The 144179-nt window shown below is 42.9% G+C and overlaps 2 protein-coding genes and 3 non-coding genes across 8 annotated transcripts; 4 read left to right on the forward strand and 1 right to left on the reverse strand.

Moving 5' to 3' along the window:
- The first annotated feature begins 8210 nt into the window (after positions 1-8210).
- dkc1 (dyskeratosis congenita 1, dyskerin) lies at positions 8211-24282 on the forward strand. 2 transcript variants are annotated; one of them, XM_080187666.1, is made up of 16 exons: positions 8211-8280; positions 9319-9371; positions 13083-13169; positions 13614-13705; positions 13901-14085; positions 14471-14535; positions 15306-15432; positions 16299-16429; positions 16987-17130; positions 17597-17717; positions 18285-18403; positions 18900-19003; positions 19885-19936; positions 20600-20740; positions 21628-21729; positions 23171-24282. In XM_080187666.1, the coding sequence occupies exons 1-16, from the start codon at positions 8265-8267 to the stop codon at positions 23222-23224; spliced, it is 1593 nt and encodes a 530-aa protein (XP_080043792.1). In that variant the 5' UTR covers positions 8211-8264; the 3' UTR covers positions 23225-24282. The 2 variants fall into 2 exon arrangements, with proteins under 2 accessions (XP_080043792.1, XP_080043793.1); XM_080187667.1 differs by lacking the exons at positions 19885-19936; positions 20600-20740; positions 21628-21729; positions 23171-24282 and having other exon boundaries at positions 18900-19007.
- Positions 14851-15096, forward strand: LOC145342768 (small nucleolar RNA SNORD17). The gene has a single exon (XR_013886623.1). It is a non-coding gene; the product is annotated as a small nucleolar RNA SNORD17 (small nucleolar RNA).
- On the forward strand, positions 16061-16136 carry LOC145342761 (small nucleolar RNA SNORD83). The gene has a single exon (XR_013886616.1). It is a non-coding gene; the product is annotated as a small nucleolar RNA SNORD83 (small nucleolar RNA).
- LOC145342767 (small nucleolar RNA SNORA36 family) lies at positions 16782-16916 on the forward strand. The gene has a single exon (XR_013886622.1). It is a non-coding gene; the product is annotated as a small nucleolar RNA SNORA36 family (small nucleolar RNA).
- Positions 24283-26306: 2024 nt separating the features above from the next.
- mpp1 (MAGUK p55 scaffold protein 1) lies at positions 26307-90762 on the reverse strand. Of its 3 annotated transcripts, none has more exons than XM_080187668.1 (13): positions 90370-90762; positions 57270-57344; positions 52150-52308; positions 50248-50326; positions 48725-48810; positions 47724-47792; positions 41536-41729; positions 38991-39100; positions 36919-36999; positions 36368-36448; positions 34798-35003; positions 30405-30488; positions 26307-26757 (listed from the first exon to the last, which is right to left on the reverse strand). In XM_080187668.1, the coding sequence occupies exons 1-13, from the start codon at positions 90496-90498 to the stop codon at positions 26581-26583; spliced, it is 1530 nt and encodes a 509-aa protein (XP_080043794.1). In that variant the 5' UTR covers positions 90499-90762; the 3' UTR covers positions 26307-26580. The 3 variants fall into 3 exon arrangements, with proteins under 3 accessions (XP_080043794.1, XP_080043797.1, XP_080043796.1); XM_080187671.1 differs by lacking the exon at positions 57270-57344 and adding an exon at positions 90211-90239 and having other exon boundaries at positions 90370-90418; XM_080187670.1 differs by lacking the exon at positions 57270-57344 and having other exon boundaries at positions 90370-90760.
- Positions 90763-144179: the final 53417 nt, after the last annotated feature.

The following is a 144179-nucleotide window of genomic DNA, read 5'->3' on the forward strand; positions in this document are numbered from 1 at the left end:
TCCTTTGGACTCATGGGGAACAATCACAAACAACTATATGATGACATCAACAAGTTCCATCCCACCAGACTCACCATGGACTATTCTCCGGAATCGGTGGCATTCTTGGACACACGCATCTCCATCAAGGATGGTCACCTCAGCACCTCACTGTACCACAAGCCCACAGATAACCTCACGATGCTCCACTTCTCCAGCTTCCATTCTAAACATGTTAAAGGAGCCATCCCCTACGGACAAGCCCTCCGTATATACAGGATCTGCTCAGATGGGGAGGATCGCGACAGACACCTCCAGACACTGAAAGATGCCCTCATAAGAATAGGATATGGCGCTCAACTCATCGATTGACAGTTCCGATGCACCACAGCGAAAAACTGCATTGACCTGCTCAGAAGACAAACACAGGACACGGTGGACAGAGTACCCTTTGGCCATCCCCACACCCCCAATTCTTGCCTTCAAACAACCGCACAACCTCAAACAGACCGTTGTTCGCAGCAAACTACCCAGCCTTTAGGAGAACAGTGACCACAACACCACACCACCCTACCACAGCAACCTCTAAGTCATCTGTGTCCATGATCCGGCATGTCATCATCTCACATGAGAACACCATCCACCAGGTACACGGCACATACTCTTGCAACTCGGCCAATGTTGACTACCTAATACGCTGCAGGAAAGGATGTCCCGAAGCATGGTACATTAGGGAGACCATGCAGATGCTACGACAACGGATGAATGAACATCGTCAACAATCACCAGGCAAGAGTGTTCCCTTCCTGTTGGCGAACACTTCAGCGGTCATGGGCATTCAGTCTCTGATCTTCGGGTAAGTGTTCTCCAAGGTGGCCTTCACGACACACGACAGCGCAGAGTCGCTGAGCAGAGACAGATAGCCAAGTTCCACACACATGAGCACGGCCTCAACTGGGACCTTGGGTTCATGTCACACTATCTGTAACCCCTATGACTTGCCTGGGCTTGTAAAATCTCACTTACTGTCCTGTCTGGAGACAATACACATCTCTTTACTTGTAAGATTACTACTAAATAAACTGGTTGGACTCTAACCTGGTATTGAGAGACTTCTTACTGTGTTTATCCCTGTCCAATGCCGGCATCTCTACATCATGACTTGCCACTTCAACATACCACCCTACTCCTGTCCGCATGTCCGACCTTTGCTTTTTGCAATGTCTTAGTGAACCCCAATACAAACTGGAGGAACAACACCTTATCTTCTGATTGTGCACTTTACAGCCTTTCTGATTGGACATTGAGTTCAACAACTTCAGAGCATCAACTCTCCCCACCATCTTCACCCCACTTCAAATTTTTTTTTCATTTCTTTCCCTCTCGTTCATCCATTTTTATCATCCCTCGTTCCCACTTCAGTTTTTCCACTTCTCCATTCTCAATCTCCATCTTGGCCCCAGACAACCACCCTGTCCCCTTTTCAGGCCAACTGCCACATTCCACAGGCACTCCTTTACAGCTGTACCTCTATTCTGCTATTCTACACATCGCATTCTGATCACTTAATGGACACTTAGCACTCTTCTCAGCTTTCTTCTTCTTACATTTCCCCCACCCTCATAGTATAAATCTCTTCTGACTTTCTTTGCTATTGGCTCTGATGAAGAGTCATCCAGATTTGAAATGTTAGCACTATTCTCTCTCCATAGATGCTGTCAGACCTGTTGAGATTTTCTAGTAATTTCTGTTTTTGTTTCAGATTCCAGCATTCACAGTATTTTACTTTTATTCTGTGTAAGTTTAAAGGAATGATATGGAATTGTAGAATCCCTACAGTGCAGGAGGAGGCTATTTGGCCCATCAGGTCTGCATAATCCCACCTATTCCCTTGACCCAACATCTTTATTCTTGTCAATCCTCCTGACACTAAGGGTTAATGTAGCATAGCCAATCAGCCTAACCTATACATTTTTGGATTGGGAGGAAACTGGAGCACTCGGACGTCCGAGCAGACACAGGGAGGACGTGCAAATTCCACACAGCCTGACTGGAATTGAACCCAGGTCCCTGGTGCTGTGAGACAGCCGTGCTAACCACTATGCCACTGTGCCACTCATTCCCTAGAAGAGCAGGGGTGGATGCAGTAAAAGTGTACTGGAAAGTTCCAGGCATGGAGAGAATGAGCAGCCTAAGCCAATGTTCTCTGCAGTTTAGAAGAATAAACTGTAATCTCAATGAATATACAAGGACTTGGATAGGTTCAGTGTTCAGAGATTGTTTACCCCTGGCTGGAATCGAGAATGAGGGTCACAGCCTTAGTATAAGCCCTAAGCGGAAAAATTGTTTTACTTTATCGTAAACCTTAAAAATTCTCCACTTCAGCTAGCTCTAAATGATCAGTTTAAGCATGTTAAAACAGAGATTGAGAGAGTGCAGTACGATGGTCTTCCTGGTTGACTGGCTCAAAAGGGCTGATTGGATTCCTAATGCTCCTGTCTATGTTCAAAACAGAAGCACAAAATAAAAGTCAGCCTTTGACTAAGATCAAACCTAAGATGGGGTGCAATGCCATATCTTGGCTTGAATTTTGACTCTCTTAAGGGGACCTTAAATTAGATTCAGTTGGATTTTGAATTTGGTTTTTGGAGCAAGCAAGGAATGGATTTGGGTTTGCCCATTGCATTTCGAGCCGTGGCTTTGTAACTTTAAGACTGGAGTGAAAATTTTAAGAAGTAGAGAATGGAATAAGACTAGAATACAAGTGGGGTGAAAGGAAAAGTACTCAAGATAGGTGCGAGTCAGTAGGGTTATATTGAATAGCTTCGCTGCTCCAGAGAAGTACTGGACAACAAAGGGTACTCTGTCGGTCGTGTCCCATGTTTGTCTTCTGAGGAGGTTGGAGCAGTTTTTCGCTATGGTGCATCAGAACTGTCGATTGATGAATCGAGTGCCATGTTACCATATTTGATTACCCTTTCTTAGGGAATCTTTCAGCATCTGTAGGTGTCTGTTGTGTTCCTCTTCATCTGAGCAAATCCTGTGTATATGGAGGGCTTCTCCGTAGGGGAGGGTTTCTCCATAGGGGATGGCTTGTTTAACGGGTTTAGGGTGGAAGCTGGAGAAGTGGAGCATCCTGAGGTTATCCGTGGGTTTGTGGTAGAATGAAGTGCTTGATGGAAATGCATGTGTCCAAGAATGCAACCGATTCTGGACAGTATTCCATGGTGAGTCTGATGGTGAGATGGAACTTGTTGATAGCATGTAGTTGCTTCACCATCAGTCCAAAGGAAGGAAATGTCATTGATTTATCCAGTGTATAGTGTCGGTTGAAGGTCCGGCTTGGTGAAGAGGTTTTGTTCAAACTTGTGCATGAAGATATTGGCATATTGAAGTGCAAATTTGATTTCCATGGCTGTTCCCTGTGTCCGGATGAAGAACTGGATGTTGAAGGTGAAGACGTTGTCTATTCACACCTCTTTAACCTGTGATTATCCCCCTCTCCACTCACATTGTCTGTACCTGTAAAGACTTGATTACCTGTAGAAGCCTCGCATTCCAACCATTATCTTGCAATTGAGTCTCTGTCTATATATATGATTCCAAATAAACCTGTTGGACTTTAACCTGGTGTTGTGAGAATTCTTACTAGAGAAATGTAGATATAGTAGTAGAGGAAGCCATGGAGAATTTTAGGAAGGGAAGAATGGAAATTGAAGGCAAAGTTGAAGTTTTCCACTCAGGCAAGAGCAGGGAACAGCGCCAGTAGAGCCAGAAATAGTTGTTTTCTCACATTTCACCCTACCAACCTTCAGTGGATCATTTTCCGTCCTGTCTGCCACCTGCAACATGGTACCTGCATCAAAAATACCACATCCTTTCCACATTTCAATGGGATAATTTCTTCCCTGATACCATTGTTCAATCACACCTAACACTCCTTCCCACTGTACCTTTATGTGCAACACGCAGGAGGTGTTCCTCCTTCCTGCTAATAGTTATACCATCAGATAAAACAGTGATTTACTTTCAGTTTGGTAAACTGAGAGATTATTAAACCATTTTGCTTCTGAGGTTTCTCTGTTACAGCATATTTATTTACTGTGTATATAAAGAAAAGTTACAAAATTGAGCATTGTTTTATGTGAAACTTAATCTGGTGCTCAGTAATGATTCGGCCAAGGTATGGAACTGTCTTTGAATATGACATGCGTGCGCTCGTCCATGTTTATTTTGAAACAATTTTGCTGAAGTTAATAGACTGTCACAAGGGTAGTAGTTATACAGAAGTTGGTTGTTTATCACCAAGGTTAGTAAAGTATCATTGGGGCTGTAAAGAATGCTGAGAACAATGGTGTTGGTAGTATCCGCTCTCGCTTCTCTTGTCCGTTACTAACAACCATAGTGTTGTTTCTTTGTGGTGGACAAATACCTGAGAGTCTCTGTGACCAAGTGCTGATTTTTGATTCCTTGTATCTAAGTGAGGCGAGGGACTGAAAGGTATGGTGTATTGATGTCAATCAGTGACTGAATTCAAAGCTAAAACTTGTCCTAGATATGATAACTTTCAGGGATGGGTAATAAATTGACTTTAAATTATCTGCTTGGTGGAAATAAGGAGCCACAAGCAGACCTTTTGAAATCTTCTTCCAGATGTCAAGGTTGCCGGACCTTCAACCGACACTATACACTAGATAAATCAATGACATTTCCTTCCTTTGGACTGATGGCGAAGCATCACTGAAACAACTACATGCTATCAACAAGCTCCATCTCACCATCAGACTCACCATGGAGTACTGTCCAGAATCAGTTGCATTCTTGGACACATGCATTTCCACATATATTGGGATACAGATAAAAACATACCCATTCATAAAGTACATAGGGGAGAAGGAGAAGGTGCGGGACATAGTGTTGCAGTTACAGATAAGGTGAAAAGAAAGATTGGCTTAATATATAATAAATTCATTCAAAGTTTCATGGCAGTAGGAAGAAACTGTTCTTGAGTCAATTTGGATGTGTTCTCATATTTTTGTGTCTTTTTCCTGATTGGAAGAGATATGTCCAGGGGGAGCAGGTCCTTGATTATGCTGACTGCTTTTTCAAGGCAATGGGAAGTGTACACAGAGTCAATGGACGGGAGGTTGATTTGCATGATGGACAGAGTTATGTTCACAACCTTTTTTAGTTTCTTGCAGTCTTGGTCAGACCAGGAGCCATACCAAGATGTGATACATCTGGATAGGATGCTTTCTGTCGTGCATCTGTAAAAGTTGGTGAGAGCAACAGCAGATGTGATTTCATAGAATCATAGAAACCCAACAGTGCAGAATGAGGTCATTTGGTCATCACGTCTGCACCGACAATAATCCCAACCCAGGTGCTACCTCCACAACTCCACAGATTTACCCTGCTAATCCCTCTAACCGACACATCCTAGCATAGCCGATCAAGCTAACCCACACATCTTTGGACTGTGGGAGGAAACTGGAGCGGCCGAAGGAAACCCATGCAGCTACGGGGAGAATTGTGCAAACTCCACACAGATAATGATCCAAGCCAGGAATCGAATCCAGGTCCCTGGAGCTGTGAGGCAGCAGTGCTAGCCACTGTGCTATCCCAATATTAGATTTCTATAATTGCTCCTATTTAGTTGATCAGCAGCTGCGAGTAATTCTGCTAATCCTAGTTACACCTCTAATTCAGAAACAAGGAACAGGAGTGTTGGCCATTCAGCCCATCAGATCTGCTCTGCCATTCAATATGATCATGGCTGATCAGATACTTTGATGCTTTCTACACCCATTCTTCTCGTAGCCTCCCCCCAATGCTCCTACAGAGTTCCCTCCCACCCACCCCAATTGCCAACCATTCTGCAGAGTCCATTTTGCTGATTATCACCCCAGCAGAGTTTCCCCCCCCCCCCTTTCCTTCCCATCCTCCAGGGCACATCTCCTGCCTGATCTTACCACCTTGCATTGCTTAAAGTTGGGCAGGATAAGGTTGTAAGATCACACCCACACTGACAGCTTCCATAGTAAGGTAAGAAAAATTTACTTATTAGTCACAAGTAAGGCTTACACTTAGCACCACAATGAAGTTACTGTGAATTTCTCCTAGTTGCCACAGTCAGGCACCTGTTCGGGTCAATTCACCTAACCATCATGTCTTTCAGAATGTGGAAGGAAACCAGAGAACCCAGAGGAAACCCATGCAGTCATGAGGAGAATGTGCAAATTCCACACAGACAGTGACCAAAGCCAGGAATCGAACGTGGGTCCCTGGCGCTGTGAAGAAGCAGTGCTAACCACTGTGCTACCGTGCTGTCCTAAGCCCTCTGGAGTAGAGAATTGCAGAGATTCACAACCCTCTACGTAAAGGAATTTCTCCTCATTTTGGTCCTTAATGGCACCCCCCTTATTTTAAAATTGTGCCCCCTGGTTCTAGTCTCCCAACCAAGGGAAGCACCTTACCTACATCTATCTTGTCTATTCCTTGAAATATTTTGTAAGTTTCAATGAGATTACCTCTTGTTCTTTGAAACTCTAGAGGATCGAGAGCTTAAAAGAGCAGAGCCCCTAGAGGAGTATAGAATATGCAAGAAGAAACTTAAAAATGAAACTAGGGGAGCAAAAAGGGGACATGAATGGGTACTGGCAGGTAGAGTAAAGGAAAATCCAAAGTTGTTTTGCAAGTATGTTAAAGGTAAAAGCATAATTAAGGGAAGAGTAGGGCCTATTAAGGGCCACAGACAAAGGATAAATGATGAATGGCAGGACCCTGGGAAGCACTAAGGATCAGATGAACCTTGATGTGCATGTACACCAGTCCCTTAAGGTAGTAGGACAGGTGCATAAAGTGATTAAGAAGGCATACAGTATACTTTGTCCTTATTAGCCGAGGCATAGAGTTTAAAAATAGGTTGCACTGGAACTATATAAAATGTTGGTTAGGCCACAAATAGAGTATAGTGTGCAGTACTGAAATTCACATTATAGGAGGGAGGTGATGGCACTGGAAAGAGTGCAGAGGGGATTTATCAGGATGATGCCTGGGCTGGAGAGTTTTAAAGAGACTGGATATATCGGGGTTGTTGGTGATTAGAAAATCTTTTTCACCCGAAGTGGTGGGAGACTGGAACTCACTGTCTGAAAGGGTGGTGAAGGTAGAAACCGTCATAACATTTAAGATGTATTTAGAAGTGCATTTACTATGCCAAGGCATACAAGGTTATGGGCCAAGTGCTGGAAAATGGGGTTAAAATAGTTGAGTGGTTTGACTTTGACCAGCACAAACAAGATGGGCCTTTTCTGTGCTGTATTCCTCTGACTTACCAATTTTCAGTCCCATTTCTTTCACCAATACAAGCTTCTTACTTATGCTAATCTCTTTCAACTCCACATTCTCCTTAGTCCCTTAGATTTCTACATCTGGAAGATGAGATTTCCTGTATCATCCTTAGTGAAAAATAATCATTTAGCTTTCTGCCATTTCTTTATTCCACATTATTTCTCCTGACTGCCTGTAATGAACCCACACTTGTCTTAGCCAAATGCTTCCTTTTTACATTTACATGTTTACAGTCTGTTTTTATGTTGTTTTGCTAGATTGCAGTCATATTCTGTTCCTCCTTCATCAGTTTCTTGGCCTTCCTTTGCCATACTGTAAAAATCTCTCAATCCCCAGGTTCACTGCTATTACTGGCAATAAGCCTTTTCTTTTGATCTTGTATAAATAATCCTTAGCTTCCTCTATCAGTTACAGTTGACTGGTTTTTTTAAAGCGGTTTTGTACCCTGAAGGAATGTGTAGGTGCTGTACGCTATGTAATACTTTGTTTTAAGACTACCCATTGCCTATGCAATCATACTTTATTTTCCCAATCCATTACCATCTGTTTACTTTGTCATTTAATCTCTCCTGCCTTCCACCTCCTTACAGGTTTTAACATTTCTTTCTTTCCCTCATATTTTGCTATATCCCAACTTTTTCCAATTCTGACAAGATGCCATCAACCTCAAAGCTAACTTGATTAGGGATTTTACACAGTAGCTTCACTGCAGTGTTAATGTAAGCCTACTTGTGACACTAATAAATAAACTTTCTTATACTTTAATGATCATGTCCTGCTGTCTATGAGCCTCCATTAGCTGGGCATGCGTAGAACGCCGCCGCCTCGGCGCTGTAATGAGCATGCGCGGCGGGAGGTATTGTGGGGCGGGGCAGTGATTGACATGCGCGGAGTGGAGCCGCGTTTGTTCATTTGGAGTGAGGAGCGAGAAGATGGCGGATGGAGATGGTAATGCGCAGGAGGAGGGGAGGGAGAACCGGGAGCACCCGGCATTTACAGCAACGCAAATAAAGAGAGGGAAAGGGGAGATAGGCAGTAGCAGTGCAGTGCTCGCAGCCTGGATCCCATGGGAAGGAGAGGGAGAGAGCGAGGGTGGGAGATCGGGGGCCTCGGGTCTGAAGGAGCTTTCCGCGCCGTTTGTGTCCCTGACCCTCAGTCCTCCTTCCTGCTCTGATCCTGATGTTGGCGGCGCTCTGCTGGATGGATGGAGGAGGGGGGGTGTTTTGTTAGCGCGTCCCGTGGCTCTCAGGGCCGAGGCCCAGTGTGGGTCGGGATCTGAGCACGTGGCAGCACCGCGTGGCGGCGGCTCCCCTCCAGCCGGGCCTGGCGGGTTCACACTGCTGCTCCACGGCCTCCCACACGGTGACACCACGTGTCTCCCGCTGCAAACTTCTTTCACAGCTACCAGCTTGCAATTCTGAGATCTTTGCAATGGTGCAACAATTAGTGGTATGCGATTTCAGGCAATAATATCACCTGTAAAGAGAAGTTTCCTATGTCACATTGCATTTACATCTGTATTACGATTTTAGAGGTGTTAGCGGCCATGTGTACATAGCTTTATAAGTAGAAGTTGAGAATTGATTTCAGGTCGATCCCCCTAATCAAATATGCACCGTTTACCAACAGTTTTGACCTGGTTGACAAGTGACTGCGCAATATAATACAAAATAACGCAACCACGATTGGTAGCTTTCTTCAGGCTTAGTGTGCACATAAAGGTTTTTTTCTCTGCTATGCTTTGCAGGCGATCATTATTAATATATTTCAGAACTGTAGGGATTTCTGTGTGATTTCAAGGATTTAAAAGAGATTAGTATACTGTTTAGTATGAACTAAAAGTTGCAACTCACTAAGAGCTGCATGCATTTGGTACAGTGTATTCATGTAATGAAATGTTCCAAAAGTGGTTGCATCTGATAATGTATATGAATCTACTCTTGAATTGTAAAAATTCTCCTAATAGACTTTGTTTGCCTCTTGCAGCATCTGCTAAGAAACAGAAGAAGCAAAGGAAGAAAAGTGGGGAAAGTATTGGAGTAGGTGTTGAACTCCCTTTTTGATTATCTTCTGAAAACTGCAGTTTAATAAATTTGACGTGTCCATGGTCTTGCTTTGCTGTGCCCAAGGCTACTGCTACATACAAGGGCAAAACTATATACAGGAATTCATACTGCTAGTTGAAATTGCTTGAACAATAAGTGTTTCACCTAAGAAATAGTCCATTTTGGCTCCTTGAGCCTGTTTTGTCATGGCTGATCTTACTGTTGTATTTAAACTCCATTTTGCTGACTGTCCCCATAAGCCTGGACTTCCCTGTAGGCAAAAGTCTGTCTAACTTGACCTTGAATGTATTGAATGATCCAGTCACTGCTGCTCTCTGGTAAGTGAATTCTAAAGATTTGACCTGAGGAAATTCCTCCACATCAACTTCAACCTAATTTTGAAACCTAGTTCAAGATTTCTCCATGAAAGGAAACATCCATTCAGCATCTACCCTGTCAAGTTTTCATAGTCTTACATTTTAATAAGATCACATTACTTGAAACTACAGTGGGTACAGGCCCAACCTGCTCAACCTTTCCTTATAACCCCCACATCCTAGGTATCAATGGAGATGAAAACTATGCAATAATCCTGAGGCCTTGTTAATGTTGTCAACAGTTGTAGTAAGACTTTCTTGCAATAAAGGCTAAAATTCAATATCCACATGCTAACTTAGGGATTTGGATAAGGATACCCTGATTCCCCATGTTCTTCAATATTCTGTAGATTTTTTTCATTTAATTATTCTGTTCTTATTTTTCTACTGGGTGGACAACCACACAGTTTCCACCTTAAATTCCATATGTCAAATTTTTACCTGCTCATCTAAAGTGTAAAGTTACTTATTAGTCACAAGTATGCTTACATTCACACTGCAATGAAGTTACTGTGAAAATCCCTAGTCGCCACACTCCAGCGCCTGATTTGGGTGGATGGAGGGAGAATTTAATGTAGCCAGTGCACCTAACCAGCACACCTTTGGACTGTGGGGGGAAATTGGAGCACCTGAAGGGAACCCACTCAGGCATGGGGAGAACATGCAAACTGCGCACTGTGAACCAAGCCGGGAATTAAACCCTGGTGCTGTGAACTAGCCATGCTAACCACTTTGCCACCGTTTGCAGACTCATATCGCCTTTACAATCTGCTTTCTTCCAACAAAAACAGAAAATATTGGAAAATCTTGGCCGGTCTGACTGTAGAGAGAGAAAGAATAGAGCTAATGTTTTGGGTCTGGGTGACCCTTCCTCAGAGTTGCTTTCCTTGCCTATCTTTGTATTGTCTGCAAATTTGGCTACAGTGTGCTCATTCTGTTCATTTATTAATATAGGTTATAATGAGGTCCCAAGATTGAAATCTGTGGCATCCCATTAGTTACCATTTGCCAAGCTAGAAATGGCCTATTATCAGGACTCTTTCTATCTCTCCTCCATACTCTTTGCTAAGTATTACCTCCAACATTGGGCTTTTATGTGGAACTGTGTAAGTACTTCGGCAATACAAATGTACTACATCTACTGGATCCTTTATGCATTCCTTACATTCTTAAAGAATTCTCAATTTGCCAATTACGTATCTCTTTCTTAAATCCATACTGACTGCCTATTTGCATTATAATTTTTCTAAATGCCTTTTCTATCATTTCCTTGATTTAATTTTGTCATTTTTCCAGTGATGGATGTTAGGCTAGTTGGCCTATAGCTTCCTGCGTTCTACAGAGATGAGAATTTCTACCTGATGGCTGATTTCCAACCTTTTGGTTATGAACTACCACTGTTCGAAAAAAAAACAACATCCAGTACCCCTCCACGCAGTCCATTGTTTCACTTCTCAAACACAGCTTTTATTTGCTTGTGCCTGATCCTGCCCATTATCTCTGCTGATTGTCTGCTTTGGGTATTGTGCATACAAATAAGCAGAAAGATTAGGGTTTGCTTAGGCCTGGTTGTTACGTATCAGCTGTGCCATCTTGGGATGCTAAATTTTGCTGTGTTGTAGCCCCAACTCCACCCTGCTGGATGCAGAAGTGCAAAATGTTCCTCACTGTTCATTCATTTCATAAGCTCCAAGAGCTGGGGTGTCCAGATTATGAGCAGTGAGCAGGCAGTAGTTCCCTGTCACCTGTTCAGTGCTAGCTCTTTTAACATGAACAAATCGCTGGTTTTAATTACCAGATTGTGCAGTAATATTAAATTGTTTATTGAAGTTCAGCCCCTTGAGGACACGTGAGGAGAAGCTAATTAAACTGATTAATCCCCATTGTGCATGATCTCCTGGGGATTGCTGTTAATTTTGGTTTGTTTCATACTTTTCCTTTATAATCAGATAATGGGAAAGACAGCATCCTGGCTGGCAATATTGGGTGACTTTAATTTAGCAACTACAAATGAAGCATAATCTCATGGCACTTGTACAATTCCTGGTATGTCAAATGATGTTCAAAGATTTGTCAGTCCAAGTGTCCAGTTATAGGATGAAAAAGTCCAGGGATTAAATCGCATGCAGATGCGGTAGTTGTTAAATGGTTGCTACCAGTATGTAGAACAAACTGCCCTGTAACTCTTGGGCAGATTAATTTTGCATGATTTTACCAATTTCTCTTTGACCTGAAGTTTATAAAATGCTTTCTCCTCTGCTCTGTGGTGTGTTGAAAAGCTGAGGTCAGTTTAGTGATTTGATAAAAATTTACTCTAGGTAATTAAAGGTGGATGATTGAAAAATGAATGTTTCTGCTTCCTTAATTAAAACCATTCCATTCATTTCAAGTGGCCTGCAGATTGCAAGACATGCTATAGTTGCACAATTCTTCCTCACTAAAACATTTCAGTCATTTTTGTCTTTGGCAGCGCTCAATCCTACTTCTGTCTCCTTTTTTGAATAGAGCTGCTACATTTGCAGTTTTCATACATTGGGACCTTTGCAAAGTCTAGGGGATTTTTAAAGATTACAGTGGTTTCATAACTTAAAATTTGCTAATTGGAAACAAGTAACTGATGTTGGATTTTTACCTCAATTTGGTTTAACTATGTATCGTGTAAAACATCAGACGAGCATAATGTATCAGCTTCTGATGTGGGGCATCCACAATGCTTTAGTTTCCAAGGCAAAGGCTTTACCGCTATCTGAAGGGCTATAACTTGACTCACTTTCAATCACTTTATCAATGTCTTTTGCTTCACTAAAAACTTGCAAAGCTTCATCAGAACTGAGGAAAGATAGAAATGTCGCAAGTGAAAGGGGTGGGGAGTAAAGAATTATGATAAACTGGATGGCAGGCGAGATGATAAATGGCAAAAGTTTTATTGTATAAAAGCCAAAGGGATGGATATAGTAAACAGTTCCGAGATGAGGTGCAAATTGCTATGTGACAACTATCTGAAAAACATTTAGGAACAACAAACTCCAAAACCCAACCCAGCAAAAAAAAAGGTGAAGGTTGTGACCTAAAATTGTTGATCTTAGTATTGAGTCCCAAAGACCTTAGTCAAATTATGAAGTGCTGTTCCTTGACCTGAACTGTTGAGTATTTCTAACATTTTCTGTTTTCATATCAAAAGAACCAGGGCTTGTTTAGGACTTGATAAAAGAAAGCTGCTGCCCTTTGTCTCTGCTAAGGTTTTGGATCATAAATTTCTTGCTGGCATGTGTATACTACATATAATAATGTGCAAATAAATTTTGAAAATCTGTCCTTGTATTTGCAGAGCATCCAGCAGGTGACAAACTTTCTAATTGAACCAGAGACAAAGCCAGCAAAATTAGATACTTCACATTGGCCTTTGTTGCTCAAGGTAATGTTCAGTTATATAATTGTCAAGTGGCAGATTGTGGAATTATGCTTGTATTTGTTTAGTAAGTTTGTTGAGTACTACTAGGCCTACTTTGAAAAAATACTGATTTTTTGTATTATCTCTGCTCACTTAAGGTGAATAAATAATCTCGCTTTGTATTTGAGTGATGTACTGATGGAATGCTGTCTCAGGTGTTTATTTGGCTAGACCAATTCTGCCTGCTCAAAAGTCCCAGGGCACTATTTGAAGAAGAGCAGGGTTGTTCTGCTAGCACCACAGTTGACATTGAGTTCTTCAGTAATATCGCTGAAAGGTCTAGACTCATCTGATTGTTGCTTGTAGGACCGTGCTCTGTTATTGGATACGGTGTTCAACATCAAAGTCTGAGTGCATGACTGGTGCTCTATAAATGTTTTTTTTCAAACCTTATGTTTTGTATTGCAGAATTTTGACAAACTCAATGTTCGGACAACACATTATACACCAATTCCAAGTGGCTGCTCGCCTCTCAAGAGGGAAATTGCTGACTATGTAAGGTAAGCTTACAATCCAGAGTGGAAAAGTTGCTGGATTTTAACTGCTCTGTCTGATCATGAAATGCTGCCATTGGTGAGGAGGGGCTAGGAAGGATTAAATTATTACCAGGAATTGATGTGTACAGGAACTGAAGATAATTGTCGCTGCATCATGCTTACTAAAAGGTTTATTGATTCAGGACTATATCTTGACAGATCAGGATTCATTAACCTTGATAAACCTGCAAACCCATCTTCACATGAAGTGGTGGCATGGATACGCAGGATTCTGCGGGTGGAAAAGACAGGTCACAGCGGAACACTAGATCCTAAAGTAACGGGATGTCTAATTGTTTGTATAGAGCGAGCAACACGACTAGTCAAATCCCAGCAGAGTGCTGGTAAGTGATTTCCTTGCCAACTAATTTTGCTAACAGCATATTTCAGCTACATTTTTTAAAAAAAATCCAATAGCATCAATTTTGACCTATGTGCACGATTACTAATTTCTTCATTTGCATCTTGTAAAAAGCTTTGAAAACTTTGGTTTTTTACCATTTGCTTTCTCGATCGAAGTGCAGTAGAATACTTGGGCTTGCTGTAATCAATGATTTGGGTGGAAATATTTTTAATTGTCATCAGTGACCCATCAGTGCGACTGGGGTATCCTAGCACATGTGGGTGATGCTGTAAGGCACAGTATCAATTGAGGTTAGTTGATTTCACAGTCTGTGGTACAGTAATTGACATGGCCGGTCCTGACGACTCTTGTGCTGTTAATTGTAGGCAAAGAGTACGTGGGAATTGTTCGGCTGCACAATGCTATTGAAAGTGAGCACCAGCTTAGCCGGGTAAGTAACCCTGTTGTGTTTTGTTTTGTTGCCTGTGTTCCCAGTTCAAAATTTCAAGGTGCTTTGTGGAAGAGTGCTGCAGGACTCTAGAATCAAATGATGTACGAGAGTTTAGGAGTGGAGTGGCTTCTCAATCATTCGATTCATTGTCCCACCTCAAGTAACACTTGAGGGTAGAAATGCAAAGCACAATTGGGATGAGGTGTCCAACTTAGTTGTGTTGCCTTTATGCTAAACCAGAAGTTGTGCAGTTTAAGATCTTGTTACTTGTCTCTCCTCCTTGCCCTAAGTGCTTGATGTCTTGATACTGCGTACGTGAAATGATGAATAAGTTTATCCATTCGCCGAGTGCCACTTGCCGCTAGCCACTTCTTTCACAGCACACTGAGTCTTGTTTTTAGGCTCTGGGTGAACTACATTCATCTTGTACCAGGACTTTTTAGTGTTCTGCTGAGAAGTTGTTGGTCCCTGATTGGGTGTATGTGCATGCAAGATGGTTTGGCAGAGTTGGGACTCTCCTGGGATCCAACTCCACAAAGATGAATTATGCAGTCTGATCACGTACGTAAGTGGTTCTAATCGTTTATGTAGAGAGGGCTTTTTGATTAAAATTTCCAGTGGTGATTTTAGGGTGTAATTAGGACTTGTGTGGAAAATTCAAAACTTAATTCCACTTTCTGAATAACTAAGTTTAATGGAAGATTTGGGTTTTTTATATTCCGTCCACTCACTACTACATTATATAACCATAAGTTGAATTTCTCACTCAGGCTTTCGAGATGCTGACTGGAGCCGTATTCCAACGACCTCCGTTGATTGCTGCTGTCAAGAGACAGTTGAGAGTCCGAACCATCTATGAAAGTAAACTAATTGAGTATGATCCAGAGAGACGATTAGGTGAGTCGTGTAATCCCAATAACTTCCAATGATATAGAGCCTTTAAGATAGTAAAAGGTCTCAGTGTGCTTCAGAAGAATGTTATCAAACAAAATTTGACGCCAAGAAACAGGCCAGGGTCTGGGTCAGATATAGATTTCAAGCATTTAAACAAATAACACAACATACCTAGAGAAGTAATTTTAGCACGTATGATTTAAGGGATTTTAATTGCTGAGATAATTGAAGTTAAGAGTGCTTAGGAGGTCAGAATTGAAGGACCGCATAGATTTTGGCTCAGCAGGTGGTTGTAGGGCTGGAAGTATAGGGATAGGAAGCAGTGAAGCCAACGTATGAGCATGGATTTGTAAACAAAGGTGAAAATGTTGCCAGACCAGAGGCTGTGATGTAGATCAGCCACATTGGTAATGGGTAAATAGATTGGATATGTACAAGTTCATAGAGTGAAAGATGAGGGATTATCTAGGAGATAGTTGAATAGTTGGGTCTTGAGGAAGCAAAGACATGAAGATCAGGATTTTGGCGGCAAATGAGCTGACTCAGATAACATGGGTAATATATGGTTAAAAAATTCTTGTTTAAGGGAATCTTAAAACAAAAAAGCTCTCACTTGCCAAGCTGCTTTCTGGCCATATGATGTTGAATAGATAACATTAGCACACTGTGCCAAGATGACTTCTATCTATCACCCTTGACTGATGGCTAAGCACCCTGGTTTACGTAATAAGCACTGTATAAAATCTCTTGTTTCATGTACTTTGTGGTGAATGGTGATTTTTCTCATTTAAATTACCAAACCCAAGGTTGCCTTACTGTATCCTGAATTATATATATAAATAACGTAATACTTTTGTACCCATGGCTAGGAATCTTTTGGGTGAGTTGTGAAGCAGGGACGTATATCCGAACGCTGTGTGTACATATTGGTCTGTTACTTGGAGTTGGAGGTCAGATGCAGGAGCTAAGAAGAGTGCGATCTGGTGTGAATGGTGAAAAGGTAAGAAAAGTCCTTCTAAACAGTCTTAATTTAACATTAGTGGTTAGCACTGCTGTCTCAGTGCCAGGGACCTGGGTTTGATTCCCCACTTGGGTCACTATCAGTGTGGAATTTGCATGTTCTCCCTGTGTCTGCATGGTCTTCCTCTGGGTATTCTGGTTTCCTCCCATGGTTTGGTTAGGTGCATTGACCTGAAAGGCAGTGGAATGTGGTGACTTGAGGAATTTTACATAACTTTTAAGTGCTTGCATGACAGTCAATTTTCTGGTTGCTGTTTGGCCTAATGAATGTGCTAAACTATTGCACGGTAATGGCTACTGCTTCTGTTGTCTTGTTCTATATCCTGTTTTGATTCCAAAGTGTTGAGTTCGGTACAGGTTATGATACTCCTGTATTGGTAGTTAAACTTTGGAAAAGTGAAAAGCAACAGAGTTGACAGACTTGGTGGCAATATGTACCCCCACCAAGAAACTCTTAGCTGACAGTCACATTTTTTAATTGTTTTGTATTTCTACTGGTTGGTAACTAGTGTTAAAGTTTTTGCTTTGTAACTTCAGGATAACTTGGTAACAATGCATGATGTGTTGGATGCCCAATGGCAGTATGACCACAACAAGGATGAGACCTATCTGCGTCGTGTCATCTACCCCCTTGAAAAACTGATGACAACCCACAAACGACTTGTTATGAAGGACAGTGCAGTAAGTAGAGGAAATGCAAGAAGTGTAAAACAAAGTTGTTGTTTGATGCCCAACATTTTCACACAGCTCGAGTCTGTTTCCAGTAGTTCCTGTTTGAGTAAATGTTGCCTCATGTTTATGCCCACAATAATGTAGCTTTACTAAAATTACTAATGGCAGAATGCAACAATGCTGGTTTATAGTTGGAGCTCTTGCTATGTTACGATGAGGATTGTGATGGCAATGAAGGCATTGACAACCCTACATAATTCTTGTCATGCCTGCTGAGATGAGCCACTAGTTTCTAATGTGCTGCTCTTGCTGAGGTAAAAGTAGGGTGCTTTTAATATGTAACTAATTTCTTTACTTCATTCATTTAAATGATGACCTGTTGAAGCATGTAGACAAGTCATTGACACACTTTCAGAAGTCTGCAGTTTGCTGAATAACTTGCTTCTGTCTTACCGAAGTGATTTTGTTCCATTAGGTAAATGCCATTTGCTATGGCGCCAAGATCATGCTGCCAGGTCTGCTGCGTTATGAAGATGGAATTGAAGTGAATCAGGAAATTGTTGTCATCACAACAAAGGGAGAAGCAATTTGTATCGGTAAAAGAACCTGGAATTAAATGTTAACATTTTGTGGGACAGTTTAGAATTTGCTTTTTTGTGTTGACCAGTTAGTATTTAGCATGTATCTTTGACCAGTGTTGCAGTTACATGTTGTGAATTATGTCCCTTTTGGGCATGACTTTGCAGGGTGTCTAAGAGCAAAAGTAAGTAGAGTTGGGCAGCATCGTGGCACAGTGGTTAGCACTGCTCCCTCACAGCGCCAGGAACCCAGGTTCAGTTTTGGCCTTGAGTCGTGCTCTGTGGAGTTTGCACATTCTCCCTGTGTCTGCATGGTTTCCTCCCAGATGCTTCGGTTTCCTCCCACAGTCCAAAGATGTGTGGGTTAGGTTGATTGGCCATGCTAAATTGACCTTAGTGTCAGGGGGATTAGCAGGGTAAATATGTGGGGTTGTGGGAATAGGGCCTGGGTGGGATTGTGGTCAGTGCAGTGGGCCAAATAGTCAACTTCTGCACTAAGGATTCTATTCTATGAGAAATACTATATATGTTTGAAAAATTTCTAGGTAGGGTTGCTGGTAATTACACTTCTGTTTTACTTGGCAGCAATTGCATTAATGACAACAGCAGTGATATCAACTTGTGACCATGGTGTTGTAGCAAAGATCAAGCGGGTTATTATGGAGCGGGACACTTACCCACGTAAGTGGGGGCTGGGACCAAAGGTAAGCTCAGGTGGTTTGCATGGTGGGCAGATCCAGTTAGTTTGTAACCACAGGCAGGTGGATAGTGAACATTGAGCATTTCATGCCATGATGACTTTTGCTTTGAATAACATAGCCACTTGTTAAAATGCAAATTGGCCATACTTGAGATGCAACTTCTAAAGAGATTGTCTAGCTGATTATTCAATCATGATGGTAGGAAAAGAACAATTGCTTCAGAATTTTGAATATTAGTGTAAACCACTGAGCTGGTTGTATCTTAACAAAACAGCTGAAACTGCATGGCATGTTGGTTTATTATAGTGAAGGGAAAAGACAATGCATACATTCCTGATGCTCGAGAGCAAATGGGACTCCAGCCGCCCTTTCTTGAGGGTTTAGGGAAAATGTTAAAGATTATCAGTAGCAGCTAATGGTCATTTTTAAATATGGTCAACTACTGTTTCACTAGTGATGGGAGTAAATTAATCATAAATACTTTGTTTTACTTTTGAAGGCAAGTCAGAAGAAAATGATGATTAAGCAGGGTTTGTTAGATAAATATGGCAGACCGAATGGAAGTACCCCTGAGTCGTGGAAGAAGGAGCACGTAGATTATAAGTAAGGACTTTTTGTATTATGGAATTAGCATGTTTCTGATCCAACCATTTCTGCTTATGTTAGTATATTCTTGTTGTACCACTAGGTGGCACACTTTATAATATATACACACACGTGTATGTAATATTGTGTACTGATCTCAATTTAAATAGGCCTGTTACAGAATACATAGCATACTGGTGAGCCAATTAGTAATCATATGTTGTGGATCAGTTTTCACCAGTAACTGAATTGTTAAACTGTGTGAAGGATGCTGAAGAACAATCTCCTGGTGTCCCGAAATGTTTTACAGCTAATGGAGTGGATTCTTGAAGTGCTATAATTAGGGGAAAGGCAACAACAAATTTGTTCAGCAATCCCCCACAAGCAACAATGTGACTAGCATGATATATTTCAACTGGCCAAGAATTCTCCACTCTTTCAAACTTCTTTCTTCTGAGGAAGATGAGACTATTGCTTCAATACTGTCATCCAAGATTTTTACAAATTTGACAATGAACCCATATCCTTCTGACTCATGTGTTGCCAGCATCTAAAGTCACCATAAGATGATTGATTTAAGGAATGTTGTAATGAATTGTGTGAAAGCAGATACTTATCCCTTTCCAGTCTGGTGTGGCTTTAGAGGGAGTCAGTCTGCAAGAGTAATTGGAATTGCACCTTCATTCCAACTCTGTAATACTGTTGGGGTTCAGCATTTCCTAACACTTTCTGACTACGAGTTGCAGTATTGAATTTTTTTGGGCTGTCTTTTGGCAATCTTAACATGTGAGCTGTACGTTAATGGTGAGTGTGTGCAAATGACGTGTTTTGATATTAGCCAAAGATAACTGGTTTTTGCAAGCCTCCTCCATTGAAATGTACAAATTGTTTCTTTCTAGTCTGGCAACTGTAGCAACACCTGACAATGCAACTCAAGCTCAACCAGTGAAGGTAAGTGTCCCAGAGTTGGGATTAGCTGCCTGCATTACAGTATTCCAATGGCTGCTCATAACCAAGAGATGCAAATTCATAGAGCTAACTAATTTAATTACTGATGTGTTTGGTTTCTGCAGGAGATTAATTTTTTTTAGGTGTTGTTTAGTTTCCTCATTCATGATACTATGCAAGAGTTCTATGGATATTGACATTTTGTATGTGATATCAATCATCTGGGAATTATTGTCAACTGCATGCAAGCCCCGCCCCAAAGCAAATTATGCCATTGCCTAGTTCACCCTCAAGTCATGAGTTACGCATTTGACATCCCCCTGAAAATGTGGTCAAATCAAACTAGCTTCCCTGTAACTTGCTTTATGTCACTGTCTGGACACCTCCCAGCTATTGCTAGCATTTGGATTATTTCTATCTGCAGGTTTGTGCACTTGGGAGGGGAGTTAACTTTAGATTTTCTGATATTAACATCCTAAATTGGAATGGACGATCTTTGTTCTTGTTGGAAGCTTACATGCAATTAATCAAGTGATTACTCTTACTGCAGGTGACAGTTGAGCACGTGTGCAAGTAGTTGGTCCGTAATGAACTGTTTGTTGTAGGGGATACTTGCTGTCATAGTACTGGTTCCAGTCATTGATGTAATTTTGTGTGTGTCCTCAGAGAAAGCGAGAGAGTGAAAGTGAGGGTGATGAACCAGTAGTCCCATCCACCCCAACAACACCAGAAGCTTCACAAGATTTGAGCAAGAAAGATAAAAAGAAAAAGAAAGAAAAGAAGCAAAAGTTACTGCTAGAGACTGGGGTAAGTGCTGGTAGTATGGTGCTGGTTGTTTGGCACTTACAATTTGAATATTGTATAGTTGGTGCTTACAGAGGGAAATGGGAAAGGTCTGTCAGGATGTGAGCTGACACCTTTTTTCTGCCAGCCCAACTTGAGTTAATAAAGTTGACTCAGGCTTTGGACCAAACTTAGCAACTGGCTTGTTTCTGCTCTTGGCAATGCTTATGTCATCTGAGCCAAAAAAAAAATTGTGTTTGTGGGATGTGAGCACCGCTGGTCAATCTGGTATTTATTAGCGCCCATAATTGCTCTTGTGAAAACGGCGGTGAACCACTACATGAAGTGCTGCAGGCCTGATGGTGTAGGTGCACCCATGGCGCTGTTGGGAAGGAGTTCCAGGATTTTGACCCAGCGAGAAGGAAGCTACATTCATCCAAGTCAGGATGATGTGCAGCTTGGAGAGCTTGCAAGTGGTGGTATCCCTGTGCAACTGCTGCGTGTGTCCTAGGTGGTAATAGGTCATGAGTTTGGAAAGTGCAGCTGAAGTTTTAAGTAGATAGAATCACTTTTTCCAAATACCGTTAAATATGTGGAAAATGATTAATTCACTAAGTGATTCCAGGCAAAGTCCTGACTGATATGAGCCAGGATTTATTTTTGGATCAGATTGTATTTTGCAATGTTTTTCTTGATGCTCAGTTTTAGAAAATGAGATGCAAGAGCAAATTTCCCTTTTTAACCAAGTATGTACAGTTTTGTTACATCAAGGTACTTTCTCAAAGTTGTTTTGGTTTCTGTAAATTCTCAAATTAAGCGACACCAAGCCAGAAATGTTAATGATTTTGTCATATAGGACAGTGTTCATGTGTACTTACAAGTTATATTTATTGGCCTTTTACTTGTTTCAGGAAACAATTGAAAGTATTGATCCACAATCTACCCCATTGACGCCCAAGAAGAAGAAGAAGAAAAAAGAAAAAGAGATTGAAGCAGGAGAATCTGCGACTGTAGTAAGTGCTATTGATAGTCATAGAGTAGTCAAATGGATGTAACGCAGAATAGCAGGAGTAGGCCATTTGGTACTTCGAGCCTGCTCCACCATTCGTTATGATCATAGCTGATCATCCAACTCCAGTAACCTGATCCTGCTTTCCTTCCTGACACATTCTCTGCTCCCCAAGCTTGACTCTTTGAAAACATTCCATATTTAGGCCTCAAAACTTCGGGGTAGAGAATTCCACAGGCTCGCCATTCTGATTGAATAATTTCCCTTGTTCTCAGTCCTAAATCATTTACCTGGTATCCTCAGACTGACCTGATTCTGGGCACCTCCAACATTGGGAACATACTTCTAGTGTTTAAGCTTGTTAGAATTTTATAGGTTTCTTTGCACTCACCCCTGCCCAATTCTTCTTAACTCCAGTGAATATATTCCTAGCTGCCTCAATCTCTCCTCATTCATCAGACCTGCCACTCCATGAATCAGTCTGGTAAAGCTTCACTCTCCCCCCTCTAGAACAAAAATATCCTTTTTCAGCTAAGGAGACCAATACTGTAAACACTATTCCAGGTGTCGTCTCACCAAGGCCCTGCATAACATTCTTCCTAAGCTCAGTACTCTCGCACTGCTTGCCATTGGGAACAGTCGCCCCTCTTCCTACTGTTTGCTGTCTGCCAACTGGCTTTCTAACCATCTTCATACAAAACCCTCAATTCCACGTACTTTAATTTTATACTAATCTCTTATGTGCAACTCTTCTAAAAATCCACATAAACACATCCACTGGTTCCTGCTCCACAACTCTTACTAATTATGTCCTTGAAGAATTCCAGTAGATTTGCCAGGCTGATTTCCCTTTTTATAAATCCAGATTGATTATAAATCCGTCTGATCTTGGCACTCTATTCTGAGTAATCTGCTATTAAACCTTTAACATTGTCCCCACTGCTGATGTCAGGCTGATTTTGGTCTATAATTCTCTATTTCTCTCTTTTTAAGTAGTGGGATTACATTAGCTACTCTTCAATCTGTAGGAACTGTTCCACAGTCTACAGAATCCTGGAAGATGACCACCAATGCGTTCAACTTTTATTATTGCAGAACAACAATGTGTTTGATTTGAGACGCAGTAATGTTCTATTCTTTGTGCATGTCACACTGCAGAACCAAAGTGTGTACTTTTGTTTCTTTGTTGCTCTCATTGAGCTGAATCCTGAAATAGTTCTTTTTTTTTTGCTTTGAATCAATACAGTGGTGTCAGGCTCCCCTCTTTGTAAACTGGCTTGTCACACAAAAGCCTTTGCCTGCAATCGGCAATGTATGTACACCTTTGCTGCTGCCCATGATAGTTTGGCTGTTCATTTGAAGTAAGAGATGAAAGTGACTGCTGTATAGCCTAATGTGCTGATGTTTTACAGACTTTATTCGCTAATGTAATTAATCTTCCACAGACCACCGAAAGCTCTAAGAAGAAGAAAAAGAAAAAGGTTGAAACAGATGAGTGATGGAATGGCACAAACCTCCAGTGGAAAACAGAGAGCAGTCTTCACTCTGGGACAAAATGTGATGGAAATGCACCACCTTAATTTCCACCCAGTGATCAGAGATTTAAATTTTGCTGAAATGACTTTCACACTTGTGTGCAATCTTGTAACCAGGCTCTTGCTCCCATGTTCAGTTCACTATCCTGTTGTAAAGATAGTAGTCAAGGGATGTTGAATAAATTGCATTCGTGTTCATCATGTTCATAGTTATACCTAAGGAAAGCTGCATTGCTCTGAGAAGGGCAGAAAATCTGCATGCACAGTTGTTGGACATTAGCAGCACCTCATTGTTACGCACCCTGTGTTTAACCAATCATTTTGTGCAAGGGGCATTTACGATATTAATGGCGGTATTGCAATCTAGCAATTCTTCTACAGCCAGTCTAGTATCTGCCTAGTGTCTGAAATCAGTTACAATCCAGGGCTGTAAATGCTCTGACTGCTTTTAGTTAAAAACATTTCATACTTGGTTGAAACCTATTTGCAGAATGTCATATAGGCTGCATGCCAAAATTTGGCCAGGTTTCAAGATTGAAATATCTGCTGATCAGGTATAGTTGCTCTGAATTGGTCTGTGTTGCTTTTGGGTTTTGTATTAATTTGCCATACAATTGTAATGATGTCTTGACTTTTCATTTGAAGAATGTAATGGGCTACTGCTACCTCCTCCCTACCCTAATAACGTTGAGTTGGACATTTAAACAGGAGAGTGAACAATGAAATACTTTGCTTCCATCCATCTTAGCAAGAGTTCCCTCTAATGGGATGAATTTGGAGGTTACTTCAATATTGACTATTTTAAATATTTTTATATTGGTGCTTTATGACACCATACTGATTATGTACATTGTAATAAAGGTAAAAGGCAGTTTTTTAGTTCAATAAACTTTTGCCTTACAAGGTGTGCTGTGGTTTTGTGTTCAACCAGTTTGAGCCAAATGCACATATAATTGTACAGATATGCCTGACTGTTGTAACAGGTTTTTGTTATTTTTTAAACAATAAATGGTTCCTTTATACTTCCTGTTGTGTTTTTTAAAATCTGATTAATCGAGTAATAACAAGAGAATTGACCTCTGCTGCCACTGAATGTTGGCTGTGTTCAGTTATATTTAGGGATATTTTAAGTTTTAGTGTCAAGTAGCTTGCATTAGTACTACAATGAACGTACTGTGAAAATCCTGTAGTTGCAATATCTGGCATTTAGTATTTCATTTCACCAAACAAACACTTTGGGCTGTGGGAGGAAACCAGAGTATCTGCAAGAAACTGATGACACAGTGACCCAAGCTATATGTTGTTAAGGGTTATGGGGAGAAAGCGGGAAAGTCGAACTGACCCACCAGATCAGCCATGATCTTATTGAATGGCGGGGCAGGCTCGAAGGGCTAGATGGCGCAGTCCTATTTCTTGTGTTCTTATGTTCTTAAGCTGGGAGCTAGATTCCTGGTGCTGAGAGACATCAGTGCTAACCACTGTCATGCCCTTTTTTATTTAAAAGTTTATTAGTCACAAGTAAGGCTTACGTTAGAACTGCAATGAAGTTACTGTCAAATTCCCCTAGTCGCCTTGAATTAGCATCTGTTCAGGTCAATGCACATAACAGCGCATTTTTTAGACTGGGAGGAAATGTTAGTGTGGGCAAACACCACACAGTGACACAAGCTGGAACTCAACTCGAGTTCCTGGTATTCAGGCAGTAGTGCTAACCACTACTGCTCAGTTGTGAGCTGATTCTGAATGTTAGTAAATAGCAACCTTAACAGGTACCATTGATTATTTTCATATTTTAGAAATGTGTATGGAAAAATTGTTTCCACGCATTGTCTGCTTTTCCCAATAGCATGATGTGGATATGCCGGCGTTGGACTGGGGTAAACACAGTAAAAAGTTTGACAACACCAGATTTAAGTCCAACCGATTTATTTGATAGAAACCTCGAAAGCTAGTGAGTTTACTATCAAATAAATCGGTTGGACTTAAACCTGGCGTTGTCAGACTTCTTACTGTGTTTCCCAATAGCAGGCAACTCTGAGCATTGTCATCCTTCGAAACACATTTAGTTATGCTAAAGTACATTGAGATATGGGATTTAGGCTTGATGTACATGTGGTAAAATATCAAGTTATTCATAGTTTCTTTTCAAGTAATGCTCAAATTTTCACCTGAATGGTATTGATAGACTGATTATAGAATCCGTATGGTGCAGAAGGAGGCCATATAGTCCATCAAACTTCAACCAGCAATCCCCAGGCACCGTTCCCACATATTTACTGTTATTTCCCCCGACACTAAGGGTCTAACTAGCATTGCCAATCCATCTAACATGCATTTCTTTGGACTGGTAGGAAACCTGAACACCCGGAGAAAACCCATGCAGATGTAGAATGTGCAAAGTCTACACAGACTGACCCAAGCTGGGAATCAAACGCAGGCCGAAAATAAGTATTTTTATTATTTCCCAGTTATCACAGCAAATCTATCCCTCATACTTTGATGGTTTTCTTCTATGACATCGAAATTGAACCCATGTCCTTGGCACTGTGAGACAACAGTGCTAAACACAACTACTCTGCAAATAGTTTAATATTTCAGAAATAGAAGTTGCTGTGCCCCATCAAAAATGTTTAACTTGATATTCACCTAGGTGAATGCAAGTGATTTGGAAATCGTTTCCGAATACGATATATCAGTATCATGGTTGTTAACTTGATTGTGAATCTGGGTGGAATGTTTAATTTTGCCTGCTGATTTAAATGCATTCTAGAATCTTGTGTGCAGAATAATTCAGTCATCGACAATCTGAACAAATGGGCTGCTTGGTTAGGAACCAGTAGATTTATCATTCATGCATGTCTGTCTAGACGTGGCACTGCTTGCTTTTGTTCACCTGCTAACTACACAATCATTTCAATAAAGCCTTGTGGCATAGGGGCTGCAAATGTGCTAAAATATCAGGTCATTTAGTTTGCGGTTATAAATACATAACAATTATATGTGGTTGTAGAAGAGCAAGAGAAATAAAGGTTATTGAAAACAAAAGCAAGGTGCAGCAGATGCTGGAAATTGAATATTGCCAGCATTTTGTATTTTTATTTCAAAAGTATTGAGGAATTTAAGTTGTAAATATCCCATTGGTAAACAGTCCTTTTTTCATAAACCAAGTGAGTACTGTGGAGAATGATGTACAGTGAAATGTACTCATAAGCTAATGTGCATGTTTTAGGTTTAAAATGGCAGGTTCCACTGCTTTCTGATTTGAGATTAAATGATTTCTTAAAAAGTACATGAATATTTTATTGCTGTGTCTGTCTTGACTAGTAGACCCATGAAACGGGCACCCATTGTGCTGTAGTGCATGCACTTTCGATTGCCTCCACCAGGTTGTGCACTGTATCTTCAAGTTCATTATTAACCAGCGTCAGGTCAAACCAGTGTCCATAGGTGTGCTGTAAGATTTCTGACTCCTTTTGGATCTTCTTGAGAGATTCAGCCTATTTTTAAAAAAAGGAAAATGATTGGTCTTAATGTGTGGCACTGAAACTGACCAGAATAATCCCTGGTCCCTTGTTTAATTGACCTCTGGGATATGATGAAATTGTCATCAATTTCTCCAAACCTAGGGAAAAGAAAATCTGGGTGTTATTTACTTATTTTGCTGCTCCGGTGTGAGTAGGATTGAGCCTTCCAAAGGTGCTCTGAAATAGCCATTATTAGTCACTAGAACAAAGCATTGTTTTCCACCTTAAGGATAGATCTCAATACTTTCAATTTACTTTTAAGATACCAGTTAAGATTCTCATAGTTTGTGTTATATGTTATTTAGACACATTATTAGTCACTTTCTGTATATGTATCATCAGTAAGACTATTTCTCCATCCAGAATGTTGCTGGACTTTGCCCCACCATGGCACATGAACGAAACTCTCGTTGATACCTTTGTTACTTCTGGACTTGACTATTTCAGCATACACCTGGCTGATTTCCAAACTTTGTCTTTTATATATATACTTAATATCGACAACCCTTGTAACCACAGTCAATCTCTTCAATCTCTAATCCCACAACTCTTGAAGATAATTGTGCTTCATCTAATCTGGGCATTTTAAGCATATGTGATTTTAATTACACCATTGGTGGCTGTGCCATCAACTGTCTAAGCTTTGGAATTATTTCCCTAAATCATTTTTGATGCTTTACCCCCTCACTTTTAAGATATTAGTAAAAACCTCTATAAGCTTTTCGGTTGAACTATCACGTTTAGTGATTTGGTGTCAAAATTTGCTTCTTACGCTCCTGAGAAGTGCCTTGAAATGTTTTCTATTAAAATGCTTTATATAAAAAACATTTCTTTTGTATTAAATATTAAAAGTGATCTGGTCTTCTGTTCCAGTTTTTAAAATAGCCCATGCATCCTATATAAAGTCAATGCCTGCAGCTTCTGCTGGGCTGTGTTTTGAGTACAAACCTCTGACCCGTTTCAGCTCACCCTCCGGGATTTGTTTGCTTCTGGTTTTAATTATTGACCTTTATTTTCTTGTTATGGGCCCACCTTCTCACTATAGTGGCAGCGTCTCGCAGTAGTCTCTTCATACCTCACCTGATTGCTGTGGTGTCATTTAAACTCTGTGGTGTTAGTTGCATTCAAACCCAAGGCTTGATCTCAAGTCTGCTTTGGCCTCTTGTGCTGAACCCCATTATATCCTCCACTATCTCACAGGACTGCAGCAATTCACTTGCCCTTCTGTTGTCAGCAGCCATCATACATGGTTCAGCTGCTAGCAATGTCCACCAGGCTGCAGTTGTCTTTAACTCTGCTGAATGCCTCAGCATTAGTTTTTGAAACAGTACTGTGGATGATAGAAGTAGAGCAGTTGGAATTGCAGTCAGTGGCAGAGTCTCAGCCCTGCCTAGGGTGAAGCTTGTTCCACGGTAGTCTGAAGGTTTTGGGGACCGATTTAGTAATCCACAAATGTCATGCTTTGGATCGTAGTAAAGGTGATAGATTGATGATGATACCAATAGGCTACTTTCCCTACTCCAGTTGAAATTCATGAACATAAATGTGGAAAATTAATTTTACTGGAATATTGGTTCAGATTGGCTCAGCTGAGTCATTCCCATTTCACTGCTACTTCATTATTTTCTCTTAATCCCAGGTTAACTGGGTTTAGGTTTCTCAACCCCCTGGCGTACTCTCCATCCCCCTTCCCCATGTCACCAAATCCTCACTCAAGTCCCATACCCTATGAGGGCATTGTCAACCGTGGACTTCCATATACTGGTCTTTGGTTCTTCTTCGTAGAAGTTTGACATTGTCTTCTGCAGCTTCTGGTTGACCAGGAGACTCTTACTGCTAGCAACAGGCATTTTGGAAAGATAGCAGGTTGATAATCAACCTGTCCAGCCAGGTTATGAACACGTTCCTCCATAGCTGTCAAGTCACAGAGTGGGACTCAGATGAACATGAATTAGGCGCAGGAATAGACTATCCATCCCTTCAAGCCTGCTCTGCAATGCAATATGATGATGGTCAATCTGATTGTAATCTCAACCCCACATTCCTGCCCACCCCACAGAAACCTTTCACCCCCTTGTTAATCACTCGAGCTCTGCCTTAAAAATATTCAGATTTTGCCTCCGCCACCTTTTGAAGAAGAGTTCCAAAGACATTCCTGTCCAAGAGAAAAAATGTCTCCTCATCTTTTTTATTAAAAAACAGTGACCCCTAATTCTAGATTCTCCTACAAGAGGAAATATTCACTCCGCATCCACAGCGTCAAGGTCCCTCAGGACCTTAAATGTTCAATGCTTCTGACACTTCTAAACTCCAGTAAGTAAAAGCCTAGTGTATTCAATATTTCCTCATAAGACAATTTGTCCATTCCTGGTATTAGTCAAATAAACCCTCTCCGAACTGCTTTGAATGCATTTACATCTTTCCTTAAATAAGGAAACAAATAATGTACACAATACCCCAGGTGTGGTATCACCCAGTGCCCTGTACTCAAATCCAGATCTTCTGGCTCAGGTAGGGACACTACCACTGCACCACAAGACACCCACTAACACCACTACTGGACACTATAAGCTTTCTTCAGTTTGTGTTTTCTGCTGGTTGTGTATATTTTTAAAAAGATAGGACGTATGACTTGAAAATATGGCTCAATTATAGTTGTGCACCCTGTTCCTCACTCTAACTGCATCACCTGAAAGCTGAACTTAGTCTTGACTCCAAGTATGCAGACAGAACATCCAACAGTTTATTACACCATTTCACTCCATTGTTCTGAAGATATTGTCTTGTGGTGGGCAATTAAGGGGCTATCTTATGGAGGTCCATAAAATAATGAGGGGCATATACCAGCTAGATGGTCAATATCTTTTCCCAAAGGTAGGGGAGTCTAAAACTAGAGGACATAGATTTAAGGTGTGAGGGGACAGATACAGAAAGGTCCGGACGGGCAGTTTTTTCACATACGAGGTTGTGAGTGTCTGGAAGAAGCAGAGGTAGTGATAGAGGTGGATACAATTTTGTCTTTTAAAAAGCGTTTAGACAGTTACATGGCTATAGAGGGATATGGGCCAAATGCAGGCAATTGGGACTAACTTAGTGGTTTATAAAAAAAGGGTGGCATGGATGAGTTGGGCCAAAGGGCCTGTTTCCATGCTGTAAACCTCTATGACTATGACTCTATGACTCTATCTGGCAAATAACCTAGATATTTCATTAGTATGATCTAATGCTTTCTCCCCATTTCCTAGGATGGGAATATGAATGTCATTATTGCCAATAAGATCAGTAAAACTCAGAATTGAATACAAAACCATCCCTATGTATGTAACCAAAACGCTTTCATTCTTATAAAATGGGGAAAATCTCTGAGGATTCACAAGCATCTATTGCGAGGACTATTGTGGGCCGAAGGGCCTGTTCCGCGCTGTAATGTTCTATTGTGGGAATGTGTGGAGGTGGGGGGAGGGTGGTGGGTTGTGAGAGCTTTGCTCCCTTGCTTGGGCTTTGTGAATGTAATTATTTTAAGGATTTGTAATCTGTAAAATTTGTGTTTCAGGAAGTTAATAATTTTACCCTTCCCAAATTGACAACGAGATAGCTGAACTCTGCACAAATTTCCTTACCTGATTGCCTGGCTGAGTAGCAGAGGGAGCAGCAATAAATACCACTAGTGGTGCAAATTCCGCTGTTCTGAGAACTTTCAGGGCCTGCCAATAGAATGTGTACATGCAATATCAGCACAGTGCATTTCATATATCACAATGTAAAAAGTAAAGTTTATTCATTAGTCACAAGTAGACTTACAGGAATACTGCAATTATTATTGTGAAAATTACCTAGTTGCCAAACTCTGGTACCTGCTTGGGTACACTGAGGGCAAACTTAGCATAGCCAATGCACCTAAACAGCACATCATTTGGACTGTGGGAGGAAACACCCACAGACATGGGGAGAACTTGTATGGGCAGCTAGTGACCCAAGCTGGGAATCAAACCCGAGTCCCTGGCGATGTGAGGCTGCAGTGCTAACCAGTATGCCACCATGCCGCCCCAATTGAGCTTTCAAGATACATAGTCACATCATGTTTAAATCTATGTCAATGATTTTTGTGCAGGCTGGGAGTGTATAATGACATATGATTCTAACAAAGCACCATTTGATCTGTTGTAACTGAAGTTACTTTATAAAGTCTAAACAATAAATTAGGTGTCGCGCCAGTGAATTAGAAAATTGTGGACTGAGTCCCATTTCATAGACTTGAGAACCAATTCAGTGCAGTTCAGAGGGAGTGCTGCTTAGTTATAAGTGCCATTGTTCAGATGAGATGTTAAACTGAGGACCTGATTGCTCTCTCAAGCGGATGTAAAAGTGTCCCATGCTGCCATTTGGAGTAAGGGCGTTCTCTCTAACCAACATTTATCCCTCAACATCACCATTAGAAAAACATTCCTGGCATTATATTTTTAAGCCCACAGTTCACTTTGGCAGTGTCACAGGTTTATTCACTGTGGGTAATCCTCACCCTATTGTGTTACATCGAATTACACAATGTTTACAGCACAGAAACAGACTATTTGGCCCAACAGGTTTATGCTGCACATGAGCTTTCTCCCACCTTTTGTCATCTCATCCCATCAACGTATTCTTTCACTCCTTTTCTCCCTTCTTTATTCATCCAGCTTGTCCTAGCTAGGGGAATTTCACAGTAACTTCATTGCAGTGTTAATGTAAGCATTACTTGTGACTAATAAATAAACTTTACTTCAAGCTTAAACACATCTGTGATTATTGACTCAACTACTCTTTGTTGTAAGAAGATCTACTTTCGAATCACTCTCTGGATAAAGACACTTTTCCTAAATTCCCAGTTGGATTTTTCAGTGACTTCTGTATCCTATGTTTATGACCTCTGATTCTAGTCTTCCATACAAGTGGAAACATTTTCTCTATGCCTACTTTACCAAAAATGTGGTGAAGCTGGCATTGGACTAGGGTGGGCACAGTAAGAAGTCTCACAACACCAGGTTAAAGGCCAACATGAAAACAAATAAACTTGTTGGACTTTAAGTAAAGTTTATTCATCAATCACAAGTAGGCTTACCTTAACACTGGAATGAAGTTACTGTGAAAATCCCCTAGATGCCACACTCCAGCGCCTGTTTGGGTACACTGAGAGAGAATTTAGCATGGCCAATTCACTTAACCTGCATACCTCTGGACTGTGGGAGGAAACCAGAGCACCCGGAGGAAACCCATGTAGACACAGGGAGAATGTGCAAACTCCACACAGCGACCCAAGCCAGGAATTGAACCTGGGTCCCTGGCGCTGTGAGGCAGCAGTGATAATCAGTGCCACTCTGTTTTAATCTGGTGTTGTGAGACTTCTTATTGTACTTTATCAAATCCTTTTATAATCTTAAAGACTTCTATCAGGTCACCCCTCAGTCATTCCTTTTCCAGAACTTAAAACCCAACCACGTCAGGCTTTTTAATGGGTTAGATTTCCAGTCTGATATTATTCTACACTTCTTTGCACCTTCTCCAGTGACTTCATATCATTTTTATAACCAACGACCAGAACAGTCCCCAACATTCCAAATGTAGTTTAACTAAGGTTCTATATAGGTTTAATATAACTTCTATTCAATGTTATATCTCTAGCCTTGAAAGCCAGTGTTATTTGCTTTTATGGCCTTATTAATCTGTGTTGCTACTCTGTGTAGCTTATCCCCAGATTCTTTGGCTTTTCTGTCCCACTTAGGCACTCATTGTCCAATTACACATTCATTCTGCAAGCTCATTGATGCCTTCCTATATTTTATCACTGTGTAATATCGCTCCATATTAATTGATAACTATATTCGGCAATTCAGCGTTGCCTGCAAATTTTGGAATTGTACTTCAAATTCTGAATCCAAATCATTCTTGTAAGCGGTATATAAGAGCACCTACTCTTGTAAAACACTACATTGAACTGGTCATTGAATGATTAAATGATCTGATCCCACCCATGCGTTCAGTAATACAAGGCAAGAAGCCCATTGTGTAGGAGTTCTGTGGCCACTCTCTAGGGCCCAAGACATATCCACATCCAATGTGGACTATGGGCACAAAGGGGTTATCGCATAAACTTATGCATTAGGGTATTACGTGCTGTGTTTTTATTTAAGAAAGTTGCCCATCCTCTAATAACATAAAAGCAAAATATTGCGGATGCTAGAGATCTGAAAGTCCTGGAAGCACTCAGCAGGTCTGCTGTTTTTGTTGTCAACCGCAGAATGTGGCTTTAGTGTCTCTTGAATGTCTTTTTGAAGATGTTGCTAAACACATTGATGAAGGAAGAGCAGTAGATGTGGGACATATGGACTTCAGCAAGGCATTTGATAAGGTGCCCCATGCAAGGCTTATTGAGAAAGTGAGGGGGCATGGGATCCAAGGGGACATTGCTTTGTGGATCCAGAACTGCCTTGCTCAGAGAAGGCAAAGAGTGGTTATAGATGGGTCATATTCTGCACTTCACCAGTGAAGTGCCCCAGGGATCTGTTCTAGGACCCTTACTTACTCTTTGTGATTTTTATAAATGACCTGGATGAGGAAGTGGAAGGATGGGTTGGTAAGTTTGCTGATGACACGAAGGTCGGAGGTGTTGTGGATAGTGTGGAGGGATGTCAGAAGTTGCAGCGAGACATTGATAGGATGCAAGACTGGGCAGAAAAGTGGCAGACGGAGTTCAACCCAGATAAGTGTGAAGTGGTTCATTTTGGCAGGTCAAATAGGATGGCAGAGTATAATATTAATGGTAGGACTCCTGGGAGTGTGGAAGATCAGAAGGATCTTGGGGTCCTAGATCATAGGACGCTCAAAGCAGCTGCGCAGGTTGAAGCTGTGGTTAAGAAGGCGTATGGTGTACTGGCCTTCATCAGTCGAGGAATTGAGTTTAGGAGTCGAGAGGTAATGTTGCAGCTATCTTGGATACTGGTCAGACCCCACTTGGAGTACTGTGCTCGGATCTGGTTGCCTCATTACAGGAAGGATGTGGAAGCCATAGAAAGGGTGCAGAGGAGATTTACGAGGATTTTACCTGGATTGGGGAGCATGCCTTATGAGGAAAGGTTGAGGGAGCTCGGCCTTTTCTCCTCGGAGAGGTGAAGGATGAGGAATGACCTGATAGAGGTGTATAAGATGTTGAGAGGTATTGATTGAGTGGATAGTCAGAGGCTTTTTCCCAGAGCTGAAATGGTTGCCACAAGAGGACACAGATTTAACGTGCTGGGGAGTAGGTACAGAGGAGATGTCAGGGGTAAGTTTTTCACTCAGAGACTTGTGGGTGCATGGGATAGGCTGCCAGCAACGGTGGTGAGGTGGATTCGATATGGTCTTTTAAGTGACTTTTAAATAAGTACATGGAATTTAGTAAGATAAGAGGGTTATAGGTAAGCCTAGAACATGTCCCTCTAAGGTAGGGACATGTTCAGCACAACTTTGTGGGCCAAAGGGCCTGTATTGTGCTGTAGTTTTTCTACATTTCTAATGCTCCAGTCACACATGACCCATTCAGTAGGGCATTGAAGGACGGTGTTCATTCTTCAGTTTTAAAAATAAATTTATTGTTTCAGGTGTCTCTGCATTTTGCAGTATGGTATTAGATCTACTTGGAAACCTGGTGCACAGTAGGCAACCAATAGTGCCTCACTAGCATCAGATTACACAGTATGTCAACAAATTATTTAAATGAGCAGACTTCATTAGTGTACGAGGTCAGCTCTTCTGTGTGTAGATGGTGGTGCTGTATCTGCCCTCCCCCACTCCCTCTCCCCCCTCACAATGGACTTCAAACAACACACAGGCAGTGCTGTGTTTTATCCACAAATAGTGTACATGCCATGTATGTCAAGGGGAGGTAGGAAAGAGAGGAAAGCATTAATGCCAAGGTAGATATTAATGCAGAAATCTGCATTAATGTAGATATTAATGTCAGAAAGTATTGGGGACCCTCTACATAGTTGTTGGCCATACCTGGGGCTCGATATCCACAACTGCAATTTTGCCCTGGCCTTGGTTGATCTTGCGGATTGTCTCCAACTTTGTTCCAAACATGGCCCCTTGGAAGCTTCCATACTCCAGGAATTCATTACAGGTGATGTTCTTCACCATATCCTCATTGGAAATAAAGTAGTAATTCTTTCCATCTTCTTCGTCTTCCTTTGGTGACCTGGAGGTGTCTAATGGAGGAAGAAAGCATATTTTATAGCAAGTTCATTAATATTTTTGGCGGGGGGGGAAGTGCAGCGACTCCTGTTGTCATTAGTACTTATTGGTAAGATTGAGAAATATTAGTCAATCCCTAAAGTAAGTACTTCCATCCTTGGTGTAATGCTGTGCAAAAAACAAGCCAATAATCTTGCATTTATTGTTAGTTTGTCATGAATGCATTGGACTCCTGATTCCCTTGTAACCTTTCATTAAAAGGATTCCTTTTGCCAGTCCCATTTGGATTGTTCATGGGAACAGGGAGAAAAATCCATCCTCCCATGATGAAGCCTCAAAGACCACAAAGTTAGGTGTGGATGAGGGAGATCATTCAGCTCAGCTAATGGATTTGTAGTTACCTGCGTATATTTTGTCACCTTTCTTGAAAACAGGTACCGCACTGGCTTGTTTCCAATACAGCGGGAACTCTCCTGCATTCATTGATTCCCTCAGCACTTTGTAGATGCCATGTATAGTCTTGCTTAGCCCTCTCTGGTAGTTGCATCTGTCCCTAGGGGTGTATTGCTTTTGAGCCCTTTAAGCCTGCAAAGGAATTTGAATTGAAAAGTACCACAAGTTGAGTACTGAACAATTCCTCAGTGAATTACTCATACAGATGGGATTTAGAAGTTCTGTAGTTAAGGAATAAAACTCTTAAGCCCCTTAAAAGTAATTCCAAATGTTTAACCCACTCTCAGTGTATCTTTCAGTTGGGGTTGGCTTTGTATCAGATGTACCGGGCGAAGTATATCCTTCTGTAGCCGTCATATTGTACTTCTCCTAGTGGAACACCTTGTAGATCATGCAGTTGCCTTTTGGCTGTCCACTGTCGATACTCTCAATGTAGGAACATGTTGATTTCTAATTTACTGTTAGACCTGCAGCCATGGTTTTTAGGGGTCCTAAAGCAAGATAAACAGCTTTTGGGGGCCAAGACAAAGCCTTCTAGATAAATATCAAAATAATTATAAAAAGAAAAGATGAATCACAAGATTGTTGACACAATATGCCGCAGAAATACCATGACAAAATTCTAACAAGTTAATTTCTCCTTTCAACAACTTCTTGTATTTGCGTACACAGATTAGGATCATCTGTTGAGAAAGAAAACAGATCTATAAAGTGTCAAAGATTGAAACAGATGGCAAAGAAATTAGCACTGCAAAACTTCAAATATATTTGTGTGGGACTGATCAGGCAGTGGGACTGCTACTCTCCTCGTAAATAGGTGCAATAAATAGTGGTGCCTATGAATAGATATTGGAAGGGGAACTTAAATCACTCTTAACAGCCCTAACACTATTTTGTCTCTTGTAGCTGTGTGCATGATACTTACGTGGAATTGGATAAGCAAATTTGTCAGCGTATTTAGTAATCAGAGCATTTTTGATGTGACTTCGACCAACTCCATTAGCCCCTACAAATAGACAAAACACAGAGCAGTTTAGTACACTCATGAGCATTAGTATATGTGGTGCTTTGTTGCAGAGTCTTCTCTCCCTTGCATGAAAGCAAAATACTACGGATGCTGGGAATCTGAAACAAAAAATGTCAGAATCTTGCTAAGATTTTCCAGCATTTTCTGTTTTTGTTCTCTCACTTGTGTTGGGTTTCTCGTTTTCTTGAGAACACCCAGCATAAAATTTAATACAAGAACAAAGTGTCTCTTCAGACGTAAGATGGATTGTATATCTCCTTTCTCTTCTGCCAGCTCTATCAGGGCAATTCCAATAGATCAGAGTCTAGCTTTCTTGGTATAGCAAAATTTCCAATTGGATCAAACTAATTAATATTAAACATATTAATTAATTAATATTAAACAACATTTTGAAATTTGTCCAAAGCGAACTTAAAGTATCTGCATCACTGTTAACCACCAATATTTACCCAGAAGCACCAGAGTCTTTCTGTTGAATGCAGGGAGTTGTACAACTTCTTCATATGAGACTAAATCCAGCCGATCGAAGACTGTGGAGAAACATTTGAATACATTATAACAAATATAATAAAGTGACAGTTGTCACTCTGATGCAGCAACAAAAGTTACAGTAGACCAATGATCAATGTTCCCTTTAATTTCCTTAGTAGTGTGTCAATTGTTTGTGCACTACATCTTCTCCTTAACATTGCTGCACGATCCTGCATCTTCAAATGAATGTTGGCTGTACAGGACCTGTTTATTCCCTGCATGATAAGTTATGGATTGCTGTGTGACTGCACGTTTTCGTATCTTATATGGAACTCTAACTGTAATGTCACCTTTGCACTAATATCAGTTCTCAACAACTTGCATTTATATTGCACTTCAATTGTAATAAAACATCCCAAACAGGAATATAATAAAGCAAAATTTGATACCAGGTCACATAAGGAGGTATTAGGACATTTGATTGAAGGATTGCTTAACAAATTTGAGTTTAAGGAGATTAGGACATTGACAGCTGAAGGCACAACCCTCAATGGTACCAAATTTTACTTTACAGGAACCCAGGTTTCTTGGATATTTGTGAGGCTAGAGCAGATGACTGAGACATAGAGGAGTGAGGACATGGAGGGATCAGAAAACAAGGAATTTCCTCCCAAACAGCATAATGGATGTACCTACACCACAGGGACTGTAGAGGTTCAAGAAGGCAGCTCACTACCACCATCTCAAGGGCAATTTGGGGTGGGCAATAAATGATGGGCTAGCCAGCGATGCCTACATCTTGTAAATGAAGAGAAAAATAATACCATTTTTCGCTGCATACAACACTAATATCGCTTACTATTGCAGTGTACACTGCAAGAGCAACAACTACTTACAATTAAGTTGCAACTTTGGGAATTAGTTCTTATCCCTGAAGGGCCACAGGCATTAATTCATGTTAGAAAGACAGGAAGACGGTTATAATACTTACTGGGAACCACGCCATATAAAGCATAGGACAGGGCTAGGAGGCAGCCCTCCATAAGATAGTACAGGGATTGAACACTCCCCCACCCCCCAACATAATCAGGAAGTGAATTGAGTCCCACACACCTTCAATACAGTAAAATATTCCAATGTTCTTCACAGGAGTGACTGTTAATCAAAATGTGACATTGACTACATAAAGGGAAAGGACAGGTGGTCAAAAGCTTGGTTCAAGAGGTAAATTTTAAGGAACATCTTATAAGAGAAGAGATGCATAGGGAAGCTTATTCCTGAGCATAAGGCCCATGCAGCTGAGAGCACGGTCATGCATCATGGAATGGTAAGAATCAGGGATTGTCAAAAGGCCAATTGAAAGATTGAGTTATCTCGGAAGGTTGTTGTGCTGGAGGAGATTCGAGAGATAGGAAAGGGTGCAGATATCAAGGTATTTGAAAACAAGGATGATCATTTTTAAAATCAAGGCGTTGCTACAGCAGGAGCCAACATGAATGAGTGAGCATTAAGGTAATGGATAAATGACTCAGGTGCAAGTTAGGATATGATCGGCAGAGTTTTGAATGGACTCAGGTTTACAGAAGTTAGGAGGCCAGCCAAGAGAGCACTGGAACAGTCATGCCCAGAAATAAATAAGGCATGGGTAAAACTTTCCACAGCAAATGAGCTGAGGCAGGTGTTGGGATGAGTGATATTATGATGTAAGTAATGGAGAGAATTTGAAGGAAGCTGAGCTCAGAGCCAGTGAAATGGGATGTCAACGTTGCTAACAATTTGGTTCAGCCTGACATAGAGGCCAGTGTTGGTCTGCAGCAATCCTGTACCTACTGCAATATAAATCAGCTCAATGTCCAATCCCTTTAGCTAACACACGGGAAAATGATTATATGCTCCAGTCATAACCGTAAAATAATTGCCCCTCATTGTGTTATCTTTAGATCCCACACACCCAATTACTTAATCGGAAGGGTGTACAAACAAGCAAGAAATGTTCCCAGTACATCCCAAACATTTTCAATCAATGATTAACAGTGATGGAGAATCATACTTGCACTGTGCTTGGCCAGATATTTGTCTTTACACTGCTTTCTCTTCTTCCCAAACATTCCACATCCTGAAGTAACATCTTGATTTGCCGTATTTCTATTGGCCACCCTCCTACAACACAGATAAGCAAAACATTAAGCATACATTTATGTTGACAATGTCCATGGCTGGGAAGAGTCCACCTATCTGTGAAACATTTCCATCTGGACTTCTGTTGTGATGAATTCAGTCAGTGACTCTGGTATCTTGCAAGTAAGGACACATTTCTAGAGTTTATAACTGAAGTGTAACAGGGCCAGTCATGAATGAAGCGCAAAAATTAATTTTAGTGAACAGAAAATTATGATTTCCCACAACATGCACCATTTGGAAGCTGGTAGAAGAGAAATATAGAACTGATCTTCACATAGGTTCCTTTGGGGTTAAATAATCCTCTGGTTACCATGTGTTAAGGATGTGTCCATTATTTCACCAGATATACCAAATAAAAGAAGTATTCATAGGTGAATTTACAATGACACAAGAGACAGAATTAATGAGCGTTGCTCCGTATATTAGTGTCATAGTTTTAATAGAGTGCTGTAACCATCCTGATAGTTGAATGTACCTCAAATCCAGTTATTTGCCTTTGATCCAAACTGATTGATATCCTCACCCAATTAAAAATCTGCTGATTTCAGTCTGGATAATATTAACTGAGCAGCTGCCATCCAAAGCTTTCTGAGCCTTCTGAGGTACTGAATTTGAGATTTACACTCCATCTCTATGCAAACTTGCTCCCTGTATTCACTGCCTTGCTCCAATTTTGCAATTGTGGTCCCTTGTTCTGGATTCCTCCACCAGAGGAAATAACTTTTCTCTGTCCTCTTGATCAATTTCCATTGTCATTTTAGATCAGCTCCCAACTCCTGAACCAAGTTTACATCATATGCCATCATAGTTTATCAACCCTTTAAGTCCTGACATCAGTCCAGCTCCAAGGCCAGTGTCTCCTAGCAAAGGTGGAAAGCCTAAAGTGGATTGCAGTATTCAAAGTTGGGCCTGAACAAGACTCTGTACAACTAGCTGCACTGCCACTTCCCTCCCTTTTGAATACAAGCAGCCATGGATAGTTACTAACTACCCATTGGCCTTTTTGGTTGTTTTCAGTAACGTTATCCTTTAAAGTAAATGAGTCCCACCTCAACTCTCTACCAAACAAAATGGTTTGAGGGGCAGCCTTCAGAAATCCTTCAGAAACACCTGATCTGTGGGAATGACCAGACATTCACTGGTAGGGCACTGGGCTGATAACTGCTTCATTTTCTCTCCAGATGGAATCTGCATGATTGTGCGTTTCTGAGGCAAGCAAAATGAATAACATTGTAAGAAACCAGTGTATGTTGCACAGTACTTACAATTGTTAAAGAATGTAAAAAATTTGTAGCTAATAGAAGCTTTAATACACATATACAAACCAGAAGCAGGAGTAGACCATTCGGCCTCTCGAGTCTGTTCCGCTAGGTAATAAGATCATGGCTGCTCTGGTCGTTGTAATGACTGCAGTGAGGTCCATGAGTTGGACCTGCTGAAATATGAGCTTCCTAATTGAGGCCTGTTAAGGCTTCCCAATCAGGGAACTCCATAGAGACATATAAAATGGAGTGTCAGCTTTACTGGCACTTGGGATGAATTCTACGTACTGAGAATACCTGCCTGAGTTTTGCAAAGCATTGTAAATAAATAAGTTTGGGTGAGGGACATCAGACTCTCAGAAGTTATTTCAGTAGTAATCTCAAATCTGCATCCAGCCTACTCTCAATAACCTACCACCCCTTGCTTATCAATAATCTATCCACCTCTGCCTTAAAAATATTGAAAGAATCTGCTTCCACTGCCTTTTCAGGAAGAGAGTTCCATGACTCTCCAAGAGTTTTGCTCATTTTCCATGGAAATTAAAATGCTAAAATTATTGAAAGCTTGTATATCAGACAGTATGGAAAGGAGAGACAACAGGATCAGGAGTGTAAAAAGTGAGACAAAAATGTAGGAGAAGAGTGAGTCACCATTGTAGAATCAGAAAGCAAGAGAGAATTAGAGGGGGAATGAAACAACAAGAGACATTGGGAAAGCAGAAATCCAGAAAATAATGCAAGAGGACAGAGAGCAAGAAGTAGAATTAGAGGAGAGAGACAGGTAAATCCAAGAGGGGAGAGGTGAAGAGGAACAGCTAGAGAACAGAGCAAGAGGTCATAAGCAAAGATGAAAATATTATGATCTAATGATGCCAAAGAACATTAAATGGTCTTGGGAGTTGAATGTGGTCTTTAATTATGATTCTGTCTGGCCTACAAACCATTGTAATCATATGTGGCCTACTCATTCACTATGATATATAATTACAGCTCACTCCTCCAAAAAGATAGATGATGGAGATTTTAAAAATATGTGAAGTATTTTAAAAACACTTCACTTTAAAAACACTCTTAGCAATTCTATCACAGCATTCCCCCACCCGTCTGCTTCCAGCAGACGGTTCTTTTTATCTCGGTGAGAACAGTGCGTACCATTCCTGCAGCTCAGGAGAAGGAATTAATCCGGTTGTTTTGCTGGAGTTTTCCACAGTGCCCTGCCACCAGTTGGGGTCTTCCTTACTGATTATCTTGATGATATCACCAGTTACAAATTTTAATCCTGCCTCCTTGCACGGAATAAGATCATCCTTCTTTGGCTCATAATCAAACTGAGCTCGCATGTACATCTGAAAAAGAAAAGCAAAATAATTAATCGGTTCTGGACCCTGAATGAATCTTTCATGCATGAATGATATGCCTGGGCACGTTCTTCTTTTGTGGATAATATTGAGGGTCTTCACAATATTAATAATACTAATTATCATTATCAAGCATGCCTGCCTGTTTCAAGACCAAACAAAATTGATGGGGTCCCCTCCACTTTCAGGCAGTTAGCCATATGCCACTGGTGGGATCTTTTGTCCTGCTGAAGTCTATGGTGTTTTATAAGCCTTGGTGCCCCACCGCTGGGGAACCAGTCATGGGGGATGTCTCAATCATGAGACCTGAAGATCCTTCCAGTGGGAATGCCTTGAAAATCCCATCCCATGAGTAGATTAATCCTTGAAAATCCCATCCCATGAGTGGATTAATCCTTGAAAATCCCATCCAATGAGTAGATTAATCTTCTGACCAACAAGAAGACACTAGGCAATACCCTGGCATTACTCTCCTCAGTTATAACCGCATAATAACATTTTAAAATTCATTTATGGGATCTGGGCATGGCTGGCTAGGCCAGCATTTATTGACCATCCCTAACTGCCCTCCATTTCAGAGGGCATTTGTCAATTAGCCACATTGCTGTGGGTCTGGAGTCACATGTAGGCCAGACCGGGTAAGGATGGCAGATTTCACTCCCTAAAGCACATTTGTGAACCAGATGAGATTTCACAACAATCGACAATGGTTTCATGGTCATCGTTAGACTTTTAATTCCAGATTTTATTGAATTCAAATTTCACCATCTGTCTTGGTGGGATTCAAACTCAGGTCCACAGATCTTACCCTGGATCTCTGGATTACTAATGTAGTGCCAGTGCCTCCCCTGTTTCTAGGTCTCATTCATATTCGTCTGGACTTCCTTCTCAACAAAAAAAAAGGCTGCCATCTTTCACCTTACATATAGTTGCCCATAGACTTTTCGGGGCTTGTTAGCTGAAATGTCCACTAATCTATCGTCTGTTTCAATGCAACTCCTTCTATAGGGGGATCTCTGGGGGAAAGTAACAGCAAGGCTCTTCAAGAAATCACTGAACTATACAGAGTTTAAACCAGGAAGTAAAGAAATAGGAAATATATCATCGTGCACAGGTCGTAAAATAAAGAGTGGGAAATACAGATATGATTAAAGAGAGGAGAAAGGGACACAAAAATATTTTAATATGCTTCACACAATTTTAAAATCTCCAGCAGCATTAACTTTCCTCTGAGGGGATGAGACTCCACATTTGTAAAAAAAACTTTTTCAGGGCCAGAGGTTGTTCAATAGTAATGATTATATATTGTGTCTTTAAACAGTCGCTTACACCTGAATGCACTTACTCTTTTTCCAACCGTTTTGAGTATGGAACAAAAAATTACTCCAAAAAACAGGGCACTACAGGAATTTCAGTGCCAGGTTTATCGAGATGGAATAAAGTTTCTCTGACAACAACTGCTGGTTTCTGCATGTAACTTAACACATGCAGTCACCAGAAATTGCTGTTAGATTTACTTGATAGCCTGATCATTATTATACAGCAAAAATCAGGCCAATATCTACAAATGGTTGCGTACCTATTGGTTATAAAAAATAAGTCAGTAAAGCGGTTACCCTAGATATTGGAAACTACCATCTAAATGGGCTATGTTAAAACTGAAAAAAAAGCCTTCAAAAGAGCTAGAATTGATGTTTAAAGCTGCTTGTGATTTGCAACAATGGCACTGCAGTTTGGGTTTAGCGTGAAATGGAAAGAGTGATCACATCCAATGGATAAGAATTTGGAGGCTTTATTCACCTTTCATAATTCTAACATAAGAACATAAGAACATAAGAAATAGGAGCAGGAGTAGGCCATCCAGCCCTTCAAGCCTGCCCCGCCATTCAGTAAGATCATGGCTGATCTGTCGTGGCTCAGTTCCACATTCCCGCCCTCTCCCCATAACCCTTAATCCCCTCGCTTATCAAAAACCCATCAACCCGCGTCTTAAAAATATTTAGCGAGGCAGCCTCCACCACTTCAACAGGCAGAGGATTCCAGAGATTCACCACCCTTTGAGTGAAAATTCTGGTTGATTTGGACTTACAGCCTGTGAAGCAAAAACCAATGAGAAACACTCAATTCACCAACAAATGTTTTTATCCATCCCAAAGGTATGCCTGTCTATTCCTTAACAGCTATAATCACATTCGTGTGGTATTTTGCATTGCATAGTGTGACAATGAAAGCATTTAGATTGGAGTGGTCTCAGGTTTTGTGCTTATATTGTATCATGTGGTTTTAACCGAAGAATGGGAGTGATCTGCTCCTGAATTTAGAGAAAATAGTTCAGCCTGGGGTCTCACTTGGATTGCTTATGACGATACAACTAGAACCTGTGCATACTGGCCTTTGGATTAGGACCAGGTAGGCTCAGTTTGTCATCCTAGTTAGCTAAGTGACTTGCTGATGTTCACTAGCTAAGTTTACATGTAAAGAATAGTCACCTGGATGAGGTATCGAAAGCTGTCCTCCACTTGCAGGATCTTATTCCAACCTTCACTGACCCTTGGTTAAGGCACCTCACCCAAATGATATTATTCATGTCATCTTGAGAGTAGGCTAATTAACTGAAGAATGTCACACCTTTTCTTACCAAGTAGCCATGAGCTGGTGCTATCATCAATTGCCATTTGACTGCGGCACAGAACCTGAACCCATAGTTGTTTTTTCTTCAAAAAAGTAGGAAATGTAATCCAATTGAGGGCATCAAACTCAACCGAGAATAGTGATCAAATTGGAAACTACCTGGTCTTATGTGTCTAACTTTGGAGGATTAAAATTAGAAGCCTTTGATACAGCAACTACTTGTATCTGCCTAATGTGACCTTAGACATTGACCCTACAAATGACTTTATGGTCACGATAAGGAAAGCTAATTTCACACCTCTGGGGAATGTGCCTTGGGAAGCCTCTTAGTATTTAAACTTCAGCCTAAGGTGTTAGGTTTACTACGAAATGGGATGGTGAGAAAGCATTCCCCCAGATGAGATCTAGGTGTGTTCAGAAAATCATTTTTCTCTTCAAGGGTCTATCTAACTCACAATTATTGATAGACATGTGAATGTTACACCAGACCAATGACACAAAACTATCAACCTGTGAGTCCCCAGCCACGAACCTTCTGAAGTCAATGTCCTTGTTTAGGGATCTGCGGAGATTCCATCCCCATTAAGATTCGCTGAGTATTGTCAGAGCCTTCGGGAATCACAAGTCCACCTGAAATTGGAATTGTTCTGCTGGATGTAGGTCTGGTACATCAAAAGGATCAGGGACATTTTGCCCTGGCATCAAGCTGAGACATTGTAGTCTACAGAAGGAATGTGATGGATTCTTGGGAATAGCTTGTATATATCCAGAAGGGCATGCATACCCATGAATACCGTAGGGCGGAATTCTCCCATGCCTCAACCAGAAGACTAATTGGCGGATCAGGGGAAAAAGGGGAGGGGCAAATGAGGGGGAGGGGTGGAGAATTAGGTGGGAGGCCCAAACATTTGTTTTACATTAATGCAAATTTCCCACAGTATCTTCTGCCAATGCCCTCTATGGCAGATCGGAAAACCTGCTGGAGACCAGCGTGTCACTGATTTGCAACCCACTGATGGGATGCAGATGAAGGCCTGACTGGAATCTTCCCCCCATGCCTAATGGAATGTCAGTAGGGAAACATACCTGTCCAGAACATGTCTGGGGAAAAGTGTCATGGAGCAGTTGGGATTTACCTGAAGAATGCCTGGGGCTGTCTCTAGAGTTCAGGATGGAGTCTGCCAGTAACTCTGAACTCTGGTACGCTGCAGCAGTGAGTGTGGAGAGTATCTACAGGTGGATCTTCCAGTTTCAGTGTCATCAAGGAGGTTCATGCTATAGTCTCAGAGTTTTCCTGGAGATCCATCTTCTTTATCAAGTGGTCCATCTTCTTTCTTCAATGGTGGGGTAGTGATGTTAGATGCCTTTTAAATATGGCACCTATAATTAATGAGGTCAGGGCTGGTAGGTATTGGCCTCCAGAGCGGGAAACATTCCTTTTCCTTGTCCCTGCCCCCACCTTGGGAACTGTCCCTGAACGGGAGAATTCCACCCTTAATCCTCCAATATCTTGTTGAACTAAAAAGCTTCATGCTTCTGAGATGCAAGTGCTTGGTATTTATCAACTTCACTGTTCAAGCTCTGGCTTGCTATTATGGTCAAGTAACAGTCCATTAATGATAAGAACTTTCATTTTGGGTTCTTCCTGTCTCACAGGCTTAAAAAAAACATGTCTTTTAAATGTCGCTTTTGTTTCTCTTCTGTGAAATATGTAATCACAACACAGCTATTGTTGGAAACAAATCAGTGTTAAGTTTACCGAAGGGTGCCAGGCAAAAGGCGGGGAATTATAGGCCGGTTAGTTTAACGTCTGTGGTAGGTAAAATGTTAGAATCCGTCATTAAGGAGGAAATTGCGAGGCATCTTGAAGGGAATTGCTTGATAGGGCGGACGCAACACGGTTTCATTAAAGGGAAGTCGTGTCTGACAAATTTACTGGAGTTCTATGAGGATGTGTCTAGGGCAGTGGATAGAGGAGAGCCGGTGGATGTGGTCTTTCTGGATTTTCAGAAGGCGTTTGACAAGGTACCTCACAAGAGGTTATTGCAGAAGGTCAGGGGACATGGAGTTGGGGGTAGGGTGTTAGCGTGGATAGAGGATTGGTTGTCAAATAGGAGGCAGAGAGTGGGGGTCAATGGGTGCTATTCGGATTGGTGGTTGGTGACTAGTGGGGTGCCCCAGGGGTCGGTGCTGGGGCCTCAGCTATTTACCATTTATATAGATGATCTGGAGGAGGGAACCGAGTGCAGGGTGTCGAAATTTGCTGATGACACCAAGATTGGGGGAAAGGCAAATTGTGCGGAGGGTGTGGAGAGTCTGCAGAAGGATCTAGATAGGCTGGGCGAATGGGCCAGGAAATGGCAAATGGAATTTAATGTTGGCAAGTGTGAGGTGGTCCACTTTGGTAGGAAGAATGGTAGGAAGGACTATTACTTACGGGGCGAAAAACTGCAGCAGGCGACGGTGCAGAGGGACCTCGGGGTCCTTGTGCATGAGTCGCAAAAACCCAGCTTGCAGGTGCAGCAGGTGGTCAGGAAGGCGAATGGGATGCTGGCCTTCATAGCGAGGGGGATTGAATATAAAAGTAGGGAGGTCTTGCTGCAGCTGTATAGGGCATTGGTGAGGCCGCAGCTGGAGTACTGTGTGCAGTTTTGGGCGCCGCACCTGCGCAAGGATATTTTGGCCCTGGAGGGAGTGCAGAGGAGGTTTACTAGGCTGATACCGGAGTTGAGGGGATTGAGCTATGAGGAGAGGCTGAATAAACTAGGCTTGTACTCGTTAGAGTTTAGAAGAATGAGGGGAGATCTCATTGAGACGTATAAGATGATGAATGGGATGGATAGGATAGAGGTGGAGAGACTCTTCCCGCTCAAAAAAGACAGTAGGACTAGGGGGCACAGCCTCAAGATAAAGGGGGGGGCGGTTTAGAACGGAGTTGAGGAGGAACTTCTTCACTCAAAGGGTGGTGAATCTCTGGAATTCTCTGCCCGTTGAAGTGGTGGAGGCTGCCTCGCTAAATATTTTTAAGAAGCGGGTTGATGGGTTCTTGATAAGAGAGGGGATTAAGGGTTATGGGGAGAGGGCGGGAAAGTGGAACTGAGCCACAACAGATCAGCCATGATCTTATTGAATGGCGGGGCAGGCTCGAAGGGCTAGATGGCCTACTCCTGCTCCTATTTCTTATGTTCTTATGATTATCTAAAAGTCTAATATTGTGTAAGGATCTGCATCTAATACAATGTGTCACTGCTTCCCAGCTACATACAACTCCTTGTTATTATTATAATTTGGTCAACTCTGGAAAGACTTGAAGAGTCAGGGATAACAGGTAAGGGTGGTGAACTCACTCACCTCAAAGGATGGAGGGCTGCAATGGTAATTGGACTGAACCTGTAAGGTAATGGTTCCCATCAGTTCTTTCTGTAATACAAGCAAAAAGGAGTTAATTCAAATGGACAGAGACTCTCAAACAGAACAAGACAAATTACTTTCCTCATAAGCAAACTGGTAAAAAGAAAATGCCAATTAAAGTTGAAGCCCATTCATTATGAATTGCTGCTTGGTTACATCATACATCACATTGGTGTCCTTTTGTCACTGAATTACATTTGCATTTATTTTCCTGTACATCAGGGTTGCTCACTGTCACTGCCCACCATTTGAATCTTTCATGCATCTATCCTTTTATCTCCATCTTCAAGATGTGTGTGTAGTCTATTGGGAATAATAGAATCTAGTTGTTTTTATTTTCTTTCAATGACGTATTTGGTGGCACAGTGGTTAGCACTGCTGCCTCACAGCGCCAGGGACCTGGGGTCGATTCCTAGCTTGAGTCACTGTCTGCGTAGGTTTCCTCCCACAGTCCAAAAGACGTGCTGGTTAGGTGCATTGGCATGCTAAATTCTCCAGCAGGCACCAGAGTGTGACCACAGTAACTTCAATGCAGTGTTAATGTAAGCCTACTTGTGACACTAATAAATAAACTTTAATCTTCAGTTTGAGAACACTATCGCCTATTGCAGGGTTATATTTCCTAGGTACACAGCATTTTGTTGGGATGGTCTCTGAGGAGGAGCACTGAGTTAGTGCAGAAGGTTGGGTGAGGGGGAAGCATGGTCATCAAAGCTTCACTATATAATAATACCTTCTGAAAATCAATGTAAGCAATGGATCCACACCCACTGGGATTTTGCTTGGGATTGACCCAAATTAAATTCGTCTATCACCATCATGCTTAAGAGAGGAAACAGTCAGCATGATTACTAAGTTATTTTAATGTTACATAAAACTGTGGATGATGTTTGAGAGACTGTTTTGTAACTGGACTGGACTCTAGAGAGCTCAATACTTACCAGCACCAACTGCAGCTGCTCCACTGTTTGATTTGCTGCACTTTTCCCATTTATTTCCAGAATTTCATCGCCAACATGGAGTGAGCCTGTTTGTCCAAGAAAATGATACACTTTCAGCATCACCGGGTGATATAAATACAGAAGGGCTGGGTGACCTAGTGAAACTAGGGCCGGTACTCTCCTACAGGAGACACATCACCGGCTCCAGTTTTCAATGAGGTGGGAGTACTCCCCATGCCTCATCATTTCAAAAGATGCAGAGCTCAGTTCAGCCTGGGACGGCACGGTGGCATAGAGGTGAGCACTGCTGTCTCACAGCGCCATTGACCCAGGTTCAATTCCCAGATTGGGTCACTATCTGTGTGGAGTTTGTACATTCTCTCTATGTCTGTGTGGATTTCCTCCGAGTGCTGTGGTTTCCTCCCACAGTCCAAAGATGTGCTGGGTAGGTGCATTGGCCATGCTAAATTGTCCCGCAGTGCTGGAGTGTGGTGACTAGGAGATTTTCACTGTAACTTCATTGCGGTGTGAATGTAAGCCTGCTTGTGATGAATAAATAAACTTAACTTCAATCTTTAACAGGACGGAGGGTTACTGTCACAATGACAGGTGCAGCTTTGAAAGCAGCTTTCAGCAAGGCAGGAGGTCTACAATTTCCTGTCACTCCAAAAGATGCAGGGCCACACCCAGCATCAGGTACAGGGCTGAATCTACCAGTGAGCCCCTCTTCTCTCATCACAATCCATGCTTCACTGAGGCAGACAATCAGTGGCTAACAATGAAGCAAAGATCTGAAAGGGCAGTTTAAAATAGAGTGGATGCTGGAACTCTGAAATAGAAAGAGAAAATGCTGGATATACTCAGCAGACCTGGCAGCATCTATGGTGAGAGAACCGGGTTAACGAGTGGAATTTTATTGGGATGGTGGGGAGATGGCGGGGGAATGGGTGCGGCAGGAAGGTTCAGGCCTTTCAACCGTATGTAGATCCTGCTTTCACACAGGAGGCCAGTGGGACAGCACTGGTAAACTTCCTAGGGGCAGCTTCCTAACCTGTCACCACCGGACCCACCATCTAATTAAGGACAATGGGTGGGCTCTTCATGCTGCTGACCCAATCAGAGGCAGGCAGCTCCAAAGGTTCTACAGAACCATGTGGAGAGCAAGTTTCTGCAGAGTCAGCCTGTCCTCCTCAGGCCTACACCAGGTAAATTTAAATAGAGCTAAAAAATCATGGACCCAGAGTTAGAGGAAAGGGAAATCAAACAAGTTTTTCTGCTTCTAACTCAGATGTGTGAAGGCCAGGTGAGGACAGGGTCAGAAATGGCAGTGGAATGGACTGTTCCACTCACACCATCCGCCCAGGAAGCTTGGCCATTGAGGCACTAGTGGATACCCCACTCCTCATGGCCCTGAATCACAGCTGGAGGAGAAAAGGAAAGGAGGCAAAAAACTCTGGAAGATTAAAATCTCAACTGGGTTTCAGATATGGTGGAAATGTAAGCATTCTATTTGGGTTTCACACCTTGTCTGTGAATCATCCCTCCATGCAGGATCCTCCCAATGACACAGCGTCCCTTGTCATTCAGCTTTAAGGTAATTCCCTGTGGACACAAAAAGTGAAATTAAACATCTTTCTAAATGATCTGTGAATCTGCAGAGTGGCAGCAAAATTGACAGAGAAACTAACATTCCTGCATCTATTAAGGATTCTGTGCCAGAGTGTGAAGGGACTGAAACTGAAGTGAACAAAGCAGGCAAGTTTGTGTCAGATCTCCATCCCTACCATTTCCAGCTTTACTATAGTTTGGAGGTGAGTGAGCAACCAATCCACTCACTGGGTGGCACAGTGGTTAGCACTGCTGCCTCACAGCACCAGGGACCTGCGTTCAATTCCCAGCTTGGGTTACTATCTGTGTGGAGCTTGTATGTTCTTCCTATGTCTGCATGGGGTTTCTCTAATTTCCTCCAACAGTTCCAAACGTGCATTGGCCATTTTCCCTCACTGTATCTGACCAGAGTGTGGAAATGAGAGGATTTTCACAGTAACTTCATTGCAGTGTTAATGTAAGTCTACTTTGTTACACTAAGAAATAAATTTAACTTTAAACTTAAGGAGTCAGGTTGCAATTTTTAATATGACAATGAGGCTGCAAGTCTCACTGTTATTCAGATTTGCAACTTTAAGTTTGGTTGGGTGGGTTTCCCGAGTGTGACATAACCCAGCAGTTTAACTGAGGCGAGGACTTTCTGAATTCAGCAGATGAGTTCATTTACAACCCACATGAGGTGTGTGCCTGTGAAGCATTTGTAATCAGCCTCCTACCCCAGCCAGTAAGAGAGTGAATTATATGGAGTTAACAATATGGACATCTGATTATGATTCTTGTGGGTAGGTAAGTGATTGAGCACAGGATCAGGCTTCCAACAAAGGCCTATCTAGGCCTTCAAATGAAACAAGACCACCTAGGAAAGCCAGTGCATTAATAACAACAATAATTACATTTATAGCAGCTCTTCAGCAAATTAAAAGATCCCAATAGAATTCACAATTAGTGGTCATAACTGCAGAGGTTAGGGAAGGAGACTGAAAACAACACCAAGGAGATACATCATACAAACAACAGAGAGAATGTTGTGGGATGAAGGCACTTAAAATTGACATCCAGAACGTGGGAAATGACTGAAGATAAACCAGAGAGAGGAAGAGACTGCACAATAAACCTGTGCTGGAAAAGCAGCTAGTGTGGTGAGGATGCAGAACCAGAGGAGATTGCAAAGGTATGGAGGTGGGAGCCAGTGGAGGTATTTGAAAATAAGGACAAGGATTTAGAAATTGATGTACTGATTGACACAGGAAATTGGCAAGGAGAAGATAGTGAAATTGAATATGGATATATTGGTCTGAATGATTTGAAGTTTACAGAATGAATTTGATTCTATGTAGCATCTTTGACAATCACAGGACATCCCAAAGTTCATCACCGCCAACAAAGTAATCACTGTTGTAATTCAGGAAGTGACTCAAGAGATTAAATCTGGAGGTGATAAAGGCCTGGACATCATTTTTAGCAATAATGGGGTAAGGTAGTCAGGAAGAATATTTCAGCGATATATTTAAATAGTGGCAGCAATAGACTGAACATGAGATGGCAAGCAGGGCTCCTGGTTAGACAAGGCTTGAGATGCAAGTGTTGCAGGAAAAGAATGGGATCAAGTGTTAAGACAAGAATCTGGTGGAACTTTGACCTTGCTGGGCTTAGTGCTGAGCTACAAAATGATTGGCTCACCCATGACAGTGTTAGGAGATTTGATAGCGATGATTCACAGGTGGGGATTGTTCCCCTTTAGGAGAGGAGTTAGACTATTTGAAGCTTATCTTGAAAAAGCAGTATAAATTATTTTCTTTCCCAGAAAGATGACATACCATAGGTTCACTTGTATTTTTCTGGAATGTAACCATTTGGACTTTCTTGACATTTTGTGCCTCGTGTTCTTTACTGTTACCATTCATATAAGGAGAAGAGTTGGAACTGCCATTGCTGTAGACTTCTTGGGCAGCACTGTTGCATGTCAACATGTAACCCTAAGAAGATAATATTAACATGTTAGACATACAGAATGCTGAAAATAAATTCTCACGCAGGAAAGATTTTTTCCAGCAAAACTTTCAGTGTAAATGCTAAGGTTAACCCTTACAAAAAATGACAGTGTGTTGCTTCTGGTAAGAAAACTAGTATGTTTCTCTCCAGGTTTTGTTATGGGTTTAAACCTGGTGAAGTCACTGACGAAGAGTAGGGAAGATCAAAAATCGCGTTCTAGTAGTATTCTGCTCTATGAGTCTAAATAAACCACATACATTGGTTCAGAAGCCTTCTGAAAGTCTAAATAAACCACATCCATTGTTTCTCCCTGGTCAACTCTACTAGTTGATTCCTAGTAGATTTGTCAAGTATGATTTGCTTTTTGTAAATGCATGCTGACTTTGTCTGATTAAACCACTGCTTTCCAAATGCTATGCTATGAAATCCTCGATAATGGACTCTAGCAATTTACCTACTGCTGATGTTAGGCTCACTTCTCTACCTCCCTTTCTGAATAGTGGGCTTACATTAGCTAGCCTCCAGTCTGAAGAATTTTGGATAATGACCCAATGGATCTATTATTTGGAGATCCATTTCCTTAAGTACTCTGGCATGAAGATCATCAGGCCTGGAGATTTATCCACCTTCAATCCCATTAATATCCCCAAAACCATTTCTCTACTAATACTGATTTCCTTCAGCTCCTGATTAAAACATGCATTTCTCAGAACTTCCGGTACATTATTCATGTCTTTCTTTTTGAAGACAGAAGCAAGGTATTTATTTAGTTCCTCAGCCATTTCTTTGCTCCCCATTCTGAATTGCCTTGTTTCTGACTGTGGTGGGGCGGAGGGGCTACACTCATTATTGTCAATCTTTTTCTCTTTACATACCTATAGAAACATTTTCTTATAATAGGCTTGAAATAGGAACTCCATTTTCCATTTCAATAAAATTGGGAAATTTATTTTTCTAATTTCTTTCAGTTATTCCCTCCATAATTTCCACAATGTACTGGCTTTCTTCCCCCCCGTGTATTTTGGGGCAGAATTCCTTTTGTCTCGAATATTGGAGCTGGAAGATACTCCTGTGAGGGTTCAAATACATTGGAATATATTGTTCCTTCCACTTATCTATGAAAAACAAGGATGTTTACGTATTTGAATGGAACTATCAGTAGCTTTGTGCAATGAAGTGAGAAGTTTACTAATCGGTCAAAGGCAACCATATCTTATCAGATTGTACTGTGCACAAGACCTCACTTTGTAAATGTAACATCTCTGAACATTGCACTGTGTAGCATCTCTGCCTATTATCCTTATTCATCAGGTCTGTTGCCATGAAACATGGCTGGTTGCTGAAGCCTTTTCATTCTCAAATATTATTATATATATCGCAAATTCTTCATTGCAAAATTCCAAGTTTGACTTACACTAGCCACCTACTTTTAGGCAGTACTACATTTGCAATCATGCACAGCTCATCATAGGAAATTCTTCATTTGGCTGTAAGTCTGGGGGAGTCTTTCAGGTGTCATCAGCAAAGAGCCAAACCTGCTTTCAATTTTCAGATGAGATGAGTTTCAACCTGCAATGGGCATTTGCAGTAGTCCTGAGGAGTCAATATTAGTTCTGGAAATCCTTCTGGAAAAACAGCCGGGAAGGAACCCTTCCACTTTTCGAGTAGTCACCCCTCTGAGGTGAGCTGGATTTCAGCTGGAGTACTAGCCATGGTCTAATGCAATTTTCTGGGTGGGAGTTATTTGGCAGGATGCAGAGAAGATCCAATTCAAGATACATCCAAGCTTTTGGATTGAAGTAGATGAATGTGTTCACAAGATAATTATCTGTCCAATATTTTAACACAGTTACTAACTTGTTTATTTTAATAGGTAAGGGCCTCTACTAAAATAACAGACCTGTGAACATAAATTATATATTAAGCATCTGTCTGCTAATATCACAGCAATATTTTTAAGATTCATATGAAAACAATTCTCAGATTGTATTTCTGCATAAAATATTGAATGCACTCTTAATCTGCCAGCTGTACTTAGGTTGGATTTGCCAAAATAACATTTCAGGGCCAAAGAGGCTTCAGTTCAGGCATATTACAAATTGGACATCACTCCAGCTCCAGGAAGCAGTTTCACTCTGTTTGGGAGTAGACAAGTACAAAACGGACTTTTTGGAAATGTTACTCCAGGTGAAAATCCACCTTGTTTTCCACTGCATTCTCTTTTCTAAAGAATTTTTCAAATTGGTTATTCAAAACCACCAGAGGTTCTAGGACACATTTACAATTCATTATATTATCCAGTGCCTAAGTCCCATCATCTGAAAGTGCAGTTACTAAAATCAGAGGCTCATGCAGTTCCATGCAGATCATCATTAACATGTTAATACAACAGGGTGGCTTGTTAGTCTGACCATCACTAACTGAAGCCCCAGCCCCAAGTGATGATCTAATGTGGCCAGTTCAACAAGGTAAAAGCAAATACTGCAGATGCTGGAATTTGAAACAAAAACAGAAAATGCTTGGAAATTTCAACAGGTCTGACAGCATCTGTGGGGAGCGGATAGAGCCAATGTTCCAGGTCTAGATAACCCTTACTCTTCGCACTTTTCTCAGCCTTCTGAATCCTCATTTACATTCTCTTTGTCTAATTCCACATCCCTCCCCCCACTCCCCCAATAGTATAATCTCTGCTGATTCTCTTTGCTCTTGGCTCTGACGAAGGGCCTTCTTTGTTGAACCGCTGAAGTCCATAGAATCATAGAATCCCAATATGCAGAAAGAGGCCATTTGGCCCATCAAGTCTGCACCGACAACAATCCCACCCAGACCCTATTCCCATAATCCCATGTATTTACCCTGCTAATCCTCCTGACACTAATGGACAATTTAGCATGGTCAATCAACATAACCCACACATCTAACCTTCATTTTCTTTTGACTCTTAACAGAAATATTTTTTGGACGGTAACTGCTTCTTCAAAGCAACATTTCATGCATCATTTTAGAATCTCAGTCAGCAGGTTTCTCCAACTTGGGAGACATGACAATTGGTCTGAACTAACCTCATCTGTAAAGCATATGAGTACCTGTCAGCAGGCATTGTTGAATAATTAATTATTCCCATCCTCCCGCCACCAGCCTGAGGTACTGAGTATCTGGGCTGTGGCAGTTCAGCTCCTGCATACCTGAGATAAAACCATCTTGAATTGAATTTGGGGCCTGTCTGGTTTTTGGCCACAGTTCCACATGCTGCATAAACCCAATAAATCAGTCGGTATTCGAAGAGGAGTTGGGAAAATTGTCTGCCTCAGATGTTAGTGCAAATGTTTAGGCAAAACATTCCCATTAAAATTAAGTATGTTTTACAGTCTTATGTTTATGATGAGGAAGGGGTTACATTCCTTTGTCATCAGCAGTAGTCACCCTCAAACAAGGTCTGATTATCAAGCCACCACTGCAAACAGTGATTTAAATTTATTTTCTGAATTGATGTTGAAATATCAATGAGATTGCAAGTTTATCACCATCAAATTTTATCAGAGTGTAAAGATATTTCTGATTTGGAGTTGATAGCGGGGAATTTGCTGCCTGTGGTTTACATGACAGTTTAACAGCCTGTCGGCAGGGCAGTGAAGGGGCCCTCACATTGTCCAGACTAAGAGTTGGAACTGGCTTCTGCACTAAATGCTCATTACCAGGAAAATCTCTCCAGCCTACTTTAACTACACATTTCAAAGAGGTGGTTCAGCTGCTGGACTAAATGTGTACCTCGTTCCCAAAGAGATTTGGCAGTCAGAGTCGGCACTTTTACGTGAATCTACCAGGGGTGATTTTGATTTGTTCAGTGTCAGGTGTAACTGGGATGAATGGTGGATCTGTCCCTCGCCATCTCTTGTTGAAGATACTGACTTACGCTGGGATGGAATTCAAAGTCAGGCTGCCCTCTGATAACTTACACAAATGGTCTTTGCATGCAAGCCTGGACTGTAAGTGCCAGCAGGTAATTTTTCAATGTGTGGCCTCACAGTTGATTCCAGTCTTACCCTTCCCTAACTGACATACATACATGCACACCTTTCAACAAGTCACTGGATAACAACCAGGAACAGGAACTGTGGGGGTCATTTCAAGCTCTGGGGCAGCACAGTGACACAGTGATTAGCACTGCTGCCTCACAGTGCCAGGGATCCTGGCTCAATTCCCGGCTTGAGTCACTGTCTGTGTGGAGTTTGCACATTCTCCCTATGTCTGCGTGCATTTCCGCTGGTGCTCCGGTTTCCTCCCGCAGTCCAAAGATGTACAGATTAAGTGGATTGGCCATTAATATCTGGACATTAAGATAAATTGTCCATTAATATCAGGGGGTCAAGTTAGGGTAAATGCATGGGTTGATGAGGATAGGCTGGGATTGTGGTCAATGCATACCCAATGGGCCGAATGGCATCCCTCTGAACTGTAGAATTCTATGATTCTAACCCTTCCCCATTGCATCAATGGGAAATTGATGGGGTCAGATCAGGCACCCAGTTTGCACCCACCATACTTTACTTTTCATTGAAATGAAATTGGGTGGTCTGATCTTCTCGTCAGTTTCATGTCAGGCCAGTTGGGTTAAAATCGACCCCACGTGGGTGGATTTCCTCCTCACTTGAGGGTACCAAAGTGAATGATAGCACCCTAACTGCTGAGTTCAATTAATTCTGTTCAATACCAAGAGCATTTGCTGGTGAGCTCCCAAAGGGTTCTTTTTTTACATTAAATCTTCCACTTGAATTCAATCCCTTTCCTTGGAAATATACAAACTGTGACTTGATGGGAGTGTGATTGGTGCTTCTGAGCTATAAACTAAAGCTGTGAAGAATGGAGAATGAACAATTCGGATTGCCCGGCACTCTCAGGTAAACCACAGGTGATTTGTAAAAAGGCTTCAGTGAAACATAAAAACCTCTTTATTGTGCACTCCATTACTGAGAATGTGGCTGATGTTTGAGGCCATTGTTATGTCGATCTTCTCAAATAACTGAAAAGCAACCAAAAATATGTCATTTATTCAAGAAACATTATCTTGCTGCATTAGCACACGTGCTCCCTGCGTCCCATATTGACTTGCCCTACATCTTTAACACACTAAAAATAGATATTAGCTTCAATACCCAGGCAGCAATACACTAACCAATGCCCAGGGACACTACGTCTGCTAAAATCCTCCACATTGGTTTGAACCCGAGTCAATTGTTGGCGGCAGCACAAAAGTGGAATAAAACCAACAAAAGGTTAAAGTACTTGCACTGAAAAAGGAGAGGATTGAAATTTCTTAGACTTTTCACGAAGTAAATAATGCATCACATGGGTTCTGGTGCAGTACAGCTTTGACTCACTGACCCAACATTCATGATGCTATTGCTTTTGGTTTACTTATTGTACAAATAACTGTTTTAAAGCAGTGGCTTGTGTGGTGTCTCTTCTATACACTAGTGTACAGTTTCTTCACAGACAACAACACTTAGATGCGGCTTTACAGTCACTGAAAAATGTTGGAAAATCTCAGCAGTTCTGACAGCATCTGTGGAGAGAGAGTGGAGCCAGCGTTTCAAGTCTGGATGACAACGAGTGATGACAAGATTGGCTTCAATTGTGAGGCTCACCATTGTCAAATCTGCAGTGTTCACATACATAGAAACATGCACAGAAAATAGAAGCAGGAGTAGGCCATTCGGCCCTTTAGCCTTCATTATGATCATGGCAGATCATCAAAGTCAATACCCTGATTCTGCCTTCCCCCTATATCTTTTGATCTCTTTAGCCCCAAGAGCTATATCCAACTCTTTCATGAAATCACCGTTTAGGGTTTCACATAAAGAATACCACTTGGCCTGATAGAATGGGACTTCCAATACCTGTAGATCATACCATTTTATTTAAATAAGAAATGCAGACATCACATACACTATATTGGATAATTTTCTCAATATGTGTTATCAATAGGCAACCTCATCCACTAATAGTACAGACTAAAACATTGTGTGCATGATTTTACAATCCCCATCATCATCTGGTGACATCCCTCTATTACATATGCAAATTGATAAAATTCCACATTGTGTGTCATTTTCTAGACATCTTGGGCAGGATCCTCCAGCTGTTTGCGCCAGCGGGATTCTCTGGTCCCGCTGCATTTGGCCGAGCACCAAATTCTCTGTCTTTGCCCGTAGTGATGGCAGGACATGAATGAGTGGAGAATTCCAGCCCTTAACTGTGGAAGAACGCTGACATAATGGAGAAAGACAAAGTGGCAAAGTTAATTGTGGTTTTTTGGACACAAATTCCTTTGGGGAGTGGGGGAATCAAATGGAATAATTTTAAAGTTAGAACTCAACCATTTAAGATGTGGATAAACCTTTTCATAAAGGGTAGTGAAAATCGGAAGCACTTTATCAGGTAGTATGAACGATATGTAGAAAAGACAGGTAAATGAAGTTGAGATACAGCATGGCAGAATTGTCTATTCCTATGTTTTAGCAGGCAATGTGTTTATCAGAGAGGGTGGTGAAGAGAGTTAGGCAAATAGTCAGGGCAGTCATGCTGAGAATTGCTGACAGAACAAATAACTCAGCTAATGCAGAAAGCAGTCTTTAAATGTTGTGCCCTATGCATGGGCAAGTTATGTGTGTTTGCTGCAGTGTAATTCTGTATCAGGATCTACAAATTGTCAAAAAAGTAACTACAAGGATATTGAATACTCAAAAGCAGAACTATGGGGAATGTCTCCCCTTTCAAACTTCCGTCAGTCAAACTAAAATCAGTTTGAAATTTGCAAGTGTGTCACATGAACTGGGGAGAAATAAGCCAGAGCTTGTGTTATGATACTGACTGCAGCTGGTCACCACTCATTCGCCATAAGCATGATTGTGTTACACAATCATCTGGACTGGAAATCTCAGATGACGCATGGTCTAAAGATTTACTGCAGCATTAAAGAGCAACCAAACTAGTCAGCACTTTGTCAACAGGGAGGAAGGAAAAGCTATGCTGAGGCAGGCAGAGCCTAGAAGGGACTTTCAGTATTTAACTTCAATAATAAACAGTACAGGCTATTTACCAAAGTATTAATCTTAGGTGTACAATTTCAAAGAGCCTCGAGTTACTCCCAAATTGCAACAACATTTTCAACAGTTAGATGAATAAAGACACTCTGAATGAAAGGAGATCGTTGATAATACTGCATGTCGCTCAGAGAAAGGTCAGCCTGGTTTCTCAATCATTGCTATCCAGTAACTCCTGCTGAATCATTGGATAAAACAAGATTGACCCTGACAGCAAAACTTCCAAAATTAAATATCATGTCCAATTTCCTGTCAGTTCTCATATTTGGAGTCTTGAAGGAGAATCAGAGGGCTGCAAGCGTCTATAGAGCTGTACTCTGTAGAATGTCATGATGTGGGTATGCCGGCGTTGGACTGGCATAAACACAGTAAAAAGTCTGACAACACCAGGTTTTAGTCCAACCTATTTTTTTGATAATATTATCAAATAAATAGGTTGGACTAAAACCTGGTGTTGTCAGACTTTTTACTCTGTAGAATGGACAGCTGTATAACTAGAATTGAATGACATCAGAAATCATAATGGAAAGTTTTGTACATGTAATCATCGGAACATAATTGTCAGCCTTGCTTTCTAAAATGTCTGAAGCCCATGTCTGATTTTCTGTGCTCATTCCCTAGCCATTTCAGGTTACTTATATTTAAAGGTTTTCCTTATCAGGACCGCTCATGCCTGGTTTAGCTAACACTACCCATATAAATCTTGGCGGAATACAGATATTAGTCTATATGGTGACACAACTAAGGCAAAACCCTGGCCATTCATCCATGTTATTGCCAGCTTTGTGTGCCCTAAACATGTTGCACATATCTATATCACATTTCCCATATCCTGCCACTCATTCCGTGCATTTATCACACGCATGGTGTCCTGACTACTCTATCGTGCACGTCATGATATGGTAATGCTGGTGTTGGACTGGGGTGGGCACAGCAAGAAGTCTCACAACACCAGGTTAAAGTCCAACAGCTTTATTTGGTATCAAGAGCTTTTGGAGCACTGCTCCTTCATCAGTTGATGACCTCCAACAGGTTTACTCGATGCCAAGTAAACCTGTTGGGCTTTAACCCTGGTGTTGTGACACAGATGATCAATGTGCATCTGTGTCCTGATATACAACCAGTGCCCTAGTCACAATTCCCATCCTCTGGCATTCTCCCCATGGTATACATATACATTAGTAATATAGGATTGTGTGTAGCTGTGACAAATGGTTTTCCAACACTGACAGTTAGGAATCAGACACAAAGAATGACCATGTGGGGATGAAGCAGAGTGCAAGTATTTCGTATTCAGCTACAATACTGCAAGGGTAGAAAATTTAAAAAAACATTAACAATTAAGAACAAAGAACAAAAACAGCCCGGGAAACAGGCCCTTCAGCCCAACGAGCCCGTGCTGCCATTTTAACATTACGAGTTCCCCCTGTCCACCCATGACCCTTACCTATGCTTATGGCATTCCACATTGAGGGAAAACTAATTTAGGGACAATTTATTACCACCAATCAGCCTAATAGCACACCTTTGGAGTGTGGGAGGAAACAGGAGCACCCGGAGAAAACCCACGCAAGCACGGGGAGAATGCGCAAACTCCCACAGACACTGGCCCAAATCCATGTGTCTGCACAGCAAACAGTGATAGTCACTGAGCTGTCGTGTTGCCCAGAATCTAGTCCAGTTTAAGCGTACACTAAGAACATGAAGTACTAGGTTATTCTTGAACAACCAAGAGCAGCCCTTGTACAACCCATCGCGTGTATGCCCCTCGTTGGACAACAAGGCGGACTGACTTAAAACCTGTGAATTAAAAGAGAAAAACATTAGTATCATTCCACATCCTTATACATTACCATGGACGTCCTAAGGCTACTGAACCTTATTTAAAACAATCTCCTACATCCCTCCATCTCCAACCCACTCATGTGCCTGTCTAAGTAACTCTTAAACAACTCCAGCGTACCTGCCTCCACCCCACCTTGCTTGGCAGAGCATTCCATACTCCCACTACCCTCTGTGTGAAAAATCTCCCACTAACATCCGTTTTATACCTCGCCCCACTCACCCTAAGTCCATGGCCCCTCATACTGTGCGTTTCTAACATAAGAAAAAGCTTACCACTGTTTACTCTATCAATACCCTTCATAATCTTATATACCTCTATTAGATCTCCCCTCAGTCGCTGTCTTTCAAGGGAAAATAGCCCCAGTTTGCTCAATCTTTCCTCATAACCCAGTCCTTCCATATCAGGCAGCATCCTGGTAAACCTCCTCTGCACTCTCTCCAGAGTCTCCACGTCTTTCCGGTAGTAAGGCGACCAGAACTGGATGCAATACTCTAAATGCGGCCTAACCAATGTTCTATACAACTGCAACATTAGACTCCAGTTCTTATACTCTATACCCCTTCCTATAAAGGCTAACAACCTTCTCCAGTTGTACTGCCACCTTCAAAGACTTGTGCACTTGCACCCCCAGGTCCCGCTGCGTTTCTGTACTCTTTATAGGTCTACCCTTTATCATATAACTCCCCCATACATTATTTAAGCCAAAATGCATCACCTCACATTTATCTGGATTAAACTATATTTGCCATGTATCTGCCCAATATACCAGCCTATCTATATCCCATCGTATTGCCAGACACTGCTCCTCACTGCCCGCCAATCCAGCCATCTTAGTGTCATCTGCAAATTTGCTGATCACTCCACTTACTCCCTCTTCCAAGTCATTTATGTATATTACAAAAAGAAGAGGTCCCAGTACTGAGCCCTGCGGCACACCACTAGTAAAAAGTCTGACAACACCGGGTTTTAGTCCAACCGATTTATTTGATAATAGACTCACAAGCTTTCGGGGTTAGTCCCTTCGTCAGGTGAATGGAGAGTTCCTGACGAAGTTCCACCTGACGAAGGGACTAACTCCGAAAGCTTGTGAGTCTATTATCAAATAAATCGGTTGGACTAAAACCTGGTGTTGTCAGACTTTTTACTGTGTTTACACCAGTCCAATGCCGGCATATCCACATCATGCATACCACTAGTGACAGACCTCCAGCTAGAAAAGGACCCTTCCACTACTACTCTCTGTCTCCTCTTACCAAGCCAGTTCTCAACCCATCTAGATACCTGGTCTTGTATTCCATGACACTTAATCTTTTCAACCAACCTACCATGAGGGACTTTGTCAAATGCCTTACTGAAATCCATATAGACGACATCAACGGCTCGTCCTTCGTTGACCGTTTTTGTCACCTCCTCAAAAAATTCTACCAGATTCGTAAGGCAAGACTTCCCCTTTACAAAGCCATGCTGCGTGTCCCTAATCAGATCACAACGTTCTAAATGCTCATACATCCTATCCCTAAGAATCCTCTCCATCAACTTGCCTACCACTGACGTCAAGTTCACCGGCCTATGGTTACCAGGGTTATCCCTCCTACCCTTTTTAAACAACGGTACCACGTTCGCTATCCTCCAGTCCTCTGGGACCTCACCTGTATCCAAAGAAGAGACAAAGATTTGCATCAGAGGCCCAGCAATTTCATCTCTTGCTTCCCTAAGCAGCCTAGGATAAACACCATTAGGCCCCGGAGATTTATCAGTTTTACTGCTACCTAAAAGCCCTAACACTTCTTCCCTCGTAATGGATAGTTCCTTCAATTGGTCTACAGCTCCCTCGAAGACTGTACCAGACATCAAGCCCCTCTCCTTCGTGAATACCAATGCAAAGTATTCATTCAGGATCTCCCCCATTCCCTCGGACTCTAAGCAGACTTCCCCTCCTCTGTCCCTGAGAGGACCGATTTTTCCTCTAACCACCCTTTTTTTACTGACATAGGAGTAAAACGCCTTTGGATTTTCCTTAATCCTATCTGCCAAAGCCATTTCATGCCCCCTTTTTGCCCTTCTAACTCCTCTTTTGAGATCCCTCCTACTCTCTCTGTATTAAACCTCATTAAAGAAAAGAAGCTGCATTCTACATTTGTTTTAAATTCTGATAGTTCCATCCTTCAATGGTGAGATGGAACCATCCTGCTCTCGCAGTGTATAACTGAATGGGACTTGGGACATTTGGATGGGAACACACTCTTTCAGTCCTGGTAAAATACCAGCATCGATTCTTGATTAAAAATCATTTTAAATAAAATATTTGGAGACTTTTGTTTTGGTGCGTCTCACGATCAGTAACGATATTTTCATTCTACGAGGGAACAGTTCTAAGATGAGACTTCAGCATCAAGCATGTCCCTGTGCTCTGCCCATATAATGTCCCTGTACTCTGCCCATATAATGTCCCTGTTTTTTGCCCATATGTGGAGATGCCAGTATTGGACTGCAGTAAGCACAGTGAGAAATCTCACAACAAACTTTAATCTGGTGTTGTGAGACTTCTTATTCTGCCTATATAACATACAACATCTCGGAAAAACAGCTCCTGCTCACTCGTGAAAATGTTATTTTCCATGTTCTACATGCGCAAGACTGCCACTTTAGTGTAAAACTACAGCAAATATGAACAGTTTTTGTCACACTGTACCCTATAGAATCTGACCAAAACTATTTACAGCCATTTGCCTTTGAGTAGCTGAAGAGGAAGAGTTACGCCAAGCAGGACCAGAATTGAAACCAGGCACCACAAGTGAAAGACCACAATACTAATTGACTCTCCATAGAAGTAGTCCATTTCACCATCAGTAACAGCAGAATAAATCATTCTTCAGCACTATACACTAAAACAAAAGCAAAATACTGTGGATCCTGGAAATCTGAAACTAAAAACAGTAGATGCTGGAAATACTCAGAAGGTCTGGCAGCATCTGTGGAGAAGGTAGCAGAGTTAACATTTTTGATCAAGGATCTTTTTCATGTAATGTTAGCTCTAAAGTTTATTTATTAGTCACAAGTAGGGGTACATTCACACTGCAACAAAGTTGCTGTGAAAATCCCTTATCACCGCACTTTGGTGCCTGTTCAGGTACACTGGGGGAGAATTTAGCATGGCCAATCCATCTAAGATGTGCATCTTTGGACTGTGGGAGGAAACCAGAGCAAACAGTGACCACACAAACAGTGGCCCAAGCCAGGAATCAAACCCTAGCCCTTGGCGCTGTGAGGCAGCAGTGCTAACCATTGTGCCACCGTGTTGTCCCAGCTCTGTTTCTCTTCCTATAGATCCTGTAAGACTTGGAGTATTTCCAGTATCTTAATCCTCAGGTCTTAATTTGCTAAGATTAAAGCTCAGAATTATATAGCTTGTATCAGTGAAATCAGCAAAGATTGTGAATCTTCGCTGACTCCAGAATCATTTAATACATTACAGAGAAGCCATATTAGATTTAAAGGGTTTAACTGGACTGGATGCAAGAGTTGCTTCAGAGCTATTGACACAAATTCTGTTCAAACCAACGCTTTCATCATTGCCCTTCTATGTAATATATTCATTACTAACTGCACAGCCAAGTTATTTAAGGTTCAGTGGATAGAATCATCTCTGATATCTGGGTAACCAAAAAGAACTTTTCAACAAGCTGGACAAAGTTGGACTTTCATGTTCATTTTTGTTTACACAAGATAAAGAAGGATTCTTCCAATAAATTTCTCAATGTGTACTGGAAGAAAGGCTGCATTTACACTAGATTAATGAATGGCATTACTAGTTTAATATTGACTCAGTATTCTGGATTTTAGAACTATTATTGGTTTTCTTCTTTTCTCCTTTATTGTAAAAGCAATGAACTTTCTGATTAAAACTGGCAGTTTCGGTTTCAGCTTTGTCATTTATCTACCTCATGTAGGTTCAAATACTGAACTCATCTTTAGTGTACACATTTAATAACTTGTGGTATAAATCCACAATAGCAGAAAAGCAATGGGGACAGTCAAGGAATGTGTCATTCACTTCATGCTAGAATAACGTAATCTGAAAACATCAACCTATAATGTTATGTATCGTCAAAATGCAGTGTTAGTGAATCCTGTAAATCAGGCATGTACAACTAGAGAGAGGGAGGTGATGGTGAAGTGAATGGAGATTCAGTTCAACAGGGGTACCACTTAAACAAACTGTTCTGACCTGTGTAGATGTTTACCTTGAATTCCATTGAAGGTGCACCCATCCAGACAAGAGACAAGTGGTGAGTATTCCATAACTAATTCAAATCAGGAGGGAGGAGATTGGTCGTTCTCTTTCTGGAGATGATCATTTCTTGGCAATTAGCATTGCAAAGATTTCATGTTCCTTGTCAAGCTAATGCCAACAGATTTATAGAAAAGTAGAGCATAGAAGGAACCCATAAACACACTGAGTTGCCTTGGTTCTTTTGAAAAGCAGGCTAGCTAGTTTGTTATAATTCAGATCAGAAACTCCAAAGTTTTTTTTTAAGTCCGCCCGAACCATAAGTATTGCAATTTGAATTTGGCTAGGGTAAACATGACATTTTCATTTCACGTATGATTCAAATGACCCACTAGAGAGCTTTTATAAAACAAACTTTATTTAAGAATATAGTTAACATGTATAGAAAGAAAATTAGCAATAACCTTTACCAATTACAAACAAGAAAAAACCCCCATGATATTGTATAAACCTTTACAGCTAAATACCTTTCCAACCAAACAAATCTCATAAACAAAACCCTTGCCACAGGTTTAGCGTAGAAAATATGAATCCTTGCGTGATGCTGCAATTAGTCCTTGGATGCGGCAGTTCTATTGATACAAACACAGATATGCTTGAAGTCAGAACAGCTTCCCAAAACACCAGGGAGAGAGAGACGTTCTAGGTACTAACTAGCAAACCACCAACAGCAGAATTTTCACTCCAGGAAGGCAAGCCAGCTAGCCAGCAGAAGTTTCAATCTCAGAGACAGAGAGGGGGGGGGGGAGAGAGAGAGAGAAAACCTGCCTGCCACTTAACAACTGGGACAGCTCCTGACTCTAGGCCCAAAACTGAAAGTGAACTCTTGAATTCTTCTGCGGAGGAATCACCTGACTTAGACTTGTCAACCAATCTTCCCTCTCAAAATGCAGGGTCATGAAACAAATCCCAAAACGTACCTGAGACCCAGAGTAAAAAAAAACCCAATTTAAACCATTGAAGCAACAATAAAAAGACACCTAAGCTGGCAGCCAGTGCTACAATGAAACCAAAAGGCCTGCTTACAAACTACAGAGAACATGACTTAAAAAGAATTCTTAAAGGCACACTGAAATCAAAAGATCCCAATTGTTTCCTTTTAATTTTTTTCTTTCAAATATTCATCCAATTCTCTTTTGAGGGTTATTATTGAATCAATGTGCTGTCCACCACCAACACTCAGTAGCAGCTGTGTGTACTATCTACATGATGCACAGCAGCCATTCACAAAGGATGCTTAGACAGCACCTTCCAAACCCACGAACACTTCCATCTAGAAGGATGAGGGCAGCAGATAAATGGTAACACCACCACCTGCAAGTTCCCCTCCAAACCACTCACCAACCTGACTTGGAAATACATTCTCATTCCTTCGCAGTCTTTCGGCCAAAATTCTGGAACTCCCTCCTTAACAGCATTGTGAGTCAACCCATGCAACATGGACTCCAGTGATTCAAGACGGCAGTTCACTACCAACTTCTCAAGGGCAACTAGGGATGGGCAATAAATGCTGGCCAGCCAGTGATACCCCTGATCTATGAATGAAAGAAATATTTGCCATCGTATCAGGCAACAAATTGCATATCCTAACCACTCATTACATAAAGGAAGGTTTTCTCTCATGTTGCCTCTGGTTCTTTTGCTAATCATTTCAAATCTGTGCCCTGTCATTACTGATTATTCAGCCATTGGGAATAGGTTCTTTCTGTTTGCTTTATGTAAACTCTTCACGATTTAAAAACTCCCATCAAATTACCTCAGCTTTCTCTTCTCCAGTGAGAAATCCCACCTCCCCCACATACACATTCTCGAGGCTATCTCCCTAACATTACCATCCTGATAGATCTCTGCTGTATATCTCCAAAGCCTCTTTGTTGTTTCTAAGATCTGGTGCTTGGAATTGGGCACATTTCACCAGCGGGAGCCAAATTAGTGTTCTTTTTTCTAAGTTTAATATGACTTCCTGGTTTTTGTACCTGATGCCTTTATTTACAAAGCCCATAATTCATCATGCTTCTTGAACTGCTTTGTTATACTGTGGAGTCAAGGCTGCATTGCTGCCAATGACATGCGTGCACAGTTGTATGCAGGATCGCAATCTTTATTTGATTTGATTTATTATTGTCACATGTATTAATATACAGTGAAAAGTATTGTTTCTTGCACACTATACAGACAAAGCATACCGTTCATAGAGAAGGAAAGGAGAGAGTGCAGAATGCAGTGTTACAGTTATAGCTAGGATATAAAGAAAGATCAACTTAATGCATGGTAAGTCCATTTAAAAGTCTGATGGCAGCAGGGAAGAAGCTGTTCTCGAGTCGATTGGTATGTGACCTCAGACTTTTGTATCCTTTTCCCGATGGAAAAAGGTGGAAGAGACAATGTCCGGGGTGTGTGGAGCCCTGAATTATGCTGGCTGCTTTGCTGAGGCAGTGGGAAGTATAGACAGATCCTGTGACTCCTCACAAAATTCTTTAACACTTTCTCTGAGTGTTAATAACATTTTTGTGGGCTCAATATTCTGCACTCCCTGCTGACTACGTGATGTGTGAGATCCACGGAATCCACAAATCAGCAGCATGTTGCAATAACCGAGCTGGAAAGCATAATAAGTTGGCAGTCTGCTGGGTAAACTGATGTGTGCATGTCATTGCATTTCTGTGTGTGTGTGGACCAGTGCGTATGTTCAGATGGGCATCAGTGACCATCTTGCAAGGTCATATTGCGAGACATCTTGGTGGAATTATAACCAAGCAGCCCAAGTCTGCCCTTACAATGAAATAACTGATGATGTTTGGGCCCAGAGAACCTCCTGCAATGTATGCTGAGGATACATTGATGGGTCTCTGACAACCACAACCTGGTGGTAACATAACTCCAGCCTTTGTCTCTCACTGACGTAATGTTTTGCTCAGTCTGTGGTTCCATACTCAGCTGAATGTTGTTTAAATGTTATGAGTAATTACTCTCACTTTTCCTCTGGCGTTCAATTTTAACTCATTATCCATCCAGATATAATTGGGAAATTTATCTGCTACTGCAAAATAATGGTGCAATAGTTCAGTGTGGAAGTGAATGAAAACCTTAGGGAGTGATTCTCCCAGCCCACTACGCTGCTTCAGTTGCGCAGCAGGCCAGGAGACATTGGGGGAGCTGTTTTGCGGGCTTCCCGCTGGGCATCACAGCCTCCATGTGTCTCCAGAACCAGGCTTCTTAGCATCCTCAGCTCTGTGCCGGAAATCGGCACGGAGCTGATTACAACATGAAAATCACAATCGCCGTTTCATTTGTGGCCTGAGACTGAAGTCTCCAGTCCCAATAGAGTCTCCCTCACCCACCGGGAATGATTCACTCCAGTGGGATCTACAACAATTCCCCACTTAATGGGGAAGAGGGGAATTGATCCTGCTGGAAGGGAGAGAGGACTTTGAGGCCTCCCAAAGAAATTGGAGATAAGGAGGGGTGCCCCTTGGGCAGTGCCAGCCTGGCACATTGGCACTGCCCAAGGGCCAAACTGACACTGCCCACAGGACATTGGGTAGTGCCAAATGGGCAGGGCTTACTGGGGAGGTCAATCGGTAAGGGTGACCTGCAGCCATTCTGCATTGAAATTGCTGGCTGAGAGAGGATTGTGGCTGGCTGTCCTGGTGGGGGTGGATGATTGGGCCTTTGGGGGGTAGGGGTGGGGATGGGGTCAGGGGGACGGTCAGAGATGGTCATGGGGGATGGTGGATTGGGACTGTCATTGGGGGAATCAGGACACTGAGGCTGGCCTGGGGAGATCAAGCAGGCCAGCAGCCGGGGGGTAGGGGGGAATCGGAATGCCAGCGATGGGGGGGTTGCAGGGCTGGTCAGCGATGTGCTGGCCAGTGATCTGGAATCTGGCAATGTGGGGGCCACTGCACGTGCACTGATCTCAGCACTGACAGATCAGCACATGCACAGTAGCTCACTCAGCACTATGCTGCCAGCCTTTCAGACAAAAATAGACCCCACCCTCTGCTTACCAGCATGGGCCCTGCTAGGCCACTCTGTGATGCACAGAATGTCATAGATTATTCTGGAAGTCACACTGAAAAGTGGCATTTACTGCAATTTTCCCGTTCATTGGGAACTTAGAATTTTCCTGGGAGAGTCCTGGCCAATTTCACAAGACAACAAATTAAACTAGGGAATGTGATCCCAACACATTAAAAAAAATTACAACATATTTAATTGCCCTGAAGCAATTGCCTATTGGCACTTATTCAGGACTATTTTCCAGTTCAATGGCAAATATACAACAAGACCCCTCCATTTAATGCCGATCAATAGAAGCGAAGGAAACTGACACCACATTACACAGTCTGAACAAAAACTAACTCCTCCATGTACATAAAACAGATACTTGTCTGCTGCACAATATTGATTGTTGTGCTTAGACTCACATATGATGCTGCTAAGAACTGCTGAAGTCCTGGCCGTTGAGTGTTATTGAGCCGGAACAATGTTAAGTACACATCCAGTTGCTGACTCCACACCAGAGCCCTTATCTCACTGTTGTAAATACCTTGGTAGCTGCTGACTACAAGATTACTTTTGAGAAGCTAGCCAACAGTTAGGAAGCTGCTTCATAGCAGTTCAAAGTTCAGGGCATCCAGCCTAATTGGATTATTCTAAGACTTCACGGGTCAGCGCATTTTAATTCCAAATTGCAAAGTTCACCTTAGACTTGATTGTCTTGCCTGACAAAAATGAATAAACATTTTAATCAGGGACGCAATAAAGGCAAAATGCAACCAACGACATATAACTTCTGAACTATGCACGAAATGGACTGTAACTTGGTAAGCAGTAAACTGACAGGGTTTGAGATAAAGGTTCCCCAGAACTGCAGAAAAGCTGACTGCATGCCACACCCAGATGAAGGTCTCTTACTTCTACAAAGAATAACAAGAAACATATTGTTAATTTTCATCATAATGGTATCTGTGTCTCTGGTTTCATTCTTTTTTATTTTCCCATATTTCAGTGTTCTCTTTTGCTGAAGATATCAACTGATAGCGATCTGCAGTTCATAGAATCATCACAGGAACCCTACAGTACAGAAAGAGGCCATTTGGCCCATCAAGTCTGTACTGACTACAACCTCATCCGGGCCCTAACCCGTTTTCCCTCTATATTTTACCCACTCATACCTCTAACCTACACATCTCTGGACACTAAGGGGCAATTTTAGCATGACCAACCAACCTAACCCGCACATCTTTGGACTGTGGGGGGAAACAGGAGCGCCCGGAGGAAATGCATGCACACACGAGGAGAATGTGCAAACTTTACACAGACAGTGACCCAAGCCGGGAAACAAACCCAGGTCCCTGGAGCTGTGAAGCAGCAGTGCTAACCACTGTGCTACCGTGTTGTTGATAACAGCTGCCTTCTTCATGTGTGCACTTGGAAGTGAATGAGAATGATCAGCCATGGTAGGCATCACATCACGGCAGAGCACAATCATTCTGTGTCCATACACTTGTTTTTTCAAGAAGAGATCTCTGGTAGCAATGTACAGCAAGAATTCTAACCAAGCTTCCTCTCTCTGAACTCAGGGAGACAACTACTCTTTCTCCCCCAAAAAATCATCTTATACATCTCAGGGATCAAAACAGGATGGACGCAGATCAGAATATTATGTCCCAAAGTTCACCTCAGAAAAGATCATGTTGTGTGATAAAAACAAATAAAATTTTTAATTAGCCGTACAGAAAAGACAGATTCAACCACAGTGCAAAACAGGAACCCGTGAAGCAATCATTAAATGAACTGTAAAAGTCCTTTGTTGCTCCTGATTTGATTAATGGATCATGTTGTATGTTTATCCAATGAGCTATTGTGAATCCTTGGCTCACAGTTTCAATGGTTGTACAAAATTATAAAGCCATAAGTCAGAAGGAAATGTAAGACAGCTGTGTATCACATGGATCTATCTCCTCACTGCTTTCCCCTGCCCTCCTCCCCTACCCTACACACGCATATTGTTGAGTTTCCAATCTTGTCTGTCCTGCTGAGTCTTTTTCTATTCTATGTGTCTGCAGTAAACAGAACTAGGGAGCACAATAGGATTTAGTTAATTTCTAATGCTAATTGTACCAGTACCAGTAACTATGCAGTTCAGCTATTCAACTGTGTCAAGACTGATTATATTAATTGAAATACTGCCAGAGAAATATACAATGATCTTCAGCAATTTAAAAGCCATGTCTGAAGTTCAATATATAGGCAGCTAACTTGAAGGATATTGATCCATTTTTGTAATGTGTAAATTTAACTATCAGGAGTACCTTCTTTGATAACCATTAAGTAACTGAAAACAGTTGTCTGAATATAGTTTTAAGATATTCACTGATATCCATGTACATAAGAACATAAGAACATAAGAAATAGGAGCAGGAGTAGGCCATCTAGCCCTTCGAGCCTGCCCCGCCATTCAATAAGGTCATGGCTGATCTGTTGTGTCTCAGTTCCACATTCCCGCCCTCTCCCCATAACCCTTAATCCCCTCTCTTATCAAAAACCCATCAACCCGCGTCTTAAAAATATTTAGCGAGGCAGCCTCCACCACCTCAACGGGCAGAGAATTCCAGAGATTCACCACCCTTTGAGTGAAGAAGTTCCTCCTCAACTCCGTTCTAAACCGCCCCTCCTTTATCTTGAGGCTGTGCCCCCTAGTCCTACTGTCCTTTCTGAGCGGGAAGAGTCTCTCCACCTCTATCCTATCCATCCCATTCATCATCTTATACGTCTCAATGAGATCTCCCCTCATTCTTCTAAACTCTAACGAGTACAAGCCTAGTTTATTCAGCCTCTCCTCATAGCTCAACCCCCTCAACTCCGGTATCAGCCTAGTAAACCTCCTCTGCACTCCCTCCAAGGCCAAAATATCCTTGCGTAAGTACGGCGCCCAAAACTGCACACAGTACTCCAGCTGCGGCCTCACCAATGCCCTATGCAGCCGCAGCAAGACCTCCCTACTTTTATATTCAATCCCCCTCGCTATGAAGGCCAGCATCCCATTAGCCTTCCTGACCACCTGCTGCACCTGCAGGCTGGGTTTTTGCGACTCATGCACAAGGACCCCGAGGTCTCTCCGCACCGTCGCCTGCTGCAGTTTTTCGCCACGTAAGTAATAGTCCTTCCTACCATTATTCCTACCAAAGTGGACCACCTTGCACTTGCCAACATTAAATTCCATTTGCCAGTTCCTGGCCCATTCGCCCAGCCTATCTAGATCCTTCTGCAGACTCTCCACACCCTCCGCGCAATTTGCCGCTCCACCAATCTTGGTGTCATCAGCAAATTTCGACACCATACACTCGGTTCCCTCCTCCAGATCATCTATATAAATGGTAAATAGCTGAGGGAAATAGTAGAACAGCATGCAGACAAATGGCCACTTATAGATAGCCATTGAATGCATGGACTAATATATTGCAGATTGACTGACATACCAATGAAGAATTATACTGATAGAGTGATTTTTACTATTGATAAACTAAGGAGAATATGCAAATCCCACAGTGCAGGACATCATCAAGGGTGGAAGTAATAAAACAGAAGAAATGGTGAATCAGAATGTCTTCTCTGGTGGTACATGAGAAAATCTGAGGGAGGTAAGGAAATTCAGTTTTGAAGTTCTGGGAAAGAATAGAGTTGAAAGCTAAGTATAGAGTGTTAATTTGGGAAACAAATAGGAAACAAACAGTAGCTTAGTAATTGTGACACTGGACTTACAACTTTCCATCTCACGAAACAATGGATTGCACCTTCAAAGAGAACGTTACTGATATGGTTACATCATTCAGGCATCAAGACGTCCCTACTCTTGTAGAAGTCAAAGAATCCCCACACTGCAGAAGGAGGCCATTCAAACAATTGAGTCTGCACCGATCACAATCCCACCCAGGCTCCATTCCCATAACCCACATATTTACCCTGCCAATCCCCTAATGTGACAGTCAGTTTATCATGGCCAATCAACCTAACGCGCACATCTTGGACTGTGGGTCGAAACTGGGAGCCTGGAGGAAACTCACGCAGATATGGGGAGAATGTACAAACTCTGCACAGACAGTGACTCAAGGCTGGAATTGAACCCGGGTCCCTGGTGCTGTGAGGCGGCAGTGCTAACCACGGTGCCACCATGCCATCCCCCTGTGCCACCGTTGACCTTGGTGATCAACTCTGTGTTAAATATCACCCGGTCTAGCTCAGGAGCCACATTCTGGCTCAGCAATTTCTGTTGCTGCACCTGATGCTGGTGAAGACAGTGGTGCAAAGTTTGCTAGCCTCTGTGTTCAATGAGGCCTCCTGTCCCTCAGGCATGCTTTCTGTTTTTCCCCATCTCTTTCATTGCCTTTCCAAGCAAACAGTCAATCACTACAGTGACTGCCGTCCAGTTGGCTATGTCAATCTTCAAATCTTGTTTGCTGTTGTCTTTCCAGCTAAGGCATGTACTTCCAACAAGTCATAACCCGCTGGCCAATTTACTGCATAGAGCTTCTTTAGATATACAGCATTCATCCATTCGATGAATGTTGTTGTTTGAGTAATGAATGTATGCTGATGGAATTAGGGAGTCCCAGGACCTCAAAGAGATGCCTAGGACACATCTAAGACAGCAAAGGTGGAAACTATTCAGCCTTGTCTTCTGTCCAGCCTGGTGTCCAGTTTTCATCACTAGAGAGGGGTGTATATGAAAATGCAAACAGTAAACTTGCAGTTTGGTGTTCTCAGTCAGGTTATTGTTTTTCCACACTCTGTTACTCAGCTTGGACATAACAGCTGCAGCTTTTGCAATGTCCATGTGGCAGATTATTGCTGGTGATTGCAAAGTCTGAAATATATGAAGCTATCAACAATCAGAGGTTGGTGTTGATAATCCCACCATGGTAAATTGTGAAACTGAATTCAAGAAATCTTTCTGCATTAACTGCAGAAAGACAGCCATGCGAGTCCCTGGATTGTCACAATTGTTTAATTTCCTCATGTCCTGACTGAAGGGAGCTTGTTACTGCTATCCCACTTAGTGACTGACTTTAAAACGTCCTCTGAGTGGCTCCAACACTTTTTCATGATCTCAGAGACAGGCAACAAACATGATGCACAATCTTAGAACAAATTTGAAAATCGTGTGGGATGGATTATTTCCGGCTTGAAAGAAGAATATAAAGGAACACAGACCCCAGTACTGAAGTATGAGAGAAAATAAAAGCGGGTAATAGAGGGTGTTCTGGTTACAGGGGGTAAGCTTTTTCTTGTTTCCTGTCCATAAATGAAAGGAGTTAGCAGACTTTCCCAGGCATAGGATCAATAATCACATCTGGATGAAATTGTGTTTGTAAGGAGTCGAGAATTACTGAGCAAACTTAAGCAGTTAGCATAGAAAGTGAGTTTCTACAAAGCAACAATGAGCAATGGAGGGTAAATGCAATTTTTTTCAGAAAAATTGGGGGATTGACTACACATTCCTGTAGACCAGTGACCATTCACTGCTGATACATATTCTCAGACAAAGGCCTATTGACCACTAACAGATTTAACACACACACCAGAGAGGAAGGACAATTGACCCTTTCATAACAACACGAATTATGGGACCAGAGAGGTTTTCTTGCATGAATCTCCCTTTAGCCAACAGTCCATTCGGAATTTTCTGTATTACAGACAGCGTCCAATGTATTAATTACAACTTGTATTTATATGCCACCTTTAACTTAATAAAACAGCCTATGGCTCTTCATGAAATTAAAAAGTTAACACTGAGCCAAAGAAGGCGCGATTAGGACAGGTAACCAAAGATTTGATCAAAGGCGTAGGTTTAAAGGCGGGGGAAGAGAGATGAAGAGACTGGGAAGTTTTGGGAGGGAAACCCCAAACTCAAGGCCTAGACAGCTGAAGGCATGACTTCCAATGTTGGAGGAATTGGAAGATGCACAAGCGGTTAGCGTTGGAGAACAAACTTCAACGGTTGTGAGACTAGAAAAGATTAAAGAGGCACAGAGGAAGGGGGATCTGAGTAACCATACATAACACGTTGAAAACAGAAATCTCTACTGGACTCATGAATTGATTTTCAGAATTCAACCTAGTGCAACAATTTCCATTACTCAACTCTTGACTATGTCCTCCACATATAAAATTCCCAAATCTCAACAGGATGTTTTTGACTTTCCCACTTTCTGCATATTACTCCACTCCTGAAGACACTGGAATATATAAAACAAGGAATTTACCTCTCTACCCATGAGCTTGAATGCCATCTGACAGTAGAGGATATCACAGTCCTATTCCCACAATGATTCCTGACATATATTTGCAGAGGTGGGACATTTGCTTTATAACAATCAGGCAGAATGCTGGTCTCTTTTCCATTTTATAACCTTAGGGTCATTGCTGCCAATTACCCAAGATTATGCTTATTCCCCAGTCCAAATGATTTAGAAATGGAAACTTCATTGTTCAGTCATCAAGATACTGAAGTTTTTTTTTATCTCCTCGGGTTTTTACCCATAGCAACTATTAAATTGTCACTGCAGCATCTTCAGTGAAAGCTTATGGCTCCCACACCATTGCTCCAGAGATCTCAGCCTTCTGTCCTTGGCCACCTCTTCTTCCTTATTCACTCGCTATCCTTTGGCAATGTTATCCATAAACACAAAGGTCAGGTTTCATCTCTGACCTAGCTCTACCTCTTCACCACCTCTCTCGCTCCCCTCACACTCTAAGCTTGTGTCTGAACTATTTTAGTTTAATTTAGTTTAGAGCAATTATTCATGCTGCTATAAACTGGAGCAATTAAATGATGCTGCATAATGTAGGTGTGAATTCTGATCTCACAGGTATTCTCCAGTCATTTTCAATTGATTCAATTTACAGCAACTACAACAACAGCACTCAACTGGGTTGGTGTCTCAAAATGACACGAAGAAAGGTAGGGGGCTGGTCCCCTTCTATTCATGTTCACAAATTCCCAGTGGTGTCCACTTTATAGGAGAAGGTGGGGGTGGAGTGATATTGTCACTAGACTTGTCATTCAGACACTCAGGGTAGTGCTCTTTGAATCTCACCATGACAGATTGTGGAATTTGAATTCAATGAAACCATCGTCATAAAAACCCACCTGGTTCACTAATGTTCTTTAGGGAAGGGAATCTGTCATCCTTACCTGGCCTGGCCCACATGTGACCCATGGCTGATTCTGAAATGCCCTCTGAAATGGCCTCACAAGCCTTTCAGTTCAAGGACAATTAGGGTTGGGTAATGAATGCTGACCTAGCCAGTGACATCTACACACCATGAATAAATTTTTAAAATTAAACACAACTAGTTGGTGTACATGGGTTGCACGTTGATTTTTTTACATATGTCAAAAAAATGAATTGAAATTATTTAGCTGCTGTTGATGAACATCTGTCTGACATTCTAACTACTCTTTCTTCTAATCTCTGGTGCCAATCATCTCCTCTGGCCTTACAGCCACGCTGACAAATCACAAACCGCTTGATCAATGATAGTTATAGAACCAAGAGGAAAAGAAAGCCTTAAAGACAATTTGGTTAAGTCCATACATGGCAGGACAACTAAAAGAACCAAAATTCAGACAACAATGCAAGAATCTGTTTTCTTTAAAAGGTAATGCAATGCCATTATTCCTCCCACGTTCCTTTCCTGAAGGCAGTTACTTGTCCTGATTTTTGGATCCAAAATAGGGCAACAGCCCTTCATCACTTCATTACAACTGCTTTATGTTTCTGTCAAGTTCATCAATCAACACAGAGGTGCTGGAAAATGTGTAGAAGCCTCAGGCTCGACGTCTAATACTGAATGTGAGTACAAAAGTGTTGAAATTGTATTGAGAAACTGTAGAGACAAACATATGAAAGAAAGTTGCATTCAATTGTACTTTGTGCAGTTTTTCAATTTGAAACGTTTTGTCCCTAGGCTGTTTGCCTGACATGGAACGTATATTGAAAATATTAAATGAATGTCGACTGTACAGAGGCATTGAAGAGTGGCACTGTGTGGGGGCAGGTCAAGTTTTGCAACACTTTCTGCTATTTTCAAGTTGAAATGCTTTGTAATGCAGCTTTACAAATTTTATAGTACTTCTTCAGAAAAGAAAATAGCAACTTGAAACTTCCTGTCGAGGCTGCCTGCAAATCGACCCTGAGAGAATTCCTGGGCTGGAATCCCCACTTCTGGACTCTAGACATAGTGTGGGTGTGGAAATGGAAATGATTTCCGCTGCAGCGCACAATGGCTAATGACATGTGATCTGTACTGTTCAGCTCATTACAAACGCACCCATGAAGAGCTCTCAGATTCTCACAGTGCAACACGCAGGCAGCCACTGTCCCAGCCATTACGTCATGGAATTGCAGGTCCAGCTATCATATTTAAAGGGCATCTGGGCACTGTCCCTTCCCAGACACTATCCCTCCCCGGACACCATCCTTCCCTGGACAGTACCCGTCCCTGGACAGTACCCTTGCTTCCGCACACTATTCCACCACCCCCCTGGACAGTATCCCTCCCTGGACACAATTCTCCTTCCTGGACACATTGCATTATCTCTGTTCGGCCACTATTCTCCCTCCCCAGACACATGCACCGTCCCTTCATGGACCATGCACCATCCCTCCCCGGGCACTATCCCCCCTCCCCGGACACATGCACCATCCCTCCCAGGACACAATCCCTCCCCAGGCACTATCTCTCCCTGGACACTATCTCTCCCCAGACACTCTGTACCATCCTTTCTATCTTTGCCAGTCACTTCCCTGCTACCATTTCCTTCCTTCCTTGGTGATCCTGCATAGAATTCATGCTGCCACCATCTGGTATCAAGCTTAGGTTGACATTTACAGAATCCATGTAAAGGAAAACGCAATGGCATCTCACTGTCAATCAGCAAATAAATTTATCTTTCCAAGCACATGCCGTGCAATCATAGCAGGGAATTTAATTTTGGTTAGTTGGCCTTTTAATGACCATTCATGACATGCTAACATACGCAAGAGAGCTTCCCAACGTTGTTCATCAAGAAGCTCGATCCATCTTTGATCTACTTGCAAAATCCAGAGAATAAAATTGCTAATCTACATTCCATTGTCAGGAAATTAATTTTTGGCCTCATGTCAAGTAAGGTCCCCTGCCTGCCAAGTTTCACACTGCTGGTCAGCCTGGAAGATTGCTTCCCATATGAATGCAGCACGTGAAAAAGTTTAAGTCCCCATGCAGTTAAACAAATCAAGGTAGCAGTATGTTGGTTAGTGTTCCATTCTGTACTGGTGTGCATCACATCCACATATTATTCTGCTTCATCAAACGTTCATGCGAGCACATTTTCAGCAGATCCAAGTTCAAGGACATTGGACTGAATTTTTCTAGCCCCATTGTGATGAGCTTGGAGGTGGGGGAACTGGAAAATAACAAGGAAGCTACAAAGGGTACGGCCACCCAATGCATTCCCGCCACTGGAGAGTTACCCCCAAACAGCTAACAACAGGAGAAGTGGAGAACCATGCATATGGAGACCTCTATCTCATTGGCAAACGCTCAACGCCCCAATGACAAGGCCACAGAGGAGGAGTTCGCCGATTTCCCCTTCAGCATGGTGGCACAGTGGTTAGCACTGCTGCCTCATAGTGCCAGGGACCTGGGTTCAATTCCGGCCTCGGGTCAGTGTCGTTGCAGAGTTTCTCCCCCTGCCTGTGTAGGTTTCCTCCGGATGCTCCAGTTTCCTCCCACTGTCCAAAAATGTGTGGGTTTTGTTGATTGACCATGCTAAATTGACCCTAGTGTCAGGGGGATTAACGTGGTAAATATGTGAGGTTACGGGAATAGGGACTGTGGTTGGTACAGACTCGATTGTTTGAATGGCCTCCTTCTGCACTGTAGGGATTCTAACCCTAGACCTGGCAGTTTGGATTTTATTTATTCTGTTACAATCTTTGGCCCAGAAGCAATATAATAAGGACAATTTATAATTCCTTTAAAACTTCTGTTAAATCTGTAATTGTTCTTAAGAACGTATGACAGGCTTGAGAAGTTTACATCAATTGTAAGGAGATTAATAGTATCTTAAATTTCTTGGATAAGAAATTAGATTGGTCCATGTTATCCTGACAACACTTGACCTGGAAGCAGTATTAACAAGAAGGAAGTTAAGAATCATATGGTCAAAATATTAAGGATCAGACCACATGGGGATTAGATAGGGTGGACAGTGAGAGCCTTTTTCATCAGATGGTGATGGCTAACATGAGGGGACATAGCTTTAAATTGAGGGGTGATAAATATAGGACAGATGACAGAGGTAGGTTCTTTACTCAGAGGGTAGTAAGGGTGTGGAATGCCCTGCCTGCAGCAGTTGTGGACTTGCCAACTTTAAGGGCATTCAAATGGTCATTAGATAAATGTATGGGTAATATTAGAATAGTTTAGGTTAGAGGGTCATTAGATTGGTTCCACTGGTCGGCGCAACATCGAGGGCCGAAGGGCCTGTACTGCACTGTAATGTTCTATGTTCTATTAGTATGAAAATGAAATTTTATTTCCAGCTTTGTTGCATTAATCAAAAGAATAATCTTTGCATGAATGTCCAGGACTGCTTTATACATTGCATACAGTGCACCTAATCATGAGTATATTTTCAGTTACTGATCTGATATAATAAGGGTTCAATAATATATTATGTTCCCAGCAATGCCATTGCATTGAGGTTGTAAATCCCATGTAATCAACAGCTGCCTAACTGTAATAGGGGTCATAAAAAAGACATAAAGTTAAATAATACCAGCACACCCATCAAGGAGGAAATATTGGCCACAATATGCAAAGGGAAATGTAAGATTTTTGAGGACAGGTGTGGAAGGTGGCCAAGGCTGGGGATCCAGATGATTTCTTCCACTCAGCAACCAGTCGACTGGGCAAAGGACCAATGGCTGGTGGTAAACCCAGTGGCAGGAGGCTACAGCTGAGGGCCCTCAGGGTACAGACCCCAACAATTGGAATCACATGTCAGGCTTCAGCGAGGGAGAGTAAAAGAACATGGGGCCAGCTCTAGATTGGAGATGACTGGCAGAGGGAGATTGCCAATGACTGTAGGGAGAGGTTGCCAATGATTGGCAGGGAGAGGTTGCCAATGACTGGCAGGGAGAGGTTGCCAATCACAGATGTGGAAGGCTATGATTCATTTGAAGTACTGGGAGAAGTACATAAAAAGCACTTACCTTCTGGAGCTGACAGCTCCCAACTCCATTTCACAGCAGAACTGGGAAACTCAGCATGCAGCAGTTACATTCAGATCTGGCTCCTGATAGCATTGTGGGTGCTGGCTTAAAATATGAAAGTGCAAAACGCTTGCATGACAGTCCATCTGCCATCATAAAAAATGACAGTGGGTGTATACATGATAGCTCAGCGTGAGGTTCCATTTTTTATGATTTGCATTATATTTCTTGCCAACATTTTGCCCTTGCTTCCTCTCCTTGTGTGGATTCCTTTATAGGAATAATTAACTGGCTGTGAACAGTCCTCCCCAGGGGTTATTATTCAGAACCTTTAATACCATCTTGCGTGAAGATGCTATTAAAGGTAAAGTGGCAGTTTGGATAGTGGGTTGGTGAAAGATTAAAAGCAAGTGGTAGGAGTAAAAGGGTAAGAACAAAATACTGCGGATACTGGGATCTGAAACAAAAACAAAAAATGCTGGAAGAAAATGAGTCTGGCAGCATCTGTGGGGAGAGACTACACCCAATGTTTCGAGACTGAATGATTCTTCATCAGAGCTGAGAGCAAAGAGAATCAGCAGATGTTTATACTATGAGGGTGAGGGGGTGGGGTGGAATGGGTCAAATGGAATATAAATGAGGATACAGAAGGCTGAGAAGGTGCTAAGAGAGTCCATTAAGTGATCGGAGTGCACAGATGTCAGAACAGAGGTACAGATGATTAAAGGGCTGCCTGAGGAATGTGGTAGTTGCCCTGAAAGGTTTGGTGCGGGAGAAGGGGAGCTGGAATGGAGAAGTCAAAAAAAGGAAGTGAGAAAGAAGGATGATAAAATGGATGAATGAGATGAAACAAAATGAAATACAATAAATGGAAATGGGGTGGAGGTGAAGGAGAAAGTTCATGCTCTGAAATTGTTGAATTCACTGTTCAGTCCGGAAGGCTGTAAAGTGTCCATACGGAAGATGAGGTGCTGTTCCTACAGTTTGTGTTGGGGTTCGCTAGAACATTGCAAACGGCCAAGGACGGACATGTGGGCAGGAGAGCAGGTTGGTGTGTTGAAATGGAAGCGTCAGGAAGGTCTGGGTCCTGCTTGCAGACAGGCCGAAAGTGTTCAGCAAAGCGGCCACCCAGTCTGCATTTGGTCTCTCCGATGCAGAGTAGACCAGATTGAAGGAGGTGCATGTGAAGTGCTGCTTCACCTGAAAGGGATGTTTAGGACCTGGGGTGATGAGCAGGGAGGCGGCAAAGGAGCAAGTGTTGCACCTTCTATGATTGTATGGGAAGGTGCCATAGGCAAGGGGTGAGGTGTTGGGTGTGATGGTGGAGTGGACTAAGGTGTCCCAGAGAGAACTGTCCCTGCTGAATGCTGACAGGGATGGGTGAGGAGAGGATTTGTTGCATAGTGGCATCATGCTGGAGTTGGTGGAAATGGCGGAGGATGAATGCAGAGATTGGTGGGTTGAAAAGTGAGGATAAGACATAACTGGTTCCGGGAGGGAGGGGAGGGAGTGGCAGCAGTAGCCTGGGGGATGGGTTGGACACGGTTAAGAGCCCTGACAACCACAGTGAGTGGAAAACCACGATTGAGGAAGACATATCGGTAGCACTATTTTGGAAAGTGGCTTCATCAGAACAGATGCAGCAGAGAGAATGGGATGGGATGGTAGTTGTGGGAATCGATGAGCTTGTAATGGATACTGGTGGGCAGTTTATCACCAGAAATGGAGACAGAGAGGTCAAGGAAGGGAAGAGAATTGTCAGAGATGGACCATGTGAAGGGGATAGAAGGGCGGAAATTGGAAGTAAAATTGACGAGAGCATGAAGTGGCACCGAAATAGTTATCAAAGTACCGATAAAGGAGTTGTGGAAGGGGGCTGGAGTAGGACTGGAATGGGGAATGCTCCACATACCCATAAAAAGGCGGGCATAACTGGGACCCATGCGGGTGCCCATAGCCACATCTTTTATTTGGAGGAAGTGAGATGAGTTAAAGGAGAAATTGTTGAGTGAGAGATCCAGTTCAGCTTGACAGAGCAGAGTGGTGGTGATTGAGGATAATCCTGACCTCTGTTTGAGGAAGACGCAAACAGCATTGAGGCCATCCTTGTGGGGAATGGAGGCATAGAGGGATTGGACATCCATGGTGAGGAGGAGGCATTTGGGCCAGGGAAGTGGAAGTTGTTGATGTGGTGAAGGGCATCAGGGGAATCGCTGATGTAGGTGGGAAGGGACTGGACAAGAGGAGAGAGAATGGAGTTAAGATAGGAGGAAATGAATTCAGTGGAGCAGGAACAAGCTGACACAATGGGCTTATTGAGGCTATCCTGTTTGTGCATTCTGGGAAGCAGGTAGAAGCAGTCTGTCCGGGTTTGGGAGACTATGAGGTTGGAAGCTGTGGAGGGAGGATCTCCAGAGAAGATGAGATATTTGACAGTCCTGGAAACAGTGGTTTGACATTCAGTGTCGGATCGTGGTCCAGGGGGAGGTAGGAGGAAGCATCCGAGAGTTGCCACTCAGTCTCTGCGAGGTAGAATTTCGTACTCTAGGCACCAACAGCACAAGAGAAAAGTGATGTGGTAGTGATTAGAAGCTTGGTAATGTTGTGCTCTCGAGATTGGGGTTAGAAATTCTCATCATCACTCCATATATGGAAAAGGGCTTATTTCAAAATATCAGAATATTATTAAACCCAAAATTAAATTAGGTGGCTTGCCATGGCAAACAGGGAAGAAGAATACAGGAGAGACAGTTTAGGAACATACCACAAAACAAGCCTGATCTATCCCCAGCTGCAGTCCACATACACTCACATCCTGTTTATATCACAAGAACTTGGGCCTTACTGTTCTAGCAGCCCATGGGAACTGATGTCAATTTCCCTCATCATTAGCACAACCAATGCGAGCTAAATCAGAATTGCATAGTTCAGCTCTTCATAGGATAAATCTGCTGAACAATTGGGTGAGTCAGGGTTGGAATCTTCGTGTAGATAAAATAAATGCAAATTCAACTGCCTTTCCTTTTGCTTATCTATCACATGGACACATAAGAGGTGTAATGACAGATCATAGTCTCAGTTATATGTAACTCTGATTGAACTATCATTATTCCCCCCTATCATGATTGAACTATCATTATTCCTTCAGGGTTCCCTCAGCTAGAATGGCTGCTTGTGTGACTTACTGTATCCTACCAAGCATTAACCATGCCATGCTTGAGTGAGGGAAACAGAAAAACATCAGAAAGGGCTGTGGTAAATTCCGATGTTTCTAACTGTCCCAGCTTTATTCAGTATGAGTGTCACTCTGAGTCCTTTCTTGGCAGTTGAAAACAAGATGGTGGCACTAATCAGGCACAGTCAGGGCATTGAAAAGTCTCAATGTGATGTAAACTTGGACTTGTCATTTACAAGAGAAGGCTTTGGTGAGGGTACAGTGATTACAGCTAAGTGACAGACTGGGGGGTTGTTCACTTTAGAGTGTAGAGGCCAGGATTCCTCCTCCCCTTGGCAGATGTGGCAAGTCATTGGTCTTCCAGTTTCACAAAGGTATACAGGCTTGTGCCAGGAAACTCGCCAAACTGATCGACTTCAACAGGACCGAAAAATCATCCTCGCGGGAGGGGCTGAAAAATTCCGCCCAGAGACTTGATAGAGGTGTTTAAAACCATTGAAGGGTTTAGGTAGAGTACATGAAGAGAACCTGTTGGAAACAGCTGATGGATTGACAGCCAAAGGGCAAAGATTTAAGTTGATAGACAACTAACCAGAGATGACACTGCAAAAACTTTTTAATACAGTGAATGGTTAGGATTTGGAATGTACTGCTGGGGGTGGGGGGCGGGTGGCGGGCAGGGGGCCTACAGATTCAATAACAGGCCATCACAAGGGAATTGGATAAATATTTAAAGGCAAAAGTATTGCAAGTACCTGGGGAAAGAGTGAATTGATCTATGAAATCTATGAACTATGAGTGCAGACTTAATGAATTGAATGGCCTCCTCCTATATTATACCATTCAATGAGCACAAATAATTAGCTTATCTGTTTTGTGGCACTGAATAGATTGATCTGGAAAGAACATTAAAAGCTCAAAGCAATGAATCAGGAGATGGATCATGGACTGACATTATTTAAATTTTGTCAAAATTGATCTCAACTCATTGACACCCAAGCCAAGTGCAGCTGCCAAGAGACACAAATTCACAACATGCATGAAAACACAGAGGCTCAAATGACTATCATTGTCAAACCATCTCCATTTCTTTTTTGAATTGGTGCGCGTGTGAGATCTACCTGGCAGATTTACATCAGTGCTGAAACAGAAAGTAATTCAAAACATTTATGGTTCCAAATATAATATTGAATTTTCACAAACCGCGATGCTTGATATATTCTGAACCTAACCTCAATCCCCAATGTATTTTAACAAGGATAAACTGAAGAAGGGAATCCTCAGCTACGAGAATTCAAAGGGTGGGATTTTTCCAGAGGGATTGTTGGGTTCTGTTGGAAGGGCTGGCCTGCCTCATCAAGTTAGGGTCAGAAAATCCTGGCCAAATTGCCATTACAGGTGATGTCCTGCTGGTTTTGTACACAAAGACTAAGGTTTATATGTGCTAGCTGGTAATATCTACAAAATTGACTCCCCCACCCTGTTGGCAAGATTTTTAACATAATTAAACCATTTTTAGTATTATAACACATGGAACCAGTCCAAACCAGAAGCATATCAAGTGCAAAAGTGATCTTTATGTTGCAATTAGAATCAGAGGAAGGGAAATTGCAGGGTGGCTCCTGCACCAAATCTACTCACATCAGCATTTACTATAGTTCATTTTTTCAGCATTTACAGATGTGAGTTTTAGCTTTTTGGTGTTGTCTACACAGCAGTAGCAGAGCTCAAACTTTGAGCTCTCAGTGCCTAAAGCATTTTAAGTTCAAAATATTGGCATTGAGATGGAGGCCTGTTTTAGGTGCTATCATTAGTTCCCACAATAGTTTTAGCCTCTGAGAGCTGCAGGCACAAGGTTAATGGAGAAGTCCCAAAGGGAAGTTCATTGACCTCACAGGAGCGCTCAAGACCAGTGAGTGCATCTTCAAATGCCATATCCCATCTACTATCACGTACTGCTTTATTCGCCACACCTCCCTCACAAACACCAATCATTTCTATCAATCATACCAGACATTAGTACATTCCATTTGATCCTCAACTTAATAAGACTCACACTCACTAACTGTGCACATTGCCAGCTATTCAACCATGACAGGCACACCACCCCAGCTTGGGCAGGAAGGAGTCCCCTAGGTTGGCTCTTCACTTTGGCTTCCTCCTTAAGCTCATGCGTGAGTTGTTCATCATACGGATGGTGGTGAGGCCAGTCCCGTCATGATGGAAATGATCTTTAGCTTGCAGCAGAACACTACAAATTGTGACATGCTCCCTGCTGTAATGAAGGCCTCATTCAGGCATTGTTCCAGTGCAGTAATGGTCAGCTTCATCACAATGCATGTGGGAGGCTGGCTTTCAATGCATGCATGCTGCATACATGTGTGTGTGTGTGTGTGTGTTGTACGTTAGAGACATCAGCCTTCTGGTCCATGTTGCTCAGCTGCTACCCTCTTGTTTGTCATGGTGAAAGTGACGCTATGGGATGCGCAGAGTGAAAGCATCATGACTGCTGCCTGGGTACCTGTTATTGACCTACATATTTCACTGCATAGTCACACATCAGCTGGAGGGAATGGAATAGCCAATGATTCTCGTACAGGGCAGAGTTGACACGTGGCATCCACAAAGCAATGGACTTTCAGTTAAAGGTATCTTTCACCATGGGTAAACCAGCAATCTTAGTGAAGCTGCATGCATCTTCCCCCCTCACCCCCACCCCCATTTCTCTCTGGTAAGAGAGATTGAAAAGTAGTTAGCTCTCATTAAGTAGAAAGGCTCAGTGACCTTCCTTATATAAAACTCTGGGCTGCAAATTGCTGCAAATATTTTCACTCCAGTCAGGAAGGGGCCAAATAATAAAAGCTCATTGCTGCAGCCACTTTCCCAATCACTGGTAATGGAGTCTCTGTCCTGCTCTGAGGTTGGAACTGGTGGCAAATGTCCATGAGGACGTCCTCACTGAAGTTTGAACATTGCAAACATTGTCCACTGCTGAGGTTTGGATGGCTGGATTGTTCCCCCAGTGCCATGAATGGATATGGCCTCCTGCTTACACACCTTTTCCCTGTGTTTTCCTTATTCAAGCAGGGTTTCCTGCTCTGTGTAGCCACTGTCCTTTCTCCAAATCATGCTGTATTCCAAAGGGAGCAGCTGGCAGCCTTCAAGTCAGCAAAGTCCCCTCCAGCACCTGCATAGCGTTCCCTGTCGACCGCTGCAACTTTAAACAACTACACAAGGCACTAATCACTTGTAGAATCGTAGCATCAGCCAGAAGAAACCAACCAACAACTCACCTGCAAGGTGTCAGTGATCCCTTGAAGAAGTACCGGTGGAGAGTCCTATTACTCTGCTCAGTGTGGATTGAGCTGGGCGAGGTTAAGAGAGGGAGTTTGCTGAAATGCTGAGCTCCAAATTGGCACCGTTGGCATCAAATAGCTGTTGCACACTGACTGTCGTCCTGATCTGCCTGCTCTGCATACTTCCAGTGGCCCTTCAGAGCATGCACTAACACCCACATCAACATGGTTCCCAGTAAAATTCCCCACAAAGGTGTCCACATGTGTCTCAGGCACCATTTTGGAATTCTAAAGACACTTGCAGTGCATAAAAACAAATGCAAATGGTCCCAAATTCTCACCCTGATTGTTTTTGACTTTGAACATCATCCAGACAGTGCAGGAATTCTGATAGGGAGGACCACACATCAGTGCCAATTTCTCTTTCATATAGAGGAAGGAAGATCCAGCTTGTTGTATAGTTTAGCTGCACTTTTATGCAGCAACACAAAACAGACATCCTGAACAAAGGTGGCCAGTAACATAAATGAGGAGTGACCTGGTTCATTTTAATTTAAACAATGGTGATAAATTTTGGCGTCTTTTGCCTTCTGTTTACCCCACTGTTTCCAGGTTGGGTCCAGTGGAATGTCAGTGGGCTATTTTCTATGGGAATCAGCACATTGCAATTACTCTTTTCCTCATCTGACAGCTACACAAGCCGACTTTTCAGCCACAAGATAGTGATCTAAAGCAAGTGAGAATTCTAGCTGATTTCCAACCCCTTCCTCCTTAGTCCAGTGACACAAAGGTCAATAATAACTATGATAACAGAACCATCAGCATTGATTCAGGACCACATAAAGTCATTGGGCTAACAAAGGCTCTGGATAGGACTCTGTAACCCCTGGCTTTCACGAAAATCATCCTTTTCAGTGTTGGTATTTCCTTGCATTTAGACTGCTAACTATACTAGTCATTATAATTCAGCTATTTATCCCACACTTTTTTAACAATAGACCCTTTCAAACTCCAACTTTCCCTCAATCCTAATATTTCCCAGCAATATGGCCTAATCTTATAAACATCCTGGTACAGGCCACAGCACATGGAGCCCACACACAGCACTACTGCAAGAAAGTGCCTCAATATCAACAACTCCATGAATGATCACTTTCATCCCAAAAACTATTCTTACTCTCCAAATCCTTTGTTGACTTGATCCCTTATATTCTGTTGCTTCTGCATTTATTTTGATGATTCCACTGTCAATCAGGTTTACATTTGCACATATTCACTCTCTAAATAATGTGTTGTGTGACTTCTGTCACCACAGTAACATCTGTTTTAGAGGCCAAGTCCTTAAAGAAAGAGTTTCACAACCTCAGGGCATCCCAGTGGTATGCTATGGGAGTGTCGTCATTGTTGTGAGGAAATGTGACATCTAATTTGCACACTTTGAGATCCCACAAACAGCAAAAAGATGAATCTCCCAATAAATATTTTTTCTATGACGTTGGTTGAGATACAAATTTGGTCTGGAAACTGGGAGATTTTGTTTTTCTTTGAATAGTGCAATGGCATCTGTGACAATCATTGGCGAGGGTGGGTGGAGGCTGCAATTCAACAATGCCTAACAGCACCTGAGACCAGGGCTCAATTCCACCCTCGGGTGACTGTGTAGGTTTTGTATGTTCTCCCCCTGTCTGCATGGGTTTCCTCCGGATGCTCCAGTTTCCTCCCACACTCCAAAGATGTGCCATGCTAAATTGCCCCTTGGAGTCAGGGAGATTAGCGGGCTAAATATGTAGAGTTATGAGGATAGGACCTGGGTGGGATTGTTGTGGGTGCGGGCGTGATGGACCAAATGGCTTCCTTCTGCACTTTAGGGATTTTATTTTAATCTAACTGGTGCAAAAAGTACTGAAGTTTCAAGCCTGGATTATGTATTGTTCCAACGTTATCAGTGCACACTCGATGGGCCGAATGGCCTCCTTCTGCATTACTGGGATTTTATGATTCCATGATTCTATGATTATAATAATGACTACACTTCACTGGCAGGAAAGCACTTTGAGATTTCTGGTAGTTGTGAAAGTGCTATGGGTGGGATTTCCCTGCCATTCCAGCTGGCAGGATCTTCCAGTCCCATCAACTGTGACTCCCCGTCATGGCGGAGGGCACGAACAATGGGAAACTATGTTGACAGTGGCGGGGCCAGAAGATTCCAGCCAATGGTGGGCCACCTCCGCCGCTCCGTGGGGGCGTGAAGAAAACCTCATCCTATAAGTGCAGGTCTTTTCTCTTCTTTTTCCCCAGAGTGCGGTTCAAACCGACAGCATTTTGACATTAAGGTTACCATTGAACACCTTTCCAATTCAACCATTTTCACAGTAACTTCACTGCAGTATTAGTGTACTTGTGATACTAATAAATAAACTTAAAAACAAAGGCTTCAATAAAGTTCTCACCTTTGAATTATCACCTAGTTTACAGTGTTAAATACGTCAACTTTTCTGCATGGGAGGTAATGCTGCTAAGTCAATTCTGTCCTCATCCATACATTTAATGATTAGAAGCGTGAGCCCTGACTAATTTCTCAGTCCGAGCATTGAAAGCATTCTCCAGGGATCCCTTTGATATGAATGAACATTAAAATATTCCTCAAACAGAAACTAAGTGGAATGGTCAGTGTATGTACCTGCGCCCAGTCTGGGCTGATAGATCACCTGCAGGACTCAATCAGGATACAAACAGTTCTTTATTGAGCAGTTCCCGGGCTACGCTTTCACAGTGACTTAATGCTGTAGTCTATTATTAACCCTGACGAATGGAGCAGCTGAGCACAGAATCACCCAGCCATTGGGAAAGGTGAACAATAAACAGCAGCCACAGTTAGCTGAATGCATAGGCTCTGTACTCACCATCTCTAACACAGCAGCAGCAGCAAGGGCTGGAGTGAGGGCAGAAGAAAGGGTTAAATGCAGGGTCCCCTTTTTTCACAATGGTGAACAATAAACACTAACACAGCAGTAGCATCAGAAGGGGTAAGGGAGAGGGGTGAATGCAGACACAGTACTCACCTCAGGCTTGCCTTTGCTCTGCAGCAGCTGCTCCAGGTACAGATCAGACAGTGGAGTCCGACAACTATTGATGCTCTCGAAGGCAGCAAAGGGGTCAAGGGGCTCACTCTTGTTGGATTTTAGAGTCATGATGGTAAAGCTGTCAGCCCTTGTAGTTCTTCTGCAGTGTCTTTCAAAAGAACCCCTTGTAAGGCTGGAGCAGCAATGGACCCTGTTACACTGACAGGCTGGGAGGAAGAGAGAGAACCGGGTGTGTGGAACTGAGAGATAAATCCCTTCTGACTACACAAGAGTCTAAAGTGCAGCTCAGCTGACAGATTGCAAGGAATGTGATAGGCACAATAAATCCTCAGTCACGCCTGATCCAGTCATAAGCATCTGTGAGTGGTTATTGCTGTTTCCTCTTGATCAGCACTGTGTGACTATGTGTGTGTGTGTGTGTGTGTGCACATACTGACAGCATTCTCCGGACTGCACCAATTGCCTGAACAGGGGAATGCTCTGTCAAAACAACAAGAGCAGAGTATGGATTTATTTGAGTGGAATTGTTACACATCACTGCAGGATTCCTGCCTCTGTCAATGACAGATGGGGGACACAGCCAAACTGGACAAAATACAGATGACATCTCTGAAACATCACTGCATTGATAAAGAAGATGCATCCTGAATAAATAACAGCAATAGCAACTTCTTGTAAGGAGTGTAAACACTGGCACAAGTGTTTGGCTAAATATGTGGAAATGCAATTTACCATATGGATTATTACAACATCTCAAGTGAGCCGACAAAATGAACAGTGATCACTATCCCAAATGAAGACAGTGATTTTTTTAAACAAATTGATCGTGTCTCCAGTTAGAGCTGTGACAATGTCCAGAAAGAGCAAACAGGTCAAGAGAGAATTGCAGAGTGTCCCTATACAAAGTGGCAGCAGTGCCCTGAGTCTCAGTGCCCTGAGAGAGGACTGCAGTAATTTCCCAAAACAGGACAATCAAAAGGAAACACAGGAGATGGGGTAATGTCAGCCTGCTGGACAGGAAGAAAGGCTCTTCCGAGATCCACAAAGTTCAAGTCACTGCTATCACAGGCTTCCTCCTCTTTCAACCTCAAAACACTCTCCCCTGTCCCCACACCCTGTACCTGGGATATTCCTATCTGCCTCTGGGCTACAGACACAATGAAGACTGACTGTTGTAATGAACCAGGTTTCCTATTGCAGATCCCAAAGAGACAACCCTGCACTCCACTGGCTTTCTGCAAGCAAGATGAGATTTCCCGAATGTAGATGGAAAATGCAGTGATAATGAGAAGGATTTGAGAATTTTAAGAATGAGAAGGAGGTCTGGATTGGGAGGACATGGAGAGGATGTTTCCACTAGTAGGAAAAACTAGAACCAGAGGGCACAACCTCAGGCTAAAGGGACGATCCTTTAAAACAGAGATGAGGGGAATTTCTTCAGCCAGTAAGTGGTGAATCTGTGGAACTCTTTGCCACAGAAGGCTGTGGAGGCCAGATCATTGAGTGTTTGAAAGATGCCGACTGAGGGGGGATCTAATAGAGGTATATAAGATTATGAAGGGTATAGATAGAGTAAACAGAGGTAAGCTATTTCCTATGGTAGAGACACGTAGGACAAGGGGCCATGGACTTAAGGTGAGGGGGAAGAGGTACAACACAGATATTAGAGGGAGGTTTTTCACACAGAGGGTAGTGGGGGTGTGGAATGCTCTGCCAAGTAAGGTGGTGGAGGCAAACACGCTACAGTCATTTAAGAGTAACTTAGACAGGCACATGACTGGGTTGGAGATGGGTGGATATAGGAGATTGTTTTAAATAAGGGTCATTAGCATTGGGGCATCCCTGGTAATGTAAATGGGTATGGTATGATAATAATGTTTTTCTCTTTTCATTCACAGGTTTTAAGTCGGTCCACCTCGTGTCCAACGAGGGGCATATACGCGATGGGTCGTACTGGGGCTGCTCTTGGTTGTTGGAGATTGGCCTAGTGCTTCATGTCGTTAGTGTGTGCCTAAACTGGACAAGATACTGGGCAAGACGACAGCTCAGTGACTATCGCTGATTGCTGTGCAGACACATGGATTTGGGCCGGTGTCTGTGGGAGTTTGCGCATTCTCCCCGTGCTTGCGTGGGTTTTCTCCGGGTGCTCCCGTTTCCTCCCACACCCCAAAGATGTGCTGTTAGGCTGATTGGCAGGAATAAATTGTCCCTAAATCAGTTTCCCTCAATCTGGATGGCCATAAAACATTAGACAGGGGTCGTGGGTGGAGAGGGGGACTGGTGGTGTTGAGATGGCAGCACGGGCTCGTTGGGCTGAAGGGCCTGTTTCCCGGGCTGATTTTGTTCTTTGTTCTTTGTTCTTTGTTTTTAGGACAGAGATAGATAGGTTTTTGATTAATAAGGGGATCAGGATTTTTGGGGAAAATGCAGGAGAATGGGGATGAGAAAAATATCAGCTATGGTTGAATGGCAGACAGACTCAATGGGCCGAGTGTCCTAATTCTGTTCCTATGTCTTATGGACTTATGATTTTTTTTCTGGGAGTAGGTTTGTGGTCAGTGAGAAATGAATTCAACATCCTAAGCTATTTTAACTCCCAGGGACTGGAGGTAACCTGCCAGCATCAAGATAAGATTTAGGAGTTGGGGAGAATCAGGGCCACTATTGCCTGGTTCTTTCATTTACTCTTTCATTGGGTGTGGATGTTGCTAGTTAATTAAGCATTATTATCCATCCCTAATTGCCCTCGAGAAGATGGTGATGAGCTGCCTTGTTGAACATCTGCAGTCTGTGTGGTGTAGGTAAGAGAGAAAGTTCCAGGAATTTGGTCCAGCAACAGCGAAGGAACGGCATTATATCTCCAAGTCAGGATGGTGAGTGACTTGGAGGGGAACTTATAGGTGGCGGTGTTCCTGTGTATCTGCTGCCTTTGTCCTTCTTGGTGGTAAGAATTGTGGGTTTGGAAGGAGAATCGGTGAGTTGCGGCGGTGCATCTACAGTCCCACTGTGAGGGAATTGAAGCTGTTTGAGCTGTTGAATGGGATGCCAATCAAGTGGACTGCTTCATCTTGGATTGTGTCAAGCTTCTTGAGTGTTGGAGCTGCACTCATCCAGGTGACTGGAGAGGATTCCATCTACTTGTGCTTTATAGATGGTGGATAGGCTTTGGGGAGTGAGGAATGAGTCAATCACTGCAGAATTTCCCGTCCCTGACCTGTTTTTGTAGCCACTATATTTATATGACTAGTCCAGTTCAGTTTCTGGTCAAAGGATACCCTCAGGATGTTAATGGGGATATTGTGATGCTAATGCCTGTGAATGTCAAGGAGATGGGATGGTGATAAGAGGGAAGCCCAAAGGCAGCACAGGCTTAGACTCCCTTTCTGGGGCAGTCCTGCTCTTCCTAGCCCCTTCAGTGTGCTGTTGACATATCTTTGAGGGTCTCTTCTTCTTCCCATCTGATTTTACTCACTGGAGTTCCCATTGTGCATTCTTAGTTCTGTAGGTTGGCAATATGTCTGAGCAACATTATTGAACCCTGAGTCAGGCGGGTATCCTGGACACCTTGGTTCAGTGGGTGGTGGACAGAAATTATGTGGGTACTAGGCGCAGGTGTTTTAATTTCTGGAAAGGTAGATGAGAATTCCATCCAATATGGCAAAGAGGACAGTGATTGTAAGAAACTAGTGATAATTTATCAACTAAAGACAGTCAGGTGGGGGACTGTTTTTTGCAGAAATGAAACTTTATAAAGACAGCCCCAGTCAGGTTTTGATGCGTCAAAGAAAGATTTCTGACCACAAGTCAACTATATTTGAGGAACAAGAAGTGTCCAGAGCAGAACTCTTCTGTTGACTTGCATGGACTGATTACAACATTGTTTTAAACTCCAGTGATAGCAGACAGCTATGACCACTTTAACATGAAAACAAATTGCTTAATTGGGAAAAAAGAGCTGTGCTTGGAATTTAACCTTATCGCTGGGAAAATGGTTCATTATTTTGGGTTAAAATTACAAACCAGTGAATAGGTTCATTGTGCACTCTGACTATTGAGTAGTTGGACAATGTCTCCACATATCACTTTTTTCTGTACTTTGCATAAATTAAAACATTGCTAAAACAAATTGTTTCAAATTCAGTCTTTTATCTGTGCACAGCCCAGCATTCAGAGATAGATTGTGCCTCAAATGAATTAAAATTAACCTTATACACTAAGAACCAGGTCTAATGTACTTCATGTTAACAATCTACCCATGAATTCTTGGAGTATACACTAGGACTAGGTGAGTATACACTAGGACTAGATGAGTATACACTGGGACTAGGTCTACTCTTGAACAAGGCAGAAAAATACTACACTGCTGCTCCATAAATTCCAGATAAAAACACAACAAAACTGTACTATAGGTAGATCTATACTGAAGCAAAATAATCATTAGATAAAGAACATTTAAGGTACTTTAAGTCCAATTTTGAAACCAAAGGAATAAGAATATTTGAATTCTTAAGAGGAAACATTTAACCCCTTAAAACAGGGCACCAAAGAAAGCATCTTTTCTGGATGTGTCACAGCTTGTTATGGTTCCTGCATTGACCGAGACTGCAAGAAATTATAAAGCGTCGCGAATGAAGCCCAGTCCATCATGCAAACCAACCTCCCATCCATTGACTCGGTCTACGCTTCCCGCTGCCTTGGAAAAGCAGCCAGCATAATCGAACGTACTTTCTTCCACATTCTTCCATTGAGAAAAAGTCACAAAAGTCTGAGATCACATACCAACTGACTCAAGCACAGCTTCTCCCCTGCTGCCATCAGACTTTTGAATAGACCTACCATATATCAAGCTGATCTTTCTCTCCACCTATGACTGTAATACTACATTCTTCACTTGCTCCATTCCTTCTCCCCTATGTCTTTATGAATGGTATGTTTTGTCTTTATAGCATGCAAGAAACAATATTTTTCACTATATCCAAATGCATTCAATAATAATAAATCAAGTCAAATCAAAGGGAGGCGAGGGGCAGGAAATTTGCAACCAACCTGCCTCGAGTCCATGTACTTCCAGATTTAGAGGCAATAGAATTGGGCAGATGAATAACTCACATTCCAGAGTTGAGTTTCTAATTAAAATTGTAACCTGGACTTTGATCTTTGTTCACATCAGCAGGACCAGAAGATCCCGACACTGTGAAGGACTGGAACTTCCAGAATTGGAGACCTTCCACAAACAGAACAACCCAGTATTTCCAATCTTCACAAGCTGATATAGAAACCACTTCCAGCCCTGAAGTTCTCAAAATCTATAAAGAGGAGAATTTTACAAACACGATATGCATTGACATAAATTCTCCTTATGCCAAAAATTGATTTAACTGATCTTATCGGGTACAGCCATATGCAGCTTTTATCAGGACCAAGGGTTAAGTTAATGTAATGTAATTTCTTTTATGATTTCTGATTTTGTATGATTTTGACGTGTACATCAAGAACGACAATTGCTGTCGACTTGTCTAGACCTATAAAGACATAAGGCTATCTCGCCGAATCTGAATGAACAATATTCTGAATCTGAATTATAACAAAATCATTAAAATAATAAAATTCCCGATTCCATTCCTGTCACTGCTTCTCACTTTCTCTCTTTCTCCCTGTCTCCAGAGCTGGTTTTACATTTTATGCCACAGGAGGAATTCTCTGGGCCCGCTAGCTTTGATCACGAACGGTGATGACCTGGAGAATCGGGCACAAAAGCCAGCGTGACACTCTGCAGCCCCACCCACAGTCCACGATTGAGTTCCCTGCTAGAGAGGGCAGGGACCAATAAATGATCAAATGGCCTCCTTGTCATGTCATTTGTGAGCTTGGAGGCCAATGCAATGGCCTCCTGCTGTTCAGTGACCCCTCCACCTGGATCAACACTGGGCAGATTTCACTCCAGGTTTTCACAGCCATGGACTTGGTGTGTTGGATCATGAGGGTCCGAGGGCATCACCAACCCCTCAGTGAAGGAAATTATTCTCCCCCCCACAACACACCACACAGACAGAGCGTAACCCCTCACCCAGCCCCCTACTCAGGTCCCCTTCATTCTCAGACCTCCACTCAGGCTCCCCTCCTCCGTCCGACCCCCGAGCTTCCTCTTTTACAAAGCAGAAGCCACAGACTGTCAATCAGGATTAGCTTGCGGTTAGGATCATTGGGCGTCGTCTTACGACCTCTTCCCATCCAACTTTCAGTGAGGTGAGGTGGTACAAACAGGTGAGAGGTGAGAAATGAGAAACTTACCTGGTCTCCTGCTTCTCTGATCGAGGTCAACTGCAATGTTGAAACTGGCTATCCACCTACTGAAGTCAACTCGACTGGAATCAAATCAAAATGGCCGCATGCTTCATCACATACCCTTTGTAAGTCAAAAATGGTTCTGCATACCTCTTTATTTATATTTACTTACTATCAAATCTCACTTCTAATCTGTATGAATGTGTGTGTATGAAAGGATTTTCCAATCCAGCCAGATGATATCAAATTGAGAGGTGTTGTCCAGATCAATAACTTTTGGGGAACTCAAATGGGGTGGTCGCAATACCAATCAGATGTGTTTCAACAAGATCATCTTTTGTTCTTCTAAACCCCCATTGTTTAAATCCAATCGACTCATAAGACAACCTCTTTATCCCAGAAATCAACCCAGTGAACCTCTCAACTGCTTCCAGTGTAAGTATATCCCTTTTTAAGTAAGGTGATCAAACCTGCAGTTTTTTAGGTGTAGTCCCACCATTGCCCTGTCGAGTGTTGTAGCAAGACTTCCCTACTTTTATATTCCAATCCCCTTTGAATAAAGATCAACATTTAATTTGCCTTCCTAATTACTTGCTGCATCCGCATACTTTTTGTGATCCCTGTACAGGACATCAGATCCTTCTGCATCGCAATATTCTGCAGATTTTCTTCATTTGAATGCTCTTCTGCTCTTCTATTCTTCCAGACAAAATGGACAAACTCACATTTCCCCACATTGTACTCCACCTGCCAAATTTTTGTTCATTCACTGAACATATCAATGGCTCTTTGCAGCCTCTTTTTTTCTCACAAATTGCATTTCTACCTATCTTTGTATCATCAGCAAATTTGGCTACAATTTGTCCGTAGTTTCATCCAAGTCATTAATATAAATATTTAATAGTTGAGGACCCTGAATTGATCCCTGCAGCGCCTTAATCATCACAGATTACCAACCTGAGAATTACCCATTCATTCTGAATCCTTGTTTCCTGTTAGCTAGTTTTGCAATGTAGTATCGAACTCAAGGTTACCTTTGTGCTAATCTTATGTGGTGCCAGTGTTCAGAGAGTTTGGTTAAGGTGATAAATGAGGGAAACAAGCTACATCACTTTCTACCTCTACATGTAGGCGAGCGGGTTCCAGATAGACAGGCAGCTGTATGTACTGGTGGGTTTTGAGGATGATGGAACCGTATTATAGCAGTAAGGTATTGAGTACAATTTTACTGTGTTTAAAACAACAACACCCAGTAAAAGCAGGCAGCAAAATAAATAATTTTTATATCTAAACTCCTGATGACTGACATCTTCTTTCAAAATGAAGACACTTACTTATAAAGCAATCAGCTGCAGGAAATTTACCTGTAACAAAGTGTGATGTGGCAAAGAGGAAATGTGTGCCTCATTGATTACAATATTGACATTGCTCCATTGTGCAAATGTGTACCTGCAACCATTTTTATGGTATTAAAAGTTCATTGTTAAAGAAGGGATTAGGTAACTGCTTGAACAATGAAAATATTCAAAATTGTGAAGATTGAGCAGGAGAATGGGATTATACTATGGGTGACTGAGGTAGAGAAAAAAACATTAGCTCAGCCCTGGGAGAGGGGAATGTGTCACAAGACCTGGGTATCCCCGTACACCAGTCAATGGAGGTAAGCATGCAGGTGCAGCAGGCATAAAAAAGGCAAATGGTATGCTGGCCTTCATTGTGAGAGGATTTGAGTGCAGGAGTAGGGCTGTCAATGCAGTTATATAGGGTCTTGGTGAGGCCACACCTGGAATGGGGCGGCACGGTGACACAGTAGTTGGCACTACTGCCTTGCAGCACCAGGGACCTGGGTTCAATTCCGGCCTCATGTCACTGTCTGTGTGGAGTTTGCACATTCTCCCATGTCTGTGTGGGTTCCCTCCATGTGCTCCAGTTTCCTGTCACAGTCCAAAGATGGGCAGGTTAGGTTGATTGGCCATGATAAATCGACACGTGTGTCAGAGGTTTGGTAGGGTAAATATGCAGGATTACAGGATTAGGACCTAGGTGGGATTGTGGTTGGTGCAGACTTGATGGGCTGAATGGCCTCCTTTTGCACTGTAGGGATTCTATTCTATGATAATGTGTGCAGTTTTGGTTCTCCTTTTCTGAGGAAAGATGTTCTTGCACTAGAGGGGGCGCAGAGAAGGTTTATCAGACTGATCCCTCAAATGGTGGGACTGAGTCTTACTTCTGTTGTGGGCAAGGTTTTAGAAAAAATTATTAGGGATAGGATTTATAGTTATTTGGAGAGTAATGAATTGATTAGAGATAGTCAGCATGGTTTTGTGGAGGGTAGGTCGTGCCTTACTAACCTTATTGAGTTTTTTGAAAAAGTGACCAAAGAGGTGGATGGGGGTAAGGCAGTTGATGTGGTATATATGGACTTTAGTAAGGCATTTGATAAGGTTCACCATGGAAGGCTTCTGCAGAAATTGCAGATGTATGGGATTGAGGGTGATCTAGGAAATTGGATTAGGAATTGTCTGGCGGATAGGAGACAGAGGGTGGTGGTTGATGGTAAGTATTTGACATGGAGTTCAGTTACGAGTGGTGTGCCTCAGGGATCTGTTTTGGGGCCACTGCTGTTTGTAATTTTTATAAATGATCTGGATGAGGGTATAGTTGGGTGGATTAGTAAATTTGCTGATGACACCAAAGTCGGAGGTGTGGTAGATAGTGAGGAAGGGTGTCTTGGTCTACAGGGAGACTTGGATAAGTTGCAGAGCTGGGCCGAGAGGTGGCGGATGGAGTTTAATGCGGAGAAGTGTGAGGTAATTCACTTTGGCAGGAATAACAGATGTGTCGAGTATAGGGCTAACGGTAGGACTCTGAATAGTGTGGATGAACAGAGGGATCTAGGTGTAAGTGTACATAGATCCCTGAAAGTTGGGAATCAAGTAGATAGGGTTGTTAGGAAGGCATACGGTGTCTCAGCGTTTATTGGTAGGGGGATTGAACTTAGGAGCCGCAGCGTCATGTTGCAACTGTACAAAACTCTGGTGCGGCCGCACTTGGAGTATTGTGTGCAGTTCTGGTCCCCACATTACAGGAAGGATGTGGAGGCTTTGGAGAGGGTGCAGAGGAGGTTTACTAGGATGTTGCCTGGTATGGAGGGGAGGTCCTATGAGGAGAGACTGAGGGATTTGGGGTTGTTTTCGTTAGAAAGAAGGCGGCTACGAGGGGACCTTATTGAAACATATAAGATGATTAGAGGTTTAGATAGGGTGGACAGTGATAGCCTTTTTCCTCGGATGGAGAAAGCTAGCACGAGGGGGCATAGCTTTAAATTAAGGGGTGGTAGTTATAGGACGGGTGTCAGGGGTAGATTCTTTACCCAGAGGGTGGTGAGGGATTGGAATGCCCTGCCTGCTGCAGTTGTAAATGCGCCTAGTTTGGGGGCGTTTAAGAGATCCGTGGATAGGTTTATGGATGGTAAGGGTTTGGTTTAGGTTAGAGGGTCATTGTTTTTTAACTGGTCGGCGCAACATCGTGGGCCGAAGGGCCTGTTCTGCGCTGTAATGTTCCATGTTCTATGTTCTATGACATATGAGGAGAGATTGAGTTGGCTAGGATGTTCAGAAGAATGGGGGAGGATCTCATAGAAACTTATAAAATTCTAGAAAGGGTAGATGCAAGAAGGGTGTTCTCAATGGTGGTGGTGCTCAGAATCAGGGATCGCAGTCTGAATGTACAGGGTAGACCATTTTGGTCAGAGTTGAGGAGAAATTTCTTCATCCAGGGAATGAAATGCACTACCACAGAAGACAGTCGTGACCAAAACATTGTACATTTTCAAGAAACAAGCAGTTGACGGAAGGGGATCAAAGGATATGGGGCAAAGGCAGGATCAGGCCTATTCTTATTTTCTATGCTTCTGTGTTTCTAAAGATATCTATTTACCTCTCCCAAGAAGGTAAGTTGCTAGTCAGTCATTAAACAAGTGTTAGGTGTAAGTTTTAACCCTTACTAAGCAGATAAGGATAACAATCATTCCTGGACAGCAGAAGGTGTGAGTGTATTTAGCCACAACAACATGAATACAGATTATATCATGGAATTGATCTTCATGGGTTTAGTGCTTACACACCTGCTCTGACTCAATATACATAGTTGTTTCCATTTACATCTTTATATGTCAATACGTCACAATGTAGTTGATTTAATGTAAGTCCCAGACCCACCTAGCATTCAAGCATGGACAGCAGTGTAATACCAGACCTCCAATCTACAAATCAGCTTCTAGACATAGAGTGTCGAACTACAGAAAGATTCTCAGCAACCCAAGTTTCCAGCAGAGCAAGTGGAATGGGTACAAAGGACCTTGAGTACTAATAGAAACAGCTTGCCCAGAGAGAATGGATGAGAATGAAAGAAATGGGATATGAACGACCACACAAGACAATGCAACTTCTTTCACTGTCGATGCCTGGCTTCAGCTTGCTCTCGGTGATGACGCTCAAGTTGTTTAGCTCCTTTCCAGATGCTTTTCCTCCACTTCAGGCAGTTTTTGACCAGGGATACTCAGGTGTCAATGAGAATGTTGCTCTTTTGCAATGAGGCTTTGAGGATACCCTTGAAGCATTCCTTCTGCCTTCCTGGGACTCGCTTGCTGTGTTGAACCCTGGAGTAGAGCACTTGATTTGGGTGTGACATGCCAGACATGCGGATGCTGTGGCTCACCCAACGGAGCTGATCGAGGATGGTCAATGCTTCAGTGCAGGGTATGTTGGCCTGAGCAGGAACACGGACATTAGTGTCACTCCTGCCAATGGATTCATAAGATCTTGTGGAGACAGCACTGGTAATATAGAGTTTTGGGGTGCCTGCTGCATCTCTGAGTCATATAGAAGAGTGGGTATCACTACTGCTCTGTAGACCATGAGTTTGGTATGGGGTCTGAGGTCCTAGTCTTTGAGCACTCTCTTCCTCAGGCGACTGAAGGCTCCGCTGGCACACTGAAGGCATTGTTGAACCTTGTCGTTTATGCCTGCTCTTGTTGATGGCGCAGCGGCACCCTGGTTAGCACTGCTGCCTCACAGCACCAAGGACACGGGTTCAATTCCAGCCTTGGGTGAATGTCTGTGTGGAGTTTGCACATTCTCCCCGGGTCTGCGTGGGTTTCTTGCAGGCGCTCTGGTTTCCTCCCACAGTCCAAAAATGTGCAGGTTAGGTGGATTAACCTTGCTAAATTGCCCCTTACCTTGCAAAGATATGTAGGTTGGATGGATTAGCCATGGTAAATATGTGGATGGGGATAGGGCGGAGAGCAGTGCCTGGATGAGGCGCTGTTTAGAGAGTTGGTGCAGACTTCATGGGGCTGAATGGATTCCTTCTGCCCTGCAGTGATTTTAGGATCAGGAAGTTCATAAGGTATGGAAAGTGGTCCATACAGTCCAATGCCTTGTGGTGGATTTAGATAACCTGGTGGCGGGGGGGGGGGGGGGGGGGGGGTTGCAAGTATATGCCAGGCAGTGAGTGAAGTATATGCCAGGAAGTGTGTGGGTTATATGTCAGGCAGCATGTGGAGTATATGCCAGGCAGCGTGTGGAGTATATGCTAGGCAGTGTGAGGAGTATATGCCAGGCAATGTGTGGAGTATGTGCCAGGCAGTGTGTGGAGTATATGCCAGGAAGTGTGTGGAGTATATGCCAGGCAATGTATGGAGTATATGCCAGGCAGTGTGTGGCGTATATGCCAGACAGTGGGTGGAGTACATGCCAGGCAATGTGTGGAGTATATGCCAGGCAGTGTATGGAGTATATGCCAGGAAGTGTGTGGAGTATATGCCAGGCAATGTATGGAGTATATGCCAGGCAGTGTGTGGAGTATATGCTAGGCAGGGTGTGGAGTATATGCCAGGCAGGGTGTGGAGTATATGCCAGGCAGGGTGTGGAGTATATGTCAGGCAACATGTGGAGTATATGCTAGGCAGTGTATGGAGTATATGCCAGGCAGTGTGTGGAGTATATTGCACAGGAAGGAATGTTAAAGTTGTGTGCTATACTGGGCTAGTGGAGCTCAGTGGCCATTTTTGACAAACCACGAGGCAGAGGTAGGGCCGCTCACTGCTGGGGTAAAGTAGACGTCAGCACTTTTTGCTGTGTGTTTGTACATTCTCCGATCATTTTGCTGTGTAATAGACCCATTTGGTTAATGATTACATTAATTTAATTAATCAAGTGGCTGTATCACACAGTAGAATGATCTGAGAACCAACAAACACGCAGCCAAAGTGCTGACATGGACACTACCTTTAGCCACGAGGAGCCGTACACAATTCCTGACACAAGGGCATGTCCCTGTCGAGGGCAACAACTGTGGTGATCTCCACCTGTCCGAAACCAGAGCATTGGGCTCACAAGACCCACAGTTATTTTCCACTCTGGGAGTGAAGGAAATAATTCAGTAAATGGTTGCAACATATTAGGCAGCGAAGTGACATGCGCTTTTTCATCACAATTCACCCTCAGGCCTCAATTAGTAGCTGAGTTACTTTGAACTGGTTGGGAGAGAATTGGAAGAAGCTTGGCACTTCCCCAAGGGGGCGGGGAGCGGTAAAATGACACTGGGCTGGTGATGCAGCAACATCTTTTGCATCTGACGAATCAAGGAGATTTCTGACCTCTGTTCACCCTCCAGGAGACGCCAAGGATTAGGGATGGATTTGCTGAACACTGCTGCAAGCTATCTAGGAGCATAATATTGGGCATGAATAGAATAATGTTTCTTTTTCATTTCTTCGAATATTTCGGTTATTCATAATAAAAATATAGGAGATGGAAAATAAGGCCTTTAGGCTGGAGGGACTGTGGGAGAAGTGAAATCAAATATAAAACTACCAGTGTGTGAACTCCAGGTTTATCTTCTCTGTTAGAAGCTCTCAGAATCAAAAAGAGCCCTGTGCTTATCCACCTTGATGTAAACATGCCTAAATTGTCCACACATTGAAGTGCCATATATTCTGCCCCTACACTGAACATTTCTGACCATGGTGTTGCCCATTGTTGGAAGGTACAGAGGACAGAAAGACCCAGGAATAAAAAGGGGGAGGGCATAGCTGGGCTTCACAGAATCTCTACTGTGCAGGAGGCCGCCATTTGGCCCATCACGTCTGCATCCCTGTAACTCTACATATTTGCCGTACTAATCTCCCTGATAGGGGGGGAATTTATCATGGCCAATCAATCTAACCTGCGCATCTTTAAGCTGTGGGAGGAAACTGGAGCACCCAGAGGAAACCCATGCAGACACAGGGAGAACGTGCAAACACCACACAGTCACCCAAGGCCAGAATTGAACTCTGATTCCTGGCGCTGTGAAGCAGTAGTGCTAACCACTGTGCCACTGTGCCGCCAGGTACCTCCCAAACTGAAGCTTTGTGCTGCATTTACACTTCAGCACCTGGCCTGAGGCGAAGCCTGGTTTCAGGCACTGCCATTCGGTAAATGAGGCAATGCTATTGTTTTATGATTTGCATCCTTCACCTTGCTAGTTTAAACCCCCGATCTTGCTGTCCTGTATCCCTGCCTTCCTGGGCTGCATCCCGGCATTGGCAAGTTTCTGACAAGCAGAGAAAGAAACATGCAAATCACAGCTTTCTGACAACATATCAGGTGGCGTCACTTATCTTTTTTCTTCCAGGGCTGTGGAATCTGCTGTGCAAGATACTGCACAATATATACAGCAGTATCAAAGTCTTAGATAAGATTAAAGAAACAAGTGAGTCAGTAATATAATGACATTAATGACAAACAAGGTGGGGGCTTGGTGGGAGCAACGCAAATACCCACATAATCAATGGCACAACACATTGAAATAGCCCCTTTAACATAGCGAACAGAACTTGATGTCGACCATATAAGGAGATATTAGGACAGGTGACCAAACGTTTGGCCAAAGAGGCAGGTTTTAAGAAGCATCTGGAAGGAGGAGAGAAAAGTAGAGGGAGAAACAGAGAACTTAGAAAACTGGGGATGCACAAGAGGCCAGAGTTGGAGCAACACAGAGATCTCAGAGAGCAAGGAGAGGTTACAGAGAGAGGGACAGGAGAGTCTGTACGGAGGGACTTGAGAACAATTTTAAAATTAAATCAGAATTTTAAAATCGTGGTGTTGCTGGACCGGGAGCCAATAGAGGTCAGCAAGCACAGGGGTGAAAGCAGACAAGGGGGGAAAAAATGTACAAACGAGGCAGGAAACATTAATGACATAGTAAGAAAAATTACTTACATGAGACATTTTAATTTGGATAATTGTGAATAAAGTGTAGCTCACGTACAGCTGCTCTGTAAACTGTAGCTCACAGGCTATTCAGCATCTCCTTTAACAAGGCTAATTGTCCACAGTATATGAATGACCTCTCCGTCCCCCTGTCCAGGGACTTCACAAGACTCTCAATGTCTCTGAACACTCTCATCAATCACCTTGCTGATGTCTACAATAGAGTAAAGGGGGGCAGTGGGGGAGTAGATAAATTGAGCAAGCTGGTTAAAAACTGCTGAAAATTCACCCACAGCAAGCAGGCAGATAGCTGCTTCCTTCTCTCATACACAAGCTCCTTCCCTGAGTGCAGCTGACACAGCTCTGCGCATGCCCAGGTAACCTAGCACTGTGCTTATGGCTGTTTGCCATTATCATCATGACCCCAGTGAAATACAGCTTGCCATACTGCGTAAATCAATCATCAATTGATTTATCAAACTTCAAGGCAAAGTTAACCCTTTTGGTATGAAGGAGTGTAAGTTCATCAAAGAACAGAGAGCAAAGAAAATCACAGCACAGGAACATGCCCTTTGGCCCTCCAAGCTTGCACCAACCATGCTGCCCGACTGAACTAAAATCCCCTACTCTTCCAGGGACCATATTCCTCTATTCTCATCCTATTCATGTACTTGTCAAGCTGCCTCTTAAAAGTCACTACCATATCCGCTTCCATTATGTCCCCTGGCAACGAGTTCCAGGCACCCACTACTCTCTGTATAAAAAAATTGCCTTGTACATTTCCTTTAAATCTTGCTCCTCACACCTTAAACCTATGCCCCCTAGTAATTGACTCTTCCACCTTGGGAAAATGCTTCTGACTATCCACTCTGTCCATGCCCCTCACAATCTTGTAGACTTCTATCAGGTCTCCCCTCAACCTGTGTCATTCCAGTGAGAACAAACAAAGTTTCTCCAACTTCTCCTCATAGCTAATGTCTTCCATACCAGGCAAAATCCTGGTAAATCTTTTCTGTACCCCCTCCAAAGCTTCTACATCCTTCTGGTAATGTGGCAACCAGAATTGAACACTATATCCCTAGTGCGGCCTAACTAAGGTTCTATAAAGCTGCAACATGACTTGCCAATTTTTAAACTCAATATCCTGGCTGATGAAGGTAAGCATACCGTATGCTTTCTTGACTACCTTTTCCACCTGCTTTGCCACTTTCAGTAACCTGTTTACTTGTACACTCAAATCCCTTTGCCTATCAATACTCTTAAGGGTTCTGTCATTTACTCTATATTTTCTATCTGTATTAGACCTTCCAAAATGCATTGGCTCACATTTGTCCGCATTAAACTCTATCTGCCATCTTTCCGCCCAAGTCTCCAACTGATCTATATCCTGCTGTATCCTCTGATGGTCCTCATCGCTATCTGCAAATCCACCAACTTTTGTGTCATCTGCAAACTTACTAATCAATCCAGTTACATTTTCCTCCAAGTCATTTATATATATTACAGAACAGCAAAGGTCCCAGCACTGATCCCTGGGGAATGCCACTTGGCACAGTCCTCCATTCAGAAATGCATCCTCCACCCTCTGTCTTCTTTGACCAAGCCAATTTTGTATCCATCTTGCCAGCTCACCTCTGATCTCATGCAACTTCACCTTCTGCACCAGTCTGCCATGAAAGACCTTGTCAAAGGCTTTATTGAAGTCCATATAGACAACATCACAACCCTACCCTCTTCAATCATTTTCATCACTTCCTTGTAAATCTCGATCAAGTTCGTGAGACATGACCTTCCCTTCACAAAACATGTTGCCTTTCACCAATATGTCCACTTATTTCTAAGTGAGAATAAAGCCTGTCTCGAAGAATCCTCTCCAATGGTTTCCCTACCACTGATGTAAGGCTCACCGTCCTGTAATTACCTGGATTATTCTTGCTACCTTCTTAAACAAAGGGACAACATTGGCTATTCGCCAATCCTCTGGCACCTCCCTGTAACGTGGAGATGCCGGCGTTGGACTGGGGTAAACACAGTAAGAAGTCTCATAACACCAGGTTAAAGTCCAACAGGTTTATTTGGTAGCAAAAGCCACTAGCTTTCAGAGCGCTGCTCCTTCATCAGGTGAGTGGGATTTTAGTTCACAAACAGGGCATATGCTAAATAAATCTGTTGACTTTAACCTGGTGTTGTGAGACTTCTTATTGTGTGTACCTCCCCTGTAGCCAGTGAGGATACAAGGATTTCTCTCAAGGCCCCAACAATTTTCCCCCTTGCCTCTCTCAGTATTCTGGGGCATATACTATCAGGCCCTGGGGACTTGTTGACCTAAATGTTTCCCAAGAACCACAATACCTCCTCCTTTTTGATCTCAACATGACTCAAACTATCTACACATCCTTTCCCAGGCCATCATTCGCCAAGTCCTTCTCTTTGGTGAATAATGACGCAAAGTACTCATTTAATACCTCACCCATTTCCTTTGGCTCCACGCATAGATTCCCTCCCTTGTCATCGAGTGGGCCAATCCTCTCCAGGGGTATCCTCTTGCTCATTATATATGTATAAAAAGCCTTGGGATTTTCCTTAATCCTGCTGGCCAATGCTTTTTCATGACCCCTTTTAGCCCTTCTTACTCCTTGTCTAAATTTCTTCCTACTTTCCTTGTATTCCACACTTGCTTTGTGTGTCCCCAGCCTCTAGCTTTGACAAATGCTTCAGACCAGAGCCAATGTTGTATTAGCACATTGTACACATAACATATAACATGTGTGTCAGTTTGGCTCCATTGGTGGCACTGAGTTCAGTGTCCAAGAGCTAGTCCAGCACTTGAGGCACAACAGCTAGGCTGGCCCTCCAGTGCTGTACGCAGAACCCCTGCCATGCTGGAGAACTAACATACTAGCATAGAAAGCAAGCACGCTCTTGCTCTTGAGACAGTGCAGCAAAGGTTTACCAGGTTGATTCCGGGGATGGTGGGACAAAGAGAGATTGACTAGGTTAGGATTGTTTTCGCTGGTGTTCAGACGAATGAGCAGGGGATCTCATAGAGGCTTATAAAATTCTATCAAGACTAGACAGGATGAATGCAGGGAGAATGCTCCCGAGGGTAGGTGAGTCCAGAGCCAGGGATCACAGTCTGAGGATTTGGGATAGACCATTTAGGACAGAGATAAGGAGACATTTCTTCACCCAAAGAGTGCTGAGTCTGTGGAATTCATTATCACAGGAAGTAGTTGATGCCAAAACATTGAAAGTATTCAAGAGGAGGCTAGATATAGCCCTTCAGGTAAATGGGATCAAAAGTTATGGGGAGAGAGCTGGATTAGGCTATTAAATTGGACGATCAGCCATGATCGTGATGAATGGTGAAGCAGGCTCAAGTGGCTAAATGGCCTCCTCCTACTCCTATCTTCTATGTTTCTATAAGGTGACCAGCATTTTAAACCAAAATCTGGCAGAGTCCAAAAAAGCTGATAGCTCAAGAACAAGCACAATGTGTGAATATAAGTAGTTATATCAGCTTTGTATCTTAAGTGGTGCACAATAATTTTTCCCTAGTTGCAGAGGAACAAAAACCACCTATGGGAGGAATCCAGATTGATGTTGTCTATCTGGGAGCAGGATGGCATGCTGCCTTAGGCAGAATTTTCCAGTCCCGATGCAGCTGAGGTGGGGCTGGAAATTCTGGAGAGCTGTTCAGAAGACACAAAAACAGGAAAATAGAACTAACATTTTGAAACTGGTTGATCCCTCTGACTCAAAACATTGGCTCTACCCTTTCCACAGAAGCTGTCAGACCTGATGAGATTGTCCAGCACTTTGTTTTTATTTCAGATTTCAGCATTCGCAGTATTTTGCCTTCATCTTGCCGTTCAAAAATCCATGGCTTCAGTGGGATTGGAATATTCCGCTGATGGGAGGGGCATAAAATTCCACCTTTAGTTTTTACATTAAATAATATGCATCCTTTTTTAGCACAATTATTAGATGATTGATTTTAAAAAGAAAAAAAACAAACACTTGAATTTTCAACAGAATGACTTCTTTCCCCACTCACTTTTAGCTAACTCTGCAGTGTTTTTCCTCCCCTACCATTCAGTTCCTCCAAGTACCACTGACAGCTGCTGCTCGATTCGTTCTCCCTTCATTAACATCCATTTAGCCTCATTTCTCTATTGCACTATTTACCTTCCCTTCCATTGCCAGGCATTTCCTCTTTCCTGTCATCCATTTTTACTCCTCTTTGCTGCTACCAGTCCCACTCCCTGCCATTTCTCCTTTCATCTCCCCACCCATTTCCCCCTGTTCGTCATGAATTAACCATGCGTTCATCACAAAGGAATCCCGTTTGCTGGAAACTTATCTTCATCCTTCCTGTACACACTCCCTTTCCCTTGCTATCCATTCTGTCTCCTTTCTCTGAGAATCAGAGAATGTTTACAATACAGAAGGAAGCCATTTGACCAGTAACATTTGTCCTGGCCCTCTATAAAAACAGCCCACCTGGTCCTACTTCCCCGTAGACATTCAGATAGGTATCCAATTCCTCTTTGACTTGCATTTAATCCTTTCCTCATGTTATTGCCCTTTATGTCCCTGTATACTATCTCTCTTATGATCTTGTTTCCCTCAAGCCGTTGATATGTTAGTGCTGTGGTTATAGTAATAGACCAGCAAACTTGCAGTTGAAAGTTCAAATCCCAACCTAGAGAGATGTGAATTGAATTGACTAAAGCCACATTTGGACTAACACGAGAAAAAACAATTCCAAACACTGCTGGGTTGTTTTAAAAATTGGACTGATTTAATAATGTCCTTCAGTAAAGATAAATTCCCCACCATTTGGTCTACGTACCACTCTTATTCACATTGTGTGATTGATTGTTATTATCACTCATTGTTCTGATTTACAGAAAAAGTGCACTTTCATTTTGAAACATCAAAAAAAAACTCTTCTTACTTCATTTATCTGGAGCCTGTGTTTGACATTTCCAGATAACTCAAATAAATATTGGATCAAGTAATTCCAAGTAAATGGGTAATTGCTATACAACAGTACTGCTCTGCTAAGTGCAGCTGTACGTGATAATACCAGGCAGTGTTTCTATCAGGCACCATGCATTCCAATCAGATTAGCACAGCAGCAAAAGAGGATCTGTGGTGCTTTCAGCGATGGTTACTGTTCACAGATGGTAATGAGTTGAACTCTGCACTGTAAGTAATGACATGTTTGCGTGGTAATCCTTGTTCCTCTTACATGCTGTGTAAAACTCTGCCAGTTGCTCAATTGACAAGTGCCCTGTGAGTGCACGTTCTAGACCAGGAAAAGTCCATTTTGAATTGCAGTTTTAAATCAGCTTACTGATGATGGCTGGGATGATGGTAAGGTTCATCATGGCAGCACCAACATTCCTGGAATAGGAGGGGAGAAAACAAAAAATAAATAAAAATGAGGTAAAAGTCCTTGGTTCTACTCACTGTCCAAGTACTTTGGCTGAAAAATGTTCCTATTTGAACAATAGATGAGGATAGGGTCGTGTTCTGTAATGATACCTGCTGCAGTCAAATAGTCAGTCGTCAGTCTAGGTATGATGTGAAGATGCCGCGTTGGACTGGGGTGAGCACAGTAAGAAGTCTCACAACACCAGGTTAAAGTCTAACAGGTTTATTTGAAATCACAAGCTTTCAGAGCGCTACTCCTTCATCAGGTGAGTGGAGAAGTGGGTAGTCTAGATAAGTAATGAAGAATGATCTCTGCTACAGCCTATAATACTCCCATCTTAGGGATGTTTGAATTTGGGATGATTTTAAAACTCTGTTTTTGTTCCCTTTTTTGGCCAGGAGCATCAAGCTCTTGTTTTGAGATCTTCCCCCTATGGCTTCCATCTTCATAGTCCCCCAACACTGAACAGCTCTCTTCTAACTTCTTCCCAAGGTCCACAAACAGGGCTGCTGTGCTAGACCTTTCATTTCAGCCTGTAGCTGTCCACCTGAACTGATCTCTTATTTCAACCTCTTCCCACCTACATTTTTATCTTTTATGATGCCTTCCATCACTTTCACTGTTTCTAATTTCCTACCCATCAGGTCATCACCAGGGATGTTTACATTTACATCTCCATCTTTCACCAGGATGCTTCTTCCTTAAAGAATCCCAACCAGTTCACATTCACCGTGATCATCCTTCATCTTAAATATATTTTCGCGTTGAACAATTCTCCTTTAACTCCATGCACTTCCTCCAAAGAAGAGGAGTTGCTATGGTTACACGCATGGGTTCCTTCCTTGTGTAATACATTACATATTCCAATCTAAAATAGACCCCCTTTTTTCATCTGTTTTCCCCACACACAGTGACGATTGCATCAATGCTTCTTGCCATGAACTGGAAAATTTCACGGACTTTGTTTCCAATTTCACACTGCTGCCACTATGTGGCAGTGGTAGACAGAATTCATGTTTAAGGTGGTGGCTGGAGTATCAGTTAATGGGCTGCTTTGTCCAGGATGGTGTCAAGCTTCTTGAGTGTTGCTGGAGTTGCACTCATCCAAGCAAGTGGAAAGTATCCCATCACACTCCCAACTTGTGCCTTGTAAATGGTTGACAGGCTTTTGAGAGTCAGGAAATTAGTTAGTCATGACAGAATTCACAGCCTCTGACCTCTTGTAGCCAAATACTTGTATGACAGGTTCAGTTCTGTTTCTGGTCAACGGAAATCTCCAGAACATAAGAACATAAGAAATAGGAGCAGGAGTAGGCCATCTAGCCCATCGAGCCTGCCCCGCCATTCAGTAAGATCATGGCTGATCTGAAGTGGATCAGCTTCACTTTCCCGCTTTCTCCCCATAACCCTTAATTCCCCTGTCTATCAAAAACCTATCTACCCGTGACTTAAATATATTCAGCGAGGTAGCCTCCACCACTTCAACGGGCAGAGAATTCCAGAGATTCACCACCCTTTGAGTGAAGAAGTTCCTCCTCAACTCCGTTCTAAACTGCACCCCCCTTATCTTGAGTCTGTGCTCTCTCGTCCTGCTATCCTTTCTAAGCAGGAAGAATCTCTCTACCTGTACCCTATCCATCCCTTTCATTATCTTATACGTCTCTATAAGATCCCCCCTCATCCTTCTAAACTCTAACGAGTACAGACCCAGTCTATTCAGTCTCTCTTCATAGGCTAGCCCCCTCATCTCTGGTATCAGCCTAGTGAACCTTCTCTGCACTCCCTCCAAGGCCAATATATCCTTCCGCAAGTGCGGCGACCAAAACTGCACACAGTACTCCAGTTGCGGTCTCACCAGTACCCTGTACAGTTGCAGCAAGACCTCCCTACTTTTATATTCTATCCCCCTCGCTATAAAGACCAATTCACCTTCTTGATTTCCTGCTGCACCTGCAGACTGGGTTTTTGCATTTCGTGCACAAGGACCCCCAGGTCCCTCTGCACCATAGCATGCTGCAGCTTTTCACCTTTTAAATAATAATCCCTCCTACTATTATTTCTACCAAAGTGGATAACCTCTCACGTGAGACGATGGTATCCATATCGATGATCCAGCATGCCTTGCAGAGGTTGCTTTGACAGGGTTGTGTGGTGTTGTGTTCACTGTTCTCCGGAAAGCTGGGTAGTTTGCTGCAAACAATGGTCTGTTTGAGGTTGCACGTTTGTTTGAAGGCAAGTAGTGGAGGTGTGGGGATGGCCTTGGCGAGATGTTTATATTCATCGATGACATGTTGAAGGCTCCGAAGAAGATGTCCCTGGGAGCAGAGAAACTATGACGTCTTCTTTGGAGCCTTCAACATGTCATCGATGAACATGAACATCTCACCAAAGCTGTCCCCACACCCCCACTTCTTGCCTTCAAACAACTGCATAACCTCAAACAGGTCATTGCTCACAGCAAACTACCCAGCCTTCAGGAGAACAGCGACCCCGACACCAAACAACCCTGCCATGGCAACCTCTGCAAGACGTGCCAGATCATTGACATGGATGCCACCATCACACGTGAGAACACCATCCACCAGATACACAGTATATACTCATGGAACTCAGCCAATGTTGTCTCCTCATACGTTGCAGGAATTGATGTCCCGAGGCATATTACATTGGCAAGATCTTGCCAATGCTACGACAATGGATTAATGGGCAACGCGTGACAATTGCCAGGCAGGAGTGTTCCATTCCAGTCGGGGAACATTCAGCAGTCAAGGGCATTCAGCATCTGATTTTCAGGTAAGCGTTCTCCAAGGCAGCCTTCAAGACACACAACGCAGAATCACTGAGCAGAAACTGATAGCAAAGTTCCGCACGCATGAGGACAGTCTCAACCAGGATCTTGGGTGCATGTCACATTACATGTAACAGCCACCATTTGGCCTGGGCTTGCAAAATCCTACTAACTGTCCTGGCTTGAGACAATTCACACCTTTTAAACCTGTGATTATTCCTCTTTCCACCCCCACTGACTTTTTAAAGTTTATTTATTTATTAGTCACAAGTAGATTTACATTAACACTGCAATGAAGTTACTGTGAAATTCCCCTAGTCGCCACACTCCAGCGCCTGCTCGGGTCAATGCACCTAACCAGAATGTCTTTCAGACTGTGGAAGGAAACCGGAGCACCCAGAGGAAACCCACGCAGACATGGGGAGAATGTGTAAACTCCACAGTCAGTGACCCAAGCTGGGAATTGAACCCAGGTCCCTGGTGCTGTGAGACAGTAGTGCTAACCACTGTGTCACCGCGTTGCCCCTGTCTGTGCCTGTAAAGACTTGATTAAAGGATCTTATTCCAACCATTATCTTGCAATTGTGTCTTTGTCTATATATGCCATGCTTGTGAAACCTATATCTTCACTCACCTGAGGAAGGAGCATCTTGTGATCTTAAATAAATGTGTTGGATGTTAACTTGGTGTTGTGAGACTTCTAACTGTGCCCACCCGAGTCCAGCACTGGCATCTCCACATCAAAGCTAACTAATGATGTTGATTGAGGGGTAAATATCGCCAGGACAGAAGGAAAATGCACCAGCTCATCTTCAAAATAGCACCATGAAATGCTTCACATACAAAGAGATTAGGCAGTGCCTTCAGAAGACGGTACCTCTGACAGCACAGCTCTCCTGCATCAGAGCCTTTACAGCTCAAAGTTCAGAGGAAACTGAGCACCAGGTAAAAATAAACAGGCCCTGATTTGTGGCTTTGATTGCCATACAATGAATATACTAGAAAGGTTTATGATGAAAGTTGTGTGGTTCAAAAATTGGGTGGCACGGTGGCACAGTGGTTAGCACTGCTGCCTCACAGTAAGAAATCTCACAACACCAGGTTAAAGTCCAACAGGTTTATTTGGTTGCAAAAGCCACTAGCTTTCAGAGTACTGCCCATTCCTCAGGTAAGTCAGGTAACCTACCTGAAGAAGGGGCAGCACTCCGAAAGCTAGTGGTTTTTGCTACCAAGCAAACCTGTTGGACTTTAACCTGGTGTTGTGAGACTTCTTACTGTGTTTACCCCAGTCCAACACCAGCATCTCCACATCATACCTCACAGTGCCAGGAACCCAGGTTTGATTCCAGGCTTGGGTCACTGTCTGGGTGGAGTTTGCACATTCCTCCTATGTCTGCCTGGGTTTCCTCCTGGTGTTCTGGTTTCCTCCCACAGTCTGAAAGACATGCTGATTATATGTATTGGCCCAGAACAGGTGCTGGACTGTGTGGCAACTAGGGGAATTTCACAGTAACTTCACTGCAGCGTTAATATAATCCTTGTGACTAATAAGTAAACTTTAAATCTGGAAATCTTTGCGGAAGAGTTGGATAGAGTGCAGGTTTGGCCCAGGGCAGTATTCGGATTTTTGGGAGGGATGAGATAGGCTTTGTCAAATATTCTTCTTCATACCTGTCTGTTTAGAGATTGTGTAACCTTGGTAACTGTTTCTAGATTCCGACATGATTTAAAATGAACCGGATATTACACATTTAATATGTGAAAAACCGAACATCAAAATGGGGTTGGAAAATCTCCACACTTCAAACAGCTATGGGGGAAGGATCCGCTGCAGGTGATAACCTCAGCGATGCACGATCAGAAGCGCTTTGACGATGCTGCATTTCCTGCTGTGCTCTGTGATTTCAGGTACACTGGGTCCATTTCCAGTTAGTGCCTGCAGCATTGTTGGTACAAAACATCAGAGCAAACATTTAAAAAGCTGCATTTTTCAACTGATTCACTCGTTTCACAAGTTTTATTAAAATAACAAACAAACATGTTACACCGAGGGGGAAAAAACGACGAAACTGCTTTCTGGCATGCTATGGATACATGGAAAATGTAAAGAAAAATCGGGAAGCAGTATACGTTCACTACGATCACCACATCATTGTGTATCTTTAATAGGTAGTCCAATTCCCAAATTGCTGAGGGGAATGCTTTTTGCTGCGACGATGCATGGATGGTGATGTAAGGAACGGAGAAGCACTGCAAAACGACATTTGAATCCAATTAATTCCTCTCCCAATAGCAGCGGCTCTAAAACATCTGCATTGCAGTGAACACCGAGAAATGCAGGTCGAATGTATAGCTCGGCTTAAGTAGCTTAGTTAAGAACAGAATCATCAAAACAGCATTGAAGAAAAAGCTTATGATAATCAATCATAACATAAAGCAGAATGAAATCTGCTTAATGGAAAGATGATGGGGCATTTGTGTTTTACATTTTGCGTCAGTATCTCATGTTGTCATAGTCTGTGGTCAATATTGCAGAACAAGGAAACTAGACGCATAGAAGCGACAAAAGCGTTTCCTTTTCTGTATACAGACACTAATCAGCGCTGGTATACCCAAGTTAAGGAACCAGGCTCAAACTAATATAATTATTCATTCACTTGCACTCCATCTCGATCCCCTCACAATCCACGTAATTCAATCCAGTTTGTTTCATGTGCCCTTAGTTGGACAAGTGTTGTAAAAAGGTTGCCATGAGCTTTAAGGTTAAGTTTACTTATTAGTCACAAGTAAGGCTTACATTAACACTGCAATGAAGTTACTGTAGAATTCCCCTAGTTGCCACAGTCGGCCACCTTTTCAGGTCAATGCACCTAATCAGCTTCTGGTCTGAAACAGACTTCATCCAATTCTGATTGTAAAAACTAGGGTGTTATTTTGCTGAAAGGTTGAAAACAGGCTGTATCTAAATGGCAGCTCTGCTGATAAGCCACGCCTGTATGGAAGTCTGGTTTTAGCAAACAGTTATTTCTCCCTAATTATCATTTGAACTTGCCTGCAGGTGCACACACCCGCATGTTTCGCACACAGGCACTGACTGGGACCAATTTCCCTGGGGCTGTGTATCCAGGCACCACTTTCATTGTGGACTGGGCTTAGTGGCAGGTTGCAGGATGACTTAGGGGCTGTGCTTAAGGGTGTCCCAGTGCTCAGCCTTGGCGTTGGAGGCCCTAATCAAGGTGGTCCAGAGGAGGAGAATGTCCTGTTCCTGTATTGGGATGAAGGGTTACATCTCCTCCTCCTGTCCTACCCTCCTGCAGCAGCTAGTGTCGCTTTGGCTGGCTTTGTACCATCCTCCCACTTCCCCTGCAGACCAAAGGGATTCCGAACAAGATGCCCATGAACAAGCATTCACTTTCACTTGGTAAAGAATTTCCAGAACAAATATCAGCAAAGCATTGAAAAAGTGTGCCAGGAAATGTGTTTCAAATCGCTTCAAACTGCCAGCGGCAAGTGAACATGATAAGATGATATATCATTGAGTAACTCAAAATCTTATACTTAATATATGTAGTCTCAACAGAACTGGTAAACTGGGTCATTCCAGTTGTTTTAGGAGGCAAAACAAATTTTGTTCAGACAGATGGAATAATGTATTTTGATGTTTTGAACTTTGGATGCTCTCCAGTTTTTATTTTTAGCCCTCCACTCACCCATTCAGTCAACTGCTTGAGCAGAAACTAGGCTTAGTTTGCAGCTGACGTGATAGCCCAAGCAAGATCATTCCAACAGTACTTTATTTAGCACTCTGACCAATTCTTACATTAGAATGTGTGCGTCAGATGGACAGTGCAGCTCAGGGCAAGGGTCCTTCTGCCCAGGTGCTTACCCACATACCCCAAATCATGGGGGAATGTTACAGAAGTGAAATTATTACCACTGAAGGAAATGAGAAATGTTTATGACAAGTTTGGAATTAATCTTTTGTTTTAACTAAGGCTGGGAAATGTTTCAAATCTTTCAATGCTTATTTGTCACAATTGCCACTAATGTTAAGTTCCAATAGCTGCTGCCTAGATTGGGAAATACACTGCCCTGTGGGACACTGAAGTAACTGGATTGGAAAACACAGGTTCAGCTCCTATTGATCTCAGCAGGACTGGGAGTGGAAGGATTACAATATCATTGCTTGGGTATCTGGGATAAGGAAAGTGTTTGGGGGATGGGGGGTGGTAAATAAACACAACTTAGTTGCTGCTCCAGACACTTACTGGAACATGTGTGTGTGAGCATTTGTGTCCATGCAGGGATGATTGGAGGGTATTTTAACCTGACAATATGCTGGCAGTGATGAGTAATTAGCATGTGGGAAACATGTCAAAAACATTTCAACCCAGCCATTGTATTTTTCATTTGACTTTTTGATTTCCTGACCAATTATTGTAAATGAGTGACCAGCGTGAGTCAAAGGGACGCTGCAGAGGTGACAAGTGGAGAACTGTGGAAGTCAGGGACCAGGAGCAGCACAACTGGAGTCATTGCACCTTAACATTACAAGCCTGTGCCTTGCTTCACTGCTCCTCCTCAGATTTGCTGATGGGAGGAAGAAGCCTGTCTCAGATAGCGAGGTGGTATGGTTGGACAATGCTGAGGAGTTAACTAGTGGGAAGACCTGTGGATGCAGGCCACATGCTGCGAACCGCTTTTAGTGTACCTTGCACTGCACCCTGTACTGGGTAAGGATTGTGACTCTAAGCTGAGCATGCAGCATGAGGGAACCTTGCCCCCACCACTGCCCTGTATACTAATGCTATTTTAAATGGCAGGTATCCAGCTTGTAGGTAAACTACATCCAACCTATTTCTGCCAGAGTTAAAAAAAAGTGTTGTGTCCTATGTTTTTGAGATTTTATGCTGAACTGCTGTGAACAAGTAGAGAGGCCAGAAGATCTGGTGACCCAACTATGCGTGATGTATGCGGCCGTAGTTGCAGTGCTCGAGTCTGCGGTGCTTGACTTTGTGGTGTGGCCAGCACTTACAGCAGAAAGGGGAAGCTCTGCAAAGAGGGAGGAGGGTGAGTGGTTGGTACAGGAAAATCTATCCACCACAGGTTCCTGTGAGATTATTTCTCTACTCCCACCAAACCCAGGAGCCTTGCCTGAAACAACTCAGATTCAACAAGGAGATGTGGTCACAGATTGTGGCAGCTCTTTCAACACAACCTGTAGTTTCACACCAGAGTAGACAATATGGGCAGCACAATGACATAATGATGTGGGCAGCACAGTGGCAAACATTGATGCCTCATAGCTCCAGGAATCTGGTTCAGTGCCAGTCAGTGTGGAATTTACTCATTCTCTCTGTGTATGTATGGGTTTCCACAGTGTTCTGGTTTCCTCCCACCATCCAAATATGTGCAGGTTAGGTGGATTGGTTATGTTAAATTGCCTCTTAGTGTCTAGGTTGGAGCGATTAGTGGAGTAAATGTGGAGTTACAGGGTAGGTTCTGGATAGTACAAAAAGATGGGTTGATGCAGACACAATGGGCCAAATGGTCTCCTTCTGCACTGTACAGATTCAATGAATGCTGCCAATGGCCTTAAAGATCACAGTGGTATTGAATATCTTTCTAGACAGGCACATGGGCATATCCAACATGTCAAACATCAATGCATTGGAGGGGTAATGGGTGCCATTAATGTCAGGAGGGCAAATATGTAATTTTCTTCCTCAGGTGGGAGAAGCAGGATGAGAGGGTACCTGGATTTGTTAGGACAGTGAGTAGTTTCTGTTTGGGTAAGTGATGGACCCAGCCATGATGTGGTTAGGTCCACAAGTGCTGCTATGAACTTGGCCACCACATCCAGACCAGAGAGGATGAGTTCCAAGCTCTGCATGATGCCCTGTGTCACATTGGAGCCAGACTCCTCCATAGTCTGTGGTGTCACAGGGGTTAGGCAATGATATGAGCAAGGTCCCAAGAACATAGATACCCAGAATCCATGTAATAAACAATTTATTAATTAATCCACACAGCCAAGTTCATAGATATGAAAGAAGAAAAGATTCTAGTTACTGAGGTGGGGAGAATTCTCATCCTGTCCTTACTCAAATGCCAAATCCAGCTCATAGCCAAGCACACGGTGAATTTGGACACAGCAGACCTCTGCCGCCACCACTGCCGTGACAACGACGACGATGACTTGTATCCTACAACCTCCCCTTTTAATAGGCTCAGTACTCTACTTATATAGTCCAATAAGGCCACACTGATTCCGCATCAGTCTGTCAGGTGACTTCCTGTTGCCAATGGGTAGATGTTGTTGCATTAATGAGGGGTGGTATGAACTAGAAAATGGAGGGGCGAGTGTTGGAAATACCACTGCACCCAACCCCTTGTGACATCACATACTCACTTCCTGGGCTGAAGCATACACCCATGGAAAAGCTGTGCCAGCATGGCATGTCTCCTTGGAAGGGCATTGGCATTGTCCTGCTTGAAACGTCGCTGGATTCCGGGGAAGTGCCGGAAGATTGGAAAGCGGCTAATGTTACGCCGTTGTTTAAGAAGGGTGCCAGGCAAAAGGCAGGGAATTATAGGCTGGTTAGTTTAACGTCTGTTGTAGGTAAAATGTTAGAATCCATCATCAAGGAGGAAATAGTGAGGCATCTTGAGGGGAATTGCTTGATAGAGCAGACGCAGCACGGTTTCGTTAAGGGGAAGCCGTGTCTGACAAATTTATTGGAGCTCTATGAGGATGTGCCTAGGGAGGTGGATAGAGGAGAGCCGTTGGATGTGGTCTTTCTTGATTTTCAGAAGGCGTTTGACAAGGTACCTCACAAGAGGTTATTGCAGAAGGTAAGGGGGCATGGAGTTGGGGGTAGGGTGTTAGCGTGGATAGAGGATTGGTTGTCAAATAGGAGGCAGAGAGTGGGGGTTAATGGGTGCTATTCGGATTGGCGGATGGTGACGAGTGGAGTGCCCCAGGGGTTGGTGCTGGGGCCTCAGCTATTTACCATTTATATAAATGATCTGGAGGAGGGAACCGAGTGTATGGTGTCGAAATTTGCTGATGACACCAAGATTGGTGGAACGGCAAATTGTGCGGAGGGTGTGGAGAGTCTGCAGAAGGATCTAGATAGGCTGGGCGAATGGGCCAGGAAATGGCAAATGGAATTTAATGTTGGCAAGTGCGAGGTGGTCCACTTTGGTAGGAATAATGGTAGGAAGGACTATTACTTACGTGACGAAAAACTGCAGCAGGCGACGGTGCAGAGGGACCTCGGGGTCCTTGTGCATGAGTCGCAAAAACCCAGCTTGCAGGTGCAGCAGGTGGTCAGGAAGGCGAATGGGATGCTGGCCTTCATAGCGAGGGGGATTGAATATAAAAGTAGGGAAGTCTTGCTGCAGCTGTATAGGGCACTGGTGAGGCCGCAGCTGGAGTACTGTGTGCAGTTTTGGGCACCGTACTTACGCAAGGATATTTTGGCCTTGGAGGGAGTGCAGAGGAGGTTTACTAGGCTGATACCGGAGTTGAGGGGGTTGAGCTATGAGGAGAGGCTGAATAAACTGGGCTTGTACTCGTTAGAGTTTAGAAGAATGAGGGGAGATCTCATTGAGACGTATAAGATGATGAATGGGATGGACAGGATAGAGGTGGACAGACTCTTCTCGCTCAAAAAAGACAGTAGGACTAGGGGGCACAGCCTCAAGATAAAAGGGGGGCGGTTTAGAACGGAGTTGAGGAGGAACTTCTTCACTCAAAGGGTGGTGAATCTCTGGAATTCTCTGCCCGTTGAAGTGGTGGAGGCTGCCTCGCTAAATATTTTTAAGACGCGGGTTGATGGGTTTTTGATAAGAGAGGGGATTAAGGGTTATGGGGAGAGGGCGGGAAAGTGGAACTGAGCAGCGACAGATCAGCCATGATCTTATTGAATGGCGGGGCAGGCTCGAAGGGCTGGATGGCCTACTCCTGCTCCTATTTCTTATGTTCTTAAACCATTGGTAGGGTGACAACATGACCATGTTGCCTGGTCCAGTAAAACATTTGCGCTCTGATGCACGCTTGGATCTTCTGAAACCTACATGCCCCAGCCTTGGTCTGGCTGCATGCAGGAATAAGGCTGCAGTCTATCTCGCCCTTTCCTGCCAAATGCTGCTTTCTCAGGTATGGGCAAGATATCCCCTTTTTCACGGATATAATATTGGTAAACTTCTAATCTAGTGCATTCTGGGATCATTTCTCTGAGTTCATTAGCACTTCTGTAGTCCAAAGTCACTGTACCAAATCTACTGCTTGGTGCATAATCTGGAGGGGGGTTACCTTAACTCACTGCTTCTTTGATGTCTCTGAAAGGTTTCTCAGGAAGTGATCCCACACAATCCAAAGTGGTCTAACCCGTGACAGTGTCTGGCAGGCCAGTGTGCATGCTCATTGGTGTTCACCAATCTGCTGTTTCATTAAAGTCCTTGGTTGGAATTCTCCAGCCGTTCACGCCGACAGGATTCTCCGGTCCCACCAGCAGTGCACCCCCTCCCGCGGGTTTCCTGCCAGTGTGGGGTGACATCAACGGGAGATGGCCGGGAGGCCAGAGAATTGCACCCCTCATCTCCACCTCAGTGTATTGAATTGAAAGAAGTACAAGCCTTATTCAACTGGAATTAGTGTTTTGGCCCTTGTGACTGGAAAGGGAGGAGCTAAAAAGACAGGTGTTACATCTATTGCACACGCCTGGGAAAGTTCCACAGGAAGAGGGAGGGGTGTGACCGAGGACTGGACCAACTTGCTGTGGACTCAGTGGTCTTTTATGGAATCCATATGCTGCAGCATCTCGGAACACAGGGCAGCACACACTCACCCTGGAGGGATCACTCAAAAATAAATAACTGGGGAGGCAATGGCCTAGTGGTATTATCACCAGAGTGCTCATCCAGAAACTCAGCTAATGTTCTGGGGATCTGTGTTCGAATCCCATCGCGGCAGATGGAGGAATTTGAATTCAATTTAAAAAACCTGGAATTAAGAATCTACTGATGATCATGAATCCATTGGCGATTGTTGGAAAAACCCATCTGGTTCATTAATCTCCTTTAGAGAAGGAAATCTACAGTACTTGCCTGGTCTGGCCTACAAGTGACTCCAGAGTCAGAGCAATATTGCTGACTCTCAATTGCCATCTGAACAAGGGTAACTAGGGATGGGCAATAAATGCTGGCCAGGCAGCAATGCCCATGTTCAATGAATGAATTTTAAAAATCCACAGGGATCAGAGGAGCTGCATTCGGAAAGTAAGTGATCCCTCCCTAAATGTGGGAGCGAAAGTGTGTGGAAGTGGCATTCCCAGGGAGACACTTCCAAAGGGGGTTGCGGCTGTTCACAATCCTGAACCTAGGAATCACCTATCCCATTTTCCCAGGGGACTGGACTTTCGACCTCTCACATCACCGCCTCCGACTAGCGTGTTGTGCTAAAAAGCTCTCTGGCATTCACTATGAAGGATCTCATGTGAACTACAGTCAGATTCCAGAAGCTTAATGCTCTCTAAGGAATGTTAGTCCAACAAGAGATTTAACTAATAAATGAAGAGAAGAAAGTCAGCGAGGAAAGGTGAAATGGATTGTCGAAAGTGATCAGAAATGCAACTTGGTAAATTTTGTATTGAACAGCAGCATTAACATACACTCATTGCAGAGACATAGCTGAAGGGGTCCTCTCTGTTCACCCACACTGCTTTGGACACAATACACAGCAGATACAAAAAGAGGGCATATATTTGGCAAATCAAGCTAGCCAGCAGCAAACTTCTATATGAGGAACTGTATTTGGGAGCTTCCATTATGTTCAGATTCTTGACCCAATGATCATACAGTTACTACACATGGCATGGCATGGTGGCACAGTGATTAGCACTGCAGTCTCACAGCACCAGGGACCCATGTGCAATTCCAGCCACTGTTTGTGTGGAGTTTGTACATTCTCCCCACGTCTGCGTGGGTTTCCTCTGGGTGCTCTGGTTTCCTCCCACAGTCCAAGGATGTACAGATTAGGTGGATTGGTCATGTGAAATTGACCCTACTGTCAGAGCATTAGCAGGGTAAATGTGTGGGATTACAGGAATAGGGCCTGGGTGGGATTGTGATCAGTGCGGACTCAATGAGCTGAAGGGCCTCCTTCTGCACCTTAGGGATTCTGTGATTCTATGAAAGGCCCCAGTTTAGTAACATACTTTCACTAAGAAATCTCAGCGGGTCAGTCTCTGGACAGCAGATTGCTCTCCAAGTGAACTTTATATTGATCTGTTGATAAAAAAATGATCGATCACTTTCTTGTTGTAATTTGTTATTCTCATCAATATTCTCATTTTGACTCATTACTGATGTAGGGCTCCAGAGATACTAGCTGCCTTCCTAAGTGACCATTATTCATGTGTGTGTCACAACAGCAAGTAGAAGTTAAATCAGTTAACTGTGCAAAGTATCACTGGCATTCAGATATGCACTTGTGGATGAGAGGAGAATGGAGTCACTAGAGCCAAAAGCGTGAATCATTGTGTTTTTTATAATAATATAAAGGCACCGATCACTTTAAGAAATTGGGTAAACACATTATGGGTTCATTTATTGAGACTAGGCGCTATGAACAGATATACGTAGGTATAATATTTGAAGACATCAGAGCTGCAGAGCTGTGTGTGTATGCTCTGCTGGAAAGCAAAAGTGAAGCTAAAACTGAATCGCATGACACTTCCTGCTAATGATGTCGTGCTGCAATCTCTTCAAGGCATATGACAACAGGAACTTTAGTTGATTTCCCCTCTCTAAACAATGGGTAGTGCTGTCAATTTACATGTTACAATATCTCCCTTTCTTTTTTAAGGCCTGAATTTTTCAGATGGCAGATTTCCCTTTCTGCCATCTGGAGGGTTGGCCGTGAAGACATTCCTTCAGACAACTGACACTCAAATGAGCATCAATTAGCTGCAGAAGAAGCCTGACCTTAGCTGGCAGCCGGCCATTTCGATTGGCCAGCAGATCTCCCATTCCAACAGCAACAAGAGCTGCAATGGACGGAAGGGGAAGTGCATGAGGATACCTGAGACTAAGTCTGTGCACTGGAGGCCAAGGAAAGCTTAAGCAGCCCCAGCAGGGTAGGGGCATGAAGGGAGCAATTGGGTTTCAGAATGGTGGCTGGGTTGGGATGGAGGTCTGGATGCCACTGAACCTTAAGGGTGCGGCACACCTGACTTCTGATGGAGACACCAACCCCACAACTGCATCCCTTCCTTTCCTGAGATCTAGGGTGGAATCTTCCCATCCCACCCGCCACGGGAATCGTAGCGGGCAGGACAGATCCGTGCAAGGGTCTGTTGACCTCAGGCGGGATTTTCCGGTCTTGGTCTTGGAAAATCCCAGCCCTTGTGTCTGTTGATTTCCAGGCTTCCCACACGCAAGGTCAGTCTTCTCGCCACCTACAAATTGAGGCTGGGCAGGAAACAGCACTGATTTGGCCAACTATTGAGCCACTTAGGGTCAATTACCCAGGGGCACAGATTTAAGGTGATTGGGAGAAGGATTTGAAAAGATATTAGGAAAAACATTTTCACCCAGACGGTTGTAAGTATCTGGAATTTGCTGCTCAGATTGGTGGTTGAGGCAAAAACCCTCAACTCATTGAAAATTTACCTGAAACTACACCTTAAATGCTGTAACTTGCAAAGCTATGGACTGGGTGCTGGAATGTGAAATTAGAATGGGTGGCTAGTTTTTTTTAGCTGGTGCAGATATGATGGGCTGAATAGCCTCTCTCTGTGCCATTGTTTTTCGATAGTTCTATGCTCACAGCATGCCAGTAGACCTGCAATTGTCAAGCCTTTAGTCTTCACAATGTAAAAGATCCGTCACACCCAGGAGAATTGATTATATTTGCACTGCAGGACTATGGATTGTGCACATAGAATTAATAAACTCTTACATGTTGAAAATTGTGCAGTAGTAGGTTTTGTCATGGTCTTTCACATCCGTGGATACATGGCTTTTAGAATTTGTAGAGGTAATATATTGCCACTTACCCTGGAGTCAATCTTGGCCAATAACAAGTAGTTACCAACTTTCTTCGGGCAGGTAATTCCAATCTTGGAAACACTTTGATGGCGTGACAACATTGGTGTTATCCGTGAGACTAATGATGTGAAGCATGTGTTCACCGCTCTTTGTCTCATTGTGCACATCATCATCATTTTCTGGCTTGTCAGTCACCTCATGTATATGTTTCTGACAGGATACCAAATGGCTATTCTCATTGCTTAAAGGTACCCATTGTGTCCAGTCTGTTTGGATCAGTGCACACAGCTTTTTATAGCTACATCGGCCTTTGCTCTAGTACATTACCACTGCCAAACGCTCTTTCTGCCATTCACTGAATTGACAGGCTACATGCTTCAGTCTCACCCAAGAGATCTATTTGTTTGCCAGCTCTTTATCTGAGTGCTATGTCTTTCAAAGCTTTGCTGCCCAATTGCCACTCTTCAATACCACAACCCTGTTGTGGTCTGACCAATGCATCAAATGTCATCTCATGATAAGTAACATGATCTAAACTGTTCACCATACCATTTGTACCTGTACTGAATGTTGCTGCCTGGCTGATGGCCATGTTGTTTAGAAGGAGCCACTGCTGCATACCATGTTCTGTTTTTATATTGATACAAAGACACCGATCACTAACAAGCGTTTGGAAAAACACATTGTAGATTAATTTATTGAAGCTAGACTGCGAACAGATTTATGTGCTATAAAGCTTGAAGACAGCAGGAGAGCAGAGCTGTGCATATGCTTGATGAAAAGCAAAAGTGACACTAAAAATTGATTACATGACACACTTTCTTCTAGTGCTGTCATGCTACAATCCCAACAAGGCATATTATAACAGGAACCTTGGTTATTTTCCCCTCTCTAAACAATGGATAGTGATGTCAATTTCAATGCCCCTACTGGTGACTAACTCAGATTATCGAACGTCACAGCCCAAGGCTTGAATCTGAACCTTCGTGCTCTGCCTGGCTCTGAGCTCTGGACAACTTCACTGAAATCTTAGTGAGTTTCTTGCTGTCTATAGTTTTTGTCAATTCTTTATTTTAGGAAGTGGGTTCTTGCAAGCACCATCTATAATCTTTAGATATTAACTTGCAATTAAAATTCTTGAACGAGAACAATTATCTGCAGGACTGGTAATATTGTTGCATATAGAAATACACTAACAATGAATTTACGAAATTAACTGGAGACGCCAATTCCTGGGACAAGTTTAAAGTTGTGAAGTTTTGACTGGCAATTTATATGAGGGGGTAATTATTAGATTACCCTGGTCTTATGTTCTGTGAAATGTACTGTGGCGGTGGTATATTACAATTCAGTCAGGGAATCTGAGTTGCTGTGGCAACTCACATTGTTTACATGAATGTTGTGGTCTAGATTATGGATAGTGATAATAGAGGATTGATTTGCCAAACCAGGAATCTCTCCTGCTCCTACGGTTTCCCATTCGTATGTGTTAAAAGGATTTACAGGTCCACCCTACTTGATTGACCGCATTATGAACATATCTTCCTTTGTCATCAAGTTCTGAAGTGGGACTTAAACCCACAGTTTCTGGCTCAGAGGTAGGGATGTCACCCACTGTGCCTCTAGGTGTCTCTACATGCTGTACATGTTAATAAAGGAATTGAAACAACATCTGGATAAATGGCGCCCCCTTTTGGTAAGGATGAAAGAGCCCTATTATTTATCACAGAGCCACAATCAATCGAAGTGTAAAGTGACAACTATATACATGAGGCTTAAATCCTTGTTTAATAAGCCCAACTATAACTTGTTAAGTATACTGTTTTGGTTAGCCGAACACCTGTTTGGATATTAGCCTCTTGACACTTTGGTTTAATGAATTATTTTCAAATACGTTGGTAAAAAATGCAAAAATTTTCTCTCCCAAAAACAGCAATGGCTAGTTAATTATTGTTTGTGACATTGTTTGGAGAAAGAATGTTGGCAATGAAATTGGGAGAACTTATCGTTCTTTATTTGAATAATGCCATGAGGAATTAAAGGACCTCTGGTTTAGTTGCACGATGTTGACTTCTATTGGACTGACCTTAATTGCAATTGCCTTAAAGCCCTGATTAAACATTTTAATGAGGCTCCAACCTACTATTGGGAGGTAAGAGTGTTGAGAAGCATTCAAAAATCCCACTGGATAAACTCAAACAGGATGCCAGCAGTCTTTCTTTAAACAAATGGTCTGTCTTAATCTCAAATCAATCATGCTGAGAAACAGGTTGTAATGTGAAAATCACCCACTATCTGTTGATGGTGTAAAACTGGGTACAGGGTTACAGAGGGGCAGTGGTTAGCACTGCTGTATCACGACACCAGGGACCTCCAGTTTGATTTTGGCCTTGGGTGATTGTCTGTGGAGAGTCTGCACGTTCTCCCCATGCCTGTGCGGGTTTCCTCTAGGTGCTGCGTTTTCCTCCCACAGTCCAAAGCTATGCTGGTTAGGTGGATTGGTTATGGTAAAATGTCCCCTTACTATTCCAAGTTGAGTATGTCAGTTGGCTTAGCCATTTAGTCATAGTAAATGCACAGGGTGAGGAGGCGGGATGTTTAGGTAAGATGCTTTTTCAGAGATTCGGTACAGACTTGATGGGCTGAATTAGTCTCCTTCTGCGCTATAGTGTTTCTATGATTATTACCTAAATTGACCCACAATTTTTACTTTGCTTTCTTTCCTCTCCTAGGAAATTGTGGTGCAGTTGGCAAATGGGCAGGTGGGAGAAGAAGCACTTTGATGGTATATGTAGGCAGCACCTTCAGGATGGGATTGGCTGGATGGACTGGGTGAACTGGATGAAATGTCCCGGTCCATTTTTCCATGTAGAATGGCCTCCTTCTGCACTGTAAGGATTCTATAGAGGAGATTGGCAGCACAACCCATTGGCAGATGACAAAAAACAAGAATAGTGATTTAAAAACAGCATGGGAATGGGGAGGAACATTTTGAGATTAATGTATTGCCTTACGCAAGAGCGGAGCAGTATTTAGTGCAGTACGCTCACTTTGTCTGTCCCACATGTCCTTCAAATGAAAGTCAAAGTTCCAGTATTGCTTCCTGCACTTGCTGTCCATCCATGACATTATTCATTATCTTGGGCCCAGCTTTCACATCTACGCTAAGGCTGGTCTATACCTTTGTATCTGTACCTTTCCCAACTCCTGACTGCCAATGTGTTATCCAATTGTTTGTCAGATATTATCATTGATAAGGCAGTTCTTCAAGAGAACCAGGGGGCGATTCTCCCAAAAATATTCTAAGTGTTGAACTAGCGTGAAAACTGGAGTAAATCCTATTGATTTTTCTTTCAGTGAGAGTTTCAAAATGAATCGCCCACACTCTGTGCACAGCAGAGTGTACTTGCAGGGTTCACATGAAAAAGGAGGGAGAGGGTACTATCCTCCATGATCCCCCACGAACAAGTCACTGCACATGCGCTTGTGCTGTCTGTCAGCACCGAGATCGGCACGTGCACATTAGCCCACACTGCTGGCTTCCCGATTGCTGGACAGCTCAATCGCTGGCCAGCCCCGCGACCCCACATCATTGGCCCTCTGAACCCTCCATGGCCTGATCGCTGGTCCCCGAACATGTCCAGGCCAGGCTCAACCCCTTCCTTCATCCCGCTCCAGCCCACCTCGATCTCCTGGCCCCCGCAGCTCTGAGCTATCATGGCTCAGGGAACATGATCGATCAAGACTGCAGGTGGGTGGGGGAGGGGGCATCAAGAGATTGGGGCTGGGAGAATCGCTCCTTAGTGTTAAACCCAATCAAGACTGTTTGCTCCTGCCAAAAACTCCACTTCCCTCATGTGGCAGCACCGTGATACAGTGGTCAGCATTGTTGCCTCACAGCAGCAGGGACCAGGGTTCAATTCCTGCCTCGGGGCACTGTCAGTGTGGGGTTTGCACATTCTCCTCGTGTGCGTGGGTTTCCTCCGGGTGGTCTGGTTTCCTTCTACACTCCAAAAATGTGCAGGTTAGGTTGGCTAGCCGTGGGAAATTGCCCCTTAGTGTCGGGGGACTAGCAGAGTAAATATATGTGGTTACGAGGATAGGATCTGGGTGAGATTGTTGTCAGTGTAGGCTCAATGGGCCAAATGGCCTCCTTCTGAGCTGTAGGGATTCTATAACTCCTATGATATGGAAGGATTCCAAAAGTGCACAAGCTTGGTGTCTTAAACTGAATTTCAGAACCATATCTGAGTCTCTAGTAGTTCCCTGGAGCAGAGAAGCTACAACATCTTCTCCGGAGTCTTCAACATATCATTGAGGAAGACGAACATCTCGCCAGGGCCATCCCCACACCCCCACTTCTTGCCTTCAGACAACCGCACAACCTCAAACAGACCATTGTTCGCAGCAAACTACCCAGTCTTCATGAGAACAGTGACCACAATATCACATAACCTGCCACAGCAACCTCTGCAAGACATGCCGGATCATCGACATGATGTCATCATCACACGTGAGAATACCATCCACTAGGTACACAGTACATACTCTTGCAACTCGGCCCATGTTGTCTACCTAATATGTTGCAAGAAAGGATGTCCCGAAGCATGGTACACTGGGGAGACCATGCAGACACTACGACAACGGATGAATGAACATCGCTCGACAATCACCAGGCAAGACTGTTCCCTTCCTGTTGGCGAACACTTCAGTGGTCACGGGCATTCAGCCTCTGACCTTCGGGTAAGCATTCTCCAAGGTGGCCTTCACGACACACGACAGCGCAGAGTCGCTGAGCAGAGACTGATAGCCAAGTTCTGCACCCGTGAGGACGGTCTCAACAGGGATCTTGGGTTCATGTCGCACTATCTGTAACCCCCGTGACTTGCCTGGGTTTGCAAAACCTCACTCACTGTGCTGTCTGGAGACAATACACATCTCTTTAAACTGTGCTCAGTGCTCCTTCCACTCACATTGTTAGCCACTCTAAGACTTGAATAGCAGGTTAGGTGTAAAGATTCGCATTCTAATCAGTAATCTGTAAACTGTCTGTGCTGTTATATGTACTGTCTGAGGCCAGAACTCTCCATTCACCCGACGAAGAGGGGAACATTGAAAGCTTGTGAGCTTACTATCAAATAAGTCGGTTGGACTTAAACCTGGTGTTGTCAGACTTCTTACTGTCTCTAGTACAACACCATTAAAGCTATCGAGACAGTGAGTGTTGATTGACTGTGTTGTGCCATGGCTCAGCTGAACATTCATCCTTACATCTGAATTTCTCCTGCATTCTAGTGGACAGTGTTCAAGAGCAGGAATGTTTGTACCATTTTTCCCTTCTGTCAGAGGACACAGAAGTCAATTCTATTTTCCTACCCTGAGCCTGTTTGAATTTATTGAATACAGTCTAAGTTAGGAAATAAACTTGGGTATTTTCTGGTCAGTAGATTTGGATACTGCATAAGGAGTGCATTAATGGTTTGAACCATTGAATATTCTTTGAAAATTAAATCCATCCAGAAATAATTGCCTCTAAATGCTGCTGAATAGATTAGGCAAGTCAGACTGTTAGGTGATATAATAGTAAGCATCTCTATTAAGAAAATACAAGCAGATTTACCTGCTTAATTGTAATTAATCCTCAGTTGCAGCAGATTGTCAATGCAAAGTTTTCATTGAACCCCTCGATACAATGCAGCATATAGTGAACTTTGCATAGAAGCTTCTTGACTAGCTCTAATGATTTAGCTTTCCTGCCAGGATTACCTGTTCATTAGAAAATGGTGGTGTTCAGCAGTTGCTGCAGTCATGTGACTTGATAGGGCTCTTTCTTGGGTGGTATCTGGTCTGTGCAAATGCAGTTGATGGGCTGATATTTGCTACTGAGATTTGGGTCTGAACATTTCCCAACTTGGCAGACCCACCTTGGTATAAAGTTCTCCTTTACATTTACATTGGAGGGAGGGAGGTGCAGGACAGAGTTGAGCCCGCTGCCTCAGGACACAGATCGGTAATGGCCACAGGGGCAGCAGAATGCTGAACCAACTGGTTCGAAGGTCCATGTCAATTCTCAGGGTCTTTATCCCATTATTTGGATACATTTTAGGCCCTCTAACTCTTATCCTTCACATTTCATCACCCCCCCCCCGCCCCCCCGCCACCCCCCCATGGTCCCATTCCAATCCATGACCCTACCCACTTCCAATAACCCCTCATAATAACCCATTTCCATTCATCCAGCATACATGATGTGCAGAGTTATTGAACCCTACAATAACTGTGGCATCTCTGAAACTGCTTAAAAATATCACCTATTCATAATGTTTTTGAAAAAAAGACTGGTGTTCCTCCAACCCCATAAAATGTCAATCATCTAGGCCATTGAAGTAGCAATAACAGAATTTTTAATCACATTTTTATCTCAAGCAAATAAACATTAAGCAATTGACAAAAGAGATCAAAGAAAAGTAAATTATTTTAAATCTCGGCACTGTCAATCAAGTAAGATCAACAATTCTCTGGATCTGTGCAAACAAGACTCTTGTAGAGTTAATCCATTATGAGAGTCTGGGTTCTCAGCCAACCCTCATTGTGCATACCAGGAATAGGGTGGGAATTCCAAAACTAGGCGGTGACCACCGTTATTAAATGGCTGACAGTGGCCTGGGGTGTGTTTAGTCATGGGCAACAGGCAGATCTGAGCACTCCTGAAAATTTGCTTTATAAATTTATACTTACCCCTATATAGTGGACTGTTCACGAGTGCTTCTTGAAACAGGGTTGCAGGTTCAGTGACATCTCCTATATGATCCATTTTTCATTTTATTCTGCTCTAAATTACCTTCCAGAATCTCTCAAAGCAGGGTGTGATTTTAAGACTCGCAATAAAAGGGAGTGATAATGGATTTCCCTTTTTTTATGTTTGCTTCTACCTTTTCACAAAAACTAGCAAACAACATAAAATATACATCCAGATCCATGTGGCAGATAATCTCCATTTGATATATTTAAAAGTGCCATAAATGCCATTCAACAGATTTTTAGCCGCCTTTTAGCTGAGAAAGATACTTGTTTCCGTTCTGTTCTGGTTGATTTGTGTTTCACTATTTTGTACAATATTGGGCTGAAGGACTAGGATAGTTCTGGTATTAAGTTTTGGTAGAATTCTGGTGATGGACAAAACCCAAGCTTCAGAATAAAGGGAGGACCCTTTAGAACTGAGATGAGGAGGAATTTCTGTAGAATTCATTGGCACAGAAAGCTGTGGAGGCCAGGTCATTGAGTGTATTTAAGACAGAGATAGATAGGTTTCTTGATTGGTAAAGGGACCAAAGGTTATGGGGAAAAGCTAGGAGAATGGGATCGAGAAACACATCAACCGTGCTTGAATGGTGGAGTAGGCTCAATGGGCCAAATGACCTAATTCTGCTCCTATATCTTATGGTCTTATGGATACCCATCCCAGCTTTGGAGCTTATATTTGCTGCATCACCCTGATAGTACCTGATCAAAATTATCATTCTGTTGGCAGCGCGACATTAAGAGCCGTTACTTGCTTGTGTTGATTTTGCCTCCTGGTTTTTCAATGGCCATGTACTTTACATTGTAAGGATTCTTATCAGAGATGAAACGAATAAAAAAAAGTGATGAGTCTTTCAGCTGAGGTTTCCTTGGTCAGCAGAGATCCATTTAGCTCTGAGAGGTAGACTAATCAAAGTCAGGCTTGTACTGGCAAACGAAAGCCTGTTCTTCATTACAATACCAGGTTTTGATTGAGTAAATGGCTAAAGTGGGCCACAAAACAAAAGACATCCAACAATTCTGTTTAGTTCATTTGTAATTATTTATCACTTTTTGTTAATCTGCTAGACAGATCTACAATAAAACAGGCAGGCAAGATGTGAACAGACACACACACACACGCACATTTGCGCGTGCGTGCACCAGGCACAACAATTACAACAATTGCAATTACATCAGTTACATCTATTTCTATAATGTTTTCTCAACCAAAAAATCATTTCAAAGTCCTGTTTGGAGAGATAAATAGATGGAAATAGCTGAGGGAAAGGATGTCAGTTTATTGAGGGAGAATTCGGGAGGGCTAATATGGTTGGAAAGATGGACTTTAGGAAGGTTGGTAAAGCTGCAGTGAGATAGAGTGCCAAAATAGTTTAAGGAGCTTCAATGAATGGAGTAGTTATAGGCTCTTCCATCATTAGACAGATGGGGAAATGAGGATTGCACAAAACGGTCAATCAATGCATCGAAAATTGTGGGAAGGTTCTCACTGGAAGAACTTAGTGGGATAATGGACCATAAGATCCTTTGCTATTGAGGTAGAGTTTATAATTTCAAGAGAGGAATATGAAAGAAGGGCAAGAACGTCAAGACTAGTACAGATGCTGCTGGTTAGATATTCTTCCCATGTCATCATTTCTATTATTCTATGAACGTTTTCTCCCATTGAGTCTAAGCTCAGGAGGTGGTTTAGAAATGTTGGTGCTGAGCTGAGCTTTGGGTGATGTTGCCTGTCAGAAGAGACCCGTAACTGATCCCTCTGCCTTTTGTGTGATCTCCAGGTTTGGTTCAGTTTGGTTTGTACCAACTTGTTGTGGCATGTGACGTCCAAGAACAGATTGGCTTGGACTGAGATTGCCATTTCTGTGTTGTCACTTTCATATGGAATCTAAACAGGACAACAAGGAAGTGGTGGGATAGATCAGCCCATTAAAGTTTAAGTTGGCTGGGCAACCTAACTGTAGCTTTTTAAATGCGAAATGATTCCCGTTGCACATTCAGATTGAATATCAGTGGATCACTGGATTAGCACTACTTACTGGTGGGACGTTGTGGCATTATACCAGTTTCATATAGACTATTAATGAGTTTGTAGATTATCATTGATCAAGATTGACAAAGAAATTGATAAAGAAGGGTAGGAGAAACTATGAAGCTGGGCTAGCGCTTAATATAAAAAAGGATAGCAAGAGTTTTTATAAGTATATAAAAAGGAAGAGGCTGGCTAGGGTGAACGTTGGACCCTTAGAGGATGAGAAGGGGGACTTAGTGGTAGGGGATGGGGGAATGGCTGAGGTCTTGAATAACTTTTTTGTTTCGGTCTTCACGGAGGAGGACGTGAATAATTTGCCGGGTGTAAGAGATGGAAAGGTGGTAGGACTGGAGAGTCTCAATGACATTACTGTTACTAGAGAGGCGGTGCTCGACAGACTGGAGGGGCTGATTGTGGACAAGTCCCCAGAACCGGATGGAATGCATCCGAGGGTTCTGAAAGAAATGGCGGAGGTGATAGTGGATGCCTTGGTGGTTATTTTCCAGACGTCGCTGGATTCCGGGGAAGTGCCGGAAGATTGGAAAGCGGCTAATGTTACGCCGGTGTTTAAGAAGGGTGCCAGGCAAAAGGCGGGGAATTATAGGCCGGTTAGTTTAACGTCTGTTGTAGGTAAAATGTTAGAATCCGTCATCAAGGAGGAAATAGCGAGGCATCTTGAGGGGAATTGCTTGATAGAGCAGACGCAGCATGGTTTCGTTAAGGGGAAGTCGTGTCTGACAAATTTACTGGAGTTCTATGAGGATGTGTCTAGGGCGGTGGATAGAGGAGAGCCGGTGGATGTGGTCTTTCTGGATTTTCAGAAGACGTTTGACAAGGTACCTCACAAGAGGTTATTGCAGAAGGTCAGGGGACATGGAGTTGGGGGTAGGGTGTTAGCGTGGATAGAGGACTGGTTGTCAAATAGGAGGCAGAGAGTGGGGGTCAATGGGTGCTATTCAGATTGGCGGTTGGTGACTAGTGGAGTGCCCCAGGGGTCGGTGCTGGGGCCTCAGCTATTTACCATTTATATAGATGATCTGGAGGAGGGAACCGAGTGTATGGTGTCAAAATTTGCTGATGACACCAAGATTGGTGGAACGGCAAATTGCGCGGAGGGTGTGAAGAGTCTACAGAAGGATCTAGATAGGCTGGGCGAATGGGCCAGGAAATGGCAAATGGAATTTAATGTTGGCAAGTGCAAGGTGGTCCACTTTGGTAGGAATAATGGTAGGAAGGATTATTACTTACATGGAGAAAAACTGCAACAGGCGACGGTGCAGAGGGACCTCGGGGTCCTTGTGCATGAGTCGCAAAAACCCAGCTTGCAGGTGCAGCAGGTGGTCAGGAAGGTGAATGGGATGCTGGCCTTCATAGCGAGGGGGATTGAATATAAAAGTAGGGAGGTCTTGCTGCGGCTATATAGGGCATTGGTGAGGCCGTAACTGGAGTACTGTGTGCAGTTTTGGGCGCCGTACTTACGCAAGGATATTTTGGCCTTGGAGGGAGTGCAGAGGAGGTTTACTAGGCTGATGCCGGAGTTGAGGGGATTGAGCTATGAGGAGAGGCTGAATAAACTAGGCTTGTACTCGATAGAGTTTAGAAGAATGAGGGGAGATCTCATTGAGACGTATAAGATGATGAATGGGATGGATAGGATAGAGGTGGAGAGACTCTTCCCGCTCAGAAAGGACAGTAGGACTAGGGGGCACAGCCTCAAGATAAAGGGGGGGCGGTTTAAAACGGAGTTGAGGAAGAATTTCTTCACTCAAAGGGTGGTGAATCTCTGGAATTCTCTGCCCGTTGAAGTGGTGGAGGCTACCTCGCTAAATATTTTTAAGACGCGGGTTGATGGGTTTTTGATAAGCGAGGGGATTAAGGGTTATGGGGAGAGGGCGGGAATGTGGAACTGAGCCACGACAGATCAGCCATGATCTTATTGAATGGCGGGGCAGGCTCGAAGGGCCAGATGGCCTACTCCTGCTCCTATTTCTTATGTTCTTATGAAGGTAATCTGAGTGGTATCAGTATTGCTATTAATTATTGTTGTAAGTTTGGAGAGTTAATATTAGTTACTGGTGGAATCAAGTTTCTTCCCACATTTCCTGTACTTTGCTTGTACTTGGGTGACCCTTTGATTCTTGGAACTTCTCACACAGCAGCTGCTATTGCAACACCAGAAGGAGAGATATCCAATTACGGGGGTGGAGGGGACCTTTATAAGGGAAATGCAATAACATTTGTAGATGTTTCATAGTCTGAATGTCAATTGATCAACCGCAAGAATGTCTCCAACCAGAGTCAGCAACTGAAGTGTAAAGATCCAACTCTAAGGCTGTACTTCTTCAGAAAGTACAAGCAAATCAATAATAATCCCTTTTCTGAGACTGCTGGAAGCCCCTGTCATGTCCTTCATTGTCTAAGTAGTCAAATAATGTATTATTCATGATTCCCTCAAGCATTGTCCCTGTTACTGACATTGTTAAGAGTCCATGGAATTGCAAGTCTATAGGATGAAGAAAGATAAAATGTTCCAAGGATCTACAGGATGAGGAATATGTGAAAAGTCTGCAAAGTAGAGAACAAATCCCAAGGCGTATTCGACAGATAATAAGCCAAAGATGTGTTTAAGAAAAAATTAAATCCAAGCGGTCTGGGAGCGAACCTTAGGACTTATAGGATTCAGAATGAGTATGCTGTCTATAAAATAAAGATCAAGTGATGTAGAATAAGAGAGAAAACCATACAGAGAGTGAATGTCATAGAGTCATACGGTGCAGCAAAGGTCCTTCAGCCCATTGAGTCTACACCTGACAATAACTACGGTTAAAGGCACGCTAATTCCATTTTCCTGCACTTGTCCCATACTCTTGAATATTATGATATTTCAAGTGCTTATTCAAATATTTTGTATTAGTTGTAGGATTTTCGGCCTCCCCTACCTGCCTGGAAGTGCATTCCAGATTCTCAACACAGTCTCAGTGAAGAAGTTTTTTCTCAAATCCTCTCTGAATCTCCTGGTCCTTACCCTAAAGCTGTGCTCCCTTGTAATTGATCCCTTAATGAAGGGGAGCAACTGCTTCTTGCTCACCCTGTCCATGGCCCTTATAATCTTATACACCTCAATGGGCGGAGTTTAATGTATGGAAAGACACCGTTACCTGATGTGAATATAGAGAACCCAGCTATTATTTTGTTATAAGGTTTATTTTATGAATGCATGTTACTTATGTATGGAGACTCATGAGCTACAAGCAATAAGGCTTCTCACTATTGGTACACAATTATAAAACCTTCAGACCCCACGCTTCAATGAAAAAAACAATACCTGAACCCACAGCGATGATTTCAGTACAGTCACCCCTCGGAGATGCAGAATAATACCATTTGGAATATACAAATGGAGATCCATCGCTCCAGACGAATGTACCTTTCTAAATTTGAGTGAATGTCAAAAGTGAAAAATGTGAAGTATTGTGCAATGATATATGAAATTAGAAGCAAGCAATACAATAGTGAAGTAATTTTACTTACCTTGTACCTGTCAAAGCCACCAACCCAAAAATAATAAACATTTAATACTTTGTTTGCATGGCTCACAAGAAACTCACATGTCTCCAAACTGGGAATTGAGGCAAGGTGCCCACCAGGAACCAATTTCTGACAGTTTTCCTGAGAAAGGAGCAAAATAAGCATATCAGTGTTCGTCAGACTAAACAAGCAATTGCAAAATATGTAATCCTCAGACCAGTCTGGAGAGATGAGAGCTGTTGCAATAAATAGCACTGAATCAAACTCAAAGCAATTAACTGCGAGTGGAAGCATCTCCCTGGGAAATCCAAATAGTTAAAGGCACTGGGAAAGGTTTTGAAGAATAACAAAAAGCCCCCATGAAATACAAAAGTCTTTGGGCTCAAAATTCTGAGGGCAGTGAGGACCAAAAAGTAGTGCAATTCTCTGAAGGGAGGCGGGATGAGTAAGCAAATTCCACTGGATTTCCACCTCAATTTTTGTGCTTAGGACATGGGTTACCAAACTATAGGTAGTGACCCACCAATGAGGAGTCACAAAACAAGATTTGGGGTTGCAGGTTCTGAGGCAGCAATGGCTGCTCTAGAGCTCAGAGTGATTAATGCAGTCATAAGGTCCCTTTCAATCCCTTTCAATTTTTTTCTATTGATGAGGATAGTCTAATGGACAGCTCTCTGAGGTCTTTTTGATGCAGCAAAAAAAAGCCTGAGAATAGGTATTTGTAGAAACACTGCCTTGTCACCCACTCTCTTAATGAAATACTAAAGGGCTCCTGCTCAACAGCCCTAACTCTCCACAATGATTGAAGTGTCTCCCCATTGAGCAAATCCCACCCTCCCCTTCCACCCAGCTCAACAGTACCCTCAAAGCGCTCACGCTGGGGTTCACATAAAGGCTGAGGTATTAAAATGGGGTCTCACTAAGGAAAGGTTTGAGAATCACTGGCTTAGAATATAACAGTTGGGAGCGAGGAGGATGACATGTTACACGTAACCTCCTCCCCCACAACCAGCAGGGGCGATATCATGGGACATCACTCACCAGTCCAGGAATTTTGCTGCCTCTTTCTCAAATGGAGCAGCAGGTTCCACATCTGCCCAGAGCAAGATGTATGTCTGCTATAGACCCTCAAAAAGAAAGGTAATTGATTACCCTGGCAAATGAAGCTTATTTACACTTATATCTTCAGCCCGATAAGGGATTTTAGTCTCCTCACTTGGAAGGTAAGAATGCCTTTGTGGTTTTCCATAGCATGACAGAGTGAGCACTTTTGCTGTATCTGTACAGGAATGGGCCACCGACCCAGGGCATATAAATGACCACATTCCATTATTTGGTTCAAGGGTGAACCAAAATAGTGTGCAAGAGCCCCATCCTGTCACACTTCCACATCCTTAAAAAGCATCTACAAAATTTGAAACCCTTCTTGTAAGACTCGTGTGAAACAGAAATGCCAATCAGTAGAAAAGTGAGTGTTTGTACAGTGCTGCAAGTCTTTAGCTAAGCAGATCATCCTAAAAGCAGTTCTGACTGAAAATGATTACAAATGCTTCAGCCTTGTCTTTGCACTTATGTGCTGAGCTTTATCTTCATTAAGAATGAGGGTGTTCCAATGAGCCCTTGTGGAAAATGTTCATGTGAAAATATTGAATGAGTGATGTTTGCATGGTCTATTCCTAACCCTAACCCTGCAACAAACTAGAATGAAGAATCATGTAGGTTAAAATGAGAAATGTTCATGTGAATACAATTGAGTGAGGGACTAATCATAAAACTGCAAGTGTGGGCAAATTCAATTGTACATAATTCTGTTTGGTCCAGTTGTGGATGTTTGTCACCACCCCTTTGGACCTCACCTTTACTCACACAAATGAATAAAAGTAATTCTGCATCCTGCCCTACCTCAGCATTAATCCAGGTACGAGGTTTTTTAAAAACTCGGTAACAGGTGTCATTGTACAAAATCCAGTTTGGAATGCACAATACTTGGCAGGACTGTTCTCGTTTCACCCGCGTGTGCTCATCCTGCCTTTTAATCTTCAACTCGGCAAAATGTACCTCCGGTTCAGTTTGAGCTGTAGTTTATATAAAAAGGAATACCGCTCTGAGATTTCTTGGACACTTAACTGAACTTTCAATAAATATGCAAATATAGAAATTTCAATTGTCTTGATGCTGTTTTGATTAATTTGCTCAAAAGTTAAACCATAACATTGATTATCATATATGAAAATATCTACCAGTGTCAAGCAGCTTTTGGAAATGGAGTTTATAACACACAATATTCCCACGATAGATGCTGAGTATCATCACCGGCATGTTTCATTACTCAGAGGACATTCCAGGGGAAAACGGGTAGCTGGATTAAGCATGGAGTGCCCCTTTAATGCCATATTGCAACATAATGCACAAAGCTCGTTCAACAGTAACTGAGAAACATATTAATCTTTGCAGTGTCTCCTGTCCATTCGTCTTTTCTATGTAAAGAGAAAGGGTGAGATAGAAAGGGGGAGAGGAAAAGAAGCAAAATGGGAGAGGGTATGCAAAAATGGAAAAGAGAAGAGTAAGAGAGAGCAGGAAAGACTCGGAAAAGGGAGAGCAGGAATGAAGAGGATGAAAATGTGGCCACATTTGAACCCAAATGTTGTACCTACCCCGTAGGTCCCCGATGTAGAAAGCTGCAATAAGCAGCAACATTTGCACTCCAAAGCCCATCAGTGAGAAAATATTCTTGCCAAAGGCCAGTCTCTGGTTGGACTTGTTCCCTCTGGAGCACCTCAGATGAATGCAAATGTGCTAAGCGCTCAGGTTTTTTATACACAGCTGTACAGCTGAGTAAACTCCTTCTTCTGAAAAGCTGCATTTGGTGAATAGATTTGATATTTACTTAAGACACCTATATCAATGAAGGAAAAATAGATTATAGATGTAAGAGAAGGTGATGCAATGAATGGACAGCTGCTTCATGTATTTTTATCCACACAATTTGAATGGGAACAATCAAAGTTCCCAGCTCACAAACACATTATGTGGAATTTTCATCCATCTGTATCCTTCTAATTCTTCCAGTTTTGGATCCCATCAATTAGCTGCTTTCAGCTGGGATGTCAGGGCAAATGTTCAATGGTACAAATGCTATGAATTGGAGACAAATAAACAAGTTTCCTGGGTTATGAGCAGGTGTGAATATCAGTGGTGGTCACTTGCCAACCCCTTCATTCCTCCAATAATAACAATTTGCACACAAATAGGTTTGAAGGAGACTTTTCAAGGGGGAACAAAATAGAATGGTTCAGGGAAAGGATTCTAGAGTTTAAGTAGCTGAAGACAAGGCTCTCTGTCAATGGTGAAGAAATGATCATTGCGGATGTGTAAGCAACCAGAATTGAAAAAGCACAGAGATCTCAAAGTTGTTGGACTGAAGGAGGTTACTGAGACAGGGAGATGTGAGAGGAGTTTGCCTTTTACCCTCTTTTCCATAGATTAAAACCCTGCATCTTGGCCTTACTCTCTGGACCTCCCACCTCTATCAGCAGTGTCATATCATTGCTGTAGCATTTCTCCTTTCCAATAAATAAAGCTGATTTGTCACTCCCAGTAGACAGCGGTGTTCACCGGAAGGGTAATTCAGGTTCAGGGCTTATGATTTTTTTTCCTATTCTTGTCAATTAATGTGAGTTACAAAGTGATTGCTCATGACATACACCCTGTGAGCGCAGTTCCTATGCAGGAGGATCACACTGTGGAATTAGTCCAATATCAAGTGCTTTCCTGCAAGACAGTCATTGAAAGTACTGTGATCTTGATCTACAACTGCTGCTACTTCATGGGCCCCTCAGTCTGTGATAGTGAGTTGGGGGATCTAGCAAACAAGCTAAATGTCAATCATCTCAAAATGTGAATATAGAGCTTTATCTAAGTGCGTTAGAAACAGAATGGATATTGAGATAGGAAAGTGTAGTAGGAATTCAGGAGCAAGGAGGGTGATGGATCCTCAAGTTCAACTTAAAAAGAGTGGAATTCAAAATCTAAGGATTCTAAGTTAAGTATCTCGATATCTGATAATTAAGTTCTTTGAGTTTAGTATTCTGCTGATTATTATTAAGCTTGGATAAATAAGTTAGTGCCTGGTTTGTTCACTTTGAAGGAAGAATAAAGGTGATGGTGAGGTTTAGATCTAATTAACAGCAATTATATAGTCACCTTGTATCTAAGAAGTTTATTTTTAGTTTCTAACTGGAATGAATGGACAGCTGTGACCCAGATCCTGCAATTTCTGTATCATATGGGGTCTTCAGGACACAATGTGTTTCTGAGGCTCACTTTTGCAGCAAATGCCTCCAGTTCTTCAACTTCATATTGAGGGCCTCAGAGCATCTGAATTCACAGTAAGGAATATGGACAGCTGAATGAATTATGGATCGTGGTGTTAGCGCGAGTGGGCAAAACGACTACTACAGACTCAGGGTGAAGTTCAATAATGGCACAGCTTTATTTTCTTTACGTCAAAGGAGTAGCGCAGTCAGGACATACAATCGGGCTGTCCTGAAAGTGCTCTAAAGACTCCCTCACAACGGGCTATAGTTGTACCTGAACTTCGCGTTTCAAATGCTAATCCTTTATTTACAGTATTTGACTTCAGCCATCCTGTTTCGATGTTTTTGAGTGTTGGAGCAATTGTTTTAAGTGTGTGTTAATCGTTTTTGTCTGGTTAGTTATCAATGGTCTGGAATCTCTGGGGTTTGAACCATCGGTGTGTTATTGATCTCAAGAATTTTGAGGGGCCAGGGACGCTTTCTTAACTGTGTTAATTTTAGGTGTCTCCATGGGTTGTTTGACTGGTTTAGAAGTGCTGATTTTGATGGGGTGGGGATGTGTTCTTTAATTTAGTTCCTGTAGGTGCCATCCTGTCCAATTTCCCTTATGTGCTAGCCCTCATTTGCATTCTAAAAGCATGCTCTTACCTACTGATCAGTGCCTGTTACTTTGTGATTTTAGTGGACGGCTCTGAGGATAGCTTTAGTTTGCTTCCATTTTGTGTGCCCAATTTCATAAAATTTGTTGTCCGATAACAGTGGGCTCTGGGAGACTGTCATGCCACAGTCGCATAGAATACAGACCAGGAAGTGGGTGGACATGTGTAACAGGAGGGATGTGGTTTATGATGTTGTGAGCTGCAGCACAAAAACCAGCTGGGAATATGAAGCAACGGTGCCGGAGGGAAGCGATGTACAAATCTCCAGAGAACGGAGGGAAAAACGTTCCCAACGCCGCCCTCATCCTGATGGCTACCTTTGTGTGCGGCTGCATCAAGCTGTGCGTAGATCCTCGGCACACTAACAGCAAGTGCCATTTTGTTTTGAGGTTCTACCTGTCCCCAGTGTTGCAAAGGATGGGTCTGGCCACACTGCCGCGGAACGTTCCGAGTAGTTGGACCGTACCGCAGCACCTGTCCTTCGTGGAGGAATTTTTCCGGGAACACTCTTTTGACCACACGGCGATTAAGCAGTGGTCAGCGCGTGACGTCCTTGGGGCCCTGAGAGAAAAGGAGACGGCGGATCCTGTCGGATGGTTCCCTGAGCAGACTGTCAGTGCCATCTGGCAGAACGCCTCATCACCAGAACTGACAAACAAGCACCAAGGTCTGGCTTGGCTGGTGGTGAGAAGGGCACTCCCCGTCAGATCCTTTATGCGCGCTCGAGGTCTCAACATCACCGCACGCTGCCCTCGAAGCGGCTGCGGGGCTGATGAGATGGTCGCACACCTCCTTATGGAATGTGCCTTTGCAAAGAAGGTCTGGAGTGAGATGCAGTGGTATTTGTCGAGGTTCGTCCCCAACAGTTCGGTGTCGCAGGACTCTGTGCTCTACAGGCTGTTTCCGGGGACGCACACCGAGACAAATATCAACTGCTGCTGGAGGGTTATCAACTCGGTGAAGGACGCACCTTGGTCCGCCCGAACCTTGCTGACCTTCCAGCAGAAAGAACTGTCCTCGACCGAGTGTTGCAGACTGGCACATTCCAAGGTCCAGCACTACGTGCTGAGGGACGGGCTGAAGCTTGGGGCAGCTGCCGCAAAGGCACAATGGGGAAAGGCCACACTATAAGGCCTTTTAATGGAGGCAGACCGAGGGCCCGGGAACTGCAGAATACCCTCGACCTGCGGAGCTGTGTGCCAATCTGAGCACTAACGGCACACAGTAATTTATTGAGGCATGTAGAAAGGTTTAGGTATTGAAATGTAATCATTGTAATCAGAACAAATCTATAAATATTGAGGCATGGATATAGTTTTTTTAAGTTTTGAAATGTAGTCATTGTAGTTTGTACGGATCTGTAAAAGTGTTTTAATTCCACGTTGTGTTTGCTGTTCAAAGCCCTGTATATTTGAAATAGATTAATCGAGTTTTTTTTATGAATAAAGTATATTTTTGGTAAAAAAAAAACGGTGCTGAGACCTGGCTGGAAACGTGGGAGAATTGGACCCTCAATATTCCTCACTGAAAAACGAAAGTTGCTGAAGTCCAAGATGACCATACGTTTCTTCCCCTTTTTATGGGGGAGGGAGGGGGTGCTGATTGGTAGTGATTTAACCTGA

The sequence above is a fragment of the Carcharhinus amblyrhynchos genome, chromosome 4, assembly GCF_965287045.1.
Source record: "Carcharhinus amblyrhynchos chromosome 4, sCarAmb.v2.hapA, whole genome shotgun sequence".
Classification (NCBI taxonomy): Eukaryota; Metazoa; Chordata; class Chondrichthyes; order Carcharhiniformes; family Carcharhinidae; genus Carcharhinus; species Carcharhinus amblyrhynchos.

What these genes read in the sequence shown, in the direction of transcription:
- dkc1 (XM_080187666.1), top strand. An exon ending in ATTGGCCTTTGTTGCTCAAG is followed by an intron (nt 13,170 to 13,613) that starts GTAATGTTCAGT and finishes TTTGTATTGCAG; the next exon opens with AATTTTGACAAACTCAATGT. An exon ending in GAAATTGCTGACTATGTAAG is followed by an intron (nt 13,706 to 13,900) that starts GTAAGCTTACAA and finishes ATATCTTGACAG; the next exon opens with ATCAGGATTCATTAACCTTG.
- mpp1 (XM_080187668.1), bottom strand. Translation starts at nt 90,498, where the DNA reads ATGACTCTAAAATCCAACAAGAGTGAGCCCCTTGACCCCTTTGCTGCC. An exon ending in AGAGCAAAGGCAAGCCTGAG is followed by an intron (nt 57,345 to 90,369) that starts GTGAGTACTGTG and finishes GTTGCTTTTCAG; the next exon opens with TTATTTGAGAAGATCGACAT. An exon ending in CTACTCAGCCAGGCAATCAG is followed by an intron (nt 26,758 to 30,404) that starts GTAAGGAAATTT and finishes TTTTAAAAATAG; the next exon opens with GCTGAATCTCTCAAGAAGAT.